The sequence below is a fragment of the Calliphora vicina genome, chromosome 4 (genome assembly GCF_958450345.1).
Source record: "Calliphora vicina chromosome 4, idCalVici1.1, whole genome shotgun sequence".
Classification (NCBI taxonomy): Eukaryota; Metazoa; Arthropoda; class Insecta; order Diptera; family Calliphoridae; genus Calliphora; species Calliphora vicina.
The window spans coordinates 119,939,072-120,083,250 of NC_088783.1; the positions used below are offsets into that span (position 1 = coordinate 119,939,072).

Consider the following 144,179-nt stretch of genomic DNA (forward strand, 5'->3'; position numbering starts at 1 on the left):
TCCTAAGATTAAACCGTATATCCTGTAATTACTTAGCAATCTCGATAAGGAATGAAGATTTAAAGGGCTCAATGGCGAGCCCTTCCTTAATTATCAAGATGTCATTGCGATCTCTGGATTATTCTCCATAACTTAGATTAAAGTTTAGACTTCACTTTCAACTATTAATGGCATTTCGTCAAGATTCGCATAATGAAATCAGCATCGTATTGAGATATTTTGGGGTCTTGATAGAATTTTCACTCTATTGCGAAGTGCAAAGAACACGAATTGTAGACTAAACTCTTATCTATAGAGTAAACCTAACTCTTGTCTATAAAGTAGACTAGAGTCTTGTCTATAGAGTAAACTAAACTCTTATTTATAGAGTAGACTAAACTCTTATTTATAGAGTACTTGTCTATAAAGTAAACTAAACTCTTATTTATAGAGTAGACCTAACTCTTGTCTATAGAGTAGACTAAACTCTTATTTATAGAGTAGATTAAACTTTTATTTATAGAGTAAATCTAACTCTTATCTTTAGAGTGGACTAGAGTCTTTGACTAACTCTTATTTATAGAGTAGACCTAACTCTTGTCTATAGAGTAGACTAAACTCTTATTTATAGAGTAAACCTAACTCTTATCTTTAGAGTGGACTAGAGTCTTTGACTGAACTCTTTTTTTAAGAGTAAACCTAACTCTTGTCTATAGAGTAGACTAAACTCTTATTTATAGAGTAGATTAAACTTGTATTTATAGAGTAAATCTAACTCTTATCTTTAGAGTGGACTAGAGTCTTATTTATAGAGTAGACTAAACTCTTATTTATAGAATAGACCTAACTCTTGTCTATAGAGTAGACTAAACTCTTATTTATAGAGTAGATTAAACTCTTATTTATGGAGTAGACTAAACTCTTATCTTTAGAGTGGACTCGAGTCTTTGACTAAACTCTTATTTATAGAGTAAACCTAACTCTTGTCTATATAGTAGACTAGAGTCTTATCTATAGAACAGACTAAACTCTTAATTATGGACCAGACTAATCTCTTGCGTATAGAGTAGTATTATCTATAGACAAGAGTAGACTAATGTCTTGTCTTTGATATAGTTTTCACTGAGTTTACAATCTTTGAGTGAGTGATACCCAAGTCATGCTGGAGCGTAGTTTCAATTGTCGAAATAAACATTAAGGAATTGGAACCTTCTGATTTTAAAGCTTTAAATATTTAATTTTATTTAAGTATTACATATTTAAGTGCAGATATGCTAAAAGTGTTTTACAATTAAAGCAGAAATATATAAAAATATTTGTAATATTTGATATTATAGTGTCTTGATCTTAAGTTGTAATATTTGTATAATGATTAGAGTCAATCTTGGTAAACTGTATGAGTATTATTAAATGTGTAGCAATTAAGGCGCAAATCTGTAAATAATTTGAATAATTGAAATTTGAAAATTTTTTCTCGAACAGCAAAATTACTTACCGCAAATATATAGTGCAAATCATAATCAAAGAAACGTTTGCCGGTAAATACAATACGTTGATGCATTAATTGCAAAGTGAAATCATGCAGCAAATTCTTATATTGTGTGTTGATGGAAGGACAGGCGCCACTGCACACCAAACGGGATAAAAGTAAAGAAGTGCGTTGGCCCTTGTTTAAAAATAAACATGAAATTCAGATTAATGGGTTAATAAAAACGAATGATAATTCTTACCTCCTCTTTAATAGCCTGACAAATAAGACAAAATTTCACCATAAACATACCCAAAGGCACCATGGTAGCCAATGACGATATAATATTATAAACAGCCAATAGATTATCCATGGCCAAGAGGGTCCAGTAGATGTGACAAGTGAAATCCAAGAAATTCGCAGCACTGGCCGCAAACAATGAAGCCTGACCAAATTCATTCATTAACGTTGAAGCCTCATAGATGCAGGCATAAATATGTTTAATATTCTTAATAACATCCAGCGACTGCAGATGCTTATAGTCAATATCCAATAATTGCTGACATCGTTGCGTTTTCAAACAAACCACTTGATTTAGTTTTCTATTTAAACCCATCATGTAACACTTTAAAATCTCCACATACACAATGAATTGCAATAAACGAAAACGCATGGCCAAAATCGACATCAGAGCCCACCAATAGTAACCAGCATCGGAGTATAAATAAAAATTCAAAGCAAACACTATCAGGCCGGTGGTGGAGATCACGTTCATTATTAGAATTGTTGAACGAAACTGTTTAATGATGTTTGATGTTTTCACATCCATTTTCAAATGGATCTTAAAGCAATCATCAATTTCGTCTAGGGCCCTCAAGAAATCCAGATGCTGCTGTTGTTTGCTCAGGGTCTCACACAAAATGATGAAATGGGTAAACATTTGCGAGATGAAAACAATGGTAGACACAGCCCACGATATAATATACTCTTTCTCCATTTGCCTTTTCATTACACCCAATACACAACTAAGGATTAGTATGGCAAATAATAGAATGATGTAGAGCGTAAATAGGCATGACCCCTTCCGACCACAACATTGAGGGATTTGTATGCAAATGCCAAAGACCGAACAGATATTAAGAAGCCGTAACAAATTCCTATCCATGTTGGAACTAACTGCTGAAACTAACTGGATTTTCTTTTAAGTGCAACCAGAAGTTGCTGGCGAAGATTTCCAACTGATAGGAAGAGGTAATTAATGATGGAGATGAAATGATAGCAGAAGTTTGATATTAACCTTTAAAAGAGCAGGTTTTTTTTCAAAAATGAAGAAAAACGCTCAACCGCTTGACGTTTTATTATTTTTATTAAGCTTTTTTTAGTTTTATTGGTTCCTATTTGTTAATTATTGCATGAACAAATTTTCAATATTAAATTTTTACTCAAAATAAAAAATTGAAAAAAAATCGCTTTTGTCGCTTTAACATTTTCATTCTGTTTTAGTAGTTTAAATTGTTTTAAAAGCTAACGATCTACAAATTTACAAATTTCATTAAAGTTTTAAATTAATATTAGTGGTTATTATGTCGAACTTTTCTTTTTAGTTTAGATTTTAGGGGAAAAAAAAACTTCTTGTCGTTTTAACGCTTTCATTGTGTTTTAAAGGTTTTGTTTCCTTTAAGTCCTTAAAAGTTGTTTATTATTCTATAAAACGTGTTTTAAACAAAAAATCTTGCTTGAATTCCTAATTTAAAAAAAAATCGCCCATGACGTTTTAACGTTTTCATTGTGTTTTAGCATTTGTTCAGCTAAATTTTGGATAATATGTTAAAATATAACTTTCTTTACCTTAAGCACTTTCAAAATATTAAATTTCAATACAAAATGAATATTTTTGAAAAAAACGCTTTTGTCGCTTTAACATTTTCATTCTGTTTAAGTAGTTTTAAATATTTTTAAAAGCAGAAAATCTTCAAAATTGCTTATATAAGTTAAATTGTAAAATTTAGGCAAAAAACGCAAAGCGTTAAAAAAACCGCTGGGCGTTAAACAAAATTGCTAGACGTTTTAACTAGGGGATAACATCAAAAATAAGTAAAATTATGGATTTTTAGCAAAAAACGCTTTTGTCGCTTTAACATTTTCATTCTGTTTAAGTAGTTTTAAATATTTTAAAACCTAAAGATTTTCAAAATTGCTATATTAAAAATAAGTAAAATTATGGAATTTAGACAAAAAACGCTATGCGGTAAAAAACCGCTGGGCGTTAAAAAAATCGCTAGGCGTTTTAAACAGGCCAAAATATTAAAAATAAATAAAATTTAAGATTTTAAGCAAAAAACGTTGGGCTGTAAAAAAAATCGCTTTTACATTTTCATTCTGTTTAAGTAGTTTTAAACATTTTAAAAGCAAAAGATTTTCAAAATTGCATATAGAAAGAAGGGAAAGTATTAAAAATAAGTAAAATTATGGAATTTATACAAAAATCGCTGGGCGGTAAAAAAACCGCTGGGCGTTAAACACAATTGCTAGGCGTTTTAAATAGGGGATAACATAAAAAATAAGTAAAATTATGGATTTTAAGCAAAAAATGCTGGGCGGTAAAAAAATCGCTAAGCGATTTAGTAAACGCTTTTGTCGCTTTAATATTTTCATTCTGTTTAAGTAGTTTTAAACATTTTAAAAGCTAAAGATTTTCGAATTTGCTTATATAAAGAGGGGAAAATATTAAAAATAAGTAAAATTATGGAATTTAGGCAAAAAACGCAGGGCGGTAAAATAATCGATGGGCGTTAAAAAATCGCTATGCGTTTTAAACAAGGGAAAATAAGTAAAATTATGGATTTTAAGCAAAAATCTCTGGGCGGTAAAAAAAACGCTGAGCGATTTAAAAAACGCTTTTGTCGCTTTAAAATTTTCATTCTGTTTTAGTATATTAAAAGCAAAAGATTTTTAAATTTGTTATATAAAGAGGAAAAAATTTTAAAAATAAGTAAAATTATGGAATTTTGTAAAAAAACGCAGGGCTTAAAATAAACGCTGGTCGTTAAAAAAAAATCGCTATGCGTTTTAAGCAAGGGAAAATATTAAAAATAAGAAAAATTATGGATTTTAAGTAAAAAACGCTGGGCGGTAAAAAAAACGCTTTTACATTTCCATTCTGTTTAAGTAGTTTTAAACATTTTAAAAGCAAAAGATTTTAAAAATTGCTGTATAAAAGGGAAAAATATTAAAAATAAGAATTTAGGCAAAAAACGCAAGGCGGTAAAATAATCGCTGGGCGTTAAAAAAAACCGCTGGGCGTTTTAAACAGGGGAAATATTAAAAATAAGTAAAATTAAAAGCTTTTAAGGCTTAATTGGTTAAAAATAACTGTTAACCTTTAGGTTTCTGTTTAGTATTATTGAAGGCTGGTTTCATACTTACTTGCTTAAACATTAAGAATGTTCTTAACTTGTAAATAAAACTCTTTGATGTTTTTTTTGTATTTTTCACATAAATACTTTGTTGTTTTTGTTTGTCATTTTATTAATTATTGAAATATAATGGATTCTTTTTGGTTTTTCTTGAGATAAGCTTGTTTGTTTTTTGGATTTTGGTTTTTCATAAAATGTAATTTAAATTGATTTTTTTGGTTTTGTTTTTTGTTTTTAAGATATATATTTTGAATTGTTTTTGTTTTCATATAGTTTTTTTCCATTTAATTTTACTTGTTTTCTCATAATAATTGCAAGTTTGAGTTAAGGGATTTTTAGGAATTTAATTAGAGGAGATTTTTTTGCTTTTTTTTAAATTTATCTCAAAATATTATTTGTTGTTTGTTTAGAGGTTTTTTTTTTGTTTTTTTAAAAGCTATTAAATTTGTTTTAACAAATTGTTTCATTTAATTAGGTATTTTTTTTTAAAAATTTCAAGGGATTATAAGGCATTAGAAATGAATAAACAACTAATTAAGGTTCTTTAGGCGTTTTTAAGAGCTTTTCTTTTTGTTTACCATAAATATTTTAAGCTAAAATATGTTTAACAACTAAAAAAATTTGTTTATTTCAAAAAAAAACAAAAAAGATTTTTTAACAAGTTTCTTTATTGTTTAAAGTTAAATATTTTTAAAGCAACTTAAAAATTGTGTAAATATTTGTTTTTCAATAATAATATCTTGTTTTTTTTGTTAATAACATTTAAATGACATTGATACGTCTTGCAAATATAAATAAAATGCTGTTGTAATTGTTTTTTTTCCTTTTGTTTTATTATAAATTACCTTTTATTACTTTTGAGATGTTTTCTTTATATTTTTAAAGATTTAATATTTTTTGCTTTTTATGATTTTTGTTTTTATAAATATTTTATTTTGTTTTTTTTAGATTTTTTCTTTAATATTATGTTTAACAATCATAAATAGTTTGGTTTTTCTCTGTTACTAAATTCATTACTTCTTAAATTTATTAATAAATTTTTTATTTTTTTTCTTTACTTTTTTTAATATAATTGTTTAAAAAAATTAGATTATATTTGCCTCATTTATAAAATTAAAATGTATTTATAATTAAATAATAATAATAAAGGGAAATTTAATGAAAAATAAGTAAATTTTTCGAGTTAAAAAAAACGCTAAGCGTTTTTGAAAACCCGCAAGACGTGTTTTTGATATTGTACCTTAAAATTGCTTTAGCTTTATTAAAGTTTAAAAAGAAGTAAAATTACTAAATTCGGGAAAAAACGCAGGGCGTTAAAAAAAAACGCCTTGCTATATCCATGATTTAACAACAAATTATTGTTTTTGCAGTTATTTTACTTGATATTGAGACAATTATAGCTTTTTAACTGTTAAAAATATTAAAAATACAATGAAAACGTTAAAGCGTCAAAAGCGATTTTTTTTTCGAAATTACCTATTTTGTACCTTAAAACGGCTATAGGTTTTTTAAAGGTTAAAAATAAGTAAAGTTAAAAATTTCGAAAAAAAAAACGATTTTAAAGATAATTTAACTGGTTAAACAGAATGAAAGCGTTAAAGCGGCGTTGAGCGGTTTTTTCTTAAAATTTGTTAGAAGCAGCGGTTTTTTACTTTAGTTGTTATAAATAAGAAATTCCTAAGAAATTATGCCTTTAAATAAGCTTTAATTGTTTAAACAGAATGAAAACGTAAAAACGTCGAGCGGTTTTTGGTTTAAATTTTTTATAAAATGCCATTTTAATGATTTTAATCATTTTAAATATGTAATTTCTAAGAAATTATGCCTTTAAAGAAATTTTAACTGTTTAAACACAATCAAAACGTAAAAACGTAGAGCGTTTTTTTTTTCAAGTTTTTTATAAAATCCAATTTTTACGATTATAATCATTGTAATAGCCAATTCTTAAGAAATTATGCTTTTAAATAAGCTTTAACTGTTTAAACAGAATGAAAGCTGTAAAACGTTGAACGATTTTTTTCAATTTTTTTTTTAAATTAATTTTTTATGATTAGTCATTTTAAATAGCTAATTCTTAAGAAATTCTGATTTTAAAGAATCTTTGACTGTTTAAACACAATAAAACGTAAAAACGTAGAGCGTTTTTTTTAAATTTTTATAAAATACAATTTTTATGATTATAATCATTTTAAATAGGTAATTCCTTAGAAATTATATCTTTAAATAGACTTTAGCTGCTTAAACACAATGAAATCGAAAAAACGTCGAGCGGTTTTTTTTTTAATTTTTTGTAAAATGCATTTTTTACGATTATAATCATTTTAAATAGGTAATTTCTAAGAAATTATGCCTTTAAAGAAATTTTAAATGCTTAAACACAATCAAAACGTAAAAACGTCGAGCGGTTTTTTTTTTAAATTTTTATAAAATACAATTTTTATGATTATAATCATTTTAAATAGGTAATACCTAAGAAATTATGTCACAATGAAAGCGATAAAAACGTCGACCGGTTTTTTTAAATTTTTTGTAAAATGCAATTTTTACGATTATAATCATTTTAAATAGGTAATTTCTAAGAAATTATGCTTTTAAAGAAATTGTAATTGTTTAAACACAATGAAAACGTAAAAACGTCAAGCGGTTTTTTTCAAAATTTTTATAAAATAAAATTTTTATGATTATAATCATTTTAAATAGGTAATTCCTAAGAAATTATGTCTTTAAATAGACATTAGCTGCTTAAACACAATGAAAGCGAAAAAACGTCAAGCGGTTTTTTTAATTTTTTTTTTAATGAAATTTTTTATTATTATAATCATTTTAAATAGCTAATTCTTATGAAATTCTGCCTTTAAATAGACTTTAGCTCCTTAAACACAATGAAAGCGTCGAGCGGTTTTTTTTTTAATTTTTTGTAAAATGCAATTTTTACGATGATAATTATTTTAAATAGGTAATTCCTAAGAAATTCTGCCTTTAAAGAAATTTTAACTGTTTAAACACAATGAAAACGTAAAAACGACGAGCGGCTTTTTTTTCAAAAATTTTTATAAAATACAATTTTTATGATTATAAACATTTTAAATAGATAATTTCTAAGAAATTATGTCTTTAAAGAAATTTTAACTGTTTAAACACAATGAAAAAGTAAAATCGTCGAGCGATTTTTTTAAAATTTTTTATAAAATGCAATTTTTATGATAATAATTCTCTTAAATGGGTATTTCCTAAGAAATTATAGCTTTAAAGAAACTTTCACTGCTTAAACACAATTAAAGCGTAAAAAACGTCGAGCGGTTTTTTTGTTCAAATTTGTTAGAAGATGTATTTTTATGATTCTAATTGATTTAAATAGGTAATTCCTAAGAAATTATAACTTTAAAGTAACGTTAACTGCTTAAACGCAATGAAAGCATAAAAAACGTGGAGCGTTTTTTGTTTCAGTTTGTTGAAAAATATATTGTTTTATGATTTATTCAATTATTTTAAATAAAAAAATGAATTTCAGGTTGCAGTCATGAATTTTAAGTTCAAAAAAAAAACGCTTTGGAAATTTTTAAATTTTTTTTTGGAAATTTTTAAAGTTTTAAACATATTTTTAAGGTTTTAGGAAAATTACTAGATTTTGAATAAAATTTGTTTTAATTAGCTTTGTAAATACTTAAACACAATGGAATCGTAAAAGCTGCAAGCGTTTTTTTACTTACAATGAAAGCGTTCAATAAAAAAAAAAACGCTTTGGAAATTTTTAAATCTCATTTTGAAATTTTTAAAGTTTTAAATATATTGTCCAGGTTTTAGGAAAATTACAAACTAGATTTTGAATAAAATTTGTTTTAATTAGCTTTGTAAATACTTAAACACAATGGAATCGTAAAAGCTGCAAGCGTTTTTTTTACTTATTTTTTTTTTGAATTTTCCCTCTTTTTTTTAAATAAAATCATAAATAATTCTTATTGTTTAGCAAATTATTGTTAAAAACAAAAAAACATAAACCTTGAATAGTCTTTACCAATAAAATTCCTTTCTAACTCTTTGTCAATTTGCAAAAAAAAATGTTATGTTTATATATGTATGTTTTTTTTGGTTGCTTTTGTTTAGATGGCATTTCTTTAAAAAATAAATTATCACATTTTGAGCTAAAAAACATTGTAATTTTGTTTTTGTTCAAAAAAAGTATACTATTTATCTTGAGTTGTTCTAAATACTGTACTGGGACGGTAGCCAGTTTGCTTTTTTCCATATATATTTGTGTATGTATGTATGAATGTAAAATTTGGTATTATTTTCTTTCAATATTTTTTTCATAATTTTTTTGTTTGCATTATGTAAACTGCAAAAAAATTAATAAATTTCTTTAATAAAAAGCTTTAGTTTTTGCTTGGTAATATGGCTTATATTTAAATATTTGTTATGTATGTAAGTTTTTTGCATATTTTTTTTTTAATTAAAAAAAAAAAAATTGTTTTAAGAAGCTTTTTTTTAATTTGGTTTCTAGTGAAAAAATGTTGTTGTTTTCCGTGTTGGTAGCTTTTATGAAAAAGTAAAAAAGTTTGAATTTTTCTTCATTTTGTTCTTCATACGGTTGTTTTGTTTTTGGTAAAAAAAATAAAAATTTTATTTCTGTTTATTTTAAAGTTTGATTTACTACTAGTTAATGGTTTTTCTTAATTTTTTTTCTCTCATATATTTTTAAAAATTTCCTGTGTTTTTTTTGTTGTTTAATAATCCTTAGCGGTTTTTAAATCTGTTATAGATAGTTTTATTTTATTCCTGTGTATGTGTGTTTAATTAAATTATACCATATTGTTTGTATTTGTGTATAATTTCTAACTACAATTCCTACAGCCACATTTAGCATTAATGCTTTCTCTCTATTATCTTTACCCTTCCTTAACCCTGCTCTATATTTAGTTATAACTCCTGCTCTAGACCTCATTTTGTTGAAAATGCAAAAGAAAATTCTAAACCAAACTCTCAAATCTAAAAAGTTTTGGAAATTCAATTAAAAATGGTTATTAATTTTAATTTATATTTTAAAAAAGTTCTGATCAACAGAGCTAATTCAATACAATTGAATTTTATAACGGAATTTGTATATATCATTTTATATCAAGCTTGCCTTAGATATACTGCCATAGAAAGCTTTTCTCTATAAGAAAGCTTTCCATAAATATAAATATTGTTTATATCTCTTGATAAATAAAGCTTTAATTACAGTTATAATACAATTAAATGTCTTTAATTTGTTTAAAACTCATTTTATATAAAGCTTTCAGATATAATAAAGTTGAAAAGCTTTTCTTTTATAATATACATTAAGCTTTTACAAGATCTTTCATTTTAAATGTACTAAAGCTTTTAAAAGTTTAGAAATAAACATTGATCCTTTCCTTTCTTTGTTTCTTTAACAAAAAATTATATAAAGCTTTTAAAAGCTTTCAAAATAATACAGTTAAATGTCTTTAATTTGTTTAAAATTTAATCTATATAAAGCTTTCATATATATTAAGCTTTAATAGCTTTTCTTTTATAATTTAGTTTAAGCTTTTAAAAAATTTTCATTTAAACTGTGCTATAGCTTTCAAAAGCTTTTAAAAGTTTTGAAATATTTCATTTTTTCAACATTTATTCTTTTCAAAACTGGTTTTCTCTTTCTTTAACTTTGTTTCTTTAATAAGAAATTATATAAAGCTTTCGAAAAAGCTTTATTATTTATAAAGCTTTCAGTTATACTCGTATTAATCTTTAATAGCTTTACTTTTCTTATTTAATTTAAGCTTTTATAAGATTTTCATTTAAACTGTCCCAAAGCTTTTAATAGCTTTTGAAAGATATCTTTTTTTAATATTTATCCTTTCCAAAACTTTTTCTTTCTTACTCTCTCTCTCTCTTTACCTGTTTTGTTTCTTTACTAACAAATTATAAATAATTGAAAAAAGCTTTGTTTTGTTTATTTTTTTTTTATTGAAAAAAATTATAAAAAATTAAGTTTTTATTTAAAATAAAAATTTGTATATATTTAAAATAATAAGGAACTGAAATATATTAAAAATAATAATAATAATGTAAACAAATAATTGTTATTGTTTTTTAATATTTTTATTTTTTATGTTGTTTTTTTTATAGTTTTGTTTTTATAATAAATATCTCAAGTATTTTAACGACACATATTTTTAGTTAGTAATATAATACCAGTTTTTTTTAAATGTTTACCTTTTTTGTTTGAAATAAATTTAGTTTTTAAATAAAAAATAATGTAAACAAAATGCTAAGTTTTAAAGGGCTTTAAACTAGAAACTGTTATACACTTAGAAAAGGCAAATAATTTTGGATTGTCATTATCGTCAAAATCGTTAAAAATTAGCAGTATAACAGTTTTTTTTAACTGCTAATTAAACTGTTATACTGTAAACTTTTAAAAGCTTTTGATATTTGTTGAAGATTTAGAAATGTTTCTCGCCAAAACTGTTATACAAAATTTTTCTTTTGTAGAAAACTGTTATACAACCACAATCTTATAAAAAATATGAGTATGAGTCTGTATAACAGTTTTAAAAATTTCTAATCAAACTATAATTTTATTGTTCATTTTAAGAAGACTTATGATATTTGATTTAAATTAAATAAATTTTTCTAACCAAAACTGTTATATTGTGTAAATATCTGGAGATTTAAAAATTTTCAACAATTTTCAATAAAAAAAACTGTTCACAATGAAAATCGTATTAAAGAATTATAGTATAACAGTTTGTATAACAGTTACTAGAAGTGTTACTAAAACTGTTATACTAATTAGTTTTAGAAGCCAATTGATATTTGCTTAGATTTCTTTAAGAATAACTGTTATACAAACATTTGCTTGCTAAAAATGAACAATATAACAGTTTGTATAATAGTTTTAAAATTGTTAATACTGCTACTGTTGTTATTGTTTGTTAGACAAAGAAATCCTTTCAAAAATCTCGGTATAACAGTTTTTCAAACTTCTAAAGAAACAACATTTAAGTAAGTTTTGCTAATTTTTTCATCATTAAACAACTATTTTAATGAATTCGGTTCAAAATCTACAGTATAACAGTTTTCAAAACTGATATTTAACTGTTATACTGCTTAGTTTTATGATCATTGATAGTTGTGAAACAAAATTGTTAGTCCGCTTTGGTATATTTTTTCCCATAATATTTATTAAAACAACTGTTTTAACTAAGTCTTTTAAAAATCAAAAGTATAACAGTTTTCAAAACTGATATTTAACTGTTATACTGATTAGTTTTGTAAGTCATTGACAGATATTTAAAACTTTTTTCGTAATAAAACTGTTATACAAAAATTTCTTACTAAACATTGCCTGGCTTTCAAAACTGCTAATCAAACTGTTATACTGTTAAATTCCTTAAAGTCACTGATATTTGTTTTAACTGTAAACTTGTTTTATTAAATAATTTTCATACAAATTATGCAGTATAAAAGGCTGACAAATAAACTGTTATACTGTAACTATTTTCAGTCCATTTGTGTATTATTTTCATTAAAAAAAATCTGTTATACAAACTGTTATAAAACCTTTATTCTGTCTCTATGTTTCTTACCAAACTGTTATACCACGTTAAATACCTAAAAATTTCAAGATTTCTTAAACTGTTCTACCCAAAAGTTATGACAAACAAACTGTTATACTGATTATTTTTAGATTTTAAAAAAATTCTGCAACTATTTTCAGTTCATTTGTGTATTCTTTTTATTAAAAACTCTGTTATACAAACTGTTATAAAACCTTTATTCTGCTTTTTTGTTTCTTGCCAAACTGTTATACCAAGTTAAATATCTAAAGATTTCTGACAAACAAACTGTTATACTGATTATTTTTGGTTTTAACAAAACTCCTGTAGCTATTTTCAGTCCATTTGTGTATTCTTTTCATTAAAGAAATCTGTTATACAAACTGTTATAAACCCTTTATTATGTCTCTTTGTTTCTTATCAAACTGTTATACTGTTATACCAAGTTAAATATCTAAAGATTTCCATATTTCTGATATCTTAAAACTGTTCTTCATAAAAGTTCTGACAAAATAAACTGTTATACTTAATATTTTTGGATTTCTGCAACTATATTCAGTATATTTGAGTATTCGTTTCATTAGAAATCTGTTATACAAACTGTTATAAAACCTTTATTCAGTCACTTTGTTTCTTACCAAACTGTTATACCCTGTTAAATATCTACTAACTGTCTAAACTTGAAATCTTTATAAACTGTTATACTTTCTTAATACTGTGTGTTTAAAGATAATTTTAGAAGCCATTGGTATTTGTTTGAGAACTATTAAGGTTTCTTATTAAACTGTTAAACTGTTATACCCTGTTAAATATCTAAAGATTTCTAGATTTCAGATTTATTCAAACTGTTATACTTACTAATATATCTAACTGTTTGATACCTTTATACTGTCTGTTTAAATGTCATTTGTGTTAGTTTGAGAACTATAGACATTTCTTACCAAACTGTTATACTGTTATATCTTGATATAGAGATTTCTTATTTCGTAAAACTGTTATACTTACTAATATATCTAACTGTTTAATACTGAACTGGAAATCTATATAAACTGTTGTAATACCATTGTACTGTCTATTGAAAGGAAATTTTGGAAGCCATTGTTATTAGTTTGAGAACTATTAACGTTTCTTAGAAAACTGTTATACACCTGATTTCGTAAAACTGTTATACTTACTAATATATCTAACTGTTTAATACTGAATTCGAATCTATATAAACTGTTAAAAATATCTTTATAATGTTTCTTACCAAACTGTTATACTGTTATACCCTGTTAAATATCTAGAGATTTCTGATTTTATAAAACTGTTATACTTACTAAATTTAGCTTGAAATCTATATAAACTTTTATAATAACTTTATTTTGTAGCTTTAAAGGGGATTTTAGATTGTTTCCTGCAACATTTATCATTAACAAACTCTTATACTGTCGGTTTCAAGCTTTTTGATTTCGTAAAACTGTTATACTTACTAATCTCTAACTGTTTAATACTCAACATAAAATCTGCATTATATATTTGGTCGTCCAATGTCGATATAAAAGTTTATAGTTTATTTCAACAGATTTTTAAGTTATATTGCTAACCTGGCATAAAACTCTTATACTAACTGTCCGTTACTCTTTATAACTCATTTCTCTTTATATAACAGTCTTTGCACAAGATCTTGCTAAACCAATATCTTTATATAACAGTTATAATAGACATTTTCAAAGTTTTTAACCGTTGTAGAAGTCAAATTTTCTTTTTCAAATTGAATTTTTTATTTTTTTTTTCAATATTTTAAAATTTTGTTTTTCAAATTGATTGATTTTAATATTTTGAAATTTTTTACAAGTCTTGACTTCCTGTTACCATTAACCCTCATTTCTCCAAAAGTGTTTGAATTCTTTTTCAAATATAGAAAATTGCTTTGAATGTTGTTTTTGAAAATTGCCAGTTTTATTTTATTTTTAAAGCTTTAAAATTCAGTTTTAAGCCCAACAAAATTGGTTTCTAGTTGTTTTTAATTATTAAACTTTGCAGTTTGTTTACATTATAGTTATCTTTTGTTTAAACTAATAAAATCATACACATAATATATTAAATATAATAATAATAATTAAAAGTATGTTGTTTTCTTTTCATTTGCAGAAATAAAATAAAATGTAATATCATTTAGAAGTTTGTAATAAGGTATGTAGTTATTTATGAGTTAATGATCTCTTTTTAAAATTATGTTTAATACTTTCACATTTAAAGACATTTATTTATTTTATAATTTCATTAATTTCTATTGTATATAGAGATTATTTTAAACCTTTTTGCTTTTGATTTGTTTGAATTTAATTAATTTGAGGTTAGGTTTTCTTTTTTTCAATATGTCTTCACCTGTTTTATTTTGGTTTTTCGTTTGTTCTAAATTTTCTTAATACAATTTCAATTGTCATTATGAGAGTGTCAATGTTTAATATTTAAATTAAATTATTTTCTTTTTAGGTTTTTTGTTTTTCTGTTCAACATTTAAAATGAGTTTTAGTTTTTGAGAAGAAATACTTTTTGTTTTGCTAAATACTACATGAAAATAGTTTTCGGTTTTCTTGCTATTTATTATAATTCGTATGTATTTTATTTTTATGTTTAATTTATAAAAAATAATAGTTTTGTATTTATAAATGGTTTAAGAGGCAAATCTACTCTTATGATTTTTCAAATCAAATAGGCGGTTTTGAGAATTAACAAAATGACCTGGACTTAATTTCGCCCCTGTCATAAGAGACTCCGCCATATTTGTTTTTAAACTTAAGAGTGTTTCCTGTGATGTCCTCTTCTAGCCTTGTTAGAGTATGTATGTATGTTTGAGTGTTTGTGTGTTTATTTTTTGTTATTAAGTGTTGTTGTTGTTGTTTTAAATTGTGTTAAGCCTGGCTTTAATGTTTTGTTTAGCTTTAAAGCTTGTTCTTTAGCTTTAGCTTTTTCGAAAAGCTTAAAGCTTAAAGCTTGTTGTTATCTGCTGAGTATTGTTTTGTTGAATTGTCAAAATAGTTAATTAGATGAAATTCATTTAGCTGGTTTTTGGTTTCGTTACTCTGTAGTCTAAAAAAAATATAGGGAAACTTAATTATCCGAAAACGCTACGAACATCCCCGTGGCCTAGAATTCTAAACGGTAAGCCGAGCAAGAGGTTTCGTGATCTTGTAAATTGATGGTGCAGCGTGACGCCGAGGGCGACAAATCTATGCGGTATTTGGCTAAAAGTTCTTCATTTTCTGCCACCCAATAGCCCAAAACATCAGTGTCATAGGTGGGGATGATAGTTACCTCTGTAAAGTTTCAAAAGTTATTCACACATATTCATTTTTTTATATTCATCTTCTCCACTTACCTAATTCTTTATCTTCCCAGGTTTGTTTTGCCTCCAATAAGGCATCGTACACTTGACGGCTGGGCTCGGTGCCCGAGAATACATAATAGCGTGCTCTTACTCTCTTGAAGAATTCCACATGCGAGTAGTAGGAGTTGCCATTGTGAGGTACATAGGTCAGATCCACATAGACGGGTGAGGGCTTCTTGGCCTTGTTGGGCGATTCGGAACGTTTGCGTAAGTTCTTTTCGTTATTAAGTCTTGTCTTGGTGGCCACCAGTCGTCGTTCTTTTTTGGGTGTGGTGCGTACATCACCTTCGGCAGCCATAGGAGCGGGTGAGGGCAGACCCAATGGCTTGCCCCATTCTTTGAGTTTGTCATCTACCGTGGCAGATGAGGAAGTGGTTGATGTTTCAGTCGTTGTGGTTCTACTGCTGGCACTGGCACCATCGCCCTGTGTCGTGGTCACAGTGGTGGTAGTTGTGGTCACAATAGTGGCGGCTCCGTCTTTCTCGCTAACGCCCTCGGTGACCCGTGTTTTCTGTACACTGCCCAAGGGGAATTTGGGCTTTTCAGCACTGGCTACGGTTTGTTCCACCTCTTCGGCTTTGGAGGGTGAGTAGGAATATTTAGCGGTGACCGAGGACATAACATCGGCTCCTCTTAATTGCACATGTTCTTTGAGGGCTTGTTCGAAGCCCATATCAGCCTCTTCTAAGAATTTGTGTGGCAGAGTTGTGGTGCTTTCTACCGAACCGGATGACTGGGAAATGGGTGATTCCGTAAATGTTTGTAGGTGTGTGGTAGTACCCTGTATATTGATTGGCTGTGAGGTTTTGGTTTCAAATGAGTCTGGCAGTGCTCCATAGAACGAAGTGCTCATGGGGTCGGCTATTTTGTGTACAAAACCTGTGGTCGCTGTTATGGAGCGAGCGGCTGATAGCTCCTCGCTACCGTATTGTGGAGGTATATCATCTTGGCTTTCGTCTAGATCAAAGTCGGATTTCTTGCTGACGCCAGAGCCCGATCTTTGCAAATCATAGCTGGCACCATGAGAGGAAGAGATACTTCGGGGTGAGGCTGGCACCTCGTCGTCACTGAGGTAGGCTACTCCATCATCACTGCCTGGTGTCGATGAACGGTACATGCTGCGCAACATGGCCACTTCTTTGGGCAGCATGACGTCACTTTTATCACTTTCGCTAGTAGTGCGTGTGGTGGTCACTGTGACCTTTTCGCCTTCGGGATCCGTTGAGTCTGTGGTGGTGATTGTCTTTTCTTCAGTCACTATCTCCTTGCCATCTGTGGAGATTACCTTGGTAACGGTAGTGATGGTGGTGGTGATAATCTTTTCCGTGCTGCCACTTAAGGCGGCTGTTTTTTCTATACCTCTGACTTCATGTAGATCGGGCAACATTTCGCCCGACAGTTGTTTAATCAATGTGGAAACACTGGAAGTTTCTTGTTGTTCTGTAGCGGAGAAGGCAGCAGCAGTCCGCTCTACTTGTTCTGCTGAGTAAGAGGCAGCTGATTTAAGATCCTCTTTGGTCACCCGGGGGAAAGGTGATGTTGGTTTAGGCGATGATTCAGGTGTTTCTGTCAATGATTCTCTGCCCATGGGTGTGGGTATGGATTGACTTTCGGATGTTAGACCTCCGGGACTGGATCTGCCGCTGGTATCTCTGGGCGATAGAGGACCACTGTGTGTTGTGGTGCTGCTTGTGGCATCAGTAACAATGGTCTTGGTTGTGCTCACTGTTGTAGCTGAGCTTGTGGCTGCACCTACGCCGCTTATAGTTGTTTTCACAATGCCAGGACTAACAGGGGCAGTGGGAGGAGTTTTACGATCGGACAGTTCATGTTCATATGAATGAGCCAAGGTCATGGATTCCTTGGTAATTTGCGACTTCTCTTGTGTTGAAGCTTGTTTGCTGGCATATTCTTCTAGTTCTTCTCCCAAGGTTTCGCTAACCCTAACTTCCTTTGAAGGTTTATAAATGCTGGTAGTCATTATGCTGGCTATTGACTTGGAACGTCCTTCTTTAATATGGGTAGTGGCTGCATCGTCTTCATCATCATCTTCCTGGTCGCTATGAGTCTGGCGTCCCTCGCTGCTTTGACTTAAGGTCGACTCGCGTCTAGATTCAGTTGCGGCAGTCTTGGCTTTGCTAATGCTATCAAAAGTACTCATTATCTCTTTAGTGGAAATGATTTTTTCGGTTGCCAAGAATTCTTCAACTGTTTGCTTCAAACTCTCCTTAACTGATGTTTCGGAGCTAGAAGACATTTTACTGCTTTCGGCCTTTTCGGCTTTGCTCATGGCAGATGTTTGAATTTCGCTGACAATAGATTCCGAAGAACATTCTTCCGAATAAGCCTGTGAATCTTCGATGTGTGTAAGCAGCTCAGATTTGTCCAAGGTTTCCTTAGTTTCTGTTGAACGGGAAATCTCCTTTTCGGATAAGGATTCTCGCAACGATCCTTCTTCAACTTTAACACTGCTGCTCACAGATTCACTGCGTGAGTCTTCTTCTTGTAGTGAATCGATCAACTGAGAACTAATGACTCGTGTGGTTTCACTGACAATTGTCTTGCTTTCTTTGGTAGAGGCATCCAATGATTCTTGGGCGGTTTGTTTGGTGGAGGAAGCTGTGCTTGATGTTTCTGTAATGGTTTTTACTTGTACAGGCTTTTCTACAATGGTTGTCTTAATGATTTCCGTAACCTGAACTTGGCTGTCTTTAGCTTCCGACATTTGAGCGGATTTCTCATCTGATTTGCTGGACACTTGGGTGGTAATTGTTTGTGTTGTGGTTTTTACTGATTCCTGTTTATCATCCTTAGAACTGACTTGGCTAGCTGTAGATGTTATATCTTCCTTTTTGCTTTCGACCACAGTTTGCTGTTTACCTTCCGAAATTGTTGTTAGAGATTCCTTAGTGATTTCGCTGGCGCTTGATACAGATTCAAGTTTAGACTCTTGTGTTTCTGAGGTGGTCTTAGTCAAAGATTCCTTTTTGGTTTCAAGTTTTTCACTTTCGTCCTTGCTGATAGTGGAAGTTACTGTTGCTTGTGTAATGGTTTCAATAGTTTTCACTTCACCAGCTTCACTCTTCGAACTAATATGGCTAGCCTCAGATTCTGGCCGTGACAATTGTTTCTCCTCAATAAGTGGCGATTTGTCGTCTTTTTTGCTTTCTGCCGAAGATATTAAAGACTCACGTCTTGATTCTTGGGCTTCCTGGGTGCTTGAAATCAAAGATTCTTTTCGGGTTTCCTCGGCAGTTGAAATTATTGATTCTTTGCGTGATTCTTGTTTTTCAGTGTCGCTGGCAGTTCCTACATGACTGGCTACAGATTCAGGGCGGGAGGCTTCTTTAATTTCTTGTGTAGATGATTTATCATCTTTTTGACTTTCGGTGGTAGATACTAGAGATTCGCTTCTTAATACTGTCTTCTCTTCAGTAGTTGAGACCACCGACTCCTTTCTGGAGGCAGCTGATACCAGCTCTTCTTTCTCTGTGCCTTCTTGTTCATGTTTTTCACTGTCGCTCTTTAAGCTGGTGTGACTGGTTACAGAAACGGGACGTGATTCTTCCTTGTCGTCTTCTTTTTTGGATTCAGAACTGACATGACTAGCAACTGAGGCAGGACGAGAGGTCGACTTTTCTTCAGGTGTTGAGGGTTTTTCATCTGTCTTAATTTCAACAGTTTCAACAGTTGATACTTGTTTAGTTTCTATGATTTCTTCGGTAACAGAAATCAATGATTCTTTTTCAGCTTCACTCTTTGAGCTAACATGACTTGTGATAGATTCTGAGCGTGAGATTTCTTTTTCTTCGGTGCTAGGGGATTTGTCATCTTTTTTGCTTTCAGCTGTTGATAGGAGAGATTCACGTCTAGATTCTGGTTTGTCTTCTGTGGTTGATGGTTCTTTCTCAGCTTCTGTCTTGGAACTGACATGGCTGGTTACGGACTCCGGACGTGAGGTTTCCCTTTCTGAAGATTTTTCGTCCTTCTTACTATCAGCTGTTGGTATGACAGACTCACGTCGAGATTCAGCTTTTTCTTCTGATGATTCTTTTTCAGCTTCTGCTTTAGAGCTGATATGACTGGCTACGGACTCGGAACGTGAAGCTTCTTTTTCTTCGGTGACGGAAGATTTGTCGTCCTTTTTACTTTCAGCTGTTGATAGGACAGATTCACGTCTGGATTCAGCTTTTTCTTCTGTAACCGAAATTAATGACTCTTTTCTGGAGGTTTCTTTTTTTGCTTCACTCTTTGCACTGACATGGCTGACTGCAGACTCTGGGCGAGAAGCTTTCTTTTCTTCTGAAACAGGCGATTTTTCATCCTTTTTACTTTCAGCTACAGATAAGACAGACTCGCGTCTAGATTCTGCTTTTTCTTCTGATGTTTCTTTTTCAGCTTCGCTCTTGGTGCTGACATGACTGGCTATCGACTCTGGACGAGAAGGTTGCTTTTCTTCAGTGACAGACGATTTGTCATCCTTTTTACTTTCAGCTGTTGATATGACAGACTCACGTCTGGATTCAGCCTTTTCTTCTGTAACTGAAACTAACGACTCTTTTCTTGATGGTTCTTTGTCTGCCTCACTCTTTGAGCTGACATGGCTGGCTACGGATTCTGGGCGTGAAGCTTCCTTTTCTTCTGTGATGGAAGATTTTTCATCCTTTTTGCTGTCTGCTGTTGATATAACAGATTCACGTCTGGATTCAGATTTTTCTTCTGTAACAGAAATTAATGACTCTTTTCGTGATGGATCTTTTTCAGCTTCACTCTTTGAGCTGACATGACTGGCTACGGACTCGGGGCGAGAAGCTTCCTTTTCTTCCGAGACAGAAGATTTTTCATCATTTTTACTTTCAGCTGTCGATAAGATGGACTCACGTCTAGATTCCGATTTTTCTTCAGATGTTTCTTTTTCTATTTCACTCTTGGTGCTGACATGACTGGCTACAGACTCTGGTCGAGAAACTTCCTTTTGTTCAGAGACAGTCGATTTTTTACTTTCAGCAGTCGATACGATGGACTCACGTCTAGATTCTGCCTTTTCTTCTGATGTTTCTTTTTCAGCTTCACTCTTGGTGCTGACATGGCTGACTGCAGACTCTGGACGAGAAGTTTCCTTTTCTTCAGTGACAGACGATTTGTCATCCTTTTTGCTTTCAGCTGTTGATATGAGAGATTCACGTCTTGATTCGACCTTTTCTTCTGTAACAGAAATTAATGACTCCTTTCGTGATGCTTCCTTTTCTGCCTCACTCTTTGAGCTGACATGGCTGGCTACAGACTCCGGACGAGAAGCTTCTTTTTCTTCTGTAACAGAAGATTTTTCATCCTGTTTGCTTTCTGCTGTTGATACAATAGACTCACGTCTAGATTCTGGTTTTTCTTCTGTGGTTGAAATTATTGATTCTTTTCTCGATGTTTCCTTTTCAGCCTCGCTCTTTGAACTGACTACGGACTCTGGGCGAGATGCTTCCTTTTCTTCTGTGATAGAAGATTTCTCATCCTTCTTACTTTCTGCTGTCGATACGACAGACTCACGTCTGGATTCTGGTTTTTCTTCTGTAACTGAAACTAACGACTCTTTTCTTGATGGTTCTTTTTCTGCTTCGCTCTTTGAGCTGACATGGCTGGCTACGGATTCTGGGCGTGAAGCTTCCTTTTCTTCTGTGACAGAAGATTTTTCATCCTTTTTACTTTCAGCTGTTGATAAGACGGACTCACGTCTAGATTCTTCTTGTTTTTCTTCCGTAACTGAAACTAGTGACTCTTTTCTTGATGCTTCCTTTTCAGCCTCACTCTTTGAACTGACATGGCTGACTACGGACTCTGGACGTGAAGCTTCCTTTTCTTCAGCGACAGAAGACTTTTCATCCTTTTCAGTTTCTGCTTTGGATACGATAGACTCACGTCTAGATTCTTCTTTTTCTGCTGTAACTGAGGGTTCTTTTTCAGCCTCACTCTTTGAACTTGTTACGGACTCTGGTCGTGAAGCTTCCTTTTCATCTTTTTTAGATTCTGGTTTTTCTTCTGTAACTGAAACTAATGACTCTTTTCTTGATGGTTCCTTTTCAGCCTCACTCTTTGAACTGACATGGCTGACTACGGACTCTGGACGTGAAGCTTCCTTTACTTCAGTGACAGACGACTTTTCATCCTTTTCAGTTTCTGCTTTGGATACGATAGACTCACGTCTAGATTCTTCTTTTTCTGCTGTAACTGAGGGTTCCTTTTCTGCCTCACTCTTTGAACTGACATGGCTTACTACGGACTCTGGGCGAGATGCTTCCTTTTCTTCAGCGACAGAAGACTTTTCATCCTTTTCAGTTTCTGCTTTAGATACGATAGACTCACGTCTAGATTCTTCTTTTTCTTCTGTTGCTGAAACTAATGACTCTTTTCGTGAGGGTTCTTTTTCAGCCTCACTCTTTGAACTGACTACGGACTCTGGTCGTGAAGCTTCCTTTTCATCTTTTTTAGTTTCTGGTTTTTCTTCTGTAACTGAAACTAAAGACTCTTTTCTTGATGGTTCCTTTTCAAACTCACTCTTTGAACTGACTACGGACTCTGGACGAGATGCTTCCTTTTCTTCTGTGATAGAAGATTTCTCATCCTTCTTACTTTCTGCTGTCGATACGACAGACTCACGTCTAGATTCTGGTTTTTCTTCTGTAGCTGAAACTAAAGACTCTTTGCGTGAAGGTTCCTTTTCTGCCTCACTCTTTGAACTGACATGGCTGACAACGGACTCAGGGCGTGAAGCTTCCTTTTCTTCTGTGACAGCTGATTTTTCATCCTTTTTACTTTCAGTTGTAGATAAGATAGATTCGCGTCTAGATTCAGATTTTTCTTCTGTGATTGAAACTAAAGATTCTTTTCGGGATTTTTCAGCTGCATCTGTTTCTGGTTTGTCCTCAGCTGCCAGTTTATCTACTTCATCCTTAGAGCTGGTGGGACTGGCCACAGATGTTGTTGTGGGTGACTTGTCATCCTTTTTGCTTTCGGTTGCGGATAGCAAAGATTCACGTCTAGATTCTGTCTTATCTTCAGTGGTTGAAACGATCGATTCTTTGCGTGATTCAGCATCCTTTTGAACTGATTTTTCATCTTCCTTTGAAGAAACTGTAGATTCGGGCCGTGAAATATCTTTGTGTTCGGCAGCAGGTGATTTATCATCTTTCTTAGATTCGGCTGTGGAGAGCACAGATTCTGGTCGTGATTCTTCCTTTGCACTGGCTTGGCTAGTTACGGATTGAGGACGGGATTCGTCCTTATCTTTATCAACTACTTCTTTGGCATCATCTTTTGTGCTTGCTTGACTTGTAATGGACTCAGAGCGGGACACTTCCTTGTCTTTCATGTCATGCTTGGCAGTTACCGATTCAGGACGAGGTGATGGTGATTTATCAGTTGTTTGGCTTTCAGATTCGGTTTTATCTTTATCTTCCAATGGACTAGATGGGAAATCATGTTTGTCATCAAATGTATCTTCATCGCGAGTCAAATCCTTTTCGCTATAAGTGCTGATGGCCGACTCTCTTCTCCATTCCAAATCCATGCTGGATACGGACTCATCAGCAGCTTCCTTAGCATCCTTGGCTCTGAGTTCTTTGAGCTGCATTTTTTCCGAAACTTCTATCTTATCTTTTTCCTCGATTGACACAGGGCCTGAAGACTTTAGATCGGGCGATGATTTTTCTGATTCAATTTCTGTTGTGGGTACCTTGTCCAAGACAGGCTTTTCCTTTTCGGCAATACCTTCTGTAATGGTGGCTGGGGTAAATTGTATAGAGCCTTTGGGACAAATTTCAATTTCCTCGCCTCCATCTTCACTGCTGGCAGTAACTAACATTCTTTGTACAGTGGCCGATTCAGCTTCTATCTCATCCGAAGATTTGAGTTTTTCTTCCAGTTCTTTTTCATCAAAGTCGGGTATAATTTCAGTTATGTCCTTTTCGGATTTCAAAACTTTAGCTACATCAGCCACAATTTTAAAGACTTCTTCTTCTCTGGGCGACACTGGTCTAATGGGCAAAGGTTCACCCAATATTTGACCGACCTCGGTGGGAGGTGAAGTACGTTGATGTTCTTCTTCCTCTTCCTTAATGTCATGCAATACGGCGGCTTCATCCCGTTCGGCAATTGTAATTTTCAATTCAGGTGAATCCATAGTAGTAATATGTGTCTCTCTAAGTTCTGAGATAAAGCCAACTTCATCATCATCTTTGGTTGTGGCTTCTGTTGCTAAAGAAGTTACAGATTTCTTGATGACTTCTTCTACAACTTCTTCCTTATGTTCCTCTTCGGAGGCGGCTTTAACGCTGGTATCAACTAATTTCACAAGGTCTTTGGTAATAGCAGTTATAGTGGTTGAAACTTCTTCTTGTATATCTTGAATTAATGACTTGCCAGCTGTTTTGACATCCTCTACAGTTGTGGTGGCTTCTTTGGTAATCTCATCGGTTTGTTTGGTAATCGATTCCTTAACGTCTTGCACCACATCGACTGTGGTTTCCTTGAGCTCTGTGAAGGTATCAGTTGTGGTTTTTAATGCTGACTTGGCGTCGGCTTCAATTGTGCTAGTGATCTTGTCCTTTTCCTCCTTAATTTCTGTTAGCTTTTCGCTAACAGTTTCTGAGACATCTTTTTTAATCTCCTCGTAGGTTTCAGTGGCTTTTTGGAGGCTGGTCTCTACGGAAGCTTCGACATCTGTTACAGTTTCTTCAATCTTTTCTGTAACGGAATCTTTAACTTCTTTTATTTCGGACAGTGTTGATTTTGCAGTAGTTTCTGGGAAGGTTTGTCTTTGTTCCACTGAGTCTGTGGCACATGTAGCTAATTGTTCTGTTGACTCTTTTAATTCATCCATTTTTTGTGAAACATCGATTAAGGCATGAGAAGAATCTTTAAGTTTTTCGATTTCTATTGATTCATCAACTTGCTCAGTGGGTTCAGTGCAAGTTTTGTCATCGGCTGTCTTTGTGGCAAACTTCAATACATCTTCAGTTGTTTCTTTAATGTCAGTTACAGTTTTAGCAATTTCTTCAGTAGACTCCTTGACTTCTGTGGTTAGTTTTTCAACTTGTTCTGTTACCTTTTCGGCAACTGCTTCAGTTTCTTTGCCGAAAATATCCTTGACATCTTTTACAAAACCGCTAATAGCATCAAATATTCCCTTGGACTCAGCTTTAGCCTCTTCAACCTTTTCTGAAATGGTTTCTTCGACTTCTTGTTTAGCCTCAGTTTTGGAGTCTTGTTCGGTTAATTTGGCTTCAACTGTAACGAATTCCTTTTCAAGTACTTCTTCAAGTGCTGGCGCTTCATCAATAGGTGTGGAAATAGTTTCGGTAACAGCGAACTGGGTTTCCTGTTTCAAATCTTGTACTTGTGGTTTGGTTTCTTGTGGGAAATCGCCATCGGCCACATCGACAGGGCTGGATGATGTTGGCAATTGTCCTACCTGGGTTGTGGCCTTGATTTCAATAGTGAATTGTTCTTTTTTGTCCTTAATATCTTCTGTCAACTCTTTGGGGGCCTCATCTACTGGTGAGGAAACGGTTTCAACTGGGGAGGTTGAAACTTTGCCAGTATCTTTAGCTTCTTTCAATGCTTCTGGAGATAATTTCTTCTCTTCATCTTTAGTACTTGTTGGTTCAGTTGGAGAAGATTCTTTAGACTTTGTTGCTACTTCTTCCTTTGCAGCATCGGTCACAGAGGGTTTACGTGAAGGTTCCTTTGATTCAGCTTCGTCCTTGACACTTCCAACTTCTTCTGCAAGTTCTGGAGCTTCATCGATAGGAGTTGAAACTGTATCTGTTACGGCAAACTTATTTTCCTGTGTCAATTCATGAATTTGTTCTATTGGCTTTTCTGGGAAATCACCTTCAGCAACATCGACCGGGCTGGATGATGTTGGTAGTTGGCCTGCCTCAGTGGTAGTTTTTAGTTCAATAGTGAATTGCTCTTTCTTGGCCTTGAGATCCTCTGTCACCTCTTTAGCAGCTTCATCTACTGGTGAAGAAACGGTTTCGATTTTGGAGGGTGAAATTTTGCCAGTGTCTACAGCTTCGACAATGGAAGCTGGTTTAGATAGTTCTTTAGGTGAAGGCGATTTTTTATCTTCATCTGTAACACTTCCAGCTGCTGCTGATTCTGGTCGGGATGATTCTTTAGATTTGCTTACATCTTCATCCTTAGTGCTGGCAGTCTCAGAAGGTTTAGGTGAAGTAGCCTTTGATTCAGGCTCGGATTCAGTTTTGGTACTTCCGCTCACAGGTGCTTCTTTTTCAAATGCTGGTGCTTCATCAATGGGAGTTGAAACAGTTTCGGTTACAGCAAACTTGGTTTCTTCAATCAAATCTTCTACTTGTTGCTTAGGTTCCTGTGGGAAATCTCCATCTGCAACATCTACAGGGCTGGATGTTGTTGGCAATTGTCCGGCAGGTGCAGCTTTTTTGAGATCAATGGTGAATTGTTCTCTCTTGGCTTTAAGGTCTTCCACTTCATCTTTAGCAGCCTCATCTACTGGTGAGGAAACTGTTTCAAATTGGGAGGGTGAAATTTTGCCAGCAGAAATAGCCTCATCAATTGAGGTTGGCCGTGTGGGTTGTTCAGATGTGGGAGATGGTTCAGAAATTTCTTTTGGTTTTTCAGGCGATACCACTTTCTCTTCCTTCTTAACGGATTCTAATGATTTTGTAACATCGTCTTTGGTGACATCAGTTACAGAGGGTTTACGAGAGGATTCCTTTGATTGAGCAACCGATGTAGCTTCATGATCACTGGCTTTACTTTCTGCTACAGATTCCGGACGAGATGGTTCTTTAGATGCAGTTTCAGTTTCCTTTTGTTCTGCAAGTTTTTCAGCTTCTTTGGATTCAACAATTATTTTATCATCTTGTTTAGCTTCAATAACCGACTGCTGTTCAGAGTCTTCAAAACTGCCAGTAGCTGAAACAGGACGTGATACTTCTTTTGATTCAGTAGGAGAAGGCTCTTTAGACTCAGCTTTTATAACATCAGCTGGTGCGACAACTGGTGATTTCTCATCTTTCTTACTTTCTGCTATTGATGACTTTCGTGATGGTTCTTTCGAATCAGCTGGGGATTGCTTATCTTTTTCGCTTTCGGCTACAGAAACAGGCTGGGAAGGCTCCTTAGAATCAGCAGGAGATTTTACGTCTTTCTTGCTTTCTGCAATAGATGCCTTTCGGGAAACATCTTCAGATTCTTCAGCAGATTTCTTATCTTTTTCACTTTCAGCGACAGATACTGGTCTTGAAGGTTCTTTGGATTCTGCAGGTGATGTTTCATCTTTCTTGCTTTCTGCGATTGATTCTTTACGTGATACATCTACAGATTCTTCCGCTGATTTTTTATCCTTTTCACTTTCAGCGACAGATACTGGCCGTGAAGGTTCTTTCGACTCAGCAGGTGATTTTTCATCTTTCTTGCTGTCTGCAATTGATTCTATTGGTGATACATCCACAGATTCTTCGGCGGATTTCTTATCTTTTTCACTTTCAGCTACAGATACTGGTCGTGAAGGTTCCTTCGACTCAGCAGGTGATTTTTCATCTTTCTTGCTTTCTGCGATTGACTCTTTTCGTGATACATCCACAGAGTGTTCGGCGGATTTCTTATCCTTTTCACTTTCAGCTACAGATAATGGTCGTGAAGGTTCTTTGGATTCTGTAGGTGATTTTTCATCTTTCTTGCTTTCAGCAATAGATGCCTTTCGGGAAACTACCTCGGCTTCTTCTACAGATTTCTTATCTTTTTCACTCTCAGCGACAGATACTGGTCGTGAAGGTACTTCAGATTCTGTAGGTGATTTTACATCTTTCTTGCTTTCTGCAATTGATTCTTTACGTGATACATCTTCAGATACTTCTGCTGATTTCTTATCCTTTTCACTTTCAGCGACAGATACTGGCCTTGAAGATTCTTTGGATTCTGCAGGTGATTTTTCATCTTTCTTGCTTTCTGCAATTGATTCTTTACGTGATTCATCTACAGATTCCTCCACTGATTTCTTATCCTTTTCACTTTCAGCGACAGATACTGGTCGTGAAGGTTCTTTGGATTCTGTTGGTGATTTTTCATCTTTCTTGCTTTCAGCAATAGATGCCTTTCGGGAAACTTCCTCGGCTTCTTCTACAGATTTCATATCTTTTTCACTCTCAGCGACAGATACTGGTCTTGAAGGTTCTTTGGATTCTGCAGGTGATTTTTCATCTTTCTTGCTTTCTGCAATTGATTCTTTTCGTGATACATCTACAGATTCTTCCGCTGATTTCTTATCCTTTTCACTTTCAGCGACAGATACTGGTCGTGAAGGTTCTTTGGATTCTGCAGGTGATTTTTCATCTTTCTTGCTCTCTGCAATTGATTCTTTACGTGATACATCTTCAGATACTTCTGCTGATTTCTTATCCTTTTCACTTTCAGCGACAGATACTGGTATTGAAGGTTCTTTGGATTCTGCAGGTGATTTTTCATCTTTCTTGCTTTCTGCAATTGATTCTTTTCGTGATACATCTACAGATTCTTCCGCTGATTTCTTATCCTTTTCACTTTCAGCGACAGATACTGGTCGTGAAGGTTCTTTGGATTCTGCAGGTGATTTTTCATCTTTCTTGCTCTCTGCAATTGATTCTTTACGTGATACATCTACAGATTCTTCCGCTGATTTCTTATCCTTTTCACTTTCAGCGACAGATACTGGTCTTGAAGGTTCTTTGGATTCTGCAGGTGATTTTTCATCTTTCTGGCTTTCTGCAATTGATTCTTTTCGTGATACATCTACAGATTCTTCCGCTGATTTCTTATCCTTTTCACTTTCAGCGACAGATACTGGTCGTGAAGGTTCTTTGGATTCTGCAGGTGATTTTTCATCTTTCTTGCTTTCCGCAATAGATGCCTTTCGGGATACTACCTCAGCTTCTTCTACAGATTTCTTATCCTTTTCACTTTCAGCGACAGATACTGGTCGTGAAGGTTCTTTGGATTCTGCAGGTGATTTTTCATCTTTCTTGCTCTCTGCAATTGATTCTTTACGTGATACATCTACAGATTCCTCAGTTAGTTTCTTATCTTTTTCACTTTCAGCCACTGATACAGGTCGTGAAGGTTCTTTGGACTCTGCAGGTGATTTTTCATCTTTTGTACTCTCAGCAACTTCCTCGGCTTCTTCTACGGATTTCTTATCCTTTTCACTTTCAGCTACAGATACTGGTCGTGATGGTTCTTTCGACTCAGCAGGAGATTTTTCATCTTTTTTGCTTTCTGCAATAGATTCCTTTCTGGAAACATCTTCAGATTCGTCAGCAGGTTTCTTATCTTTTTCACTTTCAGCAACAGACACTGGTCTTGAAGGTTCTTTCGATTCTGCAGGAGATTTTTCATCTTTCTTGCTTTCTGTAATAGATGCCTTTCTGGAAACATCTTCAGATTCTTCCACAGATTTCTTATCCTTTTCACTTTCAGCTACAGAAATTGGTCGTGAAGGTTCTTTGGATTCTGCGGGCGATTTTTCGTCTGTCTTGCTTTCTGCAATTGATGCTTTACGTGAAACTTCTAGCTCATCAACGGATTTCTTATCAATTTCACTTTCTGTCACCGAAACTTGCCGTGAAGGTTCTTTCGACTCTGCAGTAGATTTTTCATCTTTCTTGCTTTCTGCAATTGATTCTTTTCGTGATACAGATTCTTCCGCCGATTTCTTATCTTTTTCACTTTCTGCTACTGATACTGGACGTGAAGGTTCTTTCGATTCAGCAGGTGATTTTTCATCTTCCTTGCTTTCTGCAATGGATTCTTTACGTGATACGTCTACAGATTCCTCCGCTGATTTTTTATCCTTTTCGCTTTCAGCGACAGATACTGGTCTTGAAGGTTCTTTGGATTCTGCAGGTAATTTTTCATCTTGCTTGCTTTCAGCAATAGAAGCCTTTCGTGAAATATCATCGGCTTCTTCCACAGATTTCTTATCCTTTTCACTTTCAGCTACAGATACTGATCGTGAAGGTTCTTTGGATTCTGCAGGCGATTTTTCATCTTTCTTGCGTTCTGTAATAGATGCCTTTCTTGAAACATCTTCAGATTCTTCCACAGATTTCTTATCCTTTTCACTTTCAGCGACAGAAATTGGTCGTGAAGGTTCTTTGGATTCTGCGGGCGATTTTTCGTCTGTCTTGCTTTCAGCAATTGAAGATTTGCCTGAAACTTCCAGCTCTTCAACGGACTTTTTATCAGTTTCACTTTCAGTCACTGAAATTTGTCGTGAAGGTTCTTTCGATTCTGCACTTGATTTTTCATCTTGCTTGCTTTCAGCAATAGATGCCTTTCGTGAAATATCCTCGGCTTCTTCCACAGATTTCTTATCCTTTTCACTTTCAGCAACAGATACTGGTCGTGAAGGTTCCTGAGATTCTGCAGGAGATTCTTTCTTGCTTTCAGCAACTGATGTTTTGCGATAAAGTTCCATTTCTTCTATTGATTTCTTATCCACTTCACTTTCAACAACAGATACTGGTCGTGAAGGTTCCTTAGATTCTGCTGGCGATTTTTCATCTTTCTTGCTTTCAACTATAGACGACTTACGTGATGGTTCCTTCGATTCTGTAGGTGAGGCTTCTTTCGATTCCTTTTCACTTGCACCGGAAGCTTCTGTTTTTGATAGTTCTTCGGCTGGTTTCTTATCCATTTCGGATTCAGCCACAGACACCGGTCGGGAAGGTTCTTTGGATTCTGCAGGTGATTTTACATCTTTCAGGCTTTCAGCAACTGATGTTTTACGTGAAACTTCTAGCTCATCAACGGACTTCTTATCTACTTCACTTTCAGTGACTGATACTGGCCGTGATGGTTCCTTCGATTCTACTGGCGATGCTTTATCTTTTTCACTTACGGCAGCTGATTCTGGTAGTGAAGGTTCTTTAGATTCTACTGGTGATTTTTCATCGGTTTTGCTTTCTGCAATTGATGATTTGCGAGAAAGTTGGATTTCTTCAACTGATTTCTTATCTATTTCACTTTCTGTTGCAGATACTGGTCGTGATGGTTCTTTAGATTCTGTAGGTGACTTTCTATCTTTCATGCTGTCAGCAATTGATGACTTAGGTGAAACTTCTACTTCATCAACGGGCTTCTTATCTTTTTCACTATCAGTGACTGATACTGGTCTTGAAGGTTCTTTGGATTCTGCAGGTGATTTTTCATCTGTCTTGCTTTCAGCAATTGATGGCTTACGAGATGGTTCCTTTGATTCGACTGGCGATGCTTTATCTTTTTCACTCACAGCTACAGATTCTGGTAGTGAAGGTTCTTTGGATTCTACTGGTGATTTGTCATCTTTTTTGCTTTCAGCAATTGATGTTTTGCGTGATACTTCTACTTCATCAACGGACTTCTTATCTATTTCACTTTCAGCAACTGATACTGGCCGTGATGGTTCTTTGGATTCTGCTGGAGATTTCTCATCTTTCTTGCTTTCAGCAATTGATGGTTCCTTAGATTCGACTGGTGATGCTTTATCCTTCTCACTCACAGCTACAGATTCTGGTAGTGAAAGTTCTTTAGTTTCCACTGGTGATTTTTCATCTTTTTTACTTTCTGCAATTGATGTTTTGCGAGAAGCTTCTTCAAGCTCTTCTGAAAGTTTCTTGTCTTTTTCGCTACTGGCAACAGAAACAGGACGTGAAGGTTCTTTGGATTCTGCTGGAGATTTCTCATCTTTCTTGCTTTCAGCAATTGATGGCTTACGAGATGGTTCCTTTGATTCAACTGGCGATGCTTTGTCCTTTTCACTTACTGCTACAGATTCTGGTAATGAAGTTTCTTTAGGTTCCACTGGTGATTTGTCATCTTTCTTACTTTCTGCTATTGACGATTTCCGTGAAACTTCTACTTCATCAACGGACTTCTTATCGATTTCACTTTCTGCTACTGATACTGGCCTTGAATGTTCCTTGGACACTTCTTCAAGTTCTTCTGAAAGTTTCTTATCTTTTTCGCTACTAGCAACAGAAACTGGGCGTGAAGGTTCTTTGGATTCTGCTGGAGATTTCTCATCTTTCTTGCTTTCAGTAATTGATGGTTTACGAGATGGCTCCATTGATTCGCCTGGCGATGTTTTATCCTTTTCACTCACAGCTACAGATTCTGGTAAGGAAGGTTCTTTAGATTCCACTGGTGATTTTTCATCTTTCTTACTTTCTGCAATTGATGTTTTACGAGAAGCATCTTCGAGTTCGTCTGAAAGTTTCTTATCTTTTTCGCTACTGGCAACAGAAACTGGGCGTGAAGGTTCTTTTGATTCTGCAGGTGATTTTTCATCTTTCTTGCTTTCAGTAATTGATGTTTTGCGTGAAACTCCTACTTCATCGACGGACTTTTTATCTATTTCACTTTCTGCGACTGATACTGGCCGTGAAGGTTCTTTGGATTCTGCTGGAGATTTCTCATCTTTCTGGCTTTCAGCAATTGATGTTTTACGAGAAGCTTCTTCGAGTTCTTCAGAAAGTTTCTTGTCTTTTTCGCTACTAGCAACAGAAACTGGGCGTGAAGGTTCTTTTGATTCTGCTGGAGATGTCTCATCTTTTTTGCTTTCAGCAATTGATGGCTTTCGAGATGGTTCCCTTGATTCGGCTGGCGATGCCTTGTCCTTTTCACTCACAGCAACAGATTCTGGTAGTGAAGGTTCTTTGGATTCTACTGGTGATTTGTCATCTTTCTTGCTTTCAGCAATTGATGTTTTGCGTGAAACTTCTACTTCATCAACGGACTTCTTATCTATTTCACTTTCAGCAACTGATACTGGTCGTGAAGTTTCTTTGGTTTCTGCTGGAGATTTCTCATCTCTCATGCTTTCAGCAATTGATGGCTTACGAGATGGTTCCATTGATTCGACTGGCGATGCCTTATCCTTTTCAGTCACAGCAACAGATTCTGGTAGTGAAGGTTCTTTAGATTCCACTGGTGATTTGTCATCTTTCTTGCTTTCAGCAATTGATGTTTTGCGTGAAACTTCTACTTCATCAACTGATTTCTTATCTATTTCACTTTCAGTGACTGATACTGGGCGTGAGGGTTCTTTGGATTCTGCTGGAGATTTCTCATCTTTTTTGCTTTCAGAAATTGATGGTTTACGAGATGGTTCCTTTGATTCGACTGGCGATGCCTTATCCTTTTCACTCACAGCTACAGATTCTGGTATTGAAGGTTCTTTAGATTCCACTGGTGATTTGTCATCTTTCTTGCTTTCAGCAATTGATGTTCTGCGTGATACTTCTACTTCATCAACGGACTTCTTATCTATTTCACTTTCAGCAACTGATACTGGCCGTGAAGGTTCTTTAGATTCTGCTGGAGATTTCTCATCTTTCTTGCTTTCTGCAATTGATGGTTCCTTTGATTCGACTGGTGATGCTTTATCCTTCTCACTCACAGCTACAGATTCTGGTAGTGAAAGGTCTTTAGTTTCCACTGGTGATTTTTCATCTTTTTTACTTTCTGCAATTGATGTTTTGCGAGAAGCTTCTTCAAGCTCTTCTGAAAGTTTCTTGTCTTTTTCGCTACTGGCAACAGAAACAGGACGTGAAGGTTCTTTGGATTCTGCTGGAGATTTCTCATCTTTCTTGCTTTCAGCAATTGATGGCTTACGAGATGGTTCCTTTGATTCGACTGGCGATGCCTTATCCTTTTCACTCACAGCTACAGATTCTGGTAGTGAAGGCTCTTTAGATTCCACTGGTGATTTGTCATCTTTCTTGCTTTCAGCAATTGATGTTTTGCGTGAAACTTCTACTTCATCAACGGACTTCTTATCTATTTCACTTTCAGTGACTGATACTGGCCGTGAAGGTTCTTTGGATTCTGCTGGAGATTTCTCATCTTTCTTGCTTTCAGCAATTGATGGTTTACGAGATGGCTCCTTTGATTCGACTGGCGATGCTTTGTCCTTTTCACTCACAGCTACAGATTCTGGTAGTGAAGGCTCTTTAGATTCCACTGGTGATTTGTCATCTTTCTTGCTTTCAGCAATTGATGTTCTGCGTGAAACTTCTACTTCATCCACAGACTTTTTATCTATTTCACTTTCAGTGACTGATACTGGTCGTGAAGGTTCTTTGGATTCTGCTGGAGATTTCTCTTCTTTCTTGCTTTCAGCAACTGATGGCTTACGTGATGGTTCCTTTGATTCCACTGGCGATGCTTCCTTTTCACTCACAGCTACAGATTCTGGCAGCGAAGGTTCTTTAGATTCCACTGGTGATTTGTCAATTTTCTTGCTTTCAGCAATTGATGTTTTGCGTGAAACTTCTACTTCATCAACGGACTTCTTATCTATTTCACTTTCAGCGACTGATACTGGCCGTGAAGGTTCTTTGGATTCTGCTGGAGATTTCTCTTCTTTTTTGCTTTCAGCAACTGATGGCTTACGTGATGGTTCCTTTGATTCCACTGGCGATGCTTTGTCCTTTTCACTCACAGCTACAGATTCTGGTAGCGAAGGTTCTTTAGATTCCACTGGTGATTTGTCATCTTTCTTGCTTTCAGCAATTGATGTTTTGCGTGAAACTTCTACTTCATCAACGGACTTCTTATCTATTTCACTTTCAGCGACTGATACTGGCCGTGAAGGTTCTTTGGATTCTGCTGGAGATTTCTCTTCTTTCTTGCTTTCAGCAACTGATGGCTTACGTGATGGTTCCTTTGATTCTACAGGCGATGTTTTATCTTTTTCACTCACTGCTACAGATTCTGGTTGTGAAGGTTCCTTAGATTCTAGTGGTGATTTGTCATCCTTCTTGCTTTCTGCAATTGATGTTTTACGTGATGCTTCTTCAAGTTCTTCTGAAAGTTTCTTGTCCTTTTCGCTACCGGCAACAGAAACGGGGCGTGAAGGTTCTTTTGATTCAGCGGGTGATTTTTCGTCTTTTTGTGCCTTTTCACTTTCAGCAACAGAAGCTGGACGTGATGGCTCTTTGGACCCAGCTGGTGATTTTTCATCCTTTTTGCTTTCGGCAACAGAAATGGTAGATTTTCTTCTTTCTTCAGCTTCTTTAGGTTCAGCTGATGGTTTGCGACTGCTTTGCAGAGATTTTTGAATTTCTACTTCAATAGCTTCCTCGATAGTGGGAGGACTGTCTACTGAGACTGTGTCGTCGCGTTCTTTGGGTTTCTCGGGAGCTTTGGTTGTTGGCATTTGAGCGGGTATTTCATCTTCGGAGGTTATATCACTGGTTTCTTTTTCGTCTGGCGAACTAATAGATTTTTTCTTTTCTTTGGTTTCCGAAACCTTTGTAACTTCCAATTGTTTTTCCACAATTTCCTTCTTTTCTTCTGTAGGAATTGCAGCGATAGGAGATGTAGGCTTTTCTGCTAATTTCTCTTCGACCTGTTCTTTTTCTTCGTGAGCTTCTTCTTTAGTAGGAGATGCTGGTTTTTCCTCAGGAGTTGATACTTTCTCAACAGGAGATGCAGGCTTTTCTGTTGGTGAAGGAGTTCTTTCCTTTTCGGAGATTTCTTTGGGCTGCTCTTCAGTTGGTTGCTCAATTTCTTTTTCTTCCGTTTCCTTTTCTTCTTTGGCCAATTCTTCTTTTTGTGAAATGGTTTTACCGCTCTCTTGGGCTTCCTTTTCGTATACGCCTAAATCAGCTTCTTCATGAACTGGCAAATCGGCCACTTCATCTGGTGTCTTAACAACATCACGCATAAGATTCTGTTGAGCATCAAATGTCATTTTCATGGGTAGAACACGTTCAGCAGTGGCTAGACCAACAGTGATCTTTTGCAAGGGAATTTCTTTTGCATCAGCACTAGGCTCGGTAGGTCGCATAGCCGAAGTAATAGCAGTGGCAGCAGCCATTGCATCAGTTTCCTTAGTTTCTTCTTTAACGTATTTTTCTTCAATAACCAGATCCTCTTTGATCTCGTCTAGGGGTATACGTTCATCCTCGGGCAGAGTAGGAGCGGTGGTGGCACCTGATTCAATGGTGGCGGAGAATTTCTCTTCAGGAAGACTTTCTTGCAAGTTGGCAGGTATGGGTTCAATGGGTATGCCCACTAAATCATCTTTGGTGTCGGAAGTTTTCTTAGCACTGCTAATTTTTTCTTCAGGGGTTACGGATGACAGCTCTTCATCAGTCTTGGCCAATTGTTCATCAGTTTTGGATTTAACAATATCCTTGGCTGCAGTAATAATGTCTTGCACTTCAGCCTTAATATCTGTCTCAATGGGTGAAGTAACTTTAATATCTTCGCCTTCAGCTGGTTCTTCTTCAGCCGCTTCCTCAGCTTCTTCGGCCTCTTCAGCAACCTCTTCATCTTCTTTCCTTTCAGATGAGACAGCAGTTTCTAATCTGGCCTTGCGTTCTTCAGCTTCCACCTTGGCTATGGCTGCCTCAATTTCTTCCTCTGCACTCTTTTTGCGTTTCTTTTCGGATTCCTGTGAGTCCCGTTGATGCTTCTGGATCTCTTCCTCTTTGGTCATGCTGCTTTCGACCATCGAGTCTTCGGTTACTTCTTCTTTTTCGATAATCAAATATTCATCTTCCTCGTCGGCTTCTGTAGTGCTGTCTTGTTTAGGAACTTCCCTGATTTCAGCCTTAATTTGATGATGTCGTTTCATTTCGTCACGGCTGAAAACAGCTTCAATTTCTCTAACCACCTCTTGTTCTTCTTTGAGGTCATCGAGTTCACGTTGTTTTTCAGCATCTAATTCTTGGGAAGCAGTCAAATCTTGTAGTTTCTTGGCAGCGGCTTGTTCGTCGGCCGAAGGTGTGGACACCAAGCTGGAGTCGGTGGTGCCACCCTTGTCCAGTCTAGATTTCTTCATATCAGCCACCTTGGGCTTAGGAGCCTTAATAGGACTGCCAGGAGCACGTTTTGAGGGAGAAGCACCACGAGGACGACGAGATATAGGCTTGCGTGGCTCGGCCGCTTTCCTTTCGGCAGCTGTGGTGGTAGCCACACGTCTGGAGGTAGTGGTTGAGGTTTGTCTAATAGTTTGTTGTTTTGATTCCAAAACCTTGCGGTTGTTGGCTTCTTTAGTGCTTTTGGCTGGTGTACTGCTGGGACTGGCCTTGGCAGCTCTGGTCATAATCTTTGATTTGACTTCTCTGGTGGCGGGTTTGGCGGCGTCTTGTTTGCGTGGTGTGGCTGTGGGTGAGCTCTTCTTTTCGGCCAAATCTTTCTTAACCACTTTACGTTCCAAGGACTTGGGTGGCCTGGTGTCAATGCGAGATCTAACCAAGGGCTTAACTTCAGCTCGGGGTTTCTCAGCCTTGACCTTAGCCACTTTGGCGGCTGGCTTAAGAGGTTCAGCTGTTTCAATAATTTCTTTGGCAGGAGGTGGGACTTGAGGTTGTGGCTTAACAATAACAACTTCCACCTTCTTCTCAGTAGTTTCTTTATTGTTTTCTACCTGTTCACCATCAACTTGATCACCATCTTTACTGGCGGTGTCAGCTGTAGGTTCGGGCAGAGCTTCATCTCCGGTTTCGACTGCTTGTTCATCAGTCTCTACGGAGTCTTCTTTCTTTTTGAGGGTTAAATGCTTCTCCTCTTCCTGATAGATTTTTTCGATTTTGTCTTCGTCGGCTGAAGAGGCAACAGCTTCTTTCATTTTGTTGTCTTGTTGCACAGCAACAGCGGCCGCTGCTACCGGCATGAATTTCGAGGGTTTGGTAATGGGTGCTGCCGGTTCTAGGGCAGATTTCAGAGTCTTGCGTGTGGTCACCACAGTTTGTATGGCAGGTGCTATAGATTTGGCAGTGCAGGTGGAATGCTTCATGAATTCCAAGTGTTTAAGTTTCTCCAGACCTTCTTGGATCTTAAAGTCGGGTGTGCTGCCGGGGAAGAGTATACGTGTTATGGAGTCATCGGGATTTGCCGGCTGCCAAACCAACAAAGCACATATAGAGGCCATATTTTGCAAGGGGAAATTGAAATCCCGGGTGTCACGAGCCGCAAATAAACGTTGATCGCCTGATTGCCATTTTTGCATAAATTCCTTTACTTCTTTGGAGTCTCGAGAAGGACTTATGACATACATATCCAAAGTACCATGGCCAACTTTGTGATAGAGATTAATGGGCTCGGGGGCACGGAAACAGTTTTGTGGTTTAAGATCCAATGACTTTAGATCACTGACTAGATTGTGGCCTCTTTCGAAGAGGTCCACCAATAGGGGATTGCGATCCTTGTCGCCATCGGGACTAGGTAAACCACCCTTGCGATCGGGAACATTGCAAAAGAAGTGACCAATCTGAGGATAAACATGGGCATCACGTTTACGTTCCACCACAGAGCTAAGACCCTGGATATTGGAGTTGTTTAAGCGGGTCATGAGGACAGCATCCAAGCGGTCGAGGTGTCTGACAAAATCCCAGAAACAGGCCTTGCGGTTAAAGCCACCATCGACTGGAAGAAAAGATGAATTTTAATAAGAAATATTTTGGATTGAAATTGAGAAGAGCTTACCCAACATATTAAAACCATTAATGCCAAATAAGGCAGCATCACCCTGGCCGCCGGGGAAGACATATAAAGTGGGATGTGTAAAGCGTATATTGCCCACAACATCCGAGGTCTCAAGTAGTTCACGTATGGAGGTGGGTACCAACATGGGAGCAAGATAATCTGCAAGATAAATAAATTAAAAATATAGTTCATTAATGGAAGCAAGAGAGAGGGATAACATACCTATAAAAGCATTAATGCTCTCACTGCTGGTGTCCAAAACATCAACAGGATTGATGCGTATTTTACATAGACGAGCAAAGCTCTTATCGGGCAACGTATGCCACAGACCACTATCAGCACAATGTATATTCATTGTTATGGTGTCTGCATAGGCGCGTATAACTCTTTGTACATCATGCTCTTGAAATGCTTCAGAAAAATCGCCAACCGAAAAGGTTCCATCCTAGAAGATAAGTAAAATAAATTTTAATTAGAAAATAAATTTGTAAGCAAAAGAGATTCTTATATTACCTGTAGTATCCAGGAACCATTGCCCGAGAATGTATAACCGGCATGGATTATATGACGATGGCGAGTAAAACTGCTAAGCATATTACGCATACATTGTATAAGAGTATTGTATTGAGGATGTATTAAAACCTCAGTGACTAGATTTTCACTAGCATACTGAATGAGTCGTTCGCCTGGAAATTAAAAAAAAAACAAAAAGGAGAGCAGAGTTAAACATTAGATAAAATCTGGTTTTAATTGCCAAGCTGTAGGATTTATGAAACCCCAAATGTATGCTACAAAATGAGTTTTAATTTCTTTTCAAACATCTTTTATGAGTTTTGATTATCAACCGGGCAAATATTTGCCAGGCTTTGAATGAATAAAACAACACAAAATGTGTGTTGTTGTGGTCATATCCACACACATGCAAACGTATGTAGTTGTGTAGCCCGCATTGTGTTTTGAGCAAAAAAACAAATAATTCATAAAACTAAAAAAAAGTGTCCTTAATTTTTTTGTCAACCGTAAATTTGTGACCGCAGACATAACAACAGAATGCTCGTATGAAAATGTAAGGTTGAATGGCTTTGCCTTGTGTGGAAAAGTGTGTGTGTATTGCTGCATATAAAAGTATGCTTCACAATATCCTCTGACCCAAAAGTATGCTACACAATGTCTGTTTTTATGTTTTTGTTTTCAATTTACAGCGTTTGTGGTTATTTTCCCTTTTGTGTGGCTTCGAAATCGAGGTTTCTAATCGTATTTTCTGTGTGTGTGTTGGCTTTTTATTAAAATTCATGAAATTTATTTTAGTATCTCAGTGTGTGGAACAATTTATGCGTGGGAGTTGTTTTATGTCAGGTCAGGTTTTTTTGTTTTGGATTTTTTTTTGTTGGTGATTATTAAGCAAAACGGAAGGATGTTTGGGTTAGAGACACACAATGAAACAGGAATCTGAATTCATGTGGAGAGTTTTATGTTTTCACATACGAGGGTCTTAGAAGAAGGGTTACAGTTTTGAGCAGTTTTAAGCCTTGTGTTTACGAGGCTTCTAAATTCTTTTAATTATTTTTCAAGTAGATGATGGAGGTGTAATGAATTACAAAATCCTTTGTTGTAAACATGCAGCAATGGAATTTCAAATTTGCAGAGAATATCGCAAATTTAAACTATATTTGTCTAAATGTGTGTGTGTAAATCAGTCTCACGTTCAAAATTTCAATCAGAAATAAATGAAATTTATTTGAAATGTTAATCATAGTCCTAGGCAATTTGCTATTGAAAATCAACAAAATCGGTTCAAAAGAAAAAAAGTTATGAAACAAAATGTGAGACTCTATATGGTGGATGAATTAAAAAGTACTTGAATGCAAACATACAGTGTTATTTAAACCTTTTTTGAAGTTTAAAAATAAGAAACTTTTAGTTATGCAAATTTAAAGTTGATTTAGCTATATTTATCTAAATGTGTGTGTGTGTAAATCAGCCTCACGTTCAAAATATCAAACTGAAATGAACGAGATTGGTACTAAATGTTTACAATAGTCCTAGGTATTTCGCTATTGAAAATCAGCAAAATCGGTTCAAAAGAAAAAAATTTGTGAAACAAAATTGAAGACATTAACTAGTGGAAAGAATGAAAAAGTTTTTTGTTTAGTTCTAGCATTGTTTAAGCTTTTATTTAATGAACTTTTCAACTTTAAACTAGTAAACGAGGAAAATACTGTAAATCCAAAGTCATTTTAGCTTTATATGTCCAAAAGGGTGTGTGTAAATCAGTGTCACGTTCCAAATATCAAACTGACATCAATGAACTTAGTACTAAATGCTTATCATAGTCCTAGGCAATGTGGTATTGAAAATCAGAAAAATCGGTTTAATAGAAAAACAAGTAAGAAAGTATGGTCGGTCAAGCCCGACCATATAATACCCTACACTAAGTAAAAGAGCAAACCAAAATTTCTTTTAAAATTTCAATAATTGATATTTTTGAGTGATTTTCGGAAGTGGGGTTATATGGAGGCTATGACCAATTATGGACCGATCACCATGAAATTAGGTCGTGTCATTTATGTCTATATTAAAGTTAACTATGTTGAATTTTGTGTGTTTACCAACATTTTTAAGCGATTTATGCACGTTAAAGTGATTTTCGGAAGCGGGTCTATATGGGAGCTATGATTAATTATGGACCGATCGTAACAAAATTTGGTGACATGAATTTTGTTTATATAAAACTTATTTGGAGCGGAATTTGTAGAGATACATATATAAATTAAACATTTATGACCGATAAAGTCCAATTTCGGGAGGACATTCGTATGGGGGCTAGGTGAAATAGTGGACCGATTTCAGCCAGTTTCAATAGGCTTGGTCCTTGGGCCGAAAAAATAATATGTACCAAATTTGATTGAAATATCTTCAAAATTGCGACCTGTACTCTGCGCACAAGGTTTACATGGACAGCCAGCCAGCCAGCCAGCCAGCCAGCCAGCCAGCCAACCAGACGGACGGACGGACGGACGGACATCGCTTAATCGACTTAGAAAGTGATTCTAAGTCGATCGGTATACTTTAAGGTGGGTGTTAAATTAATATTTTTGGGCGTTACAAACATCTGCACAAACGCATAATACCCTCCCCACTATGGTGGTGTAGGGTATAAAAATTGTGAAAGAAAATGTGAGGAGTGGAATACAAAGTCTTTTAATGCTAACATGATGCATTGTTTTAATTTCTCTTTGAACTATCAAAGGAATAAACGTTTAATAATGCAAATTTAACGCCGTTTTAGCTAATTTTCTTTAAAAATGTGTGTGTAAATCAGTCTCTCGTTGAAAATTTCAATCAGGAATTAATGAAATTTATTTGAAATGTTAATCATAGTCCTAGGCAATTTGCTATTGAAAATCAGCAAAATTGGTTCAAAAGAAAAAAAGTTATGAAACAAAATGTGAGACACTATATGGTGGAGTGAAGTACCAAGTCCTTTAATACAAACATAATGCCTTGTTTAAACCTTTTTTGAAGTTTAAAAATAAGAAACTTTTAGTAATGCAAATTTAAAGATGATTTAGCTATATTTCTCTAAATGTATGTGTGTGTAAATCAGGCTCACGTTCAAAATATTAAACTGAAATGAATTAGATTGGTACTAAATGTTTATCACTGCCCTAGGTAATTTGGTATTGAAAATCAGCAAAATCGGTTCAAAAGAAAAAAAGTTATGAAATAAAATATGAGACACTATATGGTGGATGAATTAAAAAGTTCTTGAATGCAAACATACAACTTTATTTAAACCTTTTTTGAAGTTTAAAAATAAGAAACGTTTAGTTATGGAAATTTAAACTTGATTTAGCTATATTTCTCTAAGTGTGTGTGTGTGTAAATCAGCCTCACGTTCAAAATATCAAACAGAACTGAAGGAGATCGGTGCTAAATGTTTATCGCTGTCCTAGGCAGTTTGGTATTGAAAATCAGCAAAATCGTTTGAAAAGCAAAAAAGTTATGAAATAAAATATGAGACACTATATGGTGGATGAATTAAAAAGTCTTTGAATGCAAACATACAGCGTTGTTTAAACCTTTTTTGAAGTTTAAAAATAAGAAACGTTTAGTTATGCAAATTTAAACTTGATTTAGCTATATTTCTCTAAATGTATGTGTGTGTAAATCAGCCTCACGCACAAAATATCAAACTGAAATGAAAGAGATTCATACTAAATGTTTACAATAGTCCTAGGTATTTCGCTATTGAAAATCAGCAAAATCGGTTTAGAAGAAAAAAAGTTATGAAACAAAATGTGGGATAAGCTTGAAAAAATATTAGATTTCTACTGAAATTTTGTTTCAACATTATTGTTTGTTTTAATAGCTTACAAGAGTACAAGATTTTAATTTATATTTTGTTGTGGTTTAGATTGTTGTTGTAATTTTTATACAAATTGAAATGGAAACAGTTATCAAAATGTAGAAAGGGTGTAACTGTTTAGCAATTTAAGATTTAATATTCTAACTAGATTTGGTTTCATTTTTGTGTATATTCCCCTGACAACCATAATTTAATACACTTTCCTACATTTTTGCTAATTGGAAACGATTAAATTAACATTTTTCCAGATCATATTTCATACACAAATTGCTTTATTATATTTTTTTACCCTCAAACTTACAAAAAAAAACTATAGAGTATTTAAAACATTGCATGTATATTTGCTTAAAAACAAATAAATAGAAAAAAAAGTTGTATGTTGACCAACTAAAAGTGTTTTTTGAAACACCCAAAGGCATTGTTGACGTTTCATTTGACAAAAAACTAGTATATGTTATATTTCAACAATAAAAGCATAAACAAGAGCTATTGAAATTTTGTTAATTAAAACAAAATAAATTTTTTGTGGATAAAAACTCTTTAAATTTAAAGTTTTTTATATAAAAAAATCAAATTTTTTGCAATAATTTATTATTGCCAAGGTAATTATTACAGGGTCTTTTAGAGAGTAGGAGAAAATTAGTGGAAATAATAAAATATTTAGGGGAGATTTAAATGAAAGCTCTCTTGCCTAGGTCATTTTAATTTATGTATTAAAGTCTAGTTTGTATTAAATATTACAGCAATTTTATGCTTTATGACCATGAATATAAACATTTAAAATGTTTTCATATATAAATCTTTATTTTACTAAATGGCTTTGCCTGCTTTTGGTTTTTTTTTTGTTTTTTAATATTAAAAACAACAGATTTTTATTCAACTGTAAAGAGTAAATCAAGGATTTCCCCTTTTCTCTGTGTTTACATTATGTAAAAATTGTTGGCAAACATATTGGAAAATAATTAAAAATTATTTCAAAATATAGTTTTTCATTATTACTACTGTTAATATTGAAAACAATAGCCCCAGTTAATTTCCTTTGAGATTGAGATTTCAGGGCTACTAAATGAAGCCTATCAATGGTTTGAAAAGGATTTTTTTTTGAATAAAGAAACAATGCTAAAGATTTTTTCTTAGATTTGTAATAAACTAGGGGAAATTAAAGTAAAAAAACAAATAGAAAACAGAATTTTAATGTTTTCACTTAAATTTGTTCAGATATGCTTATTTATACAAACTAAACTGGAAGCTGCTGCTTGTAAATTTCAGTTTGGCTTAAATGGTCCTTCGGTGGAATGAATTGAAAACTCTTTTATTGCTTAGGTTCAGCTTTATTTAAGCCTATTTTTAATGGTCTTTTGGCGAAGCTTCAGAAAATAATGATTGGTAAAAAACGTACAGAAAATTCGACATGGTTTTAGCTATTTTTTATTTTCTAAGTGTGTGTAAATCAGGCTCACGTCTAAAATACTTAACCCAAATAAATGAAATTCATTTCACATGTTTATCGAAGTCCTAGGCAGTGTGGTATTGAAAATCAGCAAAATCAGTTCAAAAGAAAAAAAGTTATGAAACAAAATGTAAGACAACTTTCAGCTGGAGTGAATTAAAAACTTTGTTTCTTAGTGTCAACAGCATTTGAATTCTAAAATAATGAATTTTAAAAGCATTCTTCAAATTCATAGTCATTTTAGATAAATACATGTACAAATGTGTGTGTAAAACAGGCTCTTGTTCAAAATACCCAAACCAAATTAATAAGATTCACCTGAAATGTTTATCATAGTACTAGAATGCTTGGTATTGAAAATCAACAAAATCGGTTCAAAAGAAAAAAAATTGTGAAACAAAATAAGAGACAACCTCTGGTGGAGGGAATTAAAAGCGTTTCAACATTGTTTGATGGTCTCTCGAACTCTAAAATAATGAATTTTAAAAGCATTCTTCAAATTCATAGTCATTTTCGATAAATATATGTTCAATTGTGTGTGTAAAACAGGCTCACGTTCAAAATACTGAACCGAAATTGATAAGATTCACCTGAAATGTTTATCATGGTCCTAGGAAATTTGCTATTGAAAATCAACAAAATTGGTTCAAAATAAAAAAAGTTATGAAACAAAATATGAGACATTTTTTTTGGAAAAAATAATGTTTCTGTTTAAATTTTTGCTCAGCTTTATTTAAGCTTCTTTTTAATGGTCTTTCGACGAAGCTTTAGAAAATAATTAACTTTTAAGAATATATAGCAAATTCGAAATCATTTTAGCTAATTTCCCTTTTCTAAATGTGTGTGTAAATCAGGCTCACGTCTAAAATACTAATCCCAGATTAATAAGATTCATTTGACATGTTTATCAAAGTACTAGGCAGTATGGTATTGAAAATCAGCCAAATCAGTTTAAAAGAAAAAAAGTTATGAAACAAAATGTGAGACATCTACTGCTGGAGTGAATAAAAATGTATGATGGAAAGTTGCGCCATTTTAAAGCGTCTTTTTGATGGTTTCTTGAACTGTAAATAATGAATTTAAAATCGATTTAACAATTTTTTTCAAAATGTGTGTGTAAATCAGTATCACGCCCAAAATACTGAACCGAAATTAATAAGATTCACCTGAAATGTTTATCAGAGACCTAGGCAGTATGGTATTGAAAATCAACAAAATCGGTTCAATAGAAAAAAAGTTATGAAATAAAATGTGAGACAATTTTTTGTAAAAAATTTTTTTTTCTGTTTTTCTAAAAATGTTCTCAATTTTTAAATTTAATTTAGAAAAGAAACAATTTCTTTGTAAAAAACTAAAAAAAATTCTGTAAAATTTTTGTTAGAGGTTGAGATTTACTCTCCCACTTTTCAATTCATTATTAAATTTAACTTATGATATGATGTCTTTTTTCAAATCTAATTTATTATATACCATGTCAACAATACTACTACGTACGTGTCAAAAGTTAGTGTTGCAAGAAATTTATTACAGCCTCTGCTTGGCTTTCTATACTTTCATCTTTCCCTGTTTTGCTGTTGCCTTTTAAAGTAATTAATCTTTCACAAAGTGTCTATTATCTTAAAGCCATTTCTAATCCAACATGCAATTAATTGTGTGTCTATATGTATATTATATCTAGGGGTCTGAGAGGAAGACAAACATTGTAGGTATATGTATGTATGTATTTTGGTATTATTTACAGCCTACAATAAAACCCTTAATGAAAATGTATCCTTAGTAATTTAAACAATTGTCAATCATTATAATTAAATTTCAAAACAGACAAAACACACACACACATTCTTATATTTCAACACGTAATAAATGTCTTTATTGTGCAACATAAATAATTTTATATACATAGATACTAATCAAATCAAATGAGAAGAAAAAAGAAATACAGAAAATTAATATTGATTTCAAGAATATTTGCTTTTTCTCTTTATTTCCCTAAAATTTATAGACTTTTTTTTCAATAAATGCAGAATATTTTTAGGCTTGCTAATATTAAACTAAAGCCTACTTTTGGGCAGGTTTATTTTTAAATTAAACAAACTGATTATAATAAAATATAATATTTTAATAAGTTTTAGTTTAAAAGCCTAAAATTATTGAGTATTATTTTTAAAGCCTATTTTAAGGAGTTCATAAAAATGTATTAAAATTAAACAACATGTAAATTACATAATTTTCATCAATTTCCATAAATTTAAATTGAAAACAAAAACACGTGCCTACTTTTAGGCTTTTTGGGCATTCACTCTTCTAAACACCCTGTAAAAAACAATACATTCCTACAGTTTTTCTCTAAGCTATTTTAAGAATTTATTATCTACTTTTAACATTTTATTGTTGTAGGTATATTTTGCATATATCTATTTTTTGTTGTTGTAATGTTACACACAAAAAACCTTGCCTACTTTTAGGCACACAACAAAACCTTTTACATACATATTTATTATGTAAATTTTAAAATATTACATGTTCTTTTTCAATAAATTTCCTGTTACAAAGGTTAGTAAATTAAACAGAATTTTTGTTGTTCTTTATGTTAGAACACATCATTTATTGTTATTATTTTGTTTGTGTGTCTTAATGTTAAAGTATTGAGAAAAAACCCAGCAAAAAAGAAAAATGTTCTTTTGAAGTGTCACTAAAATATTTTCCATTATCTAATAGTTTAAGACACAAATGTGAACATGAGTTTTTTTTTTGTGCATAAATGGGGTAAGGAAAATATCTGCTATTGTTTTTTTTTAAATAAAGGAAATTAAACCTTTAAGGGGCTGGTTTAAAAGAAATTTCGAAGTTATATTAGAAAATGTTTATGGGAAAAATAGTAGTAAAAGTTGGTAAGATAGGTAAATTACTAAAATATTACAATTTTTAAGAAGCTTTTTATTGAAAAAAGATTTTTTTTTGTCAAAATATAGAAAATATAAAAATTTGAAAAAAGTACTTTTTTTTATTTTTTTGGAATAGTAGTAAAAAAGTACTTTTTTGGAAAAAAGTAAATGAGTAATGTTTAATAAGTCTATTATTTCATATAATTATTAAGAAAGAAAAAAATTCAAAAAAGTACTTTTTTAAAATTTTTGAAATAGTAGTAAAAAAGTACTTTTCAGAAAAAAGTAAAAGCAGTACTATTTAATAGGTAAATTATTCTTTATATGATTTAAAATTAAAAAAAATTATATTTTTTTTATTTTTTTAAAAAGTAGTAAAAAAGTACTTTTCAGAAAAATTTTAAGGAGTACTATGAAATAAGTAAATGTTGGTTGGTAAAAAAATTAAATTTTGATTTTTGAAAAAAGTAGTAAAAAAGTACTTTTTTGATTTTTTTAAAAAGTAGTAAAAAAGTACTTTTCAGAAAAATTTAAAAGGAGTATTATTAAATGAGTAAATGGTGGTTGGAAAAAAATTAAAATTTTTTTGTTTTTGATTTTTGAAAAAAGTAGTAAAATATTACTTTTTTTATTTTTTTAAAAAGTAGTAAAAAAGTACTTTTCAGAAAAATTTAAAAGGAGTATTATTAAAAGAGTAAATTATGCTTTATATGATTTAAAAGTAAAAAAAAAAAATTTTTTGGATTTTTTAAAAAAGTAGTAAAAAAGTACTTTTTTAATTTTTTTTTTTGGAAAAGTACTTTTTTGGAAAAAAGTAAATGAGTAATGTTTAATAATTGAATTATTCCATATAATTATTAAAAAATAAAAAAGTTCTTTTTTCAAATTGTTTATATTTTGAAATATGTAGTAGTAAAAAAGTACTTTTCAGAAAAAAGTAAAACCACAGTACTATTTAATGAGTAAATTATTCTTTATTGATTTAAAATTAAAAAAAATATTTTTTTTGATTTTTTTAAAAAGTAGTAAAAAAGTACTTTTCCGAAAAATTTAAAAGGAGTACTATTAAATGAGTAAATTGTTCTTTATATGATTTAAAATTAAAAAAATTACAATTTTTTTTTTGGATTTTTGAAAAAATTAGTAAAAAAGTAATTTTTTGATTTTTTTTAAAAAGTAGTAAAAAAGTACTTTTCAGAAAAATTTAAAAGGAGTAGTATTAAATGAGTAAATTATTCTTTATATGATTTAAAATTAAAAAAATTACAAAAATTATTTTTGAAAAAAGTATTAAAAAAGTACTTTTTTGGAAAAAATTTAAAGACTACTATTTACAAAACAAAATTCTGCTAATATTATTAAAATTGAAAAATTTTTGAAATTTAAACATTTTCAAATAGTACTTTTTTTAATTTTTTTAAAAAGTAGTAAAAATATATTTTTCTGAAAAAGAAAAATTGTAAAGTTCATAAATTAAATGTCCACTAATATACTTCGCTTAAAAAAATTGTTTTATTTTAAAATATTCAAAAAGTACTTTTTACAATTTTTGATAAAGTAGTAAGAAAAGTACTTTTTTGAAAAAAAATGCAAAATTATAATGTTTTAAAGTAAACTACTTGTAATTTAACTCAAATTGAAAAAAATCAAGGGATTTTAATATTGTTAAAAAGTAGTAAAAAAGTATTTTGGAAAAAGCTTAAAAAAATGTTCAAAAAGTACTTTTTTCAGAAACGTAATGAAATAGTATATTTTTGGATAACATTTTTTAAGTTAAATTTTAAAAATGTGTGAATATAACAAATTTCAAAAAGTACTTTTTACAAGTTTTTTTCAAAAAGTAGTGAAAAAGTTCCTTTGTGAAGAAAGTAGTAAAAACATATTTTTAAGCATTAAACAATTATTATTCGAAAAAAAAATAATAAAAAGTAAATTTTTTAAAAAAGTAGTAAATAAGTACTTTTTGTAAAAAGTAGTACTATTGTGATTTTTAAGTAGTAAAAAAGTAGTATTCACGAAAAATTAATAAAAAACAATTTTTGAAAAAAGTAGTACATAAATAGTACTTTTTTGAAAAAGTAGTAAAAGTGTGATTTTGTTAGAAAAAATTTGTAAAATATTGATATTTAAGTAGTAAAGAGTCTTTTTGAAATAATAAATTAATAATAGAGTAATGTTTTGAAAAGGTAGTAAAAAAAATACATTTTTAGAAAAGTTAAAAAAATGGTACTTTTTGCAAAAAGAAGTAAAATAGTGATTTTTAAGCTAAAAAGATTATTATTATGAGAAAAATATATTTTTTTTGAAAAAAGTAGTAAAAAGAAAAAAAGTACCTTTTCTAAAAAGTAGTGAAAGTGTAAAAAGTAATAAAAAAAGTAGTAAAAATTTATTTAATTTTCTCCCCCCATTTCAAGGGTTAAATCTCTACCCAACAATGTCTTTGTAAAATATTTGTGTATGTAAATGAAACATGCCTCATTTGCATACAATTCACATTCACAATATTGTTGTAAATAAAGGCCCAACATAAATTTATTTATCAAATACTCTAGTTCACTTACTCTCCATCTCTTTCTATCCATTTGTTCTCATTTGTATTTACAAGAGTTTTACTATTGTTTGCTCTACACATTGCGTACACATAAATACTCGTACTTGTAGTACTTAAACATAGTTGTTGACTACTTTACTTTAGGCAGCTGCAACATATTTATGTTGTTGCTGTCGTTATCATTGATGTTGTTAACAAATGTTCTAAAGCAGTAAAACTATTTTATTGTTTCTTAAAAGAAGCTGGTAAGAAATATGTAATGTTGAACGAAATTATATTGATTTCTTATATTCATAAGAACTTTCTGTAAAATCTCTTTGTTTTTTAGTATTTCATTTGCATTGAATCTTAAAGAAATAAAATCTACTTTTATCTTTATCTTTATGATATTCTTCCTCATTAATTTTAACTATTGTTTTTTCCACTTTCCCAGTTTTTTGTAGATTTTTATTGTTTGTTTTCTGAAAATGCAGCTAAACTAAAGTTTTTGCTTTAAACGATTTCTTTTTTACACAAATGACCTTAGGGGTGTTTTAAAAAGTCCACCTTTCCTTTTGCGTAAGAAAAGCTAAAATTTTTTTTTTACTCGATTTTACTTAAGGCAAAAAAGCATTGCTTTCAATCACAGTCTTGTGATATGCATAAAAAATTTATACAAAAAAAATAGGTTTAAGATGATAGAAATAAAAAACAAGGAGAAAAAACAACTATTTATGGCAAAGGGGGTTCTAAAAATAGTAATTTTTGTGTTATGTATGGAAATTATGAAAAATTAAGAGGTTTTCTACTTCATTTTTGAGAAAAATTTGGAAAAAGTAGTAAAAAAGTACTTTTTGGAAAAAGTAGTAAAAAAGTACTTTTTAGGCAAAAGTTGTAAAAATCTGTTTAAATGTATTAAAATAACGGTTTTTTTAAGTAGTTTTTTATTGCTATTTAATGAAAAAAATACTTTTTGGAAAAAGTAGTAAAAAAGTACTTTTTAAAAAATGTAGTAAAATAGTACTTTTTGGTCAAAATTAGTAAAAATTGATTTAAATGTATTAAAATTCTGGTTTTGTAAAGCGAACAAGAAAAAACAAGAATTTTGTGGTAGAAATTTTTCTTAAATTTGTGTTTTGAAAATCAAAAACTTAATTTTTTTAAAAAATGTAGTAAAAAAGTAAGCAAAAAGGTACTTTTTGTAGAAAAGTAGTACAAATTTTTGTTAATTGTGTTAAAATTTCTATTTTAAAAAACAAAAAACTTCATTTTTTAAAAAACATCATTTTTTAAAAAAGTACTTTTTTTAAAAAATTACAAAAATTCACTAAAAATATTTTTTTTAAGTGAGTTAAAAAAATTTTGGTTTTTTAAAACCTAAAAATACATTTTTTGAAAAAAGTAGTAAGAAAGTACTTTTTGAAAAAAGTAGTAAAAAAATACTTTTTGAAAAAGTAGCAAAAATATAAATCTGATAATATTTTTCAGAAAATTTCTTTAACGTTTCCTTTTCATTTGTTTTTAATTTAATTTCCCAATAAAAATACACTTTTTCCAAAAAGTACTTTTTTTAATTTAATTTTCCATAAAAATGCCCGTTTTCCCAAAAGTACTTTTTCAGTACAATTATTTTGTATTTTCATCTTATTATTATCAGTCTATCGTTTTTGTTATTTCTGTTAAAATTTCTGTCATAAAAAAACAAAAAACTTATTTTTTTAAAAAAGTAGTAAAAAAGTACTTTTTTAAAAATAATAAAAATTCACTAAAAATATTTTTTTTAAATGATTTAAAAAAATTTCGGTTTTTTAAAACCTAAAAATAAATTTTTTGAAAAAAGTAGTAAAAAAGTACTTTTTAAAAAAAGTAGTAAAAATATAAATCTAATAATTTTTTTCAGAAAATTTCTTTAACGTTTCTTTTTCATTTGTTTTTAATTTAATTTCCCAATAAAAATACCCTTTTTTCAAAAAGTACTTGTTATGTACATTTTTTAAAATAGTATTATTTTGTTTTTTCATCTTATATTTATCAATCTATCGTTTTTTTGACTAAATTATCCATAAAAACTGAATTTTTTCCAAATAGTACTTTTATACTTTAAAAAAAACTTCTCAAAAAGTACTTTTCTCATAAAAATCTTTTAATATTTTTTATTTATTGATATAATTTTTCATAAAAATAAAATTTTTCAAAAAGTACATATTTTGGTACTTTTTCCAAAAAGTACATATTTTGGTACTTTTTCCAAAAAGTACTATTTTGTGGTTTTCAATTTAAATTCTATCCAATTTAATTTTCAAGTAAATTTTTCTCATAAAAATTAACTTTTTTTCAAAAAGTACTTTTATGGTACTTTTTTGAAAAAGTACTTTTTTGTTTTTCATCTTAACTTTGCATACAAAAGTTATAGAAATCGTTTGTATTTCATTATTTTACATTTCTGAAAACCTATAGAAGTAAAATGCTTTAGTTTAGCTCTCTATTTTTGTCCTCCTGTTTTTTAGTAATTAAAACTGTTTAAGCTTTTTAAAAAGGAATTAAATAGATCTGTTTTATTTTACTTATAACGTACAATTTTTAATTGTCTCTAATTATTTTCATGGCTTTTGTATTATAAAAAATACACACACAGAGAGAGACTAAAAGATAAAAAACGTTTCCTTTTTTATGGCCACAAATAAAGGAAAGAAAGAAATTCCCATACAGAAACTGAAATAATGACAATGATGACGATGATGATGATGATGACATAACAATGGTTGTCTAAAGCCCTTAGGAATCCAAACAATTTATAGTAACAACTTCATCCTCTTTTGTGTGGAGGAAGCAAACGGAAAAAAGCAAAACAAAAAAAAAATAAAAACAGAAAAGTTCAACATGTTTGCAGACATCTGTCAATACTATCAACACTCGTTACGCTTCTATGAACATTTTGATATGATTTAAAATAATTCTTGTTTTATTTTATAAATAAATTCAACAAAATACACCCAGTTATATGTATATACTCACTCATCAACATCATTTAATGTTAACGTGCGAACTTGAATCAGAACAAGGATTTCCTTTTAGAAGCAGGAATCAAAAACAAAAACAAAAAAACAGACAAACTGAATGAATGAATGTTATGCATTCATTCTGAGCCATGGCAGGTGGATTAATAAAAAAATAGTAAAGAGAATTACAAAAAAGGTAAATGAGTAAATCTGAAAAGGTTATAACTTGCTTATAACTTATTCAAATTTCCATATTGACATTAAAATATAAAATATTGTATAAAACAAATCTCTGGCCGTACTGCGTTTTTGTCATTATAATTTTAATCAAGCAATTAAATACGTAAATGTAATGTTATGGAAATTAATGATAAAATAATGTTTTCAAGCAGAAAATGTTGATAAAAAAAATGCTTAATTTTGTGTGGACCCTTAAGCGAATGAGTAATATTTAAGAATTTAAATAATAATCATATGTAGTGGTGGTAAAAAGCTTAAGGAATTAAGTTTAGTTAAGAAATTGCATTAATTTTGGTGAAAAAATTATAGTTTAATGATTAAAATGGAAAATTATGTTGAAAATAACTTAAAAGTAGTTTTTTTTAGAAAAGTACCAAAAAAGTACTTTTTTAAAAAATCCAATTTTTATGAAAAAATTGGCTTAAAAATTAAACTGAATGGAAAATTAAATTGAAATTAGCAAAATAGTACTTTTTTGTAAAAGTACCAAAAAAAAGTACTATTTTGAAAAATGTTATTTTTATGAAAAAAATTATGTGGAAAACCCGAAAAAGTACTTTTTTCCAAAAAAATTTAAAAAGTACCAAAAAGTACTCTGAAGTTTTTCGAAAAAAGTAGTTTTTAGAGATTTTTACATATTTTTTATAAAAGTTTAATGAAATTTAATAAATTTTTGAATGAAAGGTACTTTTTGGGAATTTTGGAAAAAGTACTTCATACATTTTTCTTAATTAGAAAAGTACTTTTTGAAAAAAAGTTAATTTTTTAGTGATTTTATTTATTTTTATTATTAGTTTTTGAAAAAAGGACTTTTCAGAAATTTTAGAAAATGTACTTTAAAAAGTACTTTTTGAGCCAAAGTTATTTTAAGGAATTTCTGCCTTATTCCCTTTAAATATAAATTTTAACTAAGAAAATATAAATTTTCTTGGAAAAAGTACATTTTTTAATTTCTCTTTATTAGAAAAGTACTTTTTTGAAAAAAAAATTTTAATGACTTTATTTTTCTTTTGTAAATCTTTAATAAAATGTTATCAAATTTCATAAAAAAAAGTACTTTTTAGAAATTTTGGTAAAAGTAATTTCTGTAAAAAAGTATTTTTAACAAATTTCAGCCTAGTTTTCTAAACAAAAAGTTATATATATTTTTTTAGAAAAAGTACTTTTTTCAAAAAGTAGTCTCTGAGATTTGTCATTTATTTTCCTTGATAAGAGTTGTCAAGTTGGTAATTTTAAAAAGAAATAATTTTTTAATTAGTTAAGGGTAATTTTCATAAATAGTACTTTTTCAAAAAGATACTTTTCTAAAAAAGTACTTTTTGGAAAAATCTACATTTTCAAAACTAAACTATTCTGATGCTAATTATTTTTTATAAAATGTCATTTTGGGAAAAATTAATACTTTTTTAGTCCTTTTGAAAAAAGTACTTTTTTTTGAAAAATTATTTTTTGTGAAAAATAAAAAGTACTTTTTCAAAAAAGTACTCTCTGATATTTGTTATTTATTTTCCTTGAAAAGAGTTGTCAAGTTGGTAATTTTAAAAAGAAATTATTTTTTAATTAGTTAAGAGTAATTTTCATAAATAGTACTTTTTCAAAAAAGTACTTTTTGGAAAAAGGTACTTTTTGAAAAATAAACTATTCTGATGCTAATTATTTTTTATAAAATGTCATTTTGCGAAAAATTAATACTTTTTTAGTCCTTTTGAAAAAAGTACTTTTTTTGGAAAAATTATTTTTTGTAAAAAATAAAAAGTACTTTTTCAAAAAAGTACTCTCTGATATTTGTCATTTATTTTCCTTGAAAAGAGTTGTCAAGTTGTTAATTTTAAAAGAAATTATTTTTTAATTAGTTAAGAGTAATTTTCATAAATAGTACTTCTTCAAAAAGGTACTTTTCTAAAAAAAGTACTTTTTGAAAAAATTGTACATTTTTGAAAAATAAACTATTCTGATGCTAATTATTTTTTATAAAATGTCATTTTGGGAAAAATTAATACTTTTTTGAAAAAAGTACTTATTTTGAAAAAAGTACTTTTTTAAAAAAAAAAAAATTTTTGGGTAAAAAATTTGCTATTTCAAAGAATTGTTATGAAAAACAGCGATATTTTCAAACTTTTCTAAAGAAAAAGTAATTTTTGCAGTAGTTTTTTACAATAAAAATTTAATTTATTTAAACTTTTTTTCCACAAAAAAAAATCCCTTAATTGTTGCATAAAATTAATTTTGAAAATCAAGCAACCATTAATGACATAAAATAAAACATTTTACTGGAATTTGTTTGGGTATTCAACTACTGGTACTTTAATAAACAACAAATTACACAAATGGCTACATTTTTGTTGGAGAAAATTGCAGTTTACACAAAAACCAACAAGTATAGAAAACATTATTAAATAAAATAAAGAAATAAAGAGAAAACTATAATAACTATAACATACTACATGAATTTTATAATGGGTTTTTGTGTGAATGAATTTACAGCAAAATGAAATTCATATAAATTATAATAGAAAATTTGCATGTTTAGCAAACATTTCTCTGCATATTCCTAGCTTTATAAATGAAACATGAACATGCCATTTGCACCTGGCTATGAAATTTTAATTTGACAACAACACTACAGCTTTTATGCTTTACAATATACAGCTCCTGATGCTTATTATAATAATAATATGCCAAAAAAAAAAAACACCACCCACAGAAGCCCATAAACAAGGAGCCTACATGAGTTTTGTAAGTTACCATGTATGTTCGTTTTTTGTCGTTCTCCAATTCATAAAGTAAAATTGCATTTGTTACAGGGCTTAAATATGGCAATGTGTTGTTGAAAATATACTTTAATAAGCCTGTTATTGTGGTAATAGGCACAAGCCTTTAAAGTAGATTTTAATGGCAAAAGGGAGCACTACACTTGTTTTTTTAGAAACCCCCACATATGTGTTATTATATAATTATACATTTCTTTTAGTTGCCTGTTAAGTTTTGAAAAGTGGAAAAAGGATTTTTAGTTTTTGTTAGCAGTTTTTCTATTATTTAAATAGCATACAGGAAGTTTTTGATTTAGTGGCGAAAGCCAAAGAAAAATGTACTTGAATTTTGTGAATTTGTTTAAGCATAAACTAAAATTTTATAAATGAATAAGTTTGCTAAAAACAAATTTAGTTTCAATTAAACTACAAATTCAAAAGAATTACTATGAAAAAACTTTAAATTTTAAACAACAACGAAGCGTATGATTTATTTAGAATTTTTTCATATAAATAATATCAATCATACGCTCTCAGCAAAGAGAAATGAAGAGAGAAATAAAGAAAAAGAGCTATTTATTAAAGGACTCTAAATAAAACCAAAAAAATTTTAAAATAACAACTGTAATGTAATTTTCATGGAAGTACTTTTTTCTTAAAAGTACTTTTTTCCAAAAAAGTACCTTTTTACAAAAAAGTACCTTTTTCCAAAAAAGTACTTTTTTGATTTTTCTGCTCTATATATTTATAATTCAAGCATTCACATGAAGAATTAATGAAAATTCGAAATTTTTAAGATTAAACTTTCGTTTAATTTCATTTCAATTTTACATTTTAACCCAAAATAATCTTTTCGCTTGAAAAAATCTGTGTCATCTTTCCTAATTATCTTCCATAAATTGTTTCCCTTTTTCGTTTTCCCCCTTTTTTTATTCATTCATTTCTACATTTTTTTTCCATATCATGATTTTTAATTGTCTTGTAACGTTATTGTCGTGTAAAATACAGGTTGGCCTATAAATTTATTTCCATTTGACTTACCGTGACGTGCTTCCTCTCCTTCAGGGGCATGTTGTGTTATTGTATTAAGTTCCTCTTCCAAATCGACATGACAATCAGCTACGTCCCATGAGAGAAAACCTGCAAATGACACAAGTAAAAAGATACAAATACAAATTAATATTGGCAAATTATTGTTGTTATTTATTGTAATATTTTTGTTGTGACATAAAACAGAGAGAGTGAAACCCAAAATAAATGACATTTTATAATATGATTTTTGATTATTTTTGCACAAAAAATTTTATTTGTTACTTTTTTTTGTTATAATTGAAAAAGTTTGTTTTTAAAGCTGTCAGATATTGAATTTTGGCCCTTTTCCTCCTCGCTTTATGAATATTCCAAAAAACTTTAGAGAAAAGTAAATATTTTTTGGGTTAAAAAAATAAATTCATAATAATCATACGTTGTGATGGCTGCAGGTTTCAATTTTTAAGATTTCTGGTATTTTTTTTATTTAAATGGATTTGGATCTCTATGATTTATTAGTTTTTGTTATAAAATTTTTAAATAATTGTTTAATTTTGTATATTTTCTTTAAAAACTAAATTTTGTTCAACTGGGCGTATGATTAATATTAATTTTTGGTTTATTTTAGAAAATCCTGTTTAAAATAAAATGTTCCTATATTTTTTATTACTTTTGGAACAGGATTCAGTTGTGAACTAAATTTATAACAAGTTTGTGGATTAGGAATTGAAATGAAAGGGGTTAATATGTTATAAAATTACTTTAAACTTGAAAGTTTTTGGGTAAAAAAAAATATTTTGAAAAAATTAAAAAAATTACTTGTTTTTTTGTGTAGTTTATTATTAAAATCATGGAAATTGATTTGGTTTCGTTAAAAAATTTTAAAATTTTCTGAATTTTTTTTCAAACATTTTTAATTTTTTGTAAGGAATTTTAAATTTTTTTTTTTTTATTATCTATATTATTAAAGATCACAAAAATTATTTAAAAAATTTTAAAATTTTCTTAAATTTCTTTGAAAATTAAAATTTTTATAAAGAAATTTTCAAAATTTTTTTTCTAATTGTTTATATTATTAAAGATCATTGAATTTTATTAAGTTTTTGTTAAAAAAGTTTTGAAAAATTAAAGTTTTTCTTTAATTTTTATCAAAAATAAAATTTTGTTAAGGGGTTGCGTATGATTAATATTAATTTTTCTTGATTTTAAGAAATCTTAAAAATTTAGCTTTGTAGCCTAAAAACTCAAAACTTTAATACAGATTTATCAATTGTTATAACAAAAACCTGCCTTATTAAATGATTCATTCATTAAATTCTCTATATTAACATGATTTAAGCTATAATTTCTACATTTCTCTAAGGTTTTCTTATCTTTTATTCATTATCTCCTAATTAACCAGCTTGTAATTATCTTTTAGAGTTTAATTACTGTCATATTATTTAAGCACTATTGTTTGGGTTTTGTCATTGCAATTAAAAAAGCAAATCCATCATTAATAACATTCATTCATTATGAAGATAAATTTTTAAGAGCTAATTACAACGATAAATGCAATGTTGCTAGACAAAAGAAATATCAACATATGAAATTTCTGCGAAAATGTAACAATTAATAACAAGTTGAAATGATACAGCAATAAAGAAAAGCATAATTAACACAAATATGTAAATATGAACAATTATAATTAAAAATTTTGCAGCTCTGTTACACAGTATCTATAGCTTTGCTCAAGTGTTTGAATAAATACTATACAAAACTAAAATATTTTAGGTAAATAACTTGTAAGAATTACATGAGTAATTGTGTGCTGTTTAAGGATTTTTTTTGTAGGAATCATGTGGAAAAAAATAACAGAAATCCATCTAAACAAAACCTTGTTTTTCTAAAGGCATTTGCTATTTTATTGCTTAGTTCTGTTGTGACTTGAAATAGCAACAATTTAATCCTTTGGTAATACAAACATGTGGTAGTTATGTGTGTGAATTTATGTGTGGTTTACCAGGCATAAAGGTTCCTTTTTTCTAGTTTTTCTGTTTGCTAAATTGTAATGTTATCTCTTAATTTAACATAGTTGCTTTAAATGTAAAACAAAATCTTATTTAGTTTAGGTATTTAATGCCATAAAGTGTTATTAGAGGGCGTCTAGGTATTACAACTAATAGGATTTTGTTTTGTAAATATATACAGCTTAAAATGCAAACAACAGGATTAAAAGCTATAGAAATAAATAAATAAATAATCAAATGGAAAAGAATACATATTTTTTGATTTAAAGAATAATTTCCAAATATAAAACAAAAAAATAATATGAATTAGAGAGTTATCTTATATTATTTAAGCAACAAATTGTAAGAAATATTGTTAAGTATTGATATTAGTAATAAAAGTATTTAAAACCTAAGAAAATAAACAAATTTAGGCTAATTTTCTAAATTATAAGAAAATTAATATTAATCATACGCACCCCTATACAAAATTTAGTTTTTAGAAGAAAATTGCTAAAATTTAAAACATTTTTAAATATTTTATAATAAAATCATATAAATTAAGTAGATTTGTAACTAGTTGTTTAAAAAAAGTTGTAAGATTTCTATAAAATTCTAAAAAAATTTTAAATTAAAAAAAAAAAAATTTTGAATTTTTTATCAACTTTTTTAAATCTTTAAAATTTAAAACATTTTTAAATATTTTATAATAAAATCATATAAATTAAGTAGATTTGTAACTAGTTGTTTAAAAAAAGTTGTAAGATTTCTATAAAATTCTAAAAAAATTTTAAATTAAAAAAAAAAAAAATTTTGAATTTTTTATCAACTTTTTTAAATCTTTTTTTCTTGAAATATCTTGAATTATTTTGTCAAGAAATTGTAAGAAATTTTGTTAAGTATGGAATTTATTAATAAAAGTATCTAAATTATAAGAAAATTAATAAATTTAGGCTAATTTTCTAAAATATAAGAAAATTAATATTAATCATACGCACCCCTACACAAAATTTAGTTTTTAGAAGAAAATTCCTATAATTCATAATATTTTTGAAAAATTTATAATGAAATCAAATAAATGTAAGAGATTTATAGCTATTTAATAAAAAAATGTTGTAAGATTTCCTAAAAAAACTTCGAAAAATTTAAAGAAAAACATTTTTTTTTTGGAATTTTTTTCAGAACTTTTTTAAATCTTTGTTTCTTGAATTATTTTGTCTGGAAATTATAATAAATTTTGTTAAGTATTAAATTTACTCATAAAAGTATTTAAAGCTTTGGAAAATAAACCAATTTTGGCTAATTTTCTAAATTATAAGAAAATTAATATTAATCATAAGATAATAGGTAAAATTTACAACATTTTTAAAAATTTTAAAATAAAATCTATTAAATTAAAGAGATTTGTATCTATTTATTAAAAATTCTTTTAAAAAATTTTAATTTTTTCTTTGTTTTTTTATATTAAAAACCCTTTATAGCTTTAATTATTAATTATATAGTTTTCAATTTAAATATTTGCTTAATGCTGTGTAAACAATTTTAATGTAGTTTTTCATAAATTTAAAAAAAAAAAACTTTCTTTCTTTGCTCATTTGTTATCTTTTTTCTCGGTATTTAACGTTTTTAATGAAATGTAACTTTTTGTAGCAACACTTTAGTGTGTTTTCATGTGGACTTTAATATGAGCTTTTTGCAATTTCATTTAAGCAAAATGCTTTTCAAATTAACGAGGTTTCTGTTTTAGTAGTGTAAATATTTAAACTATTTTAATAATCAGTGAAACGTAAACACTTTGATTGTAACACTAGGGATAAAATGGAAACAAACAAAGTTTTGAAGGGATATTTTAAATAAAATGAAGCAGAATAACAGTTGCTCATGAATTTTTTTTAAATTAAATTTAATAATATGGTAATAAATTGTGTAAAGTGTTATTTACAATAGTAAAATTTTATAGTAGTTATGGAAATTTTTAATATTTTGATGATTTTCTAAATTTTAATAAAAATTAATATTAATCATACGCAGCCAGCGAACAAAATTTTGTTTTTTGAATAAATTGCTTTAAAAATACAATTTTTCAAAATTTATTGGGTAAGAAGGATAACAGCAAGTGTCAGTCATAGTTTTGGTTTCCAAATTTGTGTTAAAATTAAAGATTAATAGGAACAATTTTAAATAATATTGAAAATTTCTATAATTTTTTTATTTAATTTTATTTAAAAATGTAATACATTTAGTAAGCTATTGAATTTTAAAGAAAAAATTACTAGTACTTAAGAAAATTTCAAAAATTTTTAGGATTTTGTAAAATATGTGAAAATTAATATTAATCATACGCTCCATGAAACAAAATTTAAATTTTTAAGGAAATTACTTAAAAATAAACAATTTTTTAGAATTTTTTGGTCTAGAACGTGACATTTACAGTTCTGTTTTCCATATTTTGTTTTAAATTAAAGATTATTGTTCCAAAACATTGAAAATTGAAGTAAAATGAATTATTAAAATAACTTCTCATGAATTTTTTTTGTTTGAAATTGTTTAAAAATGTAGTACATTTAGTAAGCTATTGAATTTGAATGTAAAAATTACTAGTTCTTAAGAAAATTTAAAAAATTTGGATTATTTTTGAAAATTATATGAAAATAAATATTAATCATACGCTCCATGGAACAAAATTTAAAATTTTGAAGAAATTACTTAAAAATAAACAATTTTTCAGAATTTTTTGGTCTAAAACGTGACATTTAAAGTTCTGTTTTCCATATTTTGTTTTAAATTAAAGATTATTGCCCCAAAACTTTGAAAATTCAAGTAAAATGAATTAATAAAATAACTTTTCATGAATTATTTTTTATTGAAATTGTTTAAAAATGTAATACATTTAGTAAGCTATTGAATTTGAATGTAAAAATTATTAGTTCTTAAGAAAATTTTAAAAATTTTTAGGATTTTGTAAAATATATGAAAATTAATATTAATCATACGCTCCATGGACCAAAATTTAAATTTTTGAAGAAATTACTTAATAATAAATAATTTTTCAGAATTTGTTGGTCTAGAACGTGACATTTACAGTTCTGTTTTGCATATTTTGTTTTAAATTAAAAAGTATTGTCATAAAAACGTTGAAAATTGAAGTAAAATTAAGCATTAAAATAACGTCTCATGAATTATTTTTGATTAAAATTGTTTAAAAATGTAATACATTTAGTAAGCTATGGAATTTTAAAGAAAAAATTACTAGTACTTAAGAAAATTTTAAAAATTTTGATGATTTTTTTAAATTATATGAAAATTAATATTAATCATACGCTCCATGAAACAAAATTTATTTTTTTTGGAGAAATTACTTAAAAATAAAAAAAATCTGAATTTTTATGTCTAGAACGTGACAACTACAGTTTTGTTTTCCATATATTGTTTTAAACAAAAGATTATTGTCCTAAAACGTTGAAAATTTAAGTAAAATGAAGCATTAAAATAGCTTTTCATGAATTCTCTTTTATTGAAATTGTTTAAAAGTGTAATACATTTAGTAAGCTATTGAATTTTAAAGAAAAAATTACTAGTCCTTAAGAAAATTTTAAAAATTTTCAAGATTTTTTAAATTATGTGAAAATTAATATTAATCATACGCTCCATGGAACAAAATTTTAATTTTTGAAAAAATTACTTAAAAATAAATAATTTTTCAGAATTTTTTGGTCTATAACGTGACATTTACAGTTCTGTTTCCCATATTTTGTTTTAAATTAAAGATTATTGTTCCAGAACATTGAAAATTAAAGTAAAATGAATTAATAAAATAACTTCTCATGAATTTTTTTTGTTTGAAATTGTTTAAAAATGTAGTACATTTAGTAAGCTATTGAATTTGAATGTAAAAATTACTAGTCCTTAAGAAATTTTTAAAAATTTTCAAGATTTTTTAAATTATATGAAAATTAATATTAATCATACGCAACCAAGAACAAAATTTTATTTTTTAATGATTTTGTTGAAAATAAATAATTTTTCGATATTTTTAAAGCAAAAATGGTAGCATAAAGTGATGTTCCATATGTGTGTGTTCCATAAAGTGTGTATTCCATATGTTTTCAATATTAAAAATGATTTTATAGACAGTCTTCAGAAATATTAGTTAAGTTTTGCTGTAAAATCTTGCTTATTTGTATTATTTAACCTTGAAAATGAGCTGTTAAAGCTGTTTTGCTTCCCATAATGTATGATTTACTCATTTACTGTCATATCCCTTAACAAATTAAAACAAATTTACCTAAAACAACAACTTGAACCCTTAAATATTCACACATGAATTTTATTTTAATTTTATTGTGTAAAACGCACGTTTTCCTTAGCACTTTTCGTATTGTAGCATTTGCTTTAATCCCTTGTCTTTAATTTGAAATGTGTCTTGTTCTGATCTTGGTAATATTCATTGGCTTTTATGCCAGGTACTTGTGTGTCTTGGAGAGCAAAAAATAAAAAAACCCAGCTACATGCTTGAATATAAAAGTACCTACTATATGCTCAAAATCACATGAATAATTTATAAAAATATATGCAACATTATGTAGCAAACACAATATTCTACCTGCCTTTCACATTAAAAAAAAGACACAAAAGATGTTAATATATTTAAAGGAGGATTTAGAGAAGAGGTAACAGCAGCAGCTTCATGCCTTTCCCTATTTGGATTCCAAACAGCAGTATCTTTTAGGATGTGGCAGAGATTCTTAGATTTTATCTGTATAGAGGTAACAGCTTGTACTGTAGCTAGTAATTCATGTATATTACAATAACTAAAGGTGTTTCTTTATTTCCTTAAGAAAAGTGTTCCCTTTTATTAGTTTCCTTCATTTGCAGAGCAACTTAATAGGCAGACTGTTGGATTTGTATATTTATTGTGGATAAATATTGTCATATGTATAATTTTATATGGCTTTATATACTGCACGAACAATTTATATAAAGTAACATGCTCATTAAAAGACCTTTTTATGCCTGGCAACATTATTATTATTATTGAAATTATTATAACGTTTCACTTAGAAGCCAGCAAGCACGTAAATATAAAGAGACATCTTTGTAATAAAGTAAAAAAATCATGCATAGACAGTTTTTATATCAGAGTTTTTTTGTATGTAACAGTTTGGGGCCACAAATTAAAACTGAAACATGTATAATTGTTGAGACATCTATTAAAAGCAGTTATTAAAAAGTTTTTTTTAATATATTTTTCATTTACAGAACTTAACATAGCGTATGATTATTAATAATTATGTTTAGTCTGGAACGTATGAATATTTGTAACATATTTATCATACGTAAGGGTGTAGTATTTCAATTGCTTGAATTATTTTAAAGCCACAGCTGAAGTATTATGAAAATGTTTTGCAAAAAGTAAAAAATCAGAAATTTTTTTTCAAATACATCTTCATTTTGACCCCTTCTAAAAGCAATCAAAAGAAATTTTGTTCTAATTATGTTTTAATATTATTCAAATGCCAGTATTTCATATGTTTTTATTATAAAATTTTGAAATATGCTGTAAATTTTAGGAATATTCTGCAAAAATCAAAATTTTGTTCAACAGTACGTATGATTAATATTAATTTTGAGGTTATTTTAGAAAATCATAAAATTTTTTAAAAGTTTCTTAACATTTAATCATTTTTCTTATTAAATCTGAAACTTAACTAAATTTAGTATAATTTTACAAAACCAAAAATTTAAAATAAAACTCTACAAATAAAATTTAATTAGTTGAAACTTAAAAAATTAACAAAATTCAATTCATTTCAAAAACTAAAGTGTTTTTAATGTATTAATTGTGTTTAAATGTTATAATTTTATTAGTTGTTATTATAAAATGTTTGAAACTAATGTAAATTTTAAGAATTTTCCACAAAAAACAAAATTTTGTTCAACATTACGTATGATTAATATTAATTTTGAGTGATTTTAGAAAATCTTAAAAATTTTGAAAATTTTCTTAAGTCATGAATAATTTTTTCTACTAAATCTTAAACTTTACTCAATTGAGCACAATATTAGAAAAACATGAATTTAAATTAAAGCTTTTAAAATAGAAAAAAATTTATTTGAATTTTTTCAAATTTAAAAATTTCAAACAATTCACTGTAAATCACATAATGTCAAGAAATATTATGTATTTTATGTAACTATACCATTAACTTATAAGTATTTTGTTAGTATTTCTAATAAAATGTTTGAAAATTCTAAAAAGTTCAAGAAAATTATTCAAAAAACTTAATTTTCTATGGTTTTTTATAGCAAATCTTGCGAATTTTTCTACAAAATAGTTAAAAATCTCTTTAAATTATTTGATTTTATTATAAAATTTTTATAAATCTTGTAAATTATAGGAATTTTCTTCAAAAAACCAAATTTTGTATAGGGGTGCGTATGATTAATATTAATTTTCTTATAATTTAGAAAATCTTATATAACTATGCAATTTCCTTAACTTTTAGCAAATATTTTCCATAATCCTAATACTTTACTGCATTTCTAATAGGTTTATTAAATTTTATTTCACATTTGAGTATAATTTAATACAATTTTGTTTGAATTTACCAAAAGTATTTTAATATTTAGCATCTTAATAAATATTAAATATTACCCCCAACTCCGGATAATGTGACCTTTGTTAGTGAAAACAAACACACAATCCAGCTAATAAACATATTTAATGCATTTGAGTTTGTTGCCAGAATTAAACTCTGGGGCATAACAGCAGACCCTTAGAATTAAATGTTAATGTTGAAGTAAACACGTGTCTTTTAAACGGAAACTACTACGCATTTTGCCTTAGAATTCTTTAAGGATTTTTGCGTATATAATATTAAAGAGTTTTCAGAAAAATTCATTAATTTTAAGTAAAGAAATCACTGTCTTTAGTGTATTAAAATAAATGGTTTTTTGGGGGGGCTTATATTTGTAAAAGATTTATTTTTGCTTGAAATATTTCTTGGGAATTTAACCCGTTTTTTTGCGCCTTATTTTGGAGGTTAAATAACAAAAATCATGACGATTTTTTTTGTTTTATTTACTGCCTAACTTAGTTAATATTTACAAAGGATTTCTAAGAAACAATCATTAATTTTGACAAAAATATGGAAAACTCAATTATAATTGCTACTTTCTTGCCTAAGATTTGTGGAAAATTTTTTTGATTTTAAGTAATTTCTTTAAAAATTTAAATTTTGTGCCAGGGTACGTATGATTAATATTAATTATTATATAATTTAAAAAATCATAAAATTTTTGAAGATTTTCATAATTATTAGTAATTTTGGCATTTAAATTCAACAATATGCAATATTCATTACATTATTATATAATTTAAATCAAAAATAATTCATGAGAAATGGAAATTTTGCTTAATTTTTTTTAAATTTTATACAAAGTGTTTACTACATTTTAATACCAGCAATGTGAGAAAGTGTCTTAATGATTCAAAATACATTTATGTTATTTTAGAAATATCATTCTTTCTATCTAGTTTATTTAAATTATTCTAAGTTAAAAAAATATTTGACAAGACGATGTCCGTCCTTCCGTCTGTCCATTTTTTAAAACAATTTATTTTATTTTTTAAAAATTATCTTTTTGGTAAATTTTTTATATGATTTTATTTTAATTCAGTAAAATTATAATATATTTCTGTTATTTTAGAGATGCTATTCCTGCTATGTATTATATTTCAATGATTCTAAGTTATAAAATATTTAACAGAAACATGTCCGTCCTTCCGTCTGTCCACCCTGTAAAACAACTGATTTCTTTTTTAAAAAATTTAATTTTTGTAATTTGTTTAAACTATTTTCATAAGACCAAAAAAATTATAATCTTTTTTCGTTTGAGAAATGTTATACTTTCCATGTATTTTATTTTAATGATTCTAAGTTATAACAAATTGTAATTAAATATGTCCTTTTGTCTGTCCTTCCAATTATTTTTTTTTAAACTTTTCCAAAAGATTTGTCATTTTTAAAATTTTTTAAACAATTTAGGTAGAATGGCAAAATAACTTCAATAAAATAAGAAATATTTTTTAGTCATAGAAGAAATTTCTTAAAATATTGAGATTTTTCAATATTTTTTTTTTAATTTTGCAGATTTTTTATATTTTTTGTAGATATTTTATAAATTTTACACAGAATTTTTTCTAAATTCGTATTAAAGAATTAGATCTGATTAAAAAGCGCGTTAAATTTATTACAATTTCAAGAAAATTGCAAGAAATTTTTAAAATATTGAGATTTTTCATTATTTTTTTTTAAATATTTCCTAATTTTATGTCTTTTTTGTAGATATTTGATAAATTTTAAGCAGATTTTTTTCTATATTCTTATAACGGATTTAGTTCTGAGTAAAATCTCTATTAATCTATTGCAAATTTATAAAAATTTCTTAATTTGTAGCACTTTTTCTAAATACCAAAAAATTCGTAATATTAAAATATACTTTTTAAAATAAATACAAAAACCAAGACAAAGGATTTAAGTGAAATTAAGTTAAATAGAGATATTCCTTAATGCCTTAATGTATCATATGCCAAAAATTATTGCAATACCTGGAAAGGTTATAAAGTTATAGTTATTTTAACTCAATAATATAAATAATTAATATGAATTAATATTAATCATACGCTCTAGATTAACAAAATGTTTAGTTGAACTTTGAAGCTTTATAACTTTTGAATTATTAAAGATATTTTATTGAATTAAAAGGAAATTTATTAAAAAATTAAGTGATTTAAATAAAAATTACAGAATCATTTAGAATTTGAGGCTAACATGAAAGAATTTTGTTAAAAAATTAAATAAAATTTCTTTAAATTTTTTCTACAGATATTAAAGGGTTAATTTTTCTTTTGCAGCATTATATTGCTGGTGTATGTGTATTACTTTAGTTTTAATAGTTGGCTTATTCAAATGAAAATAAATGTATGCAAAAATAATTTGCTCATGTTGCCAGGGCCATTTGTTTTCTACCATCTTTATTTTATATACCAACAATTGCTGCTGCTGCTGATGTTTTCAAGATTTCTTTTGTTATTTTTTCTGAATTTTTATTTGCTTATTACGTTTTGTTTTCATTTTTTAAACAATAACTGACTTTCCCTTTAGCTACTACTGGTTTTTTGCTTTTCTTCTTTTTCAGTCTTCTTGATCATCTTGACTTTATTTTGTTATTTGCAGGATTTTTCAAAAAAATTTAAGGAAAAAAGTAGTTGTGTAAGTACTGAGATTGATATATAAGAGAAAACAAGTTGTAAGTGGAGTATAAAGGGCTCTACAGGGAGTTTTATTAAAAAAAACTGAGAAAATAAAATAATTTTTTTGAACAACAAATTTAACATTTTATTTTCAGGCTAATATTATTGCTATTATTGTAATTTATTAGTTTTGGCAAAAAAATATTTAAAAAGTATTATAATTTTAGGAATTTTCTTTAAAAATTTAATTTGGTTTAGGGGTGCGTATGATTAATATTAATTTTGGTTTATATTAGAAAATTGTAATTATTTCACAATTTTTGTTAAGTTTTAGTTAATTTTATTATTATAATCAATGCTATACTAATTTATTTACTATATTAGGAAACAATAATTTAAAAGAAATCTTTAATAAGTAAATAAAATTACTTAAACTCCAAACATTTTGGGAAATGGTGTTTTACTGTTTAATTTTCTATGTTAATAAATGTATAAATTTCCTTGACTCAAACTGAGTAGCTTTTGCAAGCTTTTTATATCTTCCAAATTTTGTATATTCTTGCTCATTATTTTAATTTTCTTTAAGCTATAAAAAAAATTTCATGAAAAAAACATTTTGCAATGAAAATTGCCTGCAACAAAAAAACCTTTTTTATATAACACTTAGTAATAAAGTAATGAAAATTCTTGAATGTAACAGAAAAAACACTAAATATAAAGACAAATTTTAACACCTCCTGGGGTTAAACAGGCGCTAACAAAAGTCTGAGAGAGATAAATGAAAAACTGGAAAAAAGGACTGTATTAATAAGTGAAAAACTTAAGGAAAAGATATATGAATTAATTACTTCTTTAGGAAAATATTTTAAATTACTTGAGAAAGCAGGGAAATAAGAAAATGTTTAAGTAAAAATTAAAGGCAGAAGAAACTTTCTTTTATTTAGTTGAGCTTTGAGGGTTTTAATTAAACTGATTTTAAGAATAGTGTGAATGTTTAGGCTTTGAAATTTCTTAAAAAAAAACTTAAAATTAAAAAAAAAAAATCTAACCAAAAAATTTTATTTTTTTTATTTTGAAGGGCTATAACATTTTACTGAAAACTGGTAGTTAAAAGAAATTTCGTAGACATATTTATCTGACATTTATTTAATTACCTATGAAAAATGGTTAAATTCCTTTGAAAAACAAAAAAGTTATAAAACAAAATATTAAAACAGCTAGCAAATAATTTAAATTAATATTAATCATACGCTACCCTGTACATACAATTTAAAATCCCTATAACTTTTTAAACAATAAACCGATTTTAATGAAACAAAAAGTTAATTGTTAAGCAGTATTAATACTATAAGACTCAATTAGTTTTGATTAAAATCTAACCTTAAGTTTAAAATAAATTAAAATTTAAAAAAAAATTTAAACCCAAAAAAATTTATTTTTATTTTGAAGTGCTATAACATTTTATTGAAAACTGCTAGTTAAAAGAAATTTCGTAGACATATTTACTAAACATATGTTTAGTTACCTTTAAAAAATGGTTAAATTTCGTTGACAAACAAAAATGTTATAAAACAAATTGTTAAAACACCTAGCAAAAAGTTCAAATTAATATTAATCATACGCTACCCTGTACATACAATTTAAAATCCCTATAACTTTTTAAACAATAAACCGATTTTAATGAAACAAAAAGTTAATTGTTAAGCAGAATTAATACTTTAAGACTCAATTAGTTTTGATTAAAATCTAACCTTATGTTTTAAATAAATTAAAATTTAAAAAAAAATTTAAACCCAAAAAAATTTATTTTTATTTTGAAGTGCTATAACATTTTATTGAAAACTGGTAGTTAAAAGAAATTTCGTAAACATATTTACTAAACATTAATTTAGTTGCCTATCAAAAATGGTTATATTCCTTTGAAAAACAAAAAAATTATAAAACAAATTGTTAAAACACCTAGCAAAAAATGCAAATTAATATTAATCATACGCTACCATATACCTAAAATTTAAAATCCCTATAACTTTTTAAACAATAAACCGATTTAAATGAAACAAAAAGTTATTTGTTAAGCAGTATTAATACTTTAAGACACAATTATTTTTAATTCAAAATCTAACTATATTTTTAAAATAAAATAAAATTAAAAAAAAAATTAAAGCAAAAAAATTTTTGAAGGACTCTAACATTTTACTGAAAACTGTTAGTTAAAAGAAATTTCGTATACAGATTTATTAGACATTTTTTTAATTTCCTATTAAAAATTATTAAATTCCTTTGAAAAATAAAAAAGTTATTTAACAAAATATTAAAACACCTATGAAAAAAATTCAATTAATATTAATCATACGCCACCCTGTACATAAAATTTAAAATCCTTATAACTTTTTAACCAATAAACCGAATTAAATCAACTAAAAAGCTAATTGTTAAGCGGAATTAAGACATTATGATTTAAATAAATTTCAATAAATATCTAACTACCAACAGAAAATATTACGAAAATAAAAAATTTAAATTTTAATATTTTTTTTAAACTTTTCCTATTTTAAAAATTTAATGATTTTTATTGTTGTCATCAGGTTTTTATGAAATTTATCACAAAAACTGATTGCTCAACACATATAATGTTTAAAAATTAAATAAATAATGTATTATTTTATACAATTTTTTTTTGTTTAAACAAAAACTGATTGAAATAGTATGTAAATTGATTATTTTTGCAGAAAACAAAACAACTGAAAAATAAATATGTAGATTTATACTTATAACCATATACACATGCATATTGCCAACTGTCAAACTGTCATGTGTCAGGGTATAGTATTTCAAAAATTTTCTCCACACAAAAAACTGAAATATATAAAATACAATACTCAGATCCAGGCCCAACAACTGTTTGCTAAAGATAAATAAAACAACAAAAGAGTGTTTATTTCCGCAAATAATACATACACCATCACACTCTTATTTAAGAGTGTATACATGTAAATTTATGTCTGTATATAAAAGCCAACAAGAGTGAGAGCCATCCTGTTTTTTAGTGTGAAATTATGTGCATGTATAAACATGCAAATTTCTCTTGCTATTTTTGTGTTGTTGTTTTTTTTTATTTACTAAACTACTAAACAAATATGTAAAAATAATATAAAATAATAAAATAAATGTCAATTATTTATATTAAAAAAATATATACAAAAATTGTTGTATAAATCTCACGCTATAAATCAAGTGCCAGTTGTTAGATTTGTGTAGAAATGAAAATATTTGGGAAATAAATATTGGTTTATTGGTTCTTTTGTTTTAGATGATTTAACAAATAGATAAATTTTAAGCTTTGGCTTTGCAAACAAATTGAATTTTAAAAAATTTCATAAATAAAAATTTTTCTTTTTCAATGATTCATAACATCTGAACATGAGCCTTTACATAAATAAATTTTTGCTGGAATATTTATTAGGTTCTTGTAAACTTAACTACTAAAACTGGTTAAATTATCTTGAATAGCTTAAAAGTTATAAACCATTATTACAAGCTACTCCAAAAAATTTTAAATTAATATTAATCATACGCACTCATATAAAAAAATTTAAATTTATTATAACTCTCAAACCATTTAAGTTATTTAAATAAAACAAAAAACAAATTGCTAAGCATAGCTAAATCTAAACAAAACTTGAAGTTTCTCGGTTTAACAGTTAACAACATTTTAAGAAATTGTTGTGCAAAAAATAGAAAATTATTTTTTTAAACTTTATCCTTATTTTTCTTATAATTTATTATATTTTTGTTTAGAAAACTTTAACAGGTCATTAAAACAAATCCCTTAAAATTATGTTTCTTAAGAACTTTTTTCCCCAAAAAAAGTAATTTCATCTTAAAAACTGTTTTCATCACAAATTGTATTTTAAGAAGCAAAAAAGTAACTCTAAGCAAAGTGTTTTTTAATGTACTGTAATTTAAGTGAAGTCATGCTGTTTAAGATTTATTTTTGTTGGACATTAGCTGGAAATAATCACGGGTAATAACCACATACTACACAAAAACTAAACTAAATAACCTTAAGCAGCAATTTTTTGCCCAAAAAAAGTTTCTCATCTTTTAACAGAAATTTTTTTTAGGGAAACAACTTTGTTTCTTGTTTTAACAACAATAAAAACTTTATTTTTTAGGGATTTGTTTGTTAAGTACAATTTTGATAAAGGTTCGAATGAAGTTGTATGATTAATATTAATTAAAAATTAAGTATATGTCACGTACATACGTTGTTTTTTTAATTGTGGAGCTGCAAAAACAAAAGGGTTTTTCTGCCTGAGTAAACTTTTTTACCGAAATTTTTGGTACGTTTGGCAAATTTTACGCCTAAAAGAATTTACTTTAGCAGCAAATTTATTAATTAACACAACCAACAAATTGTTTAAGTTGTAAACAAGGGAAAACTTTGAGAAAAAAAACAGGAAAGTTTTTTCTTTACATTTGAAACATGTGGAATTTAATACTTTTAAAAGAAGATTTTAATGAATGTAGACAGGTGTTTGATATACCTGACATTTTAAAGCAATTGAAGTAAAAATCAAAAAATTTATTTTTGTAAAAAGTACTTTTTGAGGAAAAGTACTTTTTTTCAATTAACTTCTGAAAATTGTTTTAATTCTAAGTAAGACGCATACAAATTGAAAATACTCTTATTTAAAATGGTTAAAATCCCCTTTTTTGAATTTCCCCCAAAAAGTACTTTTTGGAAAAAAATTATTTTTTATATTAAAAAGTTACTTTTTTGAGAATATTCTGAATTGTTAAACAAATTAAATAAAAATCAGAAAATAATTTACAAAATTTCATTAAAACCGTATTTTGGCACATTTTTGACAAAAAGTACTTTTTGGGAAAAAGTACTTTTTTCGGATTTTCTGAATTTTTAACCAAATTAAATAAAATACAGAAATTAGTTTAAAAAATTTCATTAAAATCATATTTTGGCACATTTTTGCTAAAAAGTACTTTTTGGGAAAAAGTACTTTTTTCGATTTATTTGGTAACTTTTAAGGAAAACTCTTCATTTTCAAGCAAATTAAGTAAAAATCACAAATCCTCTTATATAATTTAATTAAAAACATATTTTTGAAAATTTTTTTCAAAAAGTACCTTTTGGAAAAAGTACTTTTATTAATTATATAGGAAATTTTGTGGGAATACTCTTGATTTTCAAATAAATCACTCATTTAAAATCAGTTAAAACAAGTTTCTGGGAAGATTTTTCCAAAAGTACTTTTTGGGAAAAAGTACTTTTTTCAATTAAGTATGGCATTTTATCAAATTAAATAAAAATCTAAAATTAAAGTAATAAATTTCATTTTTTGGAAAATTTTTGCCAAAGAGTACTTTTTTGTATTAGTAGGTGTTTTTGTAGAAATACTCTTAATTTTCAAGAAAAACACTTAAAAAATTTAAAATCGTTTGATTTAAAATGATATAAAACATGTTTCGGACAATTTTCCTAAAAGGTACTTTTTTTGGGAAAAAGTACTTTTTTCCAATTAAGCACTTTTGAGCACTTCTTTTCAAATTTGCAATCAAATCGAGTAAAAATCACGAATGCTTTAATTTTATTTTAAAAATTACTACATTTTTATAGGAAAGTACTTTTTTGAAAAAGGTACTTTTTTCGAATTAGTACTTTTTTAGGAACACATTTATTTTTCAAACCAAATCACCATTACAGGAGGTTTTTGCCAAAAAATTACTGTTTTTTTATAAAAGTACTTTATTTTTAGAGAAAGTACTTTTTTCAAAAATCTACTCTTTTGAAAAATTTATTTTTTTTTATAATTATTTATAGTTTAAAGGTTTTAGACAAATTTGTTATACAATTTTCTTGAGTTGTACACGTATTTCAGAAAGTACTCTTCTTTAAACCTAATTTTTAGCCATTTTTACAGAAAAGTACTATTTTTTCGAAAAAGTACTTTTTAATAATTCTTTTCATTTTCAAACAAAAATCACCATTATAGAAGATTTTCACCAAAAAATTAATTTTTTTTTGAAAAGTACTTTTTAGAATTTTTTTATTTTTTTTGAAAAATTTTATTTTTTAAATATTTGTAATTGTTTTTCAAAAATTTTTAGACAAATTTTTATAAATTTTTCTTGAAATTCAGTTAAATTTAAAAAAAGTACTTTTTGAAATTAAATACTTTTGAATATTTCTCTGCTTTAAATGTAATTTTTAGCCATATTTTTATGTATATCGTTTGGAAAATCAATATAATTACTTTTAAATGTGTTTTTTATAGATCGTTTTTTAAAATAATAAAATTATTTTATGGCAGCCCAAGTTATTAACTATTTTGTATATTTACTAACTAATTAATATTAATCATACGCTATGCTAGTTAATTTCACACATTTCAAAATTTTAAGCAATTGTACGCAAGTATGAACTAAAAAAACTAGCAAATTCTTTAGCAAATATTATTAACAATAATTTGTAGTTAAAAGTAAAGAAAAATTGGAAATTTTTTTTAAATTTGAACTGAAACAAAAAAATTAAAAATATTTCCAAAAAAAAAAATTTAAGAAATTTTATTATTTTGTCTTACAAATTTAAAAAATCGTTTGCTAATTAAGTTGTTTCAAATTTCTACCCTCTCTTGCAGCCAAAAATATAAAGTGTTTTATTTAAAAATTTTTTTTTTGTTCCTTATAATTGCTTGGTTGTTTGGCATTGTTGGTCGGCTTAATTATCTTATCGCCACAACTATTAATTCATCTCTTATTGTTTTCCCATTTTTAAAATGTGAGAAAAAAAAAACTATATGATGGTCTTAACATTTTAGCACTCATTCATTATGGCGTGTTCAAGAACACCCTCTTAAAAAGCCATTGTTTGTTGAACTTTCTCTCTCTCTCTGTCTCTCTCTCACGGTCTTACAGCTCTCTGCTTAACTAAATCTGGGCACAATCACATCAGTGTTTTATTGTGTAAGAGAACAAAAACAATAACTTTTGCCAAATACAAAAGATATTTATGTTAAAACAGTCATCCCTTTAAATTTATTAAGTTAACTTGTGTGTAGCATGTAGTTGTAGCTGTTTTGTTTTATAATTTCTTGTTGTTAATTTCTGTTGTTTGCCATCTCATTATTATTATTATAATACAGCTACAATATCTTTAGTTTAAGTTTCTTAACTTCCCTGCTTACCCTCCTCCCTGCTCATGAGGTTTTGTACGCATTTGAACCTTTATATTTAAGACAAAAGCATACAATATTCTTGTCTATTAATATGATGTGGTAGTTGTGCAAATTTTGCTATCTATAACACTTGGCTTGATAATATTGTTGCTTAAAGTGTGTCAAGTTTTTTTTTTTTTTGGTTCGAAATTCTAAAAAACCTTAATATGGTTTAAGATTATTATGTAATAAAAGATTATAAAACTTAATGAAGAACAAATAAAATTTAATTATGAAAAATAAAAATATTTTTTTTTTCATACTAAAATTTACTTCCTTGTTAAAACTTTACAATTTCTATATAACCCACGATAGAGCTTTAAATTTAATTTAAATACTTTTGCCGGTGTTTATTTATATAGAGTTTCAAAAATCAGCCCAATCTTTTGATTTTAAGCAGAGTTATAAAGAAAAATCTGAAGTTACCTAAGAAAATATTTTAATTAATATTAATCATACGCTCTAGGGTAAATTTTTTTCAATTTCATTTTAAAGTCTTATATCTTTTAAAGTATTAGAGATATTTTAATGAAACAAAAAGTAAAATGTTAATAAGAATTAAGACTTTTATTAAATATAAATAAAAATAAATAATATTAATAATATGTAAGAAAATTTTACAAATTAAAAAAATATTTTTTTTTATTATTTTCATTTAACTTTCAAAAGAATTGATATTCTGTTTCTTGAACAGTAAGGAAGCTTAATTTGTACAAGTTTAATTAAATTGTTTATCATTTGATATGTTATACCTTTATATCTTCCTGCCTAATGGTAACCTTTTCAAATCCTTTTTGATATTCTACCAAACGAAATTAATTACACCACAAGTGTTTCTGAACTCTGTGACAAATTAAACTCTTTAACACTTTGCTTCTTGCCCCGCCCGCCCCCACCCAACAAAACAAAGGCCATGTGTAGAATTAATTGCCAAAACAAAACAAGACCATCAGGTTTTACTAGCCATCTCATGATAATGACTATCATCATCAGCATTGTCATGATGAGTTAAACTTTCCAAAGTTTAACCACAAAAATCAACATCAAATCCTTATAAAACCCTCACTTTTATCTTTAGTATAGAAAACCAACTCATTTGGCTAAAAACTCACGTAATTTATTACATTCGTCTAATGAAATGTTTGGAATGTTTACTACAAGCCCGTATGTTTTTAACTAAAATTTAATTTTAGTTTCAAGACAATAAATTTTATTTGAAGACAATGTCAACAATAGTTGCACACAATAAAGACTTTATAAACACAATCATAAATATGCAAATATGAAATTAAATCAAGATTTTCCAAAAGGATTAACACTATAAAACTAATGAAATTCTTAAATTGATGAATTGCAAAGAAAATTTAAATAAATATTTTCTATTTTATAATTGCAGGGTTTAACAGTAGCTGGTTTTGAGCTAAACTCTTTGGAGAAGAAGGTAAGTGTAAAGACTTTATAACGAAATAATTGTGCAAGGCTGAAAAGGCTTTATTTTGAATTATTAAAAAAGCCTTAAATTTGCCATTAAAACTGAGAAATATTCAAATAATTTCAAAGTTTTCAAAGGTTTTGAAAGTAAAAAGTACTAATTTTTAAAAAAAGTACTTTTTTGAAATATTACTTTCTGTCAAAATCTATTTTTTTTTAGAAAAATTAACAAAAATTATTTTATAACCATTTAAATTAAAAGAATTTCAAAAAAAGTACTAATTTTCAGAAAGTACTTTTTTTTATAGAAAAGTACTTTTTCAAAATTAACTAAATTTTTGTTTAAAATTCTTCTAATTCAATTATAATTATAAATTGTTATATATTTTGTTGTAAATCGCAACAATTTGCAAAAAAGTACTAATTTTTAAAAAAGTACTTTTTATAAAAAAAGTTTTTTTTAGTAAAATTAACAGAAAATTGTTTACTACATTTTAAATTGGGAAATTTTCAGGAAAAAATACGAATTTTCAAAAAAGTACTTTTTTGGTATCGTATAAAAAGGTACTTTTGCATTTTGACTTTTATTATTTTTATAGAAAATTTAAATAAATGTGATTTTAAATTGATTTCTTTAAGAAAATTATGATAATTGTTGAAGTAAGCTAGTAAATTATGAAAAAATAAGATTTTGTAACTGGTGGCGTATGATTGATATTAATTCATGGCTAATTTTAGGAAATTCCTTATAACTTTAGCTAGAGTTAAGGGATTTTAAAATTTCCAAAAAATTTAAATACAAAACAGTTTAAGGAATATTTATTATAGGTTTTCTACAGAGTTTTTGTTTCACAAGCCCAGTTAACTAAGAGAAAAGTCAGAAATTTTAATAAAAATTTTTATTTTCTTAAATTTTTTATGAAAATTAATTATTTTTTGCTATTATGTTTCTCCAAACTAATCTCTGTACATCTCTATACTTTTATCTACTTATTTCTGTAAACCTCATTATGGTTTAATGCTCTTTTGAAGTTATTTGTGTGTGTGTGATTTGTTTTTTTTTTACTTTTTTGTGGCAAATATTTTCATTTTGCTCAGAATTGCTATAGATAATTTGACACTTTGTTGGTTTTTATGGTTTCAGCAGCATCATTATATTTAATGATGCACAATACAACCAACAAGTTGTGAAAATGAAATTAAAGTTTTTAAACCAAATTATAACATTAAATGGGAGTACCAAAAATGAGAAAAAAGTTTTAGAATTTTAAATTTAAATTAAGTGATTAAAAAATTCATTAAAATTTTAGGAAATCTAAAAACCTTACCAACTAGAATTTCTCTATGTTTTCTTTATATCTTCCTTGAATATTTAATTAGTTTAATTAATCTTACCCCATTTTGAAATATTTATTTATAAATAGATTTTCTTGTCCACATACCTGCAAAAAAACAGAAGAGAAAAATTTATTTAATATGAATTCAAATAACCAAAGAAATTTTCAATATAAATAGCAAAAAATTTATATTCTAGCAAATATTTAATTTCATTTTTTAATCAAATCACTTTCACATTCATTCATTTCGCTCTACAATTCCTTTCAACACTTCCTATGAAAGTTTATTTGATTTTTTGCAAATTTTTTCATTCAAATTTCTGCTGCTGGATGTTAACAGTAATAAACACAACAACAAAACAGAGATTGAAATTTCCGTTTGACCGAGTTTTTTTTTTGGTGTGTTTGTGCAATTGATTGTTGTTTACTGAAAACCAAAGGGATAATAGTTTCGAGTGGACCATTGTTTTCATTACTAAAAAAGTACTTTTAAGGAAAAAAAAGGAAAAAAACTGTTTCATAGTAAATTGTTGCAACTTTTATACAAATTTTTGAAAAAGGTACTAAATTTGCAAAAAGTACTTTTTGCTAAAAATTTCACTTTTTATGGAAAATTGCTAGAAATTTGTTTTTTAATCGATTAGCTTTAAAATTAAAAAAAATAGAATATAATTTCTAAAAAAGTACTAAATTTTCAAAAAGTACTTTTTGATTAAAATAGTACTTTCTATAGAAAATTTGTAGAAATTTGATTTTGAATTGATTTTCTTATTAAATTAAAAATATAAAAATTTAATTTAATATATTTCTTAAAAAAGTATTAATTGTTTACAAATTACTTGTTGACAAAAATAGTACTTTTTATATCAAAAGTACTTTTTTATGAAAAATGTATTTATTTTGAATAAACTTAACAAAAACATGTTTATTATAATTTTAATTTGTATGGTTTTTGAAAAAGTACTAAATTTCAGAAAAGTACTTTTGTGAAAAAAGTACTTTTTATAGAAAATTACAGTTAAAGTTTTACTAAATTGATTTCTTTAATAAAACTAAGCAAATTTTTAAAGGAAATTGCTTAATTGTGAAAAAAATACTTTTTTTAACTGGTAGCGTATGATTGATATTAATTATTGGGTAATTTTGGAAAATTGCTTGTAACTTTAGCTGGAGATAAGGAATTTGAAAATTTCCAAAAGTTTTAAATAAAGAACAATTTAAGGAATTGGTTTTTAGAGGTTTTTGGAAGGGTCTCAGTTTCAAAGTGTCTGAAAAATAGGGGTAAATGTAGAAGAAGATATAAATTTTGCACTTTTTCATGTTTTAAATTTGTTCTCCATTTTCCTGTGTTTTTTGCTTTTTTGCATAATAAATTCCATGACTTTGTTTAAATTTCTAGAGTAGTCCTACAAATTGTAAGCCATAAAATAGAAAAATTAGCTTTTATTGTTTAACATTGTGTTCGTGGGCAACTACTTATACTGCTGAAGATAAACAACAAATGAAATGAAATTTACATTTTACAAGCTAAATGTATAAAAACAAAAAAAAAATGAACAAATAGCAAAAGTTATACTTGTATAATATTTGCAGTATTATATAATACAACTAATTTGTAAAGTTTTCGCTCTCAACTCCTCTTCGAGTCTTCATCAAGCAACTTGAACAGCAAGGCAATTTATATTTTTTGGTTGTCAGTGAAATAAATTAAGGAAAATTGGAAAAACCCAACTGCTGCTGCTGAACAATAAATAAAAGAGGAAGTGGAAGAATTTTAGTTTCATAAAGAAAATTTTGTGCTAAACAAAATGGCAATTAATATTGTTTTTTTTTTGCTACTACAAACCAACCAATATGGTGGTGCAAATTATAATACATTTATAAATTAGTATTTATCAATGTATAACTAACAAGAGAACTCAAGCAAATATGATGTTGAAAGAATTATAGTAATGTATTCTAATAAATATAAAAAACAAACAAGATTAATGGAAATTATGGCTTAAAATAAATGCTAATAAATTAATTTTATACAGGAAAAACTAATAAAACAATACTAAACTGTTTGGTTTTCCCCTAAATTTATAAGAAATAAAACATCTAACACCTTAAAGTAGGCTATTAATTTCACATTTCTTTTTATTTACTTTGTTTAATGACTTGCTTTAAAAACACACCATAAATTGCCACTTACTTTCTATTGTATATACTCAAAACTGCTTGTTTGACTTTTATTTTCAGTATACTGGCTTTTATATTTCTTGGTTTAAAATTAGCCAATTAATTTAATTGTTTTGTGAAATAACTGGCACTTTAAAACAAGACTTTAATGAGCTCCTTAATGTAGGCAATATATTTCTCTTGTTTTAATAAGTGCGTGTACTCTTTTGTAAAGACTGTTTCATTTTCATTTTTAATACCTTTAATGGGGGTAAGAAATGAAAAGCCAGTTCATTTAGTAGAACTCATAAAATTATGTTTTATTATTTTAAAATGTTTTTTAAACCTAAGGGAAATAATGAAAAAATAATCATCATTCATTTTGGATTTAAGTGGTTTTTTTTAGAAAATTATATTAAAATCTTGTTTTCAGCAATTTTTTATAAAAAGTACTATTTTTATAAAAAGTACTATTTTTACAAAAAAAGTACTTTTTTGTCAAAAAGTACTTTTTATAAAATTGTGATAAGTGTTTAAAACTAGTTTTAGTGTTTAAAACTAGTTTTAGTAAGTTTTTCTTAAAAATTAAATTTTTATAGAAAAGTACTTTTTGCATTAAAAGTACTATTTGTATAAAAAAGGTACTTTTTATAAAATCATCACAATTTTTAAATTTAAGTTGATTTTTATGAAAAAATCAAGTTTAAATTTTAATTCCAATAATTTTTTTTATGAAAAGTACCTTTTTTACAAAAAAGTACTTTTTTGTCAAATAGTACTTTTTATAAAATTGTGATAATTTAAGTGTTAAAAACAAGTTTTTAGTATGATTTGCTTTAAAATTTAAAATTTTTAGAAAAGTACTTTTTGAAATTAAGTACTTTTATGAAATTAGTCTTAATTTTTAAACGAGTTAAATGATTACAGACATTTTGCATGATAAGTACTATTTGTATTTAAAAGGTACTATTTGAAATTTGATAATTTTTTTTATAAAATCATCATAATTTTTTAATTTCAGTCGATTTTTATAAAAAAATCAAGTTTAAATTTTAATTCCAGTATTTTTTTTAAAAAAGTACCTTTTTTACAAAAAAGTATTTTTTTTGTCAAATAGTACTTTTTATAAAATTGTGATAATTTAAGTGTTAAAAACAAGTTTTTAGTATGATTTGCTTTAAAATTTAAAATTTTTAGAAAAGTACTTTTTGAAATTAAGTACTTTTATGAAATTAGTCTTAATTTTTAAACGAGTTAAATGATTACAGACATTTTGCATGATAAGTACTATTTGTATTTAAAAGGTACTATTTGAAATTTGATAATTTTTTTTATAAAATCATCATAATTTTTTAATTTCAGTCGATTTTTATAAAAAAATCAAGTTTAAATTTTAATTCCAGTATTTTTTTTAAAAAAGTACCTTTTTTACAAAAAAGTATTTTTTTTGTCAAATAGTACTTTTTATAAAATTGTGATAATTTAAGTGTTAAAAACAAGTTTTTAGTATGATTTGCTTTAAAATTTTAAATTTTTAGAAAAGTACTTTTTGAAAATAAGTACTTTTATGAAAATAATCTTAATTTTTAATCAAGTCCAATGGAAATTATTATGATTGTTACAATTACAGACATTTTGCATTAAAAGTACTATTTGTATAAAGAAGGTACTATTTTAAATTTGGTACTTTCTTTATAAAATCATCATAATTTTTTAATTTAAGTTGATTTTTAGGAAAATCAAAGTTTATATTTTAATTCCAATAATTTTTCTTATGAAAATAACATTTTTTAGAAAAAAGTACTTTTTTAAAAATAGTACTTTTGGAAAAATTAAGTAAATTTTCATAAAAAAATCACGTCTAAATTTTAGTTTTAATAATTTTTTATGAAAAGTACCTTTCCCAAAAAAGTACTTTTTGAAAAATTAATTCCAGTTTTATAAAAAAATCACATTAAAATTTTAATTCCAAAAATTTTTTTATTAAAAGTACCTTTTTACAAAAAAGTACTTTTTTAAAAAAAATTGTACTTTTTGAAAAATGAAGTCGATTTTCATAATAAAATCTCGTTAAATTTTAGTTTCCATAATTTTTTTATGAAAAGTACCTTTTTACAAAAAAGTACTTTTATGAAAAATAGTACTTTTTGAATAACTAATTCGAGTTTAATAGAAAAATCACATTAAAATTTGAATTCCAATAATTTTTTTTATTAAAAGTACCTTTTTACAAAAAAGTACTTTTTAAAAAAAAATCCTTTTTTGTGAAAAAATGCCTTTTTCAAAAATTGTACTTTTTTAAATTCTCCTATTTCAAGTGTTAAAAACATTTTTTTTTAAGTTTTGCTTAAAAAGTAAACTTTTCACAAAAGTACTTTTTGATATAAAGTACTTTTTTTGAAATACATTTCATTTTGAAAGAAGTCTCAAGGAAAATTGTATTGCTGTTATGATTTAAGTTACTTTCCTTTGAGATTTCTTCATTTAAAGCATGTTATAGCTTTTCTAAACTATTTAAATATTTCTCGCCTAAAAGTATGCAATTTCTTTTAGTAAACTCTATTTTATATGGAAGTTCTTCATTAAAATCCTGTCAGCTAGAAAGACCTTTAAAAAGTTTTTAATAAAAATCTTATTCTAATATAGAAAAAGACACGTTTAAGGAAAATGCATAAAAAAATAGTTTGCCAAGCAACAAAAATAGTGTGTGTGTTCATGTGAGTGTGAATGTTTTCAGTAAATATGCAGATTTATATTCAGAAAATAACCTTCACCAAAAATACGTAAAAGTTCATTTCATTCATTTAAGCTGGCACATTCTTGCTTTATTTTCATCTTTCTTTTTGCGTACTTGTACATACTGGCCATTGTAGGCACCTTTAACTAACAGGTTTTTCTGCTCAATTTTCTGCCTCACCTCATCACGGTGAATTCGCACAGATGATGTACAGGCCCAGCAATGTTGCAGGCCAAGTACAGTTTGCGTTTGGAGGCTGGGTGTTGGCAATAACATTGAAAAAAATAATTTATATACTCAACATCAACTGAAAAATAAACGAAAAAAAACGGAAAAAATGAATATAACTAAAAAAAAGATGAAATGCAAACAAACTTGTGGAAGAAACGTGTCATACGCATAATAAAATGTTCGTTTTTCACATACACATGTTGAATAAATAAATAAAATATGAAAAGTTTTACCAACACTCTCTCTTAAGGATTTACACATACGAATACAAGCATATTTGCACCCACAAATGGCCTTACGTGGGTGGTTGCATGGCTGCTGTGTAATAAATCATTAAGTGTGAATAAAAATGTAAGAGCATACTTTTAGGTGCCGAGTCAAAAATACACAAAAATTAAATGAAAATGTTTTCATAAGTAAAAATCATGGCAAACAACAACAAAACAAACAAACAGGATAAAATAAATTTTAATAGTAAATGAAATGAAAAGAAAAAATTCATCATTATTTTTGTATGACAAGATAAAAAATGCAGGTAGAGGCAGTAAATAATTAAAATTCAGCTGTGAAACTGAGTTAAATATTATAAGTTACCTTAAACTCTAGCATATTCCAATAAATCTTCTAACAAATCTAGTTTTTTTCAATTCTTCGAATAAACTTTTCTTTCCGTATTAAAAAACTTCTTGATTTTTCTCCTAATTCACTTTAGTTGCTCAAGTTTCTATATTTTTTTTCACTACACCTAAATGTATGCAACAATGCATTCGACTCAATCAACTAAATTGCAAATAATAAGAAAGAAATTCTCTTAAAAAATAATAGAAAAATCCAAACTTTAGTCTATATTTCTATTTGGTCTTTTGGACAAGCAAACTAATAGAACTTTTCTTTAAAATGAGTTTTAAAGCCGGCAACTTAACATTATTAGGAAAACAAATAACAATCTCTTGATAAAGTTTGATTTCTAGAAAACATTGTTAGTTAAGTAAAGCCATTGATTGAGGAAAATTGTAAAGTATTGAATTGAACTAATTTCTTTATATAAAACCTCTAAAAGTATGCTATATATTTGCTAAAAACATTTCTAAAAAGTAGATTGAACTATTTCTAGTTTCATGTTATATTAAATTTTATAGGAAATTCACTTTAAATCATTTTTTTACAAGTATTAAAGACATTTCTTTAAATTACCTAAATGTATGCTTTACTTTTTATATCACAATTTTCTTTTTAATACAGAAACATAATGGACAGTTGTAAGATTTGTTTAAGGGTCTTAAAATTATGAATACCTTGGATTATAGACCATAATTGCTTAATTTCATAATTATAATGGAATTTTTGAAAGCTCCTAAAATTATGCTTAATTTTTTTAACAATTTCTATGAAAATGTTTATGTTTAACATTTTTATACATTTTCAAGCTGTGAGATAATTTTAAAACTGGAATTTCGTAAAAATATTTTTTTTTAGAAAATTTAAAATGTTAGTATTTTTACTACTTTTTTCAAATATTAATATTTTGACTTTTTACAAAAATAATTATGTTATGCATTAATTAAACCAAAATTAGTAATTTTTCAACTTTTTTAAAAAAGTAGTATTTTTACTACTTTTTTGAAAAATAGTAGTTTTTCTACAAATTTTGAATTTTAAGTTTAGAAACTCTTAAAAATAATTTGAAAAACAAAAATTTCAGAAAACTTTAATTTTTTAAAAAAGTAGTATTTTTACTACTTTTTACAAATATCAGTATAATTACTACGTTTCACTAAAAGTATAAGATTTTCATCGCTGAAACAAAATTTTGCCATTTTTTATCAATAGTACTGTTTTATAAGTTTTTACAAAAAGGTAGTATTTTTACTACTTTTTAGAAAATAGTAGTTTTTCTACAAATTTTTAATTTTTAGTATTAGAAACTCTTAAAAACAATTTGAAAACCAAAAATTTCAGAAAACTTTAATTTTTAAAAAAGTAGCATTTTTACTACTTTTCACAAATAGCTGTACCTTTACTAAGTTTTACTAAAAGCATTAATTTTTCAACATTTAAACAAAATTTTAGCAATTTTTTTTGATCAATAGTACTGTTTTACAAGTTTTTTTTCAAAAAAGTAGTATTTTTAATACTTTTTAGAAAATAGTAGTTTTCTACAAATTTTGAATTTTTAGTTTGGAAACTCTTAAAAACAATTTGAAACCAAAATTTTTTAAAAAACTTTAATTTTTCAAAAAGTAGCATTTTTACTACTTTTTACAAGTAGCAGTATGTATCTTTACAATTTTATACTAAAAATATTAGTTTTCCATCTCTTAAGCAAAATTTAGTAATTTTTTAGCAATAGTAGTGTTGTACAAGTTTTTACAAAAAGGTAGTATTTTTACTACTTTTTAGAAAATAGTAGTTTTTCTACAAATTTTTAATTTTTAGTTTAGAAACTCTTAAAAACAATTTGAAACCAAAAATTTCAGAAAACTTAATTTTTTTAAAAAGTAGCATTTTTACTACTTTTTACAATTAGCTGTATCTTTACTAAGTTTTACTAAAAGTATTATTTTTTTAATATTTAAACAAAATTTTAGCAATTTTTTATCAATAGCACTGTTTTTAAATTTTTTTTCAAAAAGGTAGTATTTTTACAATTTTTTAGAAAATAGTAGTTTTTCCACAAATTTTGAATTTTTAGTTAGAAACTCTTATAAACAATTTGAAACCAAAATTTTTTAGAAAACTAAAATTTTTCAAAAAGTAGCATTTTTACTACTTTTTACAAATAGCTGTATCTTTACTAAGTTTTACTAAAAGTATTAGTTTTCCATCTCTTAAACAAAATTTAGTAATTTTTTTAGCAATAGTAGTGTTCTACAAGTTTTTACAAAAAGGTAGTATTTTTACTACTTTTGAGAAAATAGTAGTTTTTCTACAAATTTTGAATTTTTAGTTTTATAAACTCTTAAAAATAATAACAGAGAACTTTAATGTAAAAAAAGTAGCATTTTTACTAATTTTTACTACTTTTTAAAAAGTAGTATTTCTACTACTTTTTTAAAAAGTGTAATTTTTACCAAAAAATCCTTTTTTTTACCTAAAATCTGGTTTAAGTTTGGAAAAAAACTCAAAATTCATTAAAATTATTGAAACTAAATATATTTAAAGCCCTTAAGTATGCCATACTTTTTCTTTTAAGAACTACATTTCGTTTATGCTAGCATTAACTTTTATTAACATTATAATTAATTTTTAATAAACAACTAAATTGATGTTTTTCCTCTTTACCTTAGTCTTTTTTCTTATATAAATAACCTTTAACCTCAATTTCTCTTTTTCTCTATATACGTGTTGTATTTACCTTAACAAAACGTGTGTTGTCTTTTTTAATTAATTCCTATTATAGAACATTTTCTAGTTTTCTTACACTACTATCACATTTATCGACTATTTTAGTAATTGTGTGTTGTTGCTGGTCTTTTATAAGTCTTAGTCAGCTGTTACCCTGTGGCCTCATATGATGAATAAATGTTCTTAACACCTGCAAACTACTTAATTGAATTTTGTAGCAATTTTTGTTAACAAATTGAGTGATTTTTTTTTTACTTTTCCACTTTCGTGTTAAGTGTCATGTAATTTTATGCCAAAAAAAAAAGGAAAATATATTAAAATTTTTCGTTCCCTAAATGTTGGTGAAGAAAATTTCGAGAGAAAATTACTAACAAAAAATTAAATCAATGTCAAATTTGGCTATATTTCTTGCTGGTTTTTCCTTGCTTTGCCTGTGTTCAATTTCTCTGTCGTTCAATTTTTAATGTCAGCATAAGTAATGTTATGTTAACAGTGATGGATGGTTGAATGAATGAATGCTTGGTTAAATGTCACAGGAAATTAAATTTAAAATAGGTTGTCTTATATAAATTGAAAGTGTGGATATTTAAATTATGTTAATGGAGTAAGAAAAACAATTTGGAAAGACTCTTTCCAATGGATTCAGGCAAATACTAATAAATATATATAATCGCCTAAAATCAGGCAACATTTTTTAACGCTCTCTATAATATAGAAAATAAAAGGCTGTATTTGCTAAATAATTGAATTTTATAAAACTGTGATATGTTTAATTTGTATATTTAGCAAATATTTCATCAATTTCCTAATATTGTGAAATATTTCATATTAATACATTTAAGACTTACACTTCATATGCCCTGTAAAGTATGCTGTACTTATATATATGCTTAAGATTACAAGTATGAGTATGAGAGAGATGTATTTTCTCTTACAATTTACTTAAGTTATATATTTAGTAGTTTCCTTTTCAACTCAAGTCTTGTGATACACACACACACACAGATTCCTTGAGTATAAGTATGATATTTAATAGTTTCTTCTTCTGTCTCTCTCTCGCTCTACAATTCATCTTATCAATTCAAGTGGCATTTTTTATAATATTTCTCTGCTACCGCTACTAAAACACGTTCAAGTACTCGTACAAACACTATCGATTCATGTAAAGTGTATATGAAAAGGAATATTTATTACACATATAGAGAAAATTTCATTCTCCTTGACTGGGCCACAGCATATGCAATAATGGTTTGATAGCAGGGAGGTGGGGGGGTGTGTATGGTGTTGTTGGTTGTGTAAGCAAAGTGATATGATATGCAAATTTTTTTAAAGTATACAACAAGGATGCTGTTATACAAAAAAATCTCAATATTTCTACAACCAGAAATTGAGATATTAAAGTTTTTGTTTTCTCACATTATTTATTATTCCTCAAACATTTTAATAAAACAAAATCAACTATAAAAAGGTGAAAACTGAAACGTTAGCCATAAATCTTTAGAAACGTTTAAAGTTGTGTGTAAAAAAAAGAAACTAAACACTAAAAACAAATATTTGGTAACTGAAAATTTATGAAAAAAAATTTCATTTTCGTTTGAATGAAACTGAAACTGATAGCAAGCTTTATAATATTGCTCTTTTTTATGGCAGAATAAATTAATATAAAATAAATTTCAGTACCTTTTTGTTACATATTAAAAAAAAAAGATTTTTTTTGCTAACAATCGAAAGAATAAACATTTTGATGCTATATTACTTTTAATATTTTACTTTTTAAGAAAAAACTCACTCAAAAAATTTGAAATTTCTATAAAAAATTAAATTTTTCTTATGACCCCTAAAAGTATGCAGTATAGTTAATTAGAAATTTAAATTTCTTACAAAATAGTTAATAATTTTCTTTGGCAACAAGTTAAATTTTTATACAGAATTTTTTGAACAAAATTAATATTTCCTAAAAGTATGCTATAGTTTTTAAGTTTTAAAAATTTAAAGCAAATTCTTTGATTTTTCTTAAAAATCAGTGAAATTAAGGTTTTTTCTTATGACGCCTAAAAGTAGGCAACATAATTTTATAAATTTTTAGATTTAAAAATTCATAAACTTCTTTGAGACATTTTTAGAAAAATAAAATGTCTAAAAATACGATCTTTCTGAAGACGCCTAAAAGTATGCTATAGTTTTTGAAATAAAATTTTTGCCCAAAATTGTTAATGCTTTCTTTTAGTAAAAGATTTTTCATTATATGCAGGATTTCACTTAAAAACAACCAATTTAAAGAAATCTAGCATTTTGCTTATGACCCCTAAAATTATGCAATAGTTTGTTTTTGTGAAATTTTAATTTCCTACAAAATAGTTAATAATTTCTTTCAGTTCTTAAAATTATGAAGTAAATTGCTTGATTTTCTTAAACTTCAATGAAAATTAATTTTTTCCTTATGACACCTAAAAGTAGGCAACATAATTTTCTAAATTTTTAGATAAAAAAAATCTTAAAAATAATTTGAAAATTTTTTAGAAAATTAAAATCTGCCAAAATAAAATTTTTCTCAAAACTCCTAAAATTATGCTATAGTTTTTGAAATTAGATTTTCGCCCAAAATAGTTAGTACTTACTTTTAGTAAGAACCTATTTAAAAATTTCTATCAAATTATGTTAAAAATACGATTTTTCTCAAAACTCCTAAAAGTATGCTATAGTTTTTGAAGATAAATTTTCTCCCAAAATAGTTAAAAATTTCCTTTAGTAACAAATTATTTCATTTCTAAGCAAAATTTTTTTTTAAAAAATCATAAATTCAAAGAAACAGTTCCTAAAAGTATGCTTTAGTTTTTAAATTTATAAAAATATACAATAAATTTTTTGAATTTTTTTTGAAAACCAAAATTTCTATCATATTATTTAAAAATACGATTTTTCTCAGAACTCCTAAAAGTATGCTATAGTTTTTGAAATTTAATTTTCGCCCAAAATAATTATTATTTTCTTTTAATAACAAATTATTTCATTTCTATGCAGAATTTTGTTTAAAATCATAAATTTAAGAAAACTAGTTCCTAAAAGTATGCTTTAGATTTTAAATTTATAAAAATACATAAAAAAATACAATAAATTTTTTGAATTTTCTTTTGAAAACCAAAATTTCTATGAAATTATGTATTTTTGCTTGAAGCCTAAAAGTAGGCAACATAATTTTAAAAATTTTAAACTTCAGAAAAGTTTAAAAACACTGTTTATAAGCCATAGTAAATCTTTCTAATGTTTTCGTATTATATTCTTTTAATTAAATTTGTTTTTATGCTAAAAGTAGGCAACAGTTTTGGTTCAATAGCCAAATATTTTGTTTCAGGTTAATTATAAGTTAACTAATTTAAATTATTAAACATTTTAATTTTTCCTAAAAGTAGGCATCAGTTTTTAAATAAATTCTATAACAAATTTCAAATTTCTTTAATAAGTTTAGTAGTAAATATCTTTTTATTATATATTATGCATATCACATTATTTGAAGGCATTTTAATATTGCCTATTTTAAGGCTTTTTATTCTAAAATGCCATAATGTGTATTTTCTAAAAATTTCATTTGAATTTCCCCTCAAAAATCATTCATCTCTCATTAAATATTCATAATATAACAAAATTTCCTTTTCATTTTGTGTGTGTGTTCGCTCACTCTACAATGTTCTAGACAATTGTCTGTAAAGTAAGTATTTCTAGCCCGAAAAGTATGCAATGAAGTAGAAACATTCTAGTTATGTTTGTTTTTGCATACTTCTTGCCTTGTTATCTGTAATGACATGGTAAGTAAGGGTTTCTTTTTTTTTTTGTTTTTGTTGAAATATTTATCTAAATGTCAGTTAGTATGTCTGTGTTTACATTATCTTTCTGTATAATTTTGGGAAAAGTAAATTTTCTTTCGAAATGCATTTTAAAGGAAACAATCAAGCTATTCAATCAAGTGGAAAATTATGTTATAGTTGAGATAAAACAAAGTAATAGAAAATCATAGGAAATTTGCAAAAATGTATAGGAAAAAACCTAAAATTAAATATAATTGATAAATATTTTAAGTAAATAAAAGTATGAAGTAAATTACAAAAGAAAAAATTAAAAATTTAAAGCCTACTTTTAGGTTAATTTGAATTTTTATGGAATTCTTGGAAAACTTTAACAAAACTAAAGCCTACTTTCAGGTTATTTTGATTTTTTATATTTTGCTTGAATTCTTTAGGTAAATTATATAACTGAACATTCTTAAATTCTTCAAAGTAGTTTAGGGCACTGCAGTAAAACTATATATAACATTTTGAAGCAATTTTGCATAAATTTGCGATAACGAATAAAGAGCATAGAATACAACTGCAGGCCGCAGCTGACACAATCATGAGACAACGATGACTTGCTAAATGAAGTATGACAATATTAAACTGCAGTATGAGTGCAATAAGTAAAATTTTTAAAAGGAAAACATTTATTTTGGCACAAAATCAAAAACAACTCACCGCCTTTAAAGTTTTTTTTTTCTTTTCAAGTGCTGTTGTTTTCTATATATTTTTTATATGTAAAACAAATTTTGCCATTATTTTAAATGGTTTTAAAGACAAGCAGCATGTGTTTTCAAAACTCAATATCAAGTTGAAGACACAAGTTTAGTGCAATAGACGTTTAAATATTTTCTGGGTTTTTATATTGTATAGCAAATCTTGTTATATAGATTTTCAATTTTCAATTTACATTTTTATTTTCTTGTTTGTTTTTAAAGAATAATTTTAATATATGAAAGTAGTTTCAGTAGTGTATTGTAAAAGAAAACCATATGGAAAGCAATTTAATATAAATTGCTGTCTCTTGTCTTTTTTTTGTGTTTGGGGTGTCTTTTAGAACTTAAGTTTGTTATAGGAAATAAAAGTTTTCTTGCTAGTTAGTAGGCAAATAGAGTTATGTAAATTTTGTATAAGACATACAAACTACAAGTATGTCTAAAGATATGAATAGAAAGTTTTGCTTATAACATTTCCAAGAGTCTGGTTTCAAGAGTCTGTTTTTGGAGACTGAAATTAATTTTACATGGAGTTAAATATTGCATTAGTTGCTATTTAAATTGAAATTCTCTTAATAGTTTAAACAATTTGTCAGAAATATGATAAAATTTTGATATATAATTAAGATTTCTAGTTATCTTGATATAAATATAACAATTTTAGTTACATTTTATTAATAAATTCCTATCAATTACAAAAACTAAGCAATATTTCACAAAATTCCTTAAAACTTAACATGAAATTAGGATTTTAGAATTGGCCTCTAAGTATGCTTTACTTTTTTTTAAAAGAAAATTCTTGAAATTTTAAATAAAAACTAAAGTTAAGCAACATTACATAAATTTTCTAGAAATTTTGAATTTTTGAATTTGCCTAAAAATATGCTTTAAATTTTTTAAAGCTAATTCCTTAAAATTCAAAAGAAACTGTAAAATATTACAATATTTCCTCATTTTTTTAGAATTTAACATGAAATTTAGAATTTGCCTAAAAGTATGCTTTATATTTTTTACAACAAATTCCTTTAACATAAAAGAAATTTTAATATTTAGCAACATTTCTTAGATTTCCTTAAAATTTAACTAAAAATTACAAATTTTAGAATTAGCCTAAAAGTATGCTTTATATTTTTTTACAAAAAATTCCTTTAAAATAAAAGAAATTTTAAAATTTAGCACCAATTCCTAAATTTTCTTAGAATTTAACATGAAATTTAGAATTTTCCTAAAAGTATGCTTCATATTTTTTACAACAAATTCCTTTAACATAAAAGAAATTTTAAAATTTAGCAACATTTCTTATATTTCCTTAAAATTTAACATGAAATTTAGAATTTTAGATTTTGCCTAAAAGTATGCTTTATATTTTTTACAAAAAATTCCTTTAAAATAAAATAAATTTTATAATTTAGCAACATTTCTTAGATTTCCATAAAATTTAACTAGAAATTAAGAATTTTAGAATTTGCCTAAAAGTATGCTTTACATTTTTTACAAAAAATTCCTTTAAAATGAAATAAATTTTATAATTTAGCAACATTTCTTAGATTTCCATTAAATTTAACTAGAAATTGAGAATTTTAGAATTTGCCTAAAAGTATGCTTTATATTTTTTACAAAAAATTCCTTTAAAATAAAATAAATTTTATAATTTAACAACATTTCTTAGATTTCAATAAATTTAAACTGGAAATTAAGAATTTTCGAATTTTCCTAAAAGTATGCTTCATATTTTTTACAACAAATGCCTTTAAAATTAAAGAAATTTTAAAACAAGTTGCTAATTTTCTTATATTTCATTAAAATTTAACATGAAATTTAGAATTTTAGATTTTGCCTAAAAGTATGCTTTAAATTTTTTAATAACAAATTTCTTTAAAATAAAAGAACTTTTAAAATTTACCAATATTTCCCAAATTTTCTTAGAATTTATCAAGAAATTACGAATTTTAGAATTTTCCTAAAAGTATGCTTTAAATTTTATACAACAAATTCCTTTAAAATAAAAGAAATTTTAAAATTTAGCAAAATTTCGAAAGTTTTCTTAATATTTAACATGAAATTTTGAATTTTAGATTTTGCCTAAAAGTATGCTTTAGTTTTTTAAATTTTTTTCTTTAAATTGACATAAAACACCAAAATTAGGCGAAATTTTAAAAATTGCTTAGAATTCAACAAGTAATTTAGAATTATTTTATTTGCCTAAAAGTATGCTTTATATTTTTAATGGGAAATTCCTAAAACTATTTTATAATTTTGTTAAATTAATTAATTTTTAATGTTAAATTGAAGAAAGTGTTTAAATATTTTTACATTTCATCTTTTAGATTTAGTTTTACATCTTTAAACATTTTATTTTATTTCATTTTCTTATTTTTGTTTTAGAACCCCCTTGAAAATATGCTACATTAATTCTACAAAGCCTTTATTAAACTTACAAACCTCTTGAGTTTTAGCCAACTGAAGTTTAAGTCTTTAGCACTTGCAAAGTGTGTTTGAAACATCTTCAACTAGGCTACAAAAAAACTTGTAATTTCTATAAAGAATAAAGAAATCTTTTCAAAATACTATCCCCAGTGTAATAACTGACAATTTTGTATAAAGATGAATGTTATCAAAAGATTTGGGGGGGACAAATTTTTATAAAGTTTAACAACATTTTATTATAAACAAAATTTAAGTATGAAAACAATTGTTAATCATGAGTGCCTAAAAGTAGGCAATATTTTTTAAATATTTACCTAATTGTATTGAAATGTTGTGCAGTTGTGCTTTAAAAAAAGGCGTGTCTGTTCCTTTCCATTAATTAAAATTTTAATCCTGTTTTATTTCCTTAAACACTGCAGTTCTGTACATCAAATAATTTATTACGCTTTTTCCTGTTTAGTCCTGCTGTTTTCGTTGCTAGCTATATTTGTTACTGCTGATATTTGCAGTAATAATTTGCTTTCTCACATTCAGTTTTAGCACAACAATCTAGCAATTTAATTGAGTTAATAGCTTTAGCTGCTATTGCTATTTATGTGTGAAAGGTTTCAGAGAAAGAGAGAGGCAATCCTCTTAAACAAAATTACAACATATGTATGTATTTTATGGATCTGGAGGTCTGTATACCAACCCCGTTTTCACAGTGTCTTTTTACTAAAATAAAAACTGTAGCGAAATTGAATTAAAACTTTATACAATTTATGTGTAGTACATACATTTTTTATATAAATAAATATGTATATAAAGGCAATAGGGCACGGTATAAGGACTACGCACGCAAACTAAGAGTTTTGTAAATGAGTTAGTGAAGCTAAAAATAGGAGGCTAGTTTTATAAATCATAAGGAATTTCGTTTGTTTCCTGTTAGTAGCAGTTTTTTGTTGCTGTTGGAGTTCAGCCACCCTCGCATTTTTGCTACGTGTTTAACTATATTTTCACAAAAAAATGGCTGCTACCCATAAACAACCATAAACTTCCAACAGTTACAGTTAAACTGTATCTGAGTACACTCAAATAAATATAAAATATTTCAACATATTTCTTTCATTTTGTTGTTGCTTTTGTTGCCCTGTGACCATAAACTATATTGCATGCATGAACATGCATAAAAATTCTGTTGAAATACATATAAATGTAAATGAGCATATAAAAAACCACACAAAGAGATAAAATTTATCTAAGAGGGTTATAAAATATAGAGATAGAAGTGGAAATATATGGTCAAATATGCTTAAAGAAATAAATAAATCAAAATTGTGCCATAAATGCTACATAAAATAAATATAAAACAGACTTTAAGGCGCTAAAGTAACTATTTATGTTGATTAAATCAAATGTTCTTTAAAATTAATGAATTTTTAATTGTTATTTGAAATAAATTGCTTGAATTTAAAGGAAAATACAAATTATTTAAAAAAAAATTATACGCCTAAAATTATGCTATACTTTTTAAACTTGGATTTTTCTGGAAACTGTTTTTATTACTAATTTATCAAGATTAATATATTATCTTGTTAATGGCACTTTTAAAATTTAAAAATTTATTATAATTTTCAATTAAATTAAAGTTTAAAAACTAAAGCATACTTTAAGGCTTTTAAGAGAAATTTTAAAATTATTACTTTTTAACTTTCAAACATCTAAAAACATAATTTTTGTTCAAAATTCAAATATATGAAAAAAGTGCCTAAAAGTATGCCCCATTTTATGAACTTATACTGAATGTAACATATTTATTTACTTTTAATGGCAAAATTTAACAGTTATACTCTTATTTAAGCTAAACCTGTAGTTAAAATTTTAGTTGCTTATACAATTCCATAATAAATGCCAATTTAAAAACTAAAGCATGCTTTTAGGCGCTAAAGAATATTTTCAAAATTGTGATCATTTCACATTTGTATCCATTAACTCATTAAATTTTGTTTAAAATAAATTTATTTAATTTTTTCCAAAAGCCTAAATGTATACTACAGTTTTTAAGCTATAGATTTCCCAGTATTTCACTGTAAATTTTTACAATTTTATCACAAAATCTTAAATATTGTGTGTTACTAATGCTAATGTCGTGCTAAAAAATTCAAATTTGATTATATTTTCCAAATAAAAGGATATTTAAAAAATAAAGCATACTTTTAGGCGCTAGAGAAAATTTTCAAAATTGCAAGTTTTAGATATTAGGCTCACTAAATCATTACATTTTATTTATTTTAATTAATTAAAATTTTTGGAAAACCCTAAATGTATGCTATAGTTTTTAAACTATAGATTAATCAGTATTCACTGTAAATTTTTGCAATTTTATGAAAAGTTCTTAAATCTTGTGTGCAGCTAATGCTAATGTAGTATTTAAGATTTGAAATTTTATTATATTTTCCAAATAAAAGCAAATTTAAAAAATAAAGCATACTTTTAGGCACTAGAGAATATTTTCAAAATTATAATCATTTGACATTATGTTCAAAAAATCATAAAATTTTTTAAAAATTCATTTTTTTAAATTTTTAAAATGCTTAAAAGTATACTATAATTTTTAAACTATAGATTTCCTAGTATTTCGCTGTAAATTTTTGCAATTTTATGGCAAAATCTTAAATCTTGTGTGTTACTAATGCTAATGTAGTTTTTAAAATTTGAAATTTTATTATATTGTCCAACTAATTAAAAGTTTAAAAAGTAAAGCATACTTTTAGGCGTTAGAGAAAAATTTCACAATTATTGGATTTTAGTATTATATTGTTTAGGTGATTAATTTTTGTAAACAATTTTATATATAAAATTTTTTAAAACCCTAAAAGTATACTTTATTTTTTTAAAATGCCGGTTGTTCTGTATTTCTGTATGAATTTTATAATTTTTTTTAAAAGAAAAATAAAGTTTTTGTGCTTCTAATGCTAATGTAGTGTTTAAAATTTAAAATATTGTATCCTTTTCCATATAAAACCAAATTTAAAAAGTAAAGCATACTTTTAGGCGTTTGAAAAAAATTTCAAAATTATACGATTTTTAAGGTTTTTTTTAATAAAATCATAAAATTTTGTTAGAATTTTCATATTTTAAATACAGAAACTCTAAAATTATACTATATTATTTTTGTTGAAGCCTTTTTTCTGTTGTTTTCCATGGTTTATTTTCTTAAACTTTAATGTTAATTAAAATTCTTGCTTTTCAATAATTCATGAGCTAATTTTTTATTAAAATATTTTGCAATTACTTTTTTCTCATTAATATTTTTTGTTAAATTTTGTTTATGCTTTGCTTGTTTATTTATTTATACATATTTTATAATTAACTACGATTATGCTTAAGTAATCCTAAGAAATATTTACTTTTTAAGAAAAACTTGGCCTCTACTCAGTCTTTTCGCCTTGTTAGTCTGCTAAAGCAATTAAATTTTCTATATAAGCCGTTTTAATTTATGTATTTTTGAGAGTTTATAACTAACTAACTAAAGCAAGTTAAAAGTTATGCTGCAATATTTTTCGTTATTTTATTATTAAAGTAAAAAAAAAATCCCAGCCTTAAGCTTTAATATTGCTAACTGTCTGTCTTCTAATACTTTAATACTGAGTTTTGTGGTGCAAGTGTTAGCCAATGTATGGCATTGGTTTGAGTGCTGAAAGAGTATTAATCCTCTTAATATCTAATAAGCATTTAAACCACGTACTTTTCAGCAATTTGTTTATCTATGCTTTACAGCAGAGTTGGTTTTCTTGTAAAGCAATTCCAAAGGGTAGCAGTTGTATGTTGGAGGTTAGTTTTTATTGATCTGCGTGTGTAAATGAAGTGTTTTTTTTTTGTTTGCCTTGTATTTCTTTCTATTTCTATTTTTTATTTTCTTTGTTACTGCTCGACTATTTACTCAGCAGGCTTCTATCTAATTAGTTTGACTGTTGACTTTTTAGTTTATGTACTTTTTTGTGCTTAGTTTATTTGTGTTGACTTCGACATTAGCACATTGAATATTTAATGGCTGGTTTAAAACCTAATTGAATTTAAACATTGCTAAATAAAATGTAGTTAAAATGGGCAGATAACTGAATAAAATATGTTTAACTTGAAATATGTGATAAATTTTTAATTTTTTGCCGAAAAAATTTATTTCCAGCCTAAATGTAGGCTACAGATTTTGGCTGTAATAACAAAAAACATACTATATTTACAAAAGTTCTCCAAATCAACTTGTTTTTGTTAAGATCTAAGCGATTACACCAAAATTTCTTATAAAATCTGAAAATTTTTAAACAATTGTAGAGTTTATTTCAGCTTTTCATCAATTAAATTTGTATTAATAGCCTATGATTTGTTATATTTTGTTTATTCTTTAAATAATTCAATTTCTCTATAATTGCTTCATTTGTTTGTGTTGCTACTGCAGTTTTTTATTACATTAACAATATTCTCTATATAATAAACCTAAAAGTATACTTTAATTTATTTATAAAATATTAAAAAAAATTACAACCACATAATCCCAGGCTGCCGGCAGAAAAACAGCAACAAATAACCAACATTACAGCTTTTCATTAAATAAAAAGCTTATAAAAATATATTGTATAATCAAAGCAAACAAACAAAAAAAACGGTTTACGATTTCATGTAATTTTTATTTTTTTGTTGTTTGCAGAAACATTATCAACAATATCATTTTTATAGCATAATTTTAGGAGCTCAATGGAAAATATTTATATGGATTTTTTGGCAACAAAACAACAATATTCTAAGCCAACCACACAAACGTTTCAGATTTTATTTTTAATTTTTTTTTTTGCTGTGGTGCTTATATATTAAATTATTTATTACAGTGAAACCTTTAATAAATTGTTTTTCTCAAACCTCTTTTTATTTCTCCTAAATACTTGTTAGCTGAGTTTTGAAATTTTGCTTAGTTTTCGTTTTCTTTGAAGCTTCACTGTTGCTATCGTGGGATTATTTTATGTTATCTTGTTACATGTTTATGGCAAACAATTTTTATTGAAATCAGATAAATATTTATCTTGTTATTTTGTTCATAATCTGTATAAAAAAACCTTTTAACAAAGGATAAATATGGCAACGTTTTGTTTTTCTCAATATCAATATTAAAGCTAAGGCTAATAAAAACAGTTTAGTATTAAGAAAAGTTATAGTTATAAAAAGCAAATTGTTATAATGCTTACTTAGGAAAATGTCTAAATCAGTTTAGCTACAATCTCAAATTTCATACATTATTATTGTAACATTTTCCGTAAAGTCATCTTTGCCTAAGAATGAATGTCTGCCTGCCTCAACAAGACACAACTTGACATGACATGTTCATGTCATCTTAATGATTTGTTATCATTATATAACTAAACATCAAACCTTTTACAAACTCATGTACATCTTCTTACTCGTACTTGTGTGAAATAGTGACTGACTGGGAGGGAAAAATAAAATCTATTCATTAATTTTAATTTATTTTTGCAATTTAATTTTGTCTTCATTTTTTTTCGCTCTCTCTCTCTCTGTGTCTGTCTCTACTTAAAGGTGTAATAGAAATTTATTACAGCAAATGCTGTTAATACACGCAAAGGTTACAAAAAAACAGTTTCACTTACTTTGGAAATTGGGTTAAAAATGTAAAATGAAGTAATGGCATCAGCAACAAAAAAATTAAATGAAATAATATTGAAAAGTGAAATAAGTGGTTTCATAAAACAGCTATTTTACGAAACAACACACCCAAAATGTAACTGAAATAAGTTGGCATAAAATATGAGAAAATGTTTAGGGAATTTGGAATGAACTTAAAGTGAACTAGAAGTGATTTAAAACTGAAGTAGAAATAACAATTCAAAGTATTAGAACTGAACTAGAAACGAACTAGAACTGAACTTGAACTGGAATCAGAACTAGAATCTGAACTAGAACCTGAACTAGAACTGAACTAGAACTGAACTAGAACTGAACTAGAACTGAACTAGAACCTGAACTAGAATCTGAACTAGAATCTGAACTAGAACCTGAACTAGAACTGAACTAGAACTGAACTAGAACTGAACTAGAACTGAACTAGAACTGAACTAGAACTGAACTAGAACTGAACTAGAACTGAACTAGAACTGAACTAGAACTGAACTAGAACTGAACTAGAACTGAACTAGAACTGAACTAGAACTGAACTAGAACTGAACTAGAACTGAACTAGAACTGAACTAGAACTGAACTAGAACCTGAACTAGAATCTGAACTAGAATCTGAACTAGAACCTGAACTAGAACTGAACTAGAACTGAACTAGAACTGAACTAGAACTGAACTAGAACTGAACTAGAACTGAACTAGAACTGAACTAGAACTGAACTAGAACTGAACTAGAACTGAACTAGAACTGAACTAGAACTGAACTAGAACTGAACTAGAACTGAACTAGAACTGAACTAGAACTGAACTAGAACTGAACTAGAACTGAACTAGAACTGAACTAGAACTGAACTAGAACTGAACTAGAACTGAACTAGAACTGAACTAGAACCTGAAGTAGAACTAGAACCTGAACTAGAATCAGAACTAGAACTGAACTAGAACCTGAACTAGAACCTGAACTAGCGTCCGAACTAGAATCTGAACTAGAACTGAACTAGAACTGAACTAGAACTGAACTAGAACTGAACTAGAACTGAACTAGAACTGAACTAGAACTGAACTAGAACTGAACTAGAACTGAACTAGAACTGAACTAGAACTGAACTAGAACTGAACTAGAACTGAACTAGAACTGAACTAGAACTGAACTAGAACTGAACTAGAACTGAACTAGACCTGAACTAGAACTGAACTAGAACTGAACTAGAACTGAACTAGAACTGAACTAGAACTGAACTAGAACTGAACTAGAACTGAACTAGAACCTGAACTAGAACTGAACTGAACTAGAACCTGAACTGATTGGAGCTGCTCAAAAACAAACTTATAGAATGTATTTTTTCAAATTATTATTGTACAATAATGTTAAAAATAAAGCATACTTTTAGGTGAATATTAAAATTTTATCAAAAATGTTTTTTTTGGTCAATTTATATAAAAAATTTGTTGGAATAAATGTTTCATTTAAAGAAAAATTTGTTAATTAAAAAATATGCAAAATTGTTTGTCTATGAAATTGAAATTAAAGAAATAATTCCCGTTAAACATTTAATAAGGGAATTAGTTACTTGTTAATACCCAAATATCAAGCAAAAACATGTACGACAACAACTTTCTACAACACAAGTTAATAATTTTAGCTGGAAAAAATCATAGCCCACATTTAGGTATAAATATAAATAAATAATGTGAGAAATTAGCAAAATTTTGTAGACATTAATAATTTAATAACCATATTTTGTAAAAAACAAAATAGAAAGACAAACTTATTTTATTAGCAAGTTATATTTATATTCTTTATAGTATTTATTTCTAATAATATTCTATATTTATGTTTTACCTTTTTTCCAATCATTTATTATTTATAGCCTGCTTTTAGGCAAACATGAAAAAGGTATTGTTTTGTAATCATAAAAGTTAAATGATGTTGTAACAACCAAGTAAATGCAGCACAAAATAAAAGTTTATGGCAAATTTTAATATAAAAATTTAATAGAATTTTTCCAAAATATAAAAAAAAAATATAGCATGGTTCTGGGGGGAAATTCAAATTTTATGAAAAAAATTTTTTTTCCAATTTTTATATTTTTGTTATATAAATAACTTTTTTTGTGTCTTTTAACAAAAATGTCTTTTACAAAATTCTCCTGTCAATTAAATTAAATAAGAATTTTTGTCTAAAAGAAATTCCTTACATTGTAGTTGTTTTAATTTGCTTTTTGCTATGGTTTTTTTTTAGTATTTTTTTGTTTTAATATCGATTATCTCTTGCCTTACAAATTCTCTCTGCACTACAATACAATTAATACAACCTTGAGATACTATAATGACTTTTTATTTTCTTTTTATTATAAAAAAAAATAATCTAAAACAAAGAAAATACCTTACAAAAAAGACTCAACAGTAATAGGGTATTTAATTTTCAAGCCAAAAAAAAGACAAGCCTAAAAGTAGGCTACAAAATTTGTAGTCATGGGTTAAAACAAAATTCTAAATAGCAATTTATCATTGCAGAACAATTTTTTTTACAGTTAAGTGAACTAAAACATTAATGATAATAATAAATGTAGTAGCTTGTATATTAGTTAATGTTTAACACAATTTTGTCAAAATTTTTTTGATGGATTACTACAGTTAGGTTAATAAACAGATTTGTTAGGTAATTTATTGCAGCAGATGTTAAATTTTTTATTTAATTTAACCACAGGTTAAATTTTTGTTTAATATTTTTTCTTTATTTTATTACTAGTTTTTGTGTTTTTGTATCCTTGTTTTATCATGAGGTGTTGTCTAGAACAGCAGGTGCTTGCTTGTTTTTTTTTATATTATTTTTGTTATTTTTAAGGTTTATGTCATGTTACAATGTTTGTCACATTTAACAACTGTAGCCCCAAACAATGGCTGCTAAAATGTCAGAAAGTATATTATTTATAAACTAAAAAGAAATAAACAGAAAAAAGGTGGCTTTTGTTATAATGAGCAGGATACAAAATGAAAGTTGTATTAAATTGTAGAATGTAGAATTGTGTAAAGTTTAAAATAATTAACCTTATTTATAATAAAATACTTTCCAAAAACACAGATATTGGGTTTGAAATACAACAAAAATGTAAAAAACTGCCTCAAACTAGGCAACATATTTAAAAGTTAAATAATTAACCCCAAAAGTATGCAATACTTTTTTAAAATAAAAATAATTCTTTAAATATCTTTTAGAAAGTATTAAAACTGGAATTATTACAAATAAAATTTATAATTGATTTTAAAAAAAATAAAAACTGTTGCATATTTTTAGGCTAATATTTGATTTTTCAAAATATTGCCTATTTTGTATGAATTTATTTAAATTTATTCCAAAAACTTATTGATTGATTTAAAAACCAGCTAAAAATGTTGCATATTTACGGGCAATTATTTTATTTAAAAAAATATTGCCTATAATGGCCAAATTTGCTTAAATTTAATAATTGATTTTAAAAGGCAATTAGAAAATGTTGCATATTTATGGACGCATATATTTTTATTTTTTATAGTGTTGCCTATTTGAAGGCGACATCTAGAAATTTGTTTATATTCTTAAATACTATGCATACATATGTATATAATTTTTTATTTTTGTTCTTAATAAAATATTTTATTTCAAAAAGTGTTGCCTATTTTCAGGCGTTTTTTTAGATTTATTCCAAAATAGATTATTAATGATTTTGAAATGCAATTAAGAAATGTTGCATATTTTTGGGCACATTTATTTTATTTTTTTAATAGTGTTGCCTATTTTAAAGGGAATTTTTTTTAATTATTTGCTTTTTTCAAACAAATTTTTATTGTTGAACAAATTTTACATATTTTTAAAAGCAGACTCACAAAATTCAAAAATATTTTTTTTTATTTTTTCCCCCAAATTTTACTAATTTTTTAGTTAAAATTTGTATAAAAAAATCTTGTTTATTTAAATTTTCATTGATTTTAAAAGAATTTTAAAGATTTTAACAAATATTGGATATTTTTGGGAAAAAAAATATTTCAAAAAAATGTTGCCTATTTTTAGGCAAAATATTTGGTTTCAATAATATGACTAATTATGGCTAAAAATACAATTTTAAACCAATTCTATCTACTTTAGAACCATTAAATTTTATATTTCACCCAAATTCTATACAAACTTAAAACAAGTTCCTGACTATTTTCCTATTTAAACAAATTTCTTTGTTTCTCATAACTTATACATTACTTTTCCTTTGCCAACCCAAATTCTTAATAATAAAACCCACATTATTGTTTTAAGTTCTTTCTACAATATATCTGTCTGTATTAACACAACATTTGTAGCTTAAAATTTACAATTCTATAGCAATTGCTTAACTTACATCTTAACAACATTACATTCAATGACCTCTGACCTAAACACAATTGTTTATTTCAACGAACAAAAATAATAGCTAACGTTTTTATAATGCTGTAATACCCAGTTGTTTTATGGCAAAAAAAAATAAAAGAAAATAAAAAACTTAACTCAACTGTTTATAGGGTGTATAAAGTACAACGACAGCATGACATGGCATGTCTTATTGTCTTGTATATAAAAACAGCATTAACACACTAACTCGTACACAAGCACACACAACAATGAGTCAGAGAATATTTGTAATAAAACTTGTAAAATACCGAAAAGTACAAAAAAACAAAAAAATACTGCAATTGCTGCAGTATTATGTAGTTACAGAAACAAGCGAAGTTTATTTCCTGTTTCCGCACAACATTTATATATTTGCATACATACTACATTTTATGGTTGTTTTCTTCAATGTATTTGTGTGTATAACGATTGAAGGCAAAATGACCAGCAAGATGTGGAGAACAAGGAAGTGGCAAAGAACCAAGAAGATATGAAAACAATTGGGGTTGGCTTTAATTTTAACTTAAATACATTTTAATGAATAAGATATGGCAAAGAAACTGTATAAATTTTAAATGGAATTGAAGATTTATATTTAAAGAAAAAGTAAAGCATGGTTTTAGGTAATTTTTACAAAAATAAATTGTTCTAAAAAAAAATTAATTCCAAACATTTTTCATAATATTTTATTTTGCAAAAATATTTTAATTTTAAAAAGTGTTGCCTATTTTTAGGTATTTTTTTATTTTTACTGTTTTGTGTGAAAAGGTTTTCATATATGTTGTATTTTGAAGCTAATTTATTTAAATTTTCAAAAAGTGTTGCATATTTAAAGGCAAATTTTCATATGTTGTATTTTGAAGCTAATTTATTTAAATCTTCAAAAAGTGTTGCATATTTAAGGGCTCATTTTTATTTTTTTTTATTTCCTAAAAAAATTTCATAAAATTTAATTGCAAAAAGTTTTGTTTTCTTTTATAATTGTTTTTAATTAAAAAAAAAGTGTTGCCTAGTTTTAGGTAAAATTTTTATTATTACTTTTTTGCCTGAAAATGTTTTCATATTTCTTTTAAATGTATAAATTGGCCTATTTGAAAGATAACTAGTTTAAATTTTAAAAAAATGTTGCATATTTATGGGCAATTTTTTTTTTATTTCATAAGCTTCATAATTTTTAATTCGAAAAAATTTTGTTTTGTTATAATTGCTTTTAATGTAAAAAAAATTTTGCCTAGTTTTAGGTCAAATTTTTTTTTTTACTTTTTTGCGTGATAATGTTTTCATATTTCTTTTAAATGTATAAATATGTTCTATTTGAAGCTAATTTGTTGAAATTTTTCAAGAAGTGTTGCATATTTATAGGCAAATTATTCTAAATTTTTTTAAATTCAAAAAAAGTTTCATTTTTTTTAATTCCAAGAAATTTTGTCTTGTTTTAGAATAGTTTTTTTATTTAAAAAAAGTGTTGCCTAGTTTTAGGAAAACATTTTATTTTGAAATATATGATGAATTTTGTTTATATTTCTTTTAAATCTATAAATATGTTCTATTTTGAAGCTAATTTGTTGAAATTTTCAAAAAGTGTTGCATATTTATAGGCAAATTTTTCTAAATTGTTTTAAATTCAAAAAAATTTTCATTATTTTTAATTCCAAAAAATTTAGTCTTGTTTTAGAATTGTTTTTTTATTTAAAAAAAGTGTTGCCTAGTTTTAGGAAAATATTTTATTTTGAAATATATGATGAATTTTGTTTATATTTCTTTTAAATTTATAAATATGTTAAATTTTTAATTCAAAAAAATTTAGTCTTGTTTTAGAATTGATTTTTTATAAAAAAAAGTGTTGCCTAGTTTTAGGTAAAAATTTTATTTTTACTATTTTGCTTGAAAATTCTTTCATATTTCTTCTAAATGTATAAATATGGTCTATTTGTTTAAATTTTCAAAAAGTGTTGCATATTTATGGGCATATTTTTCTAATATTTTTTATTTGAAGGCTAATTTTTCCGAAAAAATTAAATTTTTTTTAATTCAAAAATTATTTTAGATTTGATTTTAATTTAAAAAAGTGTTGCTTACTTTTAGGTAAACATTTTATTTTTACAAATATGATGCATTTTATTCATATTTCTTTTAAATTTCTGAATATGTTCTAATTTGAAGCCTATGTACTACATAATTTTTCTAAAATTTAATAAATTTAAAAAATATTGCATAATTTTGGGCAAATATTTTTTTTTAACAGAATGACTTTTATTAGTTTAAGCAAAAATTAAGGTCTTTCTAAGCGGTTTTAAAATCAAATTTATTTTTAAAATTAATTTTATTTAACAAAGAAAATTTTTTAAATTTTTTAAAAATTTTATTGTATTTTATTAAAGAAACCACAAAATTCTAAATGCTGTATTTACTTTTAGCTATAATATTTATATATATGGCATTTAAAACATGCTGGGTTGACATTTTCTTTATGTTTCCACACATCGCCTAAGAGTATGCTTTAAAATTTGGAGAAAACCCCTAAAGTTTATTAAAAATACAAACAAGTAGTTAAAAAGCAGTGTCAAAAACACTTGTTTCTTTTGCTAAAAAATATAGTTTTGTTTTATAAACATTGAGAAAAAAGTTAGTTTAAACTTGTTTATGTTAAAAGGTGTCAAAAACACAGTTTTCAGGTTTATAATGTCCGTTTTGTGATAAAATGGAACTAAACAAAATAAAAACTTTTATATAATTTCGTAGAAGTAATTAAAAAAATGCTATTTTTATAATAATTGTTACAGTTTTATTTAAAATTTCAAAGAAATTTTTGAAATTTAAAAAATGTGGAATTTTTGTTATAATTGTTACAGCTTTATTTAAGGAAATTTCTTATTTCCAATGTATTTCCCCCCTTTTTCCTTGTTCTATGTTTTTTTTTTTTTGATAAAATACTTAAAAAAAACCCAATCAATAAATTTGTTTTTTTTTTAGAAGATTGAAGAAAAAACACCCACAAAACCTAAAAGTCAGCTACCGGAAATGAATGACAAAATGAACGAGAGAGAAGCATTAGTTAAAGCATAAAACAAACTACAAACAAATTGCAAAATCGTATTAAAAATCTAATAAACAAATAATCCAATTTAAAATTTGTATCAAATGGACGTCAGAAAAAAAAACAAACATAAAGAAAAAGTGTTAGTTATTTAACAAAATACATAGAATTTAGTTTTAATTTAACACTATATTGTTCTTTTAAACATGTATTTTCAAAATGGTGTAATTAAATGGAAAAATGGGGTAACCTTTACTAAGGGAAATAAGTACTTGGTAAAATTAAACAAGCTTATTTGCAAATTGAGTTGATGTTTATATCAAAATCAATTTTGAATAAAAATTTAAAGAACTTTTTAAATTCTTTAAATAAAAATTAAATTTTCTTCTAAATCTTTATGTATCCTTATATATTCTGCTTTTAATTTTTTATTTTCCCTTGAAATTTTATGTTTTTTTTTATAAATTTCCTTAGAAATCATGTTCTCAAACGGATATTTGTTATTAATTAGCTTTTGTCTAGCAAGGAAACTGCTAATTTGTTTAAATATACTTAAACATTTTACGCATTTTCGTATTAATTTTTTTTAACCTCTAAAAATAATGGAAATTTTAAACCATATTCATTAAAACACCTTAATAAAACAAAAATATCTAATTACACTTAATTAACCTCAAAAAAATATACCAAGAAAACATAATTTATGAGAAAATTTTACACACACCCCTACCTAAACTCATATTTATCCCACAAACCCTTAAACTAAGTTTAAATTTAAACTATACAGTTACATTTCAAACAAAGTATATATTTCCCTACATAAACTTTTAGTTACCCTCTTCTTTATAGAAAAACCACAACAAAAAAAAACAAAACCAACTCGCCACACAGTCTGAGAGTACTAAAATGGGTGGGTGAGTAACAGTAAAACCCTGTTCTCACTTGCCTTCTAAGCTACCTTATTAATGAGAGAGTTTATGTGTGTGTGTGTAGTAGTGGTCAGTTTGTCCCCAACAAACTGAGTAAAACTGGTTTCTTTATAAGTGTGCGTGGGTGTGTGTTTTTGTAAACAATTTCGAGTGTGTGTAATTTTTACAGTTTTGTTTACTTTAATTTTTTCTCCACAAAGAGGGAGAGTATAAGTAAGTGTGTTTTTTGTTGTTGGTAGGGCTAATTTCATATGAAATTTGCTTAACGCACCCTGGGTGTTTAAATTTTGGTGGGTTTTACTAAATGAAACAATTTGAAATATTTTAAAAGTTTTATAGAATATTTTTTTTTTTTTAAAAATATTAAATTTCTTCTACCCTTGTTTTGCAAAATTACTTGTTTATTTAATTTATTATTATTTTTTATTTGCTTACATTTCCAGTCACGTTCACACTATGCGTGTTTTTCTGCTGTGTACGTGCCTTTATTACAATGTTAACTATTTTATGCGTTTTTTTTTTTGTTCTAATAATTTGTTTGCTTTTAGTTTATTTTTCCCTGGCCATTGTTGCCATGTTAATGTTTATTTAATTTCAGCAAAACTATTTAGCAATTGTTCAATTAACAATGTACTTTGTTTGATTAAATTAGCTACTTAATGATTATTGATATGTAAATATTTAATGAAAAAGGGACTACATGTTAATAAAAACAAATTGTGAAAATTTAAACCCGTTTTAAAACAGCCTTAAAGCTAATAATACAATTCTATTGAATTGAGCACCTAAAAGTAGGCAGTAGTTTTTATGTTTTAACGCAAAAATACTTAAAATCGTACAAATTAAGCAAGTAAAAGTTAAAATATTTTAAATTTAAACACTAAAGGAGATTTTTGTTAAAAAAAAAAATTAAAATTTTTTTTTGAAATTTTCTTTTTTTAAAAATTAAAAAAAAATATTTTTTTAATTGATGATTATTGAATGTAAATATTTTATGCATAGGGACGACATGTTAATAAAAACAAATAGTGAAAATTGAAACCCGTTTTAAAACATCCTTAAAGCTAATAATACAATACTATTGAAATGGGCACCTAAAAGTAGGCAATAGTTTTTGTGATTTAATAGGAAACAATTTAAAATCTTACAAATTAAGCAAGTAAAAATTCAAATATTTTAAATTTAAACACTAAAGGAGATTTTTGTTAAAAAAAAAATAAAAAAAATTTAGAATTTTTTTTGAAATTTTCTTTTTTTAAAAATTAAAAAATTTTTTTTTTTTACTTGATTATTGATATGTAAATATTTTATGTAAAAGGGATGACATGTTAATAAAAACAAATTGTGAAAATTGAAACCCGTTTTAAAACAGCCTTAAAGCTAATAATACAATACTATTGAATTGAGCACCTAAAAGAAGGCAATAGATTTTGTGATTTAATATAAAACAACTAAAAATCTTACAAATTAAGCAAGTAAAAGTTAAAATATTTTAAATTTGAAAACTAAAGGAGATTTTTGTTAAAAAATATAAAAAAAATGTAAAAATTTTTTTGGAATTTTTTTTTTTAAGTTAAAAAAAATATTTTTTTTATTTGATGATTATTGATATGTAAATATTTTATGTATAAGGGACAACATGTTAATAAAAACAAATTTTGAAAATTGAAACCCTTTTAAAACAGCCTTAAAGCAAATAACACAATACTATTGAAATGAGCACCTAAAAGTAGGCAATAGTTTTTATGTTTTAACGCAAAACAACTTAAAATCTTACAAATTAAATAAGTAAGAGTTAAAATATTTAAAATTTTTGATTTAAATTTAAAAAAAATAGAAAATTTTTTTTTTAAGAAAATTTTTTTTCTAAAAAAATTTTGAAAATTTTTTCAAAATTTATTTTCTTAAAAAATGTTTGTTAACATTATTTGTTTACTACAAAACATCTTCAAATATTTCTATTTAAACAAGTAACAGTTAAAATATCTTAAATTTTTAACCTTTAAGAAGATTTTTCTTCAAAATAAATTTTGAAAAAAAGGAATTTAAAATTTTTTAAAAAATAAAATCAAATAATTTAAAAATAAACTTTTCATGTCTCAATTTTTTATTTTTTTAAATGTATGATAAAATCTATTTTTACCTTAAAACATTTTCAAATATTTAAATTTTACTTTTGGGAAGATTTAAATTTGAAAAAAAAAAATTTCAAAAATTTTCTAAAAAAAATTTCAAAAATTTTATGAAAATGAATCTTCAAAATAATTAAAAAAAATATTTTTTTTTTCAAAACTTAGAAAATTTTAAAGAAATAGTTTTTGAAAATTTTAAACAAATTTTTTTGTAATGAAACTAATCAAACAATTATCTATTTTTAATAAAAAAGAATTGAAACATTTTAAAATATTAAAATATTTTTTCCAAAATTTTCCCTTAAAAAAAAATTTAAATAATTTTTGTTAAAAAAAAAATATTTTTTTTCAAAACTTTTTAGAAAATTTTAAAATATTTTTTTTTGAAAATTTTAAAAAAAATGTTTTGTAATGAAACTAATCAAACAATTATCTATTTTTAATAAAAAAAAAATTTAAACATTTTAAAATATTAAAATATTTTTTCCAAAATTTTTCCTTAAAAAAATTTTAAATAATTTTTGTTAAAAAAAACATTTTTTTTTTCTAAAAAAAAACACCATTTTAATAAAAATAATTTCATAAAGAAACATTTTCTACATTAAAACCTTTTTAATCCAAAATCCTCCAAAGAAACCCTAAATGTAGGCTTTAATTTTAACTCTAAATATATTCATCAGTAACTTTAGAATTTCCTTTAACCCTAATTCATAATATTATACATTTAATTAAGCATTTATTACCCATTTAAATTCTCTATTATAAATTATTTCATAAAACCCTTTACAATTCATATTAATTTTCATACCCACCATTTAACCTACAAGTATGCTTTACTATTAATTGGATTTTTGTTTTACACCTGCCATGCCACCCTTTTATTGATTAACTGATGTGCAATTTTTAATTGATTTTATAATATTTAAATAGCTATAACCAACATTTAAACCACATGCATTTTAACACATTTTTTTTCGCTTAAATTTTAATTAAAATTTTTGTAAATGGCTACAAAAACTGCAATTATAACAGTTGCAATTAAATGTTGTTATAAAACATAATTGGTTATAATGAAAACTTTTCAAGCTAAACAAAATCCATTTTAATTTACATATTAAATATGTATGAAAAGTTATTTATTTATTTATGTATGCATGCCAATATTATTTTTTAATTATAATATTATTAGCCAGTGCAAAATATTTTGATCACACGCCTATCTATATGCTTTACAATCATTGACAAGGTAATTGATTTATGTTTTCCATAATAATTTAACACAAAATGTGAAACATCATTAAATAAACATGTTGCCAGCAGGAAATCACTTGATGATAAGTTTCAGCTGTAAAACTGTAGCAGCAGCAGCAACAGTAGCAATCAATAATTTGCACACTTAATACAACACATACTTTTAGGGGCGTTGCAAAAATGTTCCATGCACAAAATAAAAACAAAATATAGCTTTGATTACTTTTTGCCTTTTAGGTAAATATTGTCGCTCGTTGTCGTTGCTGATGCCAGGACTCAAGTGGTTGTGTCATTGTTTGTCATCATTGAACATCAAAAGCTGTGTTGTTATAAATTCATAAGCAATTATATGAATTAATGAAGTATTATGTTTGTGTATGTATGTGTTATAAAGGGGGAGCTTCGTTGTTGTTTTTCATTCATTTGTTTACTCGCTTTGCCAGTTGAAGTAGGTTTAATACAAAGCCTACTTTTAGGCATTATAAACGTACAACTGTTAGAGAGGCTTTTTTTGTGTTGTTAGGTAAAGAAGACATACAAGATTTTCTTTTTTGCAGGGGTAAATATTTGTTTAAGGGAAAAAAGAAAAGGAAAATTAAACAATAGAGTGATTGAAGACAGAATAATTAATCAAATATTTGTGAACATTTTATAATGTAAATTCGAAGAGATTTAATATTTCTATTAACTTAAAGAGGAACTGATTTATTTTACAAAAATTTTTGAAAAATTTCGAAAATTCAAAATTAATTTCGAATTTCTAAAAATTATTGAAAAATGTTTTATAATTCCTGTATAACGGAAAAATTATAAAAATTAGCTTTTTCTTTAATATTTTCAGGGATGTTTTTACATTCGAACATGAAATTTTTGTTGAAAAATTTATGTTTTAATCATTTTTGTACTAAGCATCAAGCGTAGTTTACCAAAATATGATTTTTTGGTCATGTTCGAAAATTCGAACAAAATTTCGAAGTTCCAAAAACTATCACAAAATGATACATTATGGTTCTTCTATAATAAAATATTGGAAATATGTTTGTTCTTTAATATTTTGAAATTTTTTTTGATATTCGAACATGAAATTTCATGGAATTTTTTTATTCGAACATGAAATTTTTGGAAAAAAATTTTATAAAAAGCTACAAACATAATTTCGAATTTCTACAAGCTATCACAAAATGTTGTATTGTTACTCTTCAATACAAAAATTATAAAATTTTGTAGTTGTACATAATATTTATGATTTTTTTTGACATTCGAACATGAATTATTTTTTTGAAAGTGAAATTTTCATGGAATTTTTTTTTCGAACATGAAATTTTTGCAAAATAAATTAAGATTTTATGTTTTCACTACAAAGCCGTGGCGAAATTTACAAAAATATAGTTTTTGAGTCATGTTCGAAAATTCGAATTTAATTTCGAATTTCTAAAAATTATGGAAATTTGTAAAAATGCTGAAAATTTGTTTTCTCTTTAACATTTTCAAGAGTTTTTTTTCATTTCGAACATTAAATTTTTCACAAAACCGTACCGTTCCATGGAATTTTTTTTTTTCGAACATAAAATTTAAGGAGAAAAATTTAAAATCTAGCAATTTTTATAGAAAGCACTAATCGTAGTTTACAAAAACATAGTTTTTGAGTCATGTTCGAAAATTCGAACTTAATTTCGAATTTTTAAAAATTATCACAAAATGTTCCATATTACTAAACAATGTAAAAATTAACGATAATTGTGTATTCTTTAGCATTTTCCTAGATTTTTTGACATTCGAACATGAAATTTTTACAAGAAAATTTTTAAGAATTTTCAATTTTTATAAATTATGAGGAAATCTTTTATTTGTATAAAAAATATTGAAAATTCTCTTTAATCTAAAGACAAAATATTAAATTGTTCCTGTTTTGTTGCTCTTTAACCTCTCTTTAATATTCTTATTTGTATGTAGCATACTTTTAGGCAGACACTAAATAATCAAGACCTCCCTAGCATATGTGACCAAATTAACAAATATTTGTTAATACACAGCAGCAATTTAGCACGAGTGTCCAGTTTTAAGCCGTAGACACGTATTTTTAAATAATTCATGACATTTTCCAAAACCTAAAGTTTAGAAAAAAGGAAGCATTAGGGTTAAAAACATACGATATGGTACTACAACATTTGCCTTTCTAATTGTAGGTACTATGTATGGTTTTTTGAAATAACAACTAAAAAAAAAAAACAGAATGTGAATGTCTGTAAAAGAAAAATAAAACAGTTTTTTTGGGGCTAAACACGAAACATTTTCTATATAAGCAAATATTTGTTTATTAAATGGCACAACGAACGGTGTTTAGACACGTAAACTGCATGTTAGTTAGCTGTGTGGCTGGGTATAGAAATGAAACTTTTTACATGATTTTTTTTTCCCAAAAAAAATATTTGTTTATTTTTTAACAAAAAGCTAATTACTACAGTATTTGCATGTTAAGAAGATATTTTTTTGGTTTGGTATCATTTGGATTTAACTAGAGATGTTATCTTTAAAAATTAAAGTAAAAGTTTTATTTTTTGGAAAATTTTGCATTTGAGTTAAGAGAAAATTAGCATAAATAGGAGTTCAAAAAGTTTAACAAAAAACTAAATTTCCAAAATAAAATGTTAGCAACCAAAAGTATACTACATAAGTAGCAAATTACCAAACAGCCTAAATGTATGCCCTATTTTTCTTACATCAAACAGAAACATTAAAGAATTAAAGAGTTTTTAGCCATTTTTATCAATTATTATTAAAAAATGTTCGTTGTTAAATAAATTTCCAAAAAAAATTTAAGAATAAACTATATTTCCCCTGGAAGTATGCTAAATAAATTTCCATTTACCAAACAGCCTAAATGTATGCTATAATTTGTCATATTTGATTTAGAAGCCTTGAATAATTGAAGATTTTTTAACAGTTTTCTAATTTAATTGACTTTTCTATTAAATACTAATAAATCTGTGATATACACAATGATTTTAATTGCAATTAAATGATAGATAATCTGTATACATTTTTTTTAATTCTGGCAAAAAAAAATTTATAATAAAATTGTATTGAAAAACATTAATTGCATTTAGTTTATAATTGTCTAACAGAAAGAAAATAATCATAACAAATCACTATTAGCAACAGAGAGACAGAGATAAAAACTTTAATTATAAATTTAAAAAAAAACAAACAATTAGATTAAAATCGTTTTTTTGCCGCTGGCAAACAATAAATAAATAATTATGGCTGTTGGTAAAAAAACAAGAAAAAATATAAAAAAAAATCTGCTTAAAGAAGACTTAAAAAAATTTAAAAAAAAACAGTAAAACAAAACGAATTACAAATACCGTATAATTTTAAAACTCCAACATTTAACTAGAAAATTTTTAAAAAAAAAAAATGTTTTTCTTATATCTCACAGTGTTTTATAGTTAATGTCATGTAGTTTATACTTTAAGCAATTATTGTCCAATTATCGTTGTTTAAGAATCATTTTTAAACAAATCTACACACCATAAAGAAAGCCAGAAAAATTTCATACCAAAAAAACTGCACTATTTTAACGCCTAAATATTTAATATTACAATAAGCAAACAATTTGAAAATAGAAAAAAAAACTTAAAACTTAACGCTTGAATAATTAATGTCGCGTGCTGCTTAAATTGTGGTTGCTTTTTTTATTATTATTTACCACTCGACAGCTGTGTAGTCGTCAGCAACAAGAAACTCTAAAAGATTTTTTTTTTATTTAATTTTTCTATTACTGTTGGTTATTTATAAAATATGTTTTTCATTTTTTTTAATAAAAATTTCTGCTAGTAATGTTATTTTATTTTATTTTATATTTGCTTTAATTCTCTAGGCAATTGGTCATAGTTATAATTTTCTCTTTGCATTAAATATTTTGTGGTATTTTGAGTGTAACATTGAACTACATTTGTATGTGTGCAGCAAACAACAAACAAAAAGAACCGTTGGGGCGGGAAAATGTAATCAACAACTAATAAAAATTGTTTTTAAAATTATTATATAATACTGGTACTTAATAATACATATATGCTAATATTTGGCTATGATTTTAAAGGTAAAATAAACTTTAATTAAAAAGATTTTTAAATCCTTAAGGTATGCTACAGAAATTGTAAAATCCAAAGATTGTATTACTACAGCAAATGCAAATTTCTCATTTGTTTTATTAAAAAATATCTAGACATGATTCAATCTGTTTTTAAATGTTGAAGAAAAACTAAAATATCAAAACTTTTTATATTAAATTTTCATAAATATGTTACAAATGTTTGTTTTTGTATTAGTTTAAAAATTGTAGTTTTTTTTTAAATTTCAGAATTTATTTTATAAATTTTCAAATTAACTTTAATTTTTTTCTGATTTTCAAATTAAATTTTTTTAAATTCCAATTTCAGGATTTCATTCTCAAATTGTTTTATTAAATTTACAATTTTGTTATTAAATTTAAATTTTTTTTCTAAATTTCAAATTAACTTTTTTTAATTTAAATTTTTTTTTTCTAAAGTTGGCATTTTTTATTTTTAAAATTTAAAATTTTTTTGATTCAAAATTTTAGATTTTATTTTCAAAATTTAATTTTTTTTTTTCAAACTTTTAAATTTTCAAATTAATGTTATTAAATTTTATTTTTTTTTTTCAAAATTTTCCAATTTTTTTAGATTCAAATTTTTTTTATTTTCAAAATTTATTTTTAAAGACTTTATTTTTTTCTAACTTTTAAATTTTCAAATTAATGTTATTAAATTTTAATTATTTTTCAAAAATTTTCCATTTTTTTAATTTTCATATTTTTTTTAGATTCAAAATTTAAAATTTTTTATATTTTCAAAATTTATTTTTAAAGATTAAATTTTTTTCTAAATTTTGAATTTTTAGTTTCAAAATTTTAGATTTTTTTATTTTTTCTAAATTTTCAAATTATTGTTGTTAAATTTTAATTTTTTTCTAATTTTCAAATTAACTACATACTTTAAATTTCAAAAGTTTCCATTTTTTTAATTTTAAAATTTTTAAATTTTTTTATATTTTTAAAGATTTTATTTTTTTCTAAATTTAAAATTTTCCAATTACCGTTCTTAATTTCAAATTTTTAAATTTTTTAGATTCAAAATTTTTTATATTTTTAAAGATTTTATTTTTTTCTAAATTTTAAATTTTCAAATTAATTTTTTCCATTTTTTTTAATACCAAAATTTTCCATATTTGTAATTTTTAAATTTATTTCACAAATATTCGAATTATTTTAAGATTTTTTTATTTTCAAAGATTTATTTTTTTTTCAAAGTTTTAAATTTTCAAATTACTATTACGAAATTTAAATTTTTGTACTAATTTTCAAATAATCTTTTTTAAATTTCAAAATTTTCCATCATTTTTTTCTAAATTTTAAATTTTTTAGTTTCAAAATTTTAGATTTTTTTATTTTTTCTAAATTTTCAAATTATTGTCATTAAATTTTATTTTTTTTTCTAATTTTCAAATTAACTACTTTAAATTTCAAAAGTTTCCATTTTTTTAAATTTCAAAATTTTAAATTTTTTAGATTCAAAATTTTTTATATTTTTAAAGATTTTATATTTTTCTAAATATTAAATTTTCAAATTAATTTTTTCCATTTTTTTTTTAATACCAAAATTTTCCATATTTGTAATTTTTAAATTTATTTCTCAAATATTCGAATGATTTTTTATTTTCAAAGATTTAATTTTTTTCAAAGTTTTAAATTTTCAAATTACTATTACGAAATTTAAATTTTTTTAATAATTTTCAAATAATCTTTTTTAAATTTCAAAATTTTTTTTTCTAAATTTTCCATAATTTTAATTTTTAAATTTTTTTTTAGATTTAAAATTTCGAATTTTAATTTTCTGATTTTCATTTCTAATTTTTTAATTATTGTTCTTAAATTTTTAATATTTTTCTGATTTTCAATTTAACTAATTTTTAAAATTTTAAAGATTTTATTTTTTTCTAAATTAAAAATTTTTTAAAATCAAAATTTAATATTCGTTACTTTTTTTAATTTTCAGAATTTCAAATTATTCCAAAATTTTAAATTTTTTTCTAATTTTTTCTGTTTCAAAATTAAATTTTCAAATTTTTCTTCTAATTTTCAAATTTTTAATTTTCAAATTATTCCAAAATTTTTTTCTAACTTTTTCTGTTTCAAAATTAATTTTCTAAATTTCAAAGTTTTAATTGTTTTTCTAAATTTTCAAATTTTTCATCTAATTTTAAAATTTTTTTTTATAAATTTTAAAAATTTTTTTTCAAAATTTTCTAATATTAGTTTTGTATTTTTTTTTCTAAATATTTTGTAATTAATATTTTGTCTTAAATTTTCAATTTATTTTTCTAAATGTTAAACTGGAGGTCGTCTAATTTTCACAAAACCTTCGCAGCGAATAAGGCAGTTGAAATTTTTTTTTAAATAAAAACGGGTTAAAACATATTTTTCGGCACGAGTTAAGATGACATTATATACATCGTTGGAAAGGTCTTAGAAATGTCTATCATTAGATATCCATATTGTCTATATTAATGACTTATTAATCCAGATATATCTATAGATACAAAAGAGGTACAAATTCTAGGTAGTCTTGGTTTTTTGCTTATATCTCAGCCATTTGTGGGCCGATTTTCTCGATTTTAAATAGCAATCTAAGTTAGACTATAGCGGATATATTGATGTATCATTCATGTATGTAAGTTATTTGGGAGCTTTGGAAATTTGATTTCAACAGACAGAAATTTGGAAATTACAAACGGAATGACAAACTTATATAAACCCTTGCCACTCATGGTGAAGGGTATAATACACATTTTTGTTTCTCTGCTAACAATGTATGATTGCTCCGAACACATTCAATAAGAACTAGTTCCAAAGAATAGCTTCAAAGTGATTTGATTTTTTTTTTTAACTCTCAATTTGTAAATAATTTAAATAAATATGTATGTGGCGCACTTACCTTTCAACAAATGTTGTAGAATATTATCTTTATGCTCCTCGGAGTGCGGTTCACCCAAAATGATAAGCAAATAACAACCGGTTAAAGGGCTGGGTGGTCCAACCATGCCACCCACCAAACTGGAGGGGCCGCCACCATCAGAACAGGCAGTGTCCAATGGTGGACGACCGCCAGCCTCAGAAGGTGGTACAGAGCTGACACCGGCATCGGTGCCAGCATCATCACCAGCCATAGAAGAACAAGAAATAGCCGATTCCACGGCCTTTAAAGTAGCAGCCGTACCAGTATCACCACCAGCAGCAGCAGTAGCCTCAGCACCATTACCATTTTCAACACCACCACCTGCAGCAGCAGCAGTAGTAGAGGCGTTAGCAGGCGCCTCTACCCCATTCACGGGTGTTGGATCCGAGCCATTGGCCAAGGAAGTTGCTTGACCATTAGCAGCCCCAGCCAGGCCATTCAAAGTGCCGTTGGCACCATTCATTTTTTCTAAATCACTCATCACAGTTACTTTTTCTTACTTTTGCTCTCTTTTCAACTTTTGTTTCGGGAGTTTTTAAAATAGAAATTTGTTTGAATTTGTTTATGGTTAATAAAATTGAAAACTTGTCTACAGGAACCTTTGCTTTGCTTTCTCTAGAATTGTAAAATTTTTGTAAAATCTTACAATTCCTTCGTATTTCAAAATAATTTCTATGAAATTTTTTCTTTTTTTTTTGTTTGTGTTCTTTTATGTTCAAGTATTTGTTTGTATAATTTTATAATCAGTTAAACTTTTGCTTTTGCTTTTTTTTATTATTTTTTGCAAACCATATCAGTCTTGTTAAATGTTTGTTTGTTATTTTTTATTAAAAATTTTTTGGAAAAATTTGTACACACTCGAGAAAATTAGATTTTCTTTAAAGCAATTTATCTTTTTTTTTTTGTTTTTTGTTAATAAATTTATGGAAATTTGTTTTTCTTGGAAAAGTATTATTAAAAAAATTAAATTAAAATGGAAAGAAAACAACAATTTTAAACTCTTTCTTGTTGGCTTGCTTGAGGTGTGTTGTGGTGTATACGTTAGCAAATTGTAATGCAGACTGTTTATTATGCTGCCTGCTACAAAATGTTGCACTTCAAAATCACACTCACACTTCGTCGTTTCTTCACTTGACTAGATTCTGCCGTTGTCGTTTTTCAGCGTCGTTGTAGACGTTGTTGAGGTTGTAGCTTCCCCTTTTGCTTTTTTGCTAGAAAAAGGGGTTTTTTATTTGCTCAGTTTGTGGTTTTTGTCTTGTCTTTTTCTTGGCTTTTTATTTTCAGGCCAAGAGTTAGTTCGTTTTTTATGCAAATTTCTTTTATTTTTTTTTTGTTTGTAAGATTTTAAGGAGTTTGTGTGTTTTTTTATATTTAAATCTGTTTTTTTTAACTGTGAGTGTTTGTTTTAATAATTTTGTGTTAATTATTAAATTGTTTTGTTGTAAATGGCGTGATTTTTTATTGTTTTTATTTTTGGTTTTTGTTTAATATATATTTTGTTTGGACTTCTTAGGCTCTAATATTTTTTTGAATAATGTTTTAAAATTAATTAATTGTTATTTATTATATATTGGTTTTTCAATAAATTTATAATTGTGTTTTTTTTATATTAAAGTTTTGGTTTATTTAATTATTTTGCTGCTGGCTTTAACGTTTGTAACTTTAAATCAAGATCCTTTGTTGGTTGGTTTTAAAGTACTGGCTGCTAAAGTTCATTTAAAATTTGTAAATCTAAAAAGACAAAGAAAAAGTAATAAAAATTAGTTATTTATAAAAATAAAATCAAAAAAAAAATTATTTTTATTTTTCAAATTGTTTTATATATAGAATTTAAAATATTTTTTAAACCAACTTCACAATTTATTGAAGCCTAAAGTCTTGTTAATAAAACGCCATTTACTTCACTTCTTTCCATGAAAAAATAAGCAAGTTATGATTTAATTTATAAAATAACTCCTAATTAATATTACTCATACGCTCTAGTAGGCAAATTTTCGAAAAATGTAAAAATTTTAGAGATTTTATTTAAATTTTTAAATTTTTTTATAAAAAACTTAAAGGTTTTACCAATGTTAACAAGAATATTGCATAAAAAATTTATTTTTTTTAAAAATAAAACCTTAAATTTAAAAATTAAAATATTGAAATTTTTTTATAAAATTTTGATTTGCTTTAAATTTGAAATATACAACTTTTAAACTAAAAACTTTATTTTTTATTAAATATTAAAGTCTTGTTAATACAACTTAATTTGTTTCATGTTTTTCCAAAAAAAAATATTGAAGTTATAGCATAACATACAAAAAAACTCCTAATTAATATTACTCATACGCTCTAGTAGTAATTTTTTTTAAAAAATAACAAATCTATTAGAAATTTAATATTTTTTCAAAAAAAACCTTAAAGCTTTTAACAATGTTAACAACAAATTTCTATAAAATATAAAAAAAATATCAGAAATTCTCAGATAATTTAAAAATAAAAATTTTAAATTGTTTTCTTTAACTTTTTGAATTCTCCTAAACTCAAGAATTTAAATTTTTTCATATTAAACTTTATTATTTATTAAATTTCAAAGTCTTGTGAATATAATATAGTTTATTTGAAGTATTTCCCAAAATTTTAGCCAAATTATAGCAATTTTTATAAAAAATAACTTTTAATTATTATTACTCATACGCTCTAGAGAAAACAAATTGAAAAATTTTATTTTAATGAGTTTTTTAGCTTAATTTAGTAATTTTTGTTTGGTAAATTTCAAAGGCTTAACAAGTTTATTAAGAAAATTATATAAAAACTTAATACTTTAAGAAATAAATTGAGAAGAAATTTTTTTTAAATATTTTTAAAATTTTGAAATGCTTTAATTCTAAAATTTTATTATTTTTCCAAACAAATATTATTGTTCATTATATCTCAAAGTCTGGTTAATAAAATGTAGTTTATTGAAATTTGTTTTATGCAAAGCTAACAAAGTTATGTAAATTTTTATAAAATAACTACTTATTAATATTACTCATACGCTCTAGAGAACAAAATTTAGAAAATTGCGATTTAAACGGTTTTTTATATTAAACTAAATAAAATTTTACATTGAGCTTATAGTTTTGATGAATATAAACAAGACTGCTTTAAAAAGATTTAAGATTTTTTGAAATAAAGGCCTTATTTGTTATGGTTTGAAAAAAATCAAAATTTTTGAAAACTGTAATAGAAAATTTTTTCAAATTTAGTTTATTTTCTTTGATTAAAACACAAATAAAGTAAAATTCCAAAAAAAAAAATCATAATTTTAAATAATTTTGAATTATTTTTTTAAGATTTTTTTTATATTTCTGGTTTATTACTCAAAAAAAGTGAAATTTTCTTTTAGGTTAAGAAAATTTAATACTAATTGTTGTAATTCAATACATTTTTTGTCACATTTTAATAATGGTTTTGCTATTTTACTGGATTATTATAATAAAAAGAGACAATTTTGTATATTCAACAAGATTTGAAAGATTTTTTATCATTTTCCATGATCATTAAATTAAAAACTTGCAATTACATACAAATTTTTGCTAATTTCCTTTATAAATTTATCACTCAAACTGTAAATTCTTAAAACCATTAGCCTGAAAAACTAAAATTTTATATCTACTCTAACCACAAAATATAGCAAAAATTGAAAAAATGTATTATACATCCTTTCAAACTCTTTGGGAAGCAAATAAATGTCGCATGACTACAAAAATTGCTATAAAACCATAATTTATATTTTCCTTTTACTTTCAACCCTACTAAAAACAACAAAACTGCAATTTGGCAAAGCATATACAAACTATAAAATACTAATAACTTAAAAAAAATATCGAAAACTAAAGAAAACTAACGAAAAACTCGTTGAAAGGCTACCAAAATTGTTGAAAAACACTAATGCAAATGACGCCGACTGTATACTACAGTCATACAATGCAGACTTTTTGTTTTTGTTGTTGGTGATTTGTGTTTGATAAACAAGAAATCATCGACTTGGCCCTACACACACACACTACACACTTCGTAATTACTCGTACTTCTTCTTACTCTTTCTCTTGCGAGTCAGTGAGTGCGAGTACTCGCACTGCATGGAGAAAAAAAAAAGAAATGAGTCATATTTATTTGCAAATATTTATAGTTTTGTTGTCATTGTTGTTATTTTTATTGCAAAGAGGGAGGGAGTCACAGTGGTGTTGGGTGGGGTTGTGTGTTGTTTAGCACAAGTCAAGATTTTTGTTGGTTTTTTTTAGGACTCTATTTTCTGCTGCTGCTGCCAGTTTTTCCCCATTTTGTTTATTTTTAAACATAAAAAAACTAGCAACTGGAGTTTGCATGCGTTTTTCTTGTCGTTGTTTTTTTCCACATTTTAATACTTTTTTTTTTGCTTTATTTTATGCAGCAAAAAGGGCCTTAAAATTTCATTTATTTGATTATTACGAATTTGGATTATTTCCAAAACAAGAAATTATACAATTCGTTCGAGTAGGGTTGTGTAAAGAAATAAAAGGAAATAATATTTCTGACGACACTTGTATAATGTTTCATGTGTAAATTTTACAGTATATACAATATTAATACACAATAAAAACACTTAGAGAAATAAAAGTGTTTAAAAGAAGGAAATTTTCAAAAATAATGAACGGAATTGAATTGATTTAGAACTGAACTAGAACCTGAACTGGAACCTGAGCTAGAACTACAACCTGAACTAGAATCTGAACTAAAACTTTAACTAGAACCTGAACTAGAATCTGAACTAGAACCTGAACTAGAACCTGAACTAGAATCTGAATTAAAACTGAACTAGAACCTGAACTAGAACCTGAACTAGAACCTGAACTAGAACCTGAACTAGAATCTGAACTAGAACCTGAACTAAAACTTTAACTAGAACCTGAACTAGAATCTGAACTAGAACCTGAACTGGAATCTGAATTAAAACTGAACCAGAACCTGAACTAGAATCTCAACTAGAACCTGAATTAGAACCTGAACTAGAACCTGAACTAGAACCTGAACTAGAATCTGAACTAGAACCTGAACTAGAACCTGAACTGAAAACTTTAACTAGAACCTGAACTAGAATCTGAACTAGAACCTGAACTAGAATCTGAATTAAAACTGAACTAGAACCTGAACTAAAACCTGATGTAGAACCTGAAGTAGAAGCTGAACTAGAACCTTAACTAGAAGTGAACTAGAACCTGAACTAGAACCTGAAGTAAAACTTGAACTAGAACCTGAAGTAGAATCTAAAGTAGAACCGTAACTTGAACTAGAACTGAACTGGAACTGAACTAGAACTGAACTAGAACTGAACTAGAACTGAACTAGAACTAAACTAGAACTGAACTAGAACTGAACTAGAACTGAACTAGAACTGAACTAGAACTGAACTAGAACTGAACTAGAACTGAACTAGAACTGAACTAGAACTGAACTAGAACTGAACTAGAACTGAACTAGAACTGAACTAGAACTGAACTAGAACTGAACTAGAACTGAACAAGAACTGAACTAGAACTGAACTAGAACTAGAACTGAACTAGAACTGAACTAGAACTGAACTAGAACTAGAACTGAACTAGAACTGAACTAGAACTGAACTAGAACTGAACTAGAACTGAACTAGAACTGAACTAGAACTGAACTAGAACTGAACTAGAACTGAACTAGAACTGAACTAGAACTGAACTAGAACTGAACTAGAACTGAACTAGAACTGAACTAGAACTGAACTAGAACTGAACTAGAACTGAACTAGAACTGAACTAGAACTGAACTAGAACTGAACTAGAACTGAACTAGAACTGAACTAGAACTGAACTAGAACTGAACTAGAACTGAACTAGAACTGAACTAGAACTGAACTAGAACTGAACTAGAACTGAACTAGAATTGAACTAGAACTGAACTAGAACTGAACTAGAATTGAACTAGAACTGAACTAGATCCCAAACTAGAACCAGAACTAGAATTGATTAAAAACTGATTTAGGATTGATTCGAATTAAACTCCCCGATTTGTAATATTTTCTTTAAAAACTTTTTTTCTTAATTTCACTCCTTCTTTTTCTCTTAGTTTTCTGCGTGTAGTTTTTGTATAAACATTTCCTAGTATGGGATTTTTTTTTTTTTGCTTCGTCTTTGTTTTTTTTTTTCTTTCTTTTTTTGTGAAGTTTTTCCTTTCTTGCCTTTTTGTGTTATTTTTACTTATAATATGTTTTTCTGTAGTTGTTATTATTATTGTTATTTTTATATTTCGTAGATGATGTGTTCAGACATTGATGGATGAAATTTTGTGTGCTATTTTTATGGCCTGAGGCAACAGCAACAACAACAGCAAGGGCTTGTCTGTCTGTGTTGTGGAATCAAATACATGTAGTCCATTTCATTTTCATGTTTTCATATATTAATAGGGATGTTATATTATGACTTTATATAATTTGTTGGATAACAAAATCATACTCGAGTTTTAAAGAGAAATTATGAAAAATTATGGGTAAATATTTGGACAAAATAAGACTTAATAAAGTTGTAAAATTTTTAAATAATCCGATCATGTTAAATTTTATGATAGAAATTGTTTAGGGAACTCATTGAAAGGAGAATTGAAAGGGAATAGCCGAATTAATTTCAGGCTTAGGCTTGCTGCAACCTTCGTTAACAAGCTTCGTGCCCTCTTATTTTTGAGCATCCAAATTCCAGATATAAGTCCTTTTTTAAGTCCTTAATAGAAACTATTTTTAGGGATTTTAGAATTTAAAGTTCTTTTTCTTATTTTCCTTAACATTTTTTTTGCTTCCCAAATTCCTTAAACCATTACTCATCCTTTTTTTTGTGCAGCCATATTTTTATTGCCCCTGTTATAAGACCATTTCTCAAACATTCTGTATGTGTCGTCTTTCTTTTTGCCAGTTTTATTTATTTTTATACTTGTAGTTTTCTTGTGGTAACTTCAACATCATTTACTTTTAATGTTTTTGTGTTCTTGTTTTGTTTTTAACCGAAAAATCCCTCCAACAAACACTAAGAAACTTTTCCAGCCGTCTTCAAAGTATTTGGAAAAATCAACATCCACCGGCTACAAAATTTTCATTTTGCTTTTTTTTTTTTTTGTTTTTTTTATTTTTCTAGAACACACGCGTCAGTCTGTCGTCAATTTTAAGTGCTGTCTTGTGTTGTATAACTTTTCATTTTCTCACACACACAAATTTGACCTTTTTTTTGGGCAAAATATGTTTATGGCCAAAACAACACACAAACAAACTTCTCTTCATAAAAATAAAACTTAATATTTTATCTTTTTTTTTTGAAGTAAAAGTTGTTGTCCTTATCTAAGATCTCGTTCCAAAAATCATGTGGGTGTGATAATCGTAGTAAAACTAAGACATTTTTTTGGGGGGGGAGGTAGATATTATAAATTCTGGATAAATTTTTGTAACTGAAAGCAACTATATGGGGAATTTAAGAAGAAGAAAAAATAGTCAAATAAAGTAATAGAAAGTAATAAAACCATAAGGTTTAAAAGGATAATGAATATATAAGCTAATGCAGACAGCACTTTAGCTGATGAAAGTCAAAGTCTTTAGTATTACAAAGTAGAGTTGTTTAAGGAGATTAAAAAGAAAACGATTAAACAAAACATTTACTTCAATAATGAAAGTTTCTTATTAAACACACGAATTCTTATGAATATTGTAAGACAATTAATGTTTTTTTTTTAATACAGCTTCAAAAATCTATTAAATCGGTTCCAAAACTAAACTGAGACAGGAACTAATGCACAATTGATCCTCTTTTAAGGTATTTAAAATTTTTAGCGAACTGCTGCAGTTTTTAATTAGAAAACTCCACAAAAATTACTTTCTGAGCATTAGTGTATGTTTAAATCAGATTTCTTAACTTATAAATAATTCAAATTGAAATTTGTTTTAATATTTTTGTTTTCAATAGTCCTAGAAAGATTGGTATTAAAAATTAGCCAAATCCATTCAAAACTGACAGGGATATAATGAATTGAACACTTAAGGTACGTTAAAGATCCTAACATCTTATGTGATCTACGTTTTTAACTAAAACTGAATCAATATTTAACTGGTTTAAATTTCAAACTAATGAACTGAACATAATTGACCTGGAATTGATTTAGAGCTAAACTTGAATTGTTTTGAAACCGGTTAGCTGAACCAGAACTGAACTATAACTAACCTTAACTGGTTACTTAACTGAAATAGAATTAATTTTAAACTGATGTAGAACTGAACCATAACAGATCCAGAATTGATATATCAAATTGAATTCAAACTGAAATGGAGTTGATTTTAAACTGATCTAGAATTGAAATCATATTTGAATTTCAAACTGATTGACTAAATTGTAATTAAATTCAAAATGATTTCATATGAAAAATGATTGATTAAAAACTGTTGAGAAATGAACTAGAACCAAACTGAAATTGATTTTGATTTAGAACAGAACTTGAATTGATATCAAATTTATTTGCTAAACTTGAACACAACTATAATTCATAGCGAAACTGATTTAAAAATGAACAGGAACTCATTTCAAACTTAACTAGAATTCGCATCAAATATATTTCCAACTGAACGGGATTTGATTTCAATCTGAACTAGAATTGATACAGAAAATATTTCAAACTGAAATAGATTTCATTTTAAATTGATTTCAAATAAACTAAAACTGATGTAAAGGTCAACTGGAGCTGAACCAGAACTAATATAGAACTGAACTAGAACTGAACTAGAACTAGAACTGAACTAGAACTGAACTAGAACTGAACTAGAACTGAACTAGAACTGAACTAGAACTGAACTAGAACTGAACTAGAACTGAACTAGAACTGAACTAGAACTGAACTAGAACTGAACTAGAACTGAACTAGAACTGAACTAGAACTGAACTAGAACTGAACTAGAACTGAACTAGAACTGAACTAGAACTGAACTAGAACTGAACTAGAACTGAACTAGAACTGAACTAGAACTGAACTAGAACTGAACTAGAACTGAACTAGAACTGAACTAGAACTGAACTAGAACTGAACTAGAACTGAACTAGAACTGAACTAGAACTGAACTAGAACTGAACTAGAACTGAACTAGAACTGAACTAGAACTGAACTAGAACTGAACTAGAACTGAACTAGAACTGAACTAGAACTGAACTAGAACTGAACTAGAACTGAACTAGAACTGAACTAGAACTGAACTAGAACTGAACTAGAACTGAACTAGAACTGAACTAGAACTGAACTAGAACTGAACTAGAACTGAACTAGAACTGAACTAGAACTGAACTAGAACTGAACTAGAACTGAACTAGAACTGAACTAGAACTGAACTAGAACTGAACTAGAACTGAACTAGAACTGAACTAGAACTGAACTAGAACTGAACTAGAACTGAACTAGAACTGAACTAGAACTGAGCTAGAACTGAACTAGAACTGAACTAGAACTGAACTAGAACTGAACTAGAACTGAACTAGAACTGAACTAGAACTGAACTAGAACTGAACTAGAACTGAACTAGAACTGAACTAGAACTGAACTAGAACCTGAACTAGAACCTGAACTAGAACTGAACTAGAACTGAACTAGAACTGAACTAGAACTGAACTAGAACTGAACTAGAACTGAACTAGAACTGAACTAGAACTGAACTAGAACTGAGCTAGAACTGAACTAGAACTGAACTAGAACTGAACTAGAACTGAACTAGAACTGAACTAGAACTGAACTAGAATTGAACTAGAACTGAACTAGAACTGAACTAGAACTGAACTAGAACTGAACTAGAACTGAACTAGAACCTGAACTAGATCTAAAGAACTAACTTATAACTGATTTCAGACTGATTTAAAACTCAACTTGAATTGATTTCGTATTTATTAACAGAACTAGAATTGAGTTTTGAATGATTTCAGTCCGAAATAGAATTGATATCAAACTGACTTAAAACTAAACTAGGAATTGTTTTTAAACTGCTGTAGAAATGAACTAAAACTCATCGAGAATTAATTTTAAATTATATAAAAATTATAAACTGAACTAATATTGAGTTTAGAAGGATTTCAAACTGAAATAGAATTAAATTCAAAATGATTTAGAAACCAAACAAGAACTAAACTAGAATTGTTTTTAAATTGAACTAGAATTTATATGTAACTGAAATAGTATTGATTTCATTGAACAGATTTTGACTGAAAGAGAACTAAAACTTATCGTTAAAAAGTTATTCGGGAATACAAAATTAATATTTTAATAAGATTTATTGATAAATTCCCAATGTTCCCTGTTTCAAAACAGATTTACTGCAATATACTGGAATTTGTTTTAAACTGAGTTAGAATTCAACAAAAGCTGTATTTTGGCTTAACTATAAGGGAACTGGAAGAAATTTATAACTGAATTGGATCGTAATAGCAACTGAACTAGAATTGATTTCAATTTGAGAACTAAACTAGAGCTGTTTAAGAGCTGAACAACATTTAAACTAAATGATTTAGAAGTGAATTAGAACTAAATTAGATTTTAACAAGACTGGGCTAGTATTGAAGTAGAAGTAAACTATAATTATAGTTTACTTCTACTTCAATACTAGCTCAGCTTTATATCAGTTCTTGTTAAGATCTAGTTTAGTTCCAGTTCAGTTCTAAATCATATAGTTTAGTTGTAATCCATATCAAATAGATGAAGAAAAGTTTTAAAACTAAACTAGATGTTTTCTATATCATGTCCTGAAGTTTTGATATTTTCTTAAGAGTTTTCTTTAAATAATTTGTTACTCACAGGAATTATATAAATATAAATTAAAATTAAATTTATTTCAATTATTTATAACATTTCAATGAGTAAAAATATATATTTCTTCAACCTTCAATTCACGAATTAAATTTGGATATTATTTAATTCGAGAATTGAATCATTAAAAAAATTCAAATTTAAAAAAATGATATTGAAATTTTTTTTTTAAATTTTTATTTTTCAAATACTTTTTTTTAGATTTTTCTCAAATACTTAGTTACTTTAAAATCTAAATTTCTTAAACTTTTTTTTTTGCAGATGTTTCCCCAAATTTTTCGCTGATAGGTGAGTTTTTCAATATTTTTCTTTAATTTTTTCAATATTATATTGCAATTTTCCATTTACAAATTACTTATTTGTCTTATTTTGTGGAATTTTTCAATAAGTTTGATTTTTTTAAACAAAATTCTTATAATTAATTTAAAACACTTTAGTTTGAGTTAATATATAGTCCTTTTTATTTAAGTTTTAATTAATTTGAGAGTCCTTTTTGTTTTTTTTTCTTACAAATTTTATTGATTGATTTTCTTACTTTTTTTTTAAAAATCTTATTTTTTCTATATAGAAAACACTTGAATTATTGTTAAATTTTCAAAGGATAGATGTGTTTTTTTCTCAATAATAAAAGGACCGCACCCGTCGGTGTATAAAATTAAACTGACACTTCTTTTGCCGACAAAACTCAATATATAAATCCAACTTGAATATACACAGTTTTATTTCTTTTCATTTAATTTTTTTCCTACTATTATTGTTGTTTTTGTTCTGGTTGTGCACCGATTCACATTTATATATATAAAACAAATATGAATACAACGGAAAAAAATAATAAAAAGGATCACAAAAGAAGAATCAATAGAGCACTAACACCACCAAATAATAATAAAAAAAAATATATACTCTAAAATACTCCACTATTTATACGAATATATACTAAACTGCACTGTATACTAAGTAGAAAAGAAGTATATTGCAGGATATTTGTCAATATGTAATAGCAACAACAACAACACTAGTATTAAATGACTTACTCATACACGAAGGAGTGTGAGTATTTGAAAAAAGAAATGAAATGAAATAAATAAAACAACAACTCCATTAAGATAGTTTAAAATGCAAGAGAAGAAGCAGCAGAGTTTGAATTACTCATGCACGAATTATAACGGAGTTGCATAAAGAGACAAAGAAACACGCACTCACACTCACTAACACTAACTCTCTGCTCTTTTTTGGTTGTAAAACCCGTTAGTTTAATTGAGGAAATGAAAGATTTTACTCTTTTCTTTTGAATAAACCGTTAATTTTAGGTTTATTGTTAGTGTTTTCTTTGATAATCAACATATTTAAGTGAGAGTCCTTTGAAAATTGTAGATTTGATTATAAAAAAAGGAGTTTTTAAGCCTTACTAATATTTTTTATAGGGAAAATTAAAAGATTTTCAACTTGGCACTAAAAAATTGAGTCATACACCAGGATTTTTTTAATTTGATTGCAATTGGTAACAAAATTATGATTTAAAAGAAATTTTGTCAAAAAAAAAATATTTTTTTTTTAATTTCTAAAATTTTTCAAATTGTTTTAAATTTTTTTCAATTATTTCATTGATAATAATTTTTTTATAATATTCTATGAAACATTTCTTTGGAAATATTGCTGCAAATTGTTTTAAAGATGGTTATTTGCTTAATTTATAATAATTTTGTTTAATTTATTTAAATTATTTAAATTTTGTTTAATTTGTTTATATTTTTTTTTATAAATTTTCTTAATAATTTATTTAATTTTTAGTAATTTCAGTATTATTACCATTATTTTAAATTCCTTTATATATTTTCACTGGTATTTTTAGATTTGTATTTCTTGCAATTGTTTTCTTAGTTGCACACGTTTTGAAAGCTCGACGAAGACTGATTTTTCATTTCAGAGCTGTTGTTCATGTCTGCTCTAGTCTCATAAGGGTTATCCTGTTTTCTTTGCCTCCTTATTCTTTACCTTCTTTTTGCCTCACCTCCTATTTCCACGATAAAGCATGTGCTTTTTTCTTTACTTCCACTAACAAATACAAATTCATATTCGGTAAATATTCCAGTGTAAGGGAAATTTGCTCATCGTTAGTGCATGCACTAACTGGTTCGTGTTTGTTAGGTTTTGTTATTGTTTTATTTTATTTCTTTTTTTCATTTAAAACACGACCACTTTCGTGTTTGGCTAAAAGCCAAAAATAATAACTAAATATGTTTGTTGTTTTTAGTAAAAGGCTAAGAAAACAACAAAAAAACAACAGCTGCTTTTCCAAATCAGCTTTTTTTTTTGGTTGGCTTTGTTTCGCATTAGAACAACATCAAAGCATTTCAAACATACAAGCCACACAAAAACTACCATTAGCCGCCTAAATGGAGCCAAATAGTAGACATGTAAGGATAAGGCTTTTAAAAAAAAGTCATATAACACAGTGAGTGAGTTATACAACTCCTTTTTTTAAAGAAAACTTCGTCATCGTACCAAAAAATATAAACGAAAGTTAGCGAAATCCCAGCAACAATAACAAATTTCTTATATTTTCTTAATTGTTGCGGCATTTGCAGCAATTGGAGCATTGTAGACAGACAATCAATCAAACCGGCTTAAAAGCTAGATGTTGGCATAAGAACCTGCTAAATAATCTTTGCAATACTATATAGCATCGATTAAAATTAAGTTTTAAGTAAGTTTTTGGCAACAGAAACTAAAAATAATCAATGAAATACTATATAGAACTGTTTAAAGAAGAAAAAGAGGCCACTAAAGTTGCAGCAACAAAAGTTGTGGCATTTAAAGTTGAGGCAATTCAAATAGCTAAATTTTGGGCAATAAAAGTTGCTTCAATGAAAGTTGGAGCAATTTAAGTTGCTGCCACAGAAGTTGCTAAAGCCAAGGCCAATAAAAGTTACTTAAACGAAACTGAAGGCAATAGAAATTGCTTCAATAAATATTGGGGAATAAAAAATGATTCAACTCAAGCAACTGTAATAAAAACATGCTGCTATAATGGAGCAATTTAAGTTTCTGCAACAGAAGTTGCTAAAGGCAAGAGCAATAAAAGTTACCTAAACAAAACTGGGGGCAATAGAAGTTGCTTCAATAAATATTGGGGGAAAAAATGCTTCAACTCAAACTACTGTAATAAAAAGATGCTGCTATAAAATCTGCTAAGGTTGGGGTAAAAAAGTTGCTTCATCAAAAGTGAAGCAATATGAATTGCTGCAACAAAAGTTGCGGCCAATAAAAGTTGCTTCGTATCAAGCTGCTGGAATAATAGTTGATAAAGTGAAGGCAATAAATGATATTTCAAAGAAGGCCACTGGAAAAAAAAACAGCTGGGCAATAGAAGTTGCCTCAACAAAAGTTGCTTCACAGCAAACTGCTGGAATAATACCTGGTAAAGTAAAGGCAATAAAAGTTATTTCAAAGAAGACTTAACAAAAGTTGTGGCCAATAAAAGTTGCTTCACAGCAAACTGCTGGAATAATAGTTGGTAAAGTGCCAGGCAATAAAAGTTGCAATAAAAGCCTTCTTTGAGGCTACTGAAATAAAGTTGTTTTAGTTAAAATTATTAAAATTAGTTGCTTCAATTACAATCCTTTGAATAAAAGTTGCTGGCAACTGGCTGCAATTAAAGTTGCTTTAGTTGAAGGGACTTCAAAGATTGCTTATGCTACAAAGTTGCTTCAATTCTATTGTTTTCAATAAAAAAATTGCTAAAGTGGTGACAATAAAAGTTAATTCAAAGTAGCTGCAATTAAAGTGGCTATAGTTAAAGTTAGTGAAATAATTGCTGCAATAAAAGTTGCTGAAATGCTGGTGATAAAAATTATTTCAAAGCAAATTTCCCTTCCATTGAAATATTTACCGAGATTGCTCCTGATACAAAGTTGCTTCAATTGGAGTGTTTTCAATAAAAGTTGCTAAAGTGAAGGTAAAAAAAGTTATTTCAAAGTTGCTCCCATGAAAGTGGCTATAGTTAAAGTTAGTGAAAAGTATTGCTTCAATTTCAATCAAAGTAGGCAATACAAGTTATTTCAAAGTTGCTGCAATTAAAGTTGCTTTAGTTAAATTGTTTCAATCCTTACAATAACAATTGCTTCTATAAAACTGCAACCCCCTTTAAATTTGCTGCTTCTAAAATATTGCCCCATTAAAGTTGTTTCTATTAAAAGAAGTTGCTTCAATTTCTTTCTATAAATTATAAAAGTTGCTGAAGTGCTTGCAATAAAAGTTATTTGAAAGTTGCTGGAATTAAAGTGGATCTAGTTAAAATTATTGCAAAGAATTGCTTCAATTGGAGTCTTTCAATAAAAGTTGCTACCATAAAACTTCAACCCCCAATAATGTTTATGTTTCTAAAACATCCACCCTATCAAAGTTGCTTCTATTAACAGAAGTTGCTTCAATTAAAGTTATTTCAATATATTATACTTCAAATGAAGTTGCTTCAACTATGGTTGCTTTCATTTAAGTTGCTGTTCTCGATGTCTGCAAGTAAATTTTAGATATTTTAATTAAACAAGTTTAAATTAAAGTTGCTTTATTCAAAGTTCATTCAACAAATGTTGCTTTCATTAACGTAATTTTTTCTAGAATTTCCTTCTTTTAAAGTTCTTTCAAAAAAGAAATATTACTTCCATTAGTTTTCCAATGGTTTTCTGCAATAAAACTTGCTGCTTGAAATGTTCTCCTAATAATTGTTGAAATAACTTTAATACAAAAGTTATTTCACCGAATGTTTGTTGAATTCGATGCCTTTTTAAAGGCAATTGATTGCAATTGAAAGTAAAACCTTTCTTAACAACAATGTTATATAAATATTGAAATTTCTCAAATTTTCTTAAAGATTTGTTAAGAATTTTGACATTACATTTCACAACAAATGAAAAAGTGAGCATTTTTCAAATAGTTATGGAAATATTGAGTTTACTGAATTAAGAAATTTTATATTGCTCTTTTTAAATAAACTAAAGAATCAGTTGAGATACAAAATCCATTAGTTTTAGAGAAATATTATGAATTTAAACTTCAAAAAAAATAAGGAAATATTTAGCTTGAAGAATTGTTCAAATAAAACATGTAGCCTTTGATTAATATAAACATTGCCAATCTTTAGTTTTATGAAGATTTAGCTACCAAAGTTGAAGCTTTTGTTTTTATACCCTTCATTTTGTCATTTCGTTTGTAATTTCTTGATGTATTATGGATCGTTATAGATAGCGGTGTAAAAATAGTCATGTCCGTCTGTCCGTCTGTATGTTGAAATCAACTTTCCTTAGCCCCCAAATAACTTACAAACATGATTGATACCTCAATCTATCCACTATAGTCCCTGTTCGGATGCTATTTAAAATTCGGGAAAATCGGCCCACAAATGACTGAGATATAAGTAAAAAACCATGACTACCTCGATTGTTGATGACCACTTTTGTATTTATTTATATCTAAATTACTAAGTCATTAATATAGACAATATGGATATGTAATGATAGATATTTCGAAGGCCTTTCTAAAGGTATATAACGACATAATAATTTGGACCGACAATGGGTCAAAATCGGGAAAAATATTTTTTAATCCGATTTTTTTTTTCACCAAAAAATATTTTCAAACTTTATCTTTGGTGAAGGGTATATAAGATTCGTTACAGCCGAATATAGCTCTCTTAATTTTTTTACTTCAAAAATTTTAAAATTTTTATCATAAAATATGACTTTAGAGCTATTTTTGAAAATTTTCTAGAAATTTTTTTTAATTTTGATAAATTTTTCCGTTTTATATAAAACACATTTTAAAGGTAATTATGATCTAAAGAAATTTAAAATTTTTTAAAAACCTTAGCTAATTTCATATGGTTTATATAACCACAAAATAAAACCAGTAATTAAAAACAAAAAAATAGTTTTTTTAATAACAACTAGATAAATTTGTTTTAAGTTAAAAAATTTTCTTAACAAATATAATTACTATTTTAATTAGTTTATATGTTTACCTTTTAATTTTAATAATTTTTATTTATATTTAATAACAACTTTTAATTCGATTACAAAGTTCTTTGTTTTTTCATTAAAAAGTCCTTAAATGATTTAAAATTGTTTTTAAATTCTTTAAATTTTTTTATTATTTCAACTTCATTAACAATTTCTATAAACTTTTTATAAAAAAAACATTTAATTTTATAAAAACATTTTGTCCAGATTTTATTCAACTTTAATGCGTTTTTAAATTCAATTTTTTTTCAAAAAAATCTTTAACGACCAAGTTTAACTTTCAACGTCTGCAGAACAACTGTTATTCTTCTTTAAACCACAACACGACAGGATTTCAATGCACAGAGAGCAAACAAACACGATTTGCCACGATGTTCTCTGTGAAAAACAAACGAATAGAGCAACAATAACAAAAACATTAACGACATACATTTACAAACGAACGAATGACAAAACGAATGGAAGTTTAGCAAAATTACGCAATTTCCAGTTTGAAGGGAAATCGGCAAACTTCCAAGAAACTTGGAAAATGAACAACAACAACCAAGAGTTTAAACACAATGGAAAAAATGCAATTGGAGTCATTTTTGTTATGTAGAGTAAAAGGTAGGGAAGTGTTAGTGAGTAAATGAGAAAAAGGAGTTTCTGTAAAATAAAAATAAAAAACATTCCCAAGAAAAATTACCGTAATCATAAAGTCTGACAACATATGATTGAGCTTAGCAAATAATTTAATAGTTTTTTTCAACACAGAAAGGTAAATACGAACTACTTTTAGACAAATTTTAATAAATTATTCATAACAATTTTTGTACTAAAACTAAAGAATTTGATAAATGTTTGAAAAAAAGTTTTAAAATCACAATTTTGACATAAATTAAACAGGGAGCTTGGAATTAATCTCTCTTTTATAGCTGTAAAACAGTGTGAAAAGCAGAGAACGAATTTAGTTGAATAATAACTTTTCAATCATGTTAAATTAAATGAATTAACAAGCGAGTTTAGAATTAATCTCTCATTTATTTAGCTATAAATCAGTGTTTGGCAGTGAAGGCATTCAGGGAACAAATCTAATTAGATGATTACAACATTATATAAGCTTAATATAAAGAAAAGGGAGTTATTTAATTTTTTTTTTTAATTTTTCGAAATTTGTATGAACTTTGAACATTTTTTAAAATTCAGAGGTTTAAACAAATTGAAAGAAATTTGCATAGTCGTGTTACCAAAAGCATTGGCATTCACAGGATTTTTTTAGAAAAAATTTTCTTTTCTAGCAAGAAAAGATATTTGCAAAAATCTTCACAATTTTCTAATTTTTTTTCTTAGGAATTTTTCTAAATTTTTATGAACTTTGAGAATTTTTTAAAATTAACTAGTTAAAGATAATTGAAACAAATTTGGTGAGAATTTTTACTGAAGGTATTGCGTTTTATAAGATTATGTTAGAAATAAATTCCCTTGCTTAGCACAAGAGATATTTAGAAAAATGTTTGTAAACCATTTTATGAATTTGTTAAAAATTTTTATGATTTTTGAACATTTTTTAAAAATCAGAGGTTTAAACAAATTGAAGGAAATTTTCTTAGTCTTGTTACCAAAAGCATTGGCATTCACAAGATTTTTCTAGAAAAAATTTTTTCTTCTTACAAGAAAAGTTATTTGCAAAAATCTTCACAATTTTCTAATTTTTTTGTTAGGAATTTTACAAAATTTGTATGAACTTTGAGAATTTTTTAAAATTAAGCAGTTAAAAATAATTGAAAAAATTTTATGTGAATTTTTACTTAAGGTATTGGCTTTTACATTATAATTTTAGAAAAAATTTCGATATTTAACACAAAAGTTATTTAGAAAAATGTTTGAAAATAATTTTTGGAAAATTAGTACGAATTTTAAGAATTTTTTAAAATATAGAGATTTAATAAAATTTAAAGAAATTAGCTTTGTGTTATCAATGAAGGTATTGACATTCACAGGATTTTTTTAGAAAAAATGTTCTTTTCTTTTTAAAAAAGTTATTTGCTAAAATCTTTACAAAGTCAAGGAAAACATTTAAATTTCTAAATTGAAATTTGTTACACTGTTATTCACTTTGTAGGCAATAAGTGAGATTAATTGTTTAATATTTTGAAAGTCTAAGTAAAGCTCTATGATTTTTATTTAAACTTTTTGTAAAATGAAACAAAATTAAAAAAAAAAAATTTAAGTAAATTTTTTAATACCTGGAATTTCTTAAAAAAAATTAATTTTTTTTAATTATTATTGAGATCTTTTCTTTTAGAATATTTTTAAAAATTATATAGTTTTATTAACAAAAATTTTAAGAAAATTTAAAAAAATTAAATTTTTTTTTTAAATTTGTAGGAACTTTGAAAATTTTTTAAAATTAAGTGCTTAATAAAATTGATAGATTGTGTTTTTCAAAATATTACTAAAGGCATTGGCATTCACAGAAAATTTTTATAAAAAAATGTTGTTGCCAAAAACAATACTTATTTAGTAACAAATAAATAATGAAAAAATAAAAATTCAATTTAAGACTTAAACTTTGACCTCCTATAGCTGATCCTGTATACAAACTGTGTAATTAAAAGTTTTATATTTTGAAAGCTTATGTTAAACTCTATGATTTTTGTTAAAACTTTTTTGGAATTGTTGGAAAATTATAAAAATTTGAGATAAAAATTATTAAACCAAAATATTTTTTATTGAAAAAAATTAATATAAATATAAAGATAAATGGGCTTTGAAAACATTTTTAATTTATGTTATTGGCTCATATTGTGTGTAATATACATTTTTCAAACAGACAATTTTTAATTTCTTAGTTTTCCCTTTACACACTTTATGAAAATTTCATAATGCCAGCCATTTGTCTGCTATTTCCACAATATTGTCATATTCTGGTAACATGTATATTAAATTGTTTATCTTGTGTCACATGTTGGGCACGCTTTATTCTAAAAACAGAACAAAAAAAATAACAGACAAACACACACAATGCAAAACGACTTTCCTTTTGTCATTTACATTTGAAATTGTCCAGCACCACCACCACCAACGCCGCCTAAACTCATTAAATTTTCAAAGTGTTTTTATAGTTTCAATGGATTTTTAGTACAAACAACTATTTTATAATGACACAATGGCACAAACGAAAACGGAGGAAAAAAAAAACATAAAAATTAAAATACAAAACAGCAGAGACCATAAATCCAAAATAGTTAGTGATACACAAAGTCATACATTGTCATGTGTATAAAGCAGAGACACCCCCAGCTTAAAACTAAACGACCCTGCCGATCCAACAAACAACCCTTAATTCAATTCAATTCAGCAAAAATAACGTCATCAATCGTTTGTAAAGTGCAATGAATTGTTTCGATAAAATATTCAAACTCAGGCTGTTTTATAGTGCCACCAAATCCAGGATGGTAGTGAGGCATTTCTGCCCCTAAATTAATATAGGGGGAGAGTTTAACCAGGAGTTTAATGTTGCTTAACTCTACAGTTTTTAGTTGTAACTAGATATAAAGACAGAGGGGTGTAATTATACCTTTCATCAAGAGTGGCAAGGATTTATATAAGTTTGTTATTCCTACATTTTACATTTGTGACCCAATAGTATATATATATAATATATATATTCTGGATTGTTATAGATAGGGGAGTCGAAAAAGACATGTCCGTCTGTCCGTCTGCATGTTGAAATCAACTTTCCGTAGCTCCCAAATATCTTTTATACATGATTGATACATCAATATATCCGCTATAATCCCGGTTCAGTTACTAATGAAAATCGAGAAAATCGGTCCACAAATGGCTGAGATATAAGGAAAAAATCATGACTACCTCGATTTATAATTTATTTTTGATATCTGGATTCCAGAGACATTAATTAGACAATATGGATATCCAATGATAGATATTTCAAAGACCTTTCCAACGATTTATATAACGTCACATTAAATCGGAACTGCAATGGGTCAAAATCGGGAAAAATAATTTTTAACCGGAATTTTTATCAAACAAAATTTTTTTTTTTCATCGTACAATTTTTTTTATTTATAAAAATTTTCAAGAAAAAATTAAAAAAAAATTTTGAAATTTAAATTTTTTTTTTCAAATTTTTTTTTTAAATTTTAAAAAAATCATTATTATTTTTTTAACTTTTTTACATCCTAATGTAGCTCTTTTACTTGTTTATAGATTAAAATTATTTCATTACTGTCCTGTACATAATTTTTAAAAAGGGGGTTAATTTTAAAAATTAGTGCTGAGGGGATAAAGTAATTAAAGAAAGGATATGAGAGCTATAGAAATAAATGGTCCGAAAAAGGTTAACTATTATTATTTGGCATGAGGGTGGTTGAAGGGGATAATGAATGCATCTGACAATTAGTATCACTGTTAATTCACACATGGTTTAATAAAGTTTTAAAGCAAAGATAAATAATGAAATAATAAATAATTACTTCTCACATGACCTTTTATAAGATGATGCGATAAACTCAAGGTCGAAAAATAAAGTTACAAAATCAAATTTTGGCATTCTAGAGCTCAAACTGGTTCAGTAAACAATGAACCGTTAGACAAAAATACGCAAGATCTGCCGAAAACATCGCCGCTGTCCATGAGAATGTGCAAGAGAATCCGAAGCAGTCGATTTCGCGTCGCTCACAAGACCTCAGTCTTTCACAGACCACAACTTGGAAAATTTTGTGTTGTGACTTGAGCCAGCACCCGTACAAAATTCAACTGTTGCAGGAGCTGAAGCTAAACGACCATAGACAATGACATATGTTCACTGAATGATTCCTGGAGTAGTTGGAAACTGAAGCTAATTTTCATCAAAAAATCATCATGGTACGACACCAATACTTATAAGATCCAAGCATCCCGAAAAAGTCACTGTTTGGTGTGGTTTTTGAGCTGGCGGCATGTCATCGGTCCATATTTCCTTAAAAAAGATGTTGGCAAGGCCATCACGGTCAACGGCGAGCGCTATAGGTCGATAATTACCAACTTCTTTTGGCCTGACTTAGATGATATGGACCCTACTGACCTGTGGTTACGTGCCACACAGCTCATGGCACTTGGGACATTCTGCACAAGTGATTTGAGGGCATGGTCATCTCACTTCGATGTGCTGTAAACTGGCCACCGATATCGTGATCCCGTTAGTGTTTTTCTTGTGGAGCTTTCTTAAGTCACAGGTCTATGCAAATGAGCCACAAACCAGATAGCCCCCTCATAGCCAACATAACCCATGTTATCGGTCAAATTTAGCCTAATTTATGAGCCAGAGTCATGGAAAATTCGAAATTTCGAATTTAAGCTTTTTCTTATGTGTGTTGCAATCACGCTTATGTCCTTAATACAAAAAGGAAATAAATCATTTGTATAAATATTTGTTTGTCATTGTCCTAGGCTAATTGGCATTGAAAATCACGGAAATCGATTGAGAGGAAAAAAACTTATTGAGCAAAATATAAGATCACCTTTACAGAGTGTGAGAGAGTCAAATATGTGTAATTCTAGTTATAATGCGGGAGTATTTTAGATTCGTTTTAGCTAAATAGAGCATTAGACAAGAAAATGTGATTTGTGCAACGAATAAAATATTATTCGAATAATGTTAAACGAATAATCGTTACAAAAAAGACTTAAGAATAAGAAAACCTGCTCTAGAATTGTATAATAATGAAAAATATTAAATAATATAATATTTTTGCAACGAATAAATTTTTTATTCGAATAATTATAAACGAATAATCGGTCAAATAACATTGGCTTTATAACAAAAATGTTAGTTTAACTTTTAAAAATGGTAAATTTAGATATAATCTTCGATTTTTGTAACGAATCAAAAATTAATCGAATAATTTAGAACGAATAATCGTTAAAATTCTGGCTTACGAATCTCAACATCTGCTCTATAATAGTATAAATAATAGTATTAATGAAAAATGTTAAATAATAAAATATTTTTGTGGTGAATAAATTATTATTCGAATAATTATTTCTAATTTTGAAAAAGTCTTAATTATTATTTTAAACTGTACAAGTAATTGATACTATTTATAATCGATAAGAAAATTTTAAATATTTCTTCGAGAACTGAAGATGGGGATTTTTAAAAATTAAAAAAACCAAAATTGGCGGGGAAGTTGTTTATAAATTTTTCGATATATTCATAATAATTGATATCTGTCTTAGATTTTGCTGTTAGATAAGCCAATATTAGTTGATATAAGACCTTATTGGTATATCAAATCGATATTAATACGAAAATTTACAATTTTTTGTAAAAAAAATTAATTTAGAAAAAAAAAATTACGGAAATCGATTTAGTGGAAAAAAAAAGTTATTGAGCAAAATGTAAGATCACCTTTACAGTGTGTGAGAGAGTTATAAAGCGGGCGTATTTAAGATTCGTTTTAGCTAAATAGAGCATTTAAAACTTAATTCCTATGATAGATTTATTTAAACAGGCCCTGATTTTTCACCAACAAGTTTTTCTTACAAATTAATATAAATCAGAGGCTTCTAACCGGGTTTATTAAAAGTTTCGTTTTTAAATTTGAGTTCACTTCTTAATTTAGATAAATTTTGCGATCCAACTCAAGTAAACTGTTTAATATTGTTTGGGCTTAATCTCTTTCCAAATTCCCCTAATTTTTTTGGGCCTATTATCTTTCTAAAGTTATGATTTCCTGATAAACATAGTAGGGAAATATTTGTTAATATATTTTTGTATCTGCTGTTATATTTAATAATTTTTGTCTTACAATATTGTTCAAAATTTAATTACGGCAATATTTTTGAATTATTTTTATGGTTAATTTTATTTTTAGGTTAAAAATCTGACAACTTTTTTTAGCTAGAGAGTAAATGACATATAAAGAGTTAAAAAAATAACTAAACCGGTAGATGAAAGCTCTATTTCTTGAGAATTCTCTGTGAGAATTATTAAGAATTATTCAAACAACAACAATGCCGGCTTTTTTGGCTAGAAAAAAGACCAACCCACTTTGCTGTGCAGCAAAAAATGATTCAATACATATTTCCTTAAATGAAATGTTATGAAAGAGACCAGCATAAGTATTTATTTAAATAAACAAGCTCTTTTTTCAAATAAAGAGAGAGATTTAGATAGAGAGAGAGTGAAAGGAAGAGGGAGTAAAAACATTACTCAGCTGTTTTGAAAGGTTAAATTTAACAGCTGTTTTTAAGGGTTGAGAAAATTACTCTATTCTGTACAGCTCTCTCTCTCTTTGAGAATAACTGTCACTTGTAACTTTGCAAGTCATTGTATTTTCTATTACATTTAAACCCTGACCATCTGTTTTTATTTTAGTTTGTGTAACAAATATTGATTTTTCTTTAGGTTTCAACAGCAAAAATTCTTCAAAACAGCTGATTTCTCAAAGAGAGCAAGAAAAAACACATGCAAACACCTGCTAGTATTTCAATTTAGCAGGAAAAAAAGCTTAATTTTTAACCAAAAATATTCATGTAATTCCTTTACATGAAGTAATATCAAGAATATTACAAAAAATTACAGCTGTATAATAGAAAAATGTAAGAAAAACTGAGTTTGGGTTAAAAGCCGCTTTAGGTTAGGAGTGTTTTTTCATACAAAAAAAAAGGAGTATACTAGAATTTATATATAAAATCAAAGAAGAGCAAGAAATATTTGTGAAAAACTATACTATATAAACCGATAAAATAGGTTGTCTATATATAAAAATTTTCTTAAGAAATTTTCTAATAAAATATTAAAAATTTTTGGAGTTATATTTACCTTTTTTAAGCTGTTTTTTTAAATTTTCTAAATGTTTATTTATTATTTTATTTAAAATTTTTTGGTTTTTCAAGTTGCAATATTGATTTTTATGTTTTTTTGTTTTACTTAATAAGTTTTACAATGGATGGAGAAGAAAAAAGCATTTGTTTTACTTGTTTTTTTTATTATTTATTTTAATAATAATTATTAAGCTATACGTATATTTAGCGTTTGTTTTAGGCAATTTTTTAATTTATTTTTTTATTTAAAATATTAATGATGTCTTAAGCTCTAAACACAAAAAATGGACTTTTATTTTTTCTATATTAGTTTATTTAATTTTTATTTAATTTAAAGTTTTTCACAATTTTCTTTTTTTTCACTTAAATTTTTCTCTGCTGCTTGGGAAAAAACTCTAAATGTTCGTATTCTTTTTTTTATTTTTGTTTGTTCTTTTATTGAAACCGAAATAAACTTTAGACGGATATTGATTTTTTCATGGAATTCTTCAAAAAGTTTTAAATCATGCAAGATTTTTTCATTTCTTTCATGTGCAAAGTCTTTTAGAAATATTTTTCTTTAGTTTTCTAGGTTTTGAAAAAATATTTCCTTACTCCTTGCTTTTACAAATTTTGAAAACTTTTCATTATAAATTGTATAGTTCTTTTAAACAAATTTTTTTCTTTTCTTAGATTTTTTTTGCTTAGTGGTTGGACAACATGCGTTTTTGTTGCTTTTTTAACCGGCTTTAAATGGTTGGTTTTATCTTTTTGGGTTCTGCCTTTGTAAGCTCACAGTTCGCTTAATACTAAAATTTGGCCCATAGCTTTTGCTATTTACTACCAGGTCGAAGCTTTTATTTTAAAATATTTTTTTTTTCGATTTTTCCTTTCTATACTTGAGTTTTTCTACTGCAGTGCTCTTATCAAACATGTGACTTGTTGGTCTCAATTGTTGAAAGGCCTTCTAAGCGCAGAATCATTTAAATTTAAGAGTTTATTTTTTCAAAATTGTTCAAATTATCTTGAAAATCATTTGTTCTGACAGCTGTTAATTGTGGCCAGCTGTTTTTCCAAACAGGAAATGATTTCAACAAAAGTTTTAAGCTAAAATTAAAAAAAAGTTTTGAAATCAAAAAGATCAATGCTGAAACTTATTCAAGAAAATACAATTTATTTAAGAGAAAAGTCAGTTATAGTTAATTTTTGTTCTATTTCTGTGCTAATATAAGATTTTTGTAGCGAATAAATTTTTTATTCGAATAATTATAAACAAATAATCTGTCAAACAATATTAGCTTTATAAAAAAAACTTAATTTTCGATTTTTGTAGCGAATAAAATATTATTCGAATAATGATAAACGAATAATCGTTAAAATATCGGCTTAAGAATAACAAACCCTGCTCTAGAATAGTATAATAATGAAAAATATTAAATAATATAAGATTTTTGTAGCGAATAAATTTTTTATTCGAATAATTATAAACGAATAATCGGTCAAATAACATAGTTTTATAACAAAAATTTTAGTTTAACTGTTAAAAATAAGAAATTTTGTTATAATTTTCTATTTTTGTAACGAATCAAAAATTAATCGAATAATTTAGAACGAATAATCATTAAAATTTTATCTTAAGAAAACGAACGAAAACGAATAGTAAAATAGTGAAGAATAATAAATAGTATAGATTCTTGTTCCGAATAAATTATTATTCGAATAATTATTAACGAATAATCTGCACAATTAGAATATTTTAATACAAAAAATTTGTATAAAGCATTAAATAAGAAAATTTTGGAAAAAAAAGATTTTTCCAATGAATAATATATTATTCGAATAATGTT

At 26.9% G+C, this 144,179-nt stretch overlaps 2 protein-coding genes across 2 annotated transcripts; both read right to left on the reverse strand.

Annotated features, from left to right (window-relative positions):
- Positions 1 to 1,326: 1,326 nt before the first annotated feature.
- Positions 1,327 to 2,612, reverse strand: LOC135958748 (gustatory receptor 23a-like). The gene is made up of 3 exons (XM_065509642.1): positions 1,710 to 2,612; positions 1,475 to 1,645; positions 1,327 to 1,413 (listed from the first exon to the last, which is right to left on the reverse strand). Exons 1-3 carry the CDS (start codon positions 2,610 to 2,612, stop codon positions 1,327 to 1,329), a joined length of 1,161 nt encoding a protein of 386 aa, XP_065365714.1.
- Positions 2,613 to 15,447: 12,835 nt separating this feature from the next.
- LOC135958749 (microtubule-associated protein futsch) lies at positions 15,448 to 118,199 on the reverse strand. The gene is made up of 11 exons (XM_065509643.1): positions 117,659 to 118,199; positions 56,554 to 56,652; positions 38,803 to 38,975; positions 38,512 to 38,734; positions 38,290 to 38,448; positions 25,525 to 38,229; positions 25,079 to 25,413; positions 22,348 to 24,994; positions 21,241 to 22,239; positions 15,793 to 21,144; positions 15,448 to 15,730 (listed from the first exon to the last, which is right to left on the reverse strand). Exons 1-11 carry the CDS (start codon positions 118,140 to 118,142, stop codon positions 15,561 to 15,563), a joined length of 23,346 nt encoding a protein of 7,781 aa, XP_065365715.1. The 5' UTR covers positions 118,143 to 118,199; the 3' UTR covers positions 15,448 to 15,560.
- Positions 118,200 to 144,179: the final 25,980 nt, after the last annotated feature.

Excerpts from the sequence above, each read along its gene's own strand:
- LOC135958748 (XM_065509642.1), bottom strand. The coding sequence starts at position 2,612 with ATGGATAGGAATTTGTTACGGCTTCTTAATATCTGTTCGGTCTTTGGC. Across the intron at positions 1,646-1,709 it reads GTCAGGCTATTAAAGAGGAG|GGCCAACGCACTTCTTTACT; the intron begins GTAAGAATTATC and ends TTTTTAAACAAG. Across the intron at positions 1,414-1,474 it reads ATTTGCACTATATATTTGCG|ATTTGCGCCTTAATTGCTAC; the intron begins GTAAGTAATTTT and ends AATTATTTACAG.
- LOC135958749 (XM_065509643.1), bottom strand. The coding sequence starts at position 118,142 with ATGAATGGTGCCAACGGCACTTTGAATGGCCTGGCTGGGGCTGCTAAT. Across the intron at positions 56,653-117,658 it reads TCTACAACATTTGTTGAAAG|GTTTTCTCTCATGGGACGTA; the intron begins GTAAGTGCGCCA and ends TGTCATTTGCAG. Across the intron at positions 22,240-22,347 it reads GTCCGTAGTCAGTTCAAAGA|TCAGTTCAAAGAGTGAGGCT; the intron begins GTGAGTTTGAAA and ends CAGAGTCCGTAG.